The sequence below is a fragment of the Phalacrocorax aristotelis genome, chromosome 10 (genome assembly GCF_949628215.1).
Source record: "Phalacrocorax aristotelis chromosome 10, bGulAri2.1, whole genome shotgun sequence".
In the NCBI taxonomy this organism is placed as follows: domain Eukaryota; kingdom Metazoa; phylum Chordata; class Aves; order Suliformes; family Phalacrocoracidae; genus Phalacrocorax; species Phalacrocorax aristotelis.
Window position 1 is genome coordinate 9917008 of NC_134285.1, and position 143174 is coordinate 10060181.

The following is a 143174-nucleotide window of genomic DNA, read 5'->3' on the forward strand; positions in this document are numbered from 1 at the left end:
GGCATGTGAGTCATCAATATGTTGACACATACTCATTTTAGTAAAATCTGGTATTCGTTTCACTAGTAGTGTTGATGTACAAAAGGCATTGAAATTAAGTGCTGCATGTTAAAGATCAATTAGCTTTTACTCCCACTGAAAATGGCATTGGTATTTGGAAGACATATGTGCACCCACGTCCCTGCTTATGCTTGCCAGGAAATTCACGGCCCTCTCCCCAGCTGCAGAGAGGCCGTTTCCTCTGCAGTGAACTTGAAACTTTGGTTTCTAGCTCTGCTGTTTCTCTATGTGTGTTTTCTTGTGCAGGAAGGAAGGTCCTGGAAAAAGTGAGCAGGTCAGTACTGGCTAGGAGAGGCTGGGAGCTGCCTGCTGCTCTTCAGACCTCACTACCTTCTCCTGGGGCTTATTTTCGGTAACCAAAGGAGCCGATTCACATCATGTGTGTGGGCTGCAGGTGGAAACACATCACCTGCCATGACAGCTCCACCCCCAGGCTCGTTAACTGCAGCTTAAGGGGAGTAAGGCAGGGGGAAGAGGAAGTACCATTACAGGCACCTCTAAGGGAGGTGCTGTGAGATCTGGTGCAGAGATTTGCAAGGCTGGTACTAAGGGCTTTATGCTGCTCTACCAGAAGAAATAAGGCAAGAGAAACCATGGTAAAGGTGCTTGCCTGGGTTAAGCTTGTCCTGGTCCCTGCAGGTGTCCTTATGTGGGTGGCATGGGGCCCTGCTGATTGCTGGGGTGCTCATCTGCCTCCACTGGTTTGAACAGGGGGAGGTTTAATGCTGTTCTGTACTCAAGCAACTTTGTTTATCAGCTCCCTGTGATCTTGGGCTACTGTTTTAAAAGAAAGTGGTATTTTGAGGAGTAAAACATATTTTTGGATGCATTATTTAAAGCAACAGTCATCCTTAAATGTGGGGTGGTACCTGCCTGGACTTTCCTGTTCCTGTGGTTGGTGTTGCAAGGAGAGGAGGAGGCTGTTGCCCAATGCCTATGACTAACACACCCCTCCCTGGCCACAGCTCTCTTGAGGAGCAGGCACCCTCCACTGTACCCTAGTCCTGCTGGAACCTGGGATGACTGGCATGGGGCTTGGCGTAAGCAGACCTGGGTCAAAATAACCCTCGGGAAAGGGAGTGGGGGGCTCTTTTCAGCCTGATAATTTCCGTGATGTGGTGGAGAGGGGCTCCTGCTCCTGGAAAAAGGAGGTGCTCAAGAAATTTCTTGCTGCTGAAAGAAATGCCTGAGAGGTGGTTGCAGGTGGCTACTGTGCTGGCTTCAGTCATCATTTAAGAACTATAAAATAAAAGAAACCAGCACAGAAGGGAGGTGATTCTTGCACTGTATCAGTTCCCTGGTGTGGTTTGTGCTGTGCCTCCCCCAAGAAAGGACTATTGGCCCAGTTTGGGCAGGACTGAGCCAGTGGGGAGAGTCTGTACTTGGGCTGGCTCCATCCTTGAAAGGAGGGCGATGTGTTGGGGGCCAAACAGGTAAAATGCAAGGCTGTCTCCTGCCACTTCTCTCTCTTCTGGACTCAGAAATTCAAATGTTCCTGTATAAAGGATATGTACACTTTTTCCTGTGCTTTGGCTTATTTTATATTCTGTCCCTGTGTGAGGAGGAATGCAAACTGACTTCAGTACAGACCAGCTACAAAAGTGATTTCAACTGTCTGGAGCGATAGACTGGAGAGATGGGGGGTTGCACATGCTCTGCCTTTCATTTATATCAAAGTCATAGTCAAATTGCTCCTTTTAACACTAGATTTGCTCAGGACCTCCTTCCCCTATTGGGCGAGGTTCCAGTACAGGGGAAAAGGCCATCCTGATGCCCTGCAACCTCTCCAAAGGGCTGCTGGCCAGGGATGCTGCTGGGGGCCTGCGCCCATCTTCAGGTACAGGCTGGGGCTGGATGCACAGAAGCAGCATGTCAGGGACAGCCACCAGTGCTGGTCCCTGCTGCGATGCTTGTCCCTGGGGAAGTCCAGAGGAACTCGCCTGGTCATCAGAGGTGTCTGCAAGCAATGGCAGGGAGGGCAGCAGTAAGAAAAGTGACGTCACCTGCTATGGCTGCGTGCTCCGTCTTGCCTGCTGGGGACTATTTTTAGCATTATCTCAAAAGTGCCTCCTTGCCAGGGTTTAGTTGCTTAGCAGCCGTCTCACAACTGGTGTGATTAGGATGGGAGCAGGCTGTTATTACTGCATGTGTGTGGAGATTACCTTGCAGTTTCCACCTGGTTGCTGCCCGAAAACCTAGCAGCTCTCAGGTGTGGTGGGGTTGGGGTTTTCTGCCCCAGGGGCTGATCTCCTGTGTGCAGTGGTGACAACTGCCACCAGCCTTGAGGGGCTGCCTGCATCCCATGTCCTGGCTCACCCCTCTGGAGCAGTGGACCCCTTCCCCGTGGGTTTGCTCTGTTTGGCAACAGGCATCAAGAAAGGGGCTCAGGCTCAAAATATGCCTCTGTGGAAGTCCTCAACCCACAGCCAACAAAACGTGGTGCACAAAAGACTGGCAGAATGCTTTGTTTATTCTTTGGTGAGCCATTTTACTTTCAGATTATCTGTTTCCTCTGACACATATAGAATTGCATGTTTCTAAAACTACCTACTAGAATTGCTGGTGTCTGAGAGTGGAATTGTGTTTGTTGTAAAGTCAGTGATACCTCTCAGCCATAATAGGGCTCTCGGAAGACAAAGGGAGTTATTTTCTCATATTGAAAAGTTTGGTACTTAAATTATGTCTGCTCAAATTGATTAAATCAGATTGCTGAGCCACAGATAACCCTATAAATACATTAAGTTGAAGAAAAATTTCTTTTAAGTCTCCATGCCCTCACAGGCTCCCTTTAAAGCTGGAAAAGCCTGAAATGAGTTACTGTAGGCACAAACACAATACACAAAAGTTGTAGGAACTGGTTTCCAAAATGACAGAAGCCCATGCTGATGCACAACTGTAAGCACGTCCCAGCTGCTGGCAAAGTGATGTCTGCACATGGAGACCACTGCAGCCTTCCAACAGTCAGAGTATTGCAGCTCCTCCTTTGAGTTACTACAAGAGGTTATTTAGACAACAAAGTTGTCCTTCAGCCTCTCTTCAGGGATGGTCTTGCTTAGTGGTGGTGTTGGACAGTGCCCCTTTGGGATGGCCACTGTGCAGAGGGGCAGCCAGCAAGGCTCAGCCAAGCGCCTGCCCCAAGGAGCCTCCATAAAGGGACAGACAGGTCTTGGAGGTTAGGTGGCAAAGACGGGCTTTTGTGGATGGGGAGAAAGGGAAATCCACCACCTTGATGCTACCCTTGACTGTGGTCTGGCCCTTAGTGCTCTCTCTCTTTTGAGCTGTTGTAGAACAAAAACTTCCTTAGCAGGGTCCCAGCTGGGGACAGCAGCCCCTTATTAGCACCTTTAATCCTTCTCAAATTCCAGGATAGTACAAATATTTCTCAAGAGTGATCAAAAGCTTGCACATGGACATGGAACAAAACTGGAGATTGCATGAAGAGGATAACTAGGCATAATCTGATAAACCTGAAAAATCAGGCTGAGGCTGTGTGTGCCTCCTGGGGCACATCCTGCTATTGTCTGCCCAAGACCCTCAAGGACATGTTGTAGCTCCTGTTCCTGCACACGCATCTCCTTATTGCATATGTCTGGATATATCTGGGAGTGCATCCAAGCTGGAGAGTGGTGGTGCAGAGCCACAGGTCTCTGAGCGCAGGCAATGGTGCTGTTGGGAATGTGAAGGCAGTGGGGAAGTGTGGGGAGGGCTGCCTGGGGTGGGAAGGTGCTTGATCTGGGCAGCTGAGGGAGGGAACGGAGGTGTGGTATCTCCTTGATAACCCACTGCCCAGTTATCAGAGAGGGACATGTCATTGCAAGGACAGTCGCTATTTCAGGAGCAATGCTGTCTGTGAGATAGAAGGTCTCCATCAGGCACCAGGGCCTGAATGCCACTGGCAGGAGAGGGCTTCTGCTATGCGTCAGAAGTTGTCAGAAGGAGTCCCATAGCATCCAAACCAGGGTCAAGAATCAGATTCCTACTCAAGGGAAGTGATCTCTGAACATCATCTGCTGTTTAATCTAGGGTAGGTTAGGCTGCTTTGTGTTTTATGCCCATGATCTCATCTGAAGCCTCTCCATGTCCCTGCTAGTCTGTGGGCAGGGATAAGAGATGGCAGCACTGGCTCCCAGCACAAAAACCCTGTGTGCATACCTATAGTTTATTGATTCAGCATAAAAGGCAGAAATCAAGTATGAATTCAGCCTTCTTTGTCAGCTTGGTCCACAGATGATGAATTTTTAGAAAGCCATCCTACATCCTTCATGTAACTGAGAGTTACGGGCCATGACTTTTGATAAACATCAGCCAAGAATTAACTAGCGTATGGGAATGGGGCAGTTGTGCATTTCCTGCAGGTGACAGTGACACCAAAAGCCTTTTTGGTGGTCTGTGTTACTAGCAAACTAGCTGGCAAGCTGGAACAGAGCTCAAACAGTTTGAGGAAAAGTAAAACAGTACTGCGCAAGAGAGTGCATTTTGGTCTGGTTACCATTGGCACCTTAGAGTAATCTTTAATCACTGAAAGATCAAACGGTAATTCCTGGGCTACTGGGAACTCAGCATTTCAGGAAAATTTTCTCTTGAAGCATGCTTGAGTGATGGAGCTGTTTCCTCTCCCTTTGCCCTCTTTAACTGATGTACGCTGAAGGATGCAGAACCAGTTACTAGGTTGTTTTTCCTGACCAGCCCGTGGAGAGGTGGATCTGCCAGAAACAGCAGTGATGGCCTGGGAGTCCTGTCCAAAGCAGCAAAATGTGGGTGCATGTTTCTACCATGGTCCCAAAAAGGCGATGGAGAGCCGGGTACTGCTGCGTCAGTGCTCCTGTTCCTCTGCAGCTACAGCTGGCTCATTTTCACTGTCTGGCACGTGTCCTGGCTGAATCAAGCCAGCGTGCGCCCAATTGTCTGCACAGGCATGCCCCGAGGTGATGCTGGAAAGGTTATTCCTTGGCTTTTTGCTCCTATTAGTCATGTTAGTGCTTGTGCCCATATTGATTATTTTCAGATGTTATGCAATGTTAAAGCGTGAAGTTAAAGTCCCTCCACCCTTGAGAGGCAGCGTGAAAGCACATTTGCGTGCTTTTCTTCAAAACATCTAAAACTAAAAACGCATGCATTTGCAAAAACAACCCCTCGCTGGGCCTTTTTACGTTTTTAATGAAACACTTTCTGCATGCAAAATCCAGTTGCCTCTCGCTCTGTGTGACAGTGTCTTCACTCTGCCACCTGCTGCCAGCTGCTGCGAACATTGGCTTCACTGCAGCCAGGTCTAGGCCTTGGGATTTTTTCTTTATTGTAAAATAAATTTGAAATAAGAAATAATATTTGTGTGTTAGGGCAGAGATTTATCCTGCTACTTGTTTGCTTAATGCTCTTTGGCAAGCATGTCAAGAGTGGGAAAGGAAATTAGTGTTAACGTTTGTCACACATTTCATAATGTTACATATAGAAAGGTAAATGCCAAATGTACATATGCCATTTTATAAATAAATGCTTCTGGCAAGGAAAGGCGTTTTCTACCCAGTTATGTGGCCTTTTTCATGTAAATGTTATGAATGTGTGGTAATATTTGGCCATCTGCTGATGGTAGTAAGAATTGCATGGGCATGGAGGAACGGAGCCCCTTCATGCTGGCTTCTGTGGGGGCCATGGCCAACTCTGCTGCTGCGGGCGGGAGGAGGGATCATAGGGACCCCAACACACTGCAGAGGTCCTGGGATCTGCCCTGGATGTGGGTGACAGCCTCATCCAGACTTCCTGACATCAAAAGAAACCTAAATCCAGGTTTGGGATTACCACTTAGGTCTGGACCCTGCTGGCCTGTGCCAAGCTTTCCCCGGGCTGTTGACCACTTGTTACCTTCAATGGCTGGAGATGTTTCTAGAAAAGCATTTGCCTAATGTCTGTAAGCTATAGGGTCATGGACTGCACCTGGGAACAAAACCAGGGCACAATATCTGGGTGAGAGGAAAAGGAGAGGTGTGAGAAGAAACAAGGGGAGATGAGAAAAACACAAAGTGGAAAAGGTCTTAAAGAGAAGGTGGGAAAGTCTTGGTTTATGTGGTTGAGGCTGTGTGAAGGAGGAGATGGAGGTTGAGAGTAAGGAAAAGCTGATGAGGGAAGACATGGATACAAGAAAAGGAGAAAGGCGAGGAGCAGTGGAAGTGATGAGCTCTTGTCAGAAAAGAGAAGTTAGAATCTGCTGTCCAGGTCATGATATATAGGAACTTGTCCTTTGGAAGTCCCCTGTGCTCCCCCTCTGTCCGCACAGGCTGCGGGGCTGGGTGGAAGAGGGGAGGGTGCAGGACTTTCCTGCTCCTGTCCAAGCCCTGCCAGCACCAGTATTTGTATTGCACACCTTCTCATCTCGTTGTGCTTGATGGGCAGTGGGATACACTCTCCCTGCAGGGGCCAAGTGGGGCATTTCAGTGCCCTTCCAGCCTGCTGGCTTTCCCCATGGATTGGGGAAAACAGTGGGTTCAGGTCTTACACTCACAAACTGGAGTCAGTCCGGATGAGGAGTTGGGGCAAACACACTGTGCACTGGCATGATGGCAGGGACATGAGACTGACAGCAGAGGTACAGTCTGACTTTGCCTCAACTCCATTTCAGAACTGAAAGAAGTTGGTTAAAGGTTTCATCGCTGGTTTTGTTTTCCTTTTTCTCTCTGAGACCACCTACCCCATTTCATGTGCCTACACAGACTGACACTACAGTGGGCCTGGCCAGGGTGGACACAGGGACATGGGTGCTCTGACTGTGTCATCTAGGAGATACCTGCTGCTAAAGCCTTCACAGTCCTTTCCTCCTCTTCCCTCATCACATGCATGTATTGCAGGATATTGGTATTGTGCTGTACAAAAAAGGTTGCATAAGGGGATGTGATTTTACAGTCTTCCCAGCAGAAGGCAGTCAGGTGAGCTCTGACAATACTTGATTGTCTTATCCTCCTCCCATCAGAGAGAACTTTCAGAAGTTCTCACCCCTGCCACCCCACAAAAGGTACTGAGGAGGTGTTTTAGGAGGTGACAGAGGACTTGGCTTTTAAACCCACAGAAATACAGTGAGTCAGGAAAGGTTTCTAGAAGAGACAGATAATACTGCAGCTGTTTTCTTTTGATCTTTCCTAAACATGTTTGTTAAATCTCCTTCTACTGAATTGATCCTGAATTTTCTCAGTGCAGGCAGTTTTGCCCTGCGAGCCCACCCCAACAGACAGGAGCATCTGGCTTTGTTATAACACCAGTCCCACCTGTATCCATCAAACACTGAGTCTCAGCTGTGGGTTGTGAGCTGGGAAGAGAGGACCATGTCCTACAATAAGAGCTAGAATTGGGTAAGGGAAGGTGACAAATACATGGTAGGGATGCTGAATTAGTGGAGTTCAATAGGAGTATGGTCCCCAGGCTGGCCAGCACTGAGAACCTCTGGCATGAGGAGCAGTCTGCGGGGCTAGTGTTGCTGCTGGTCCAGCTTTCTTCAGGGAGAAGGATAAATTCTCATCAGCTGTCAAGTCATCACCTGAAACCCCCCAGTTCCTGGTTCAGCCCCAGGGTCATTCCACTGCTACAATTAATTTATGCCAGGAAGGGACTCTGACTGCAACTGTAAAAAATGTTTGGTGTTTGGTTTTTGTTTTACTTTCAGCTATCAGCAGTTTGAAAACCACTTCTATGTTTGACAGGCAGTGTATTGACTCACTTCTGCTCATTTGCTTTCCAACTCAGTTTTTCATTTCACAATTCTCAATCTCTCACCAGAAGCTATTCAAGTTTGTGCTCTTTCTGTGACAGGGCCCATCCTCAAACTAAAAATTGCACATTTTGGACAAGAGATGTGTGCTCCAAGGCTTACAGCTTGTCTTTTTATAAAGACCTGAACAATTTGCAAAATTTGGATCCAGCTGCTGTTCCAAATGAATGCAGCCAAGACTGTATTAGGCAGCTCAAGTACAGCATTGTAGCCATTTTGCTGCAGTACTATGTTTTTATGTCAGCTAAGAATGAAAGATAAGCCTGACTTATATTGAAAAAATTGGTGGAGACAGCATAAAGATGAGCGAGGTACTTGTGTTAGAGGTATGGGGACCAGTTCCCTGTTAGGGGACCCTATAGGGGAGAGCCTGACTTCCAGGGGTGGGATGTTCCTTTGGCCAAAAATACTGTGCAATTCTTTCATCCTGCTAAGTGAAAAGCTTTCTGCTCTCTCTCTCTCTCTCTCTCTCTTATCACAGTCCTTAATTGTAAGTGAAAATCCACATGTAGCTGAGATCTGCCTGTGGCCTAACAGCGTTCATAGCAATTGTATTCCAATTTCCTCTCTTATTTGATAGTTTAATAATATCCTGAGTTGCATTTAATGCTACTGCCACATCTGGTACAGATGAGTATCGATCCCTTACAAAGCTGGAGGTTGGGATATTAATGAAGATATTCATTTTTTCTTTTATGCAGAGTTCATTGTTTATTTGTTTTGTGTTCCCCTTTCACATCCACATCTTCTGTTTCTTTTTCAGAGTTGCTTTTTATTTAATTGAAAGGGAGAAGAAAAGGCAGTTTCTGTGGGCTCACATTAGTGTTCCTGACCTACACCCTCTTGGTCCTACTTACTTGTAGCTCAACTGAAGTCGAGTTGACATACAACCCCTGTCGCTGTATCAGGTTGGGCCATATTGATCTTTAAATACAGATTCCCCTAACTTCAAGGAGAATATTTGACCTCTGAAGGGCCTGAACAGCCCCCCTAGCCTGGAATGGTAAAGGTGTTCTCTGTGTTTGCCACGGGGAACCGCTGAGCTGTATTTCATGCCATTGCTCCCTGCTCCAGAGGTGGCTGTGTTGCCCCAGGTCGGAGAGCTGCAAGGTTAAACTGAAGCAGACACAGAGTCATTTCTTGCCACAAGACAAATGGTATTACTCACACAGCACGAACAAGATCTATCCCAGGCTTATGAAGTCCATCAGCTTTACAGACATGGATAAAAGGCATTAAGGAAATATCCCTTATTTTTTCTATGTGCTGTCTTTTGTGGGACTTGCCCATTTGCCGGGTTTGCGCTTTCATGCTGAATGCATTTTGAAGTTCTCTTCAAGTGCTATGAATTTAATTGGCTTCACAGGCAGGTACCTTGCGCTACACAGTCTGTCTTGTTGGCAGCCTGTGAAATATTTTGCCATTGTTCTTTTTCATTTGGCACACAAGTGCCTGCACGCAGTGTCCAGAATAGTCAGGTCCAAGTCACAGATGACATCATGGTTTCTGGAAGAAAATTTCCTCAGGGAGTAGGGACAGTATGCGCAGCTTTGGGCTAACTACAAAACAAACCCACTTTTGTGTAGAAAATTAAAATATGCTTAGAAAGATAAAAGGGAACAATGACGTTGACTATTAGCAGAGGATGTGTTGGATGAGCCCAAAGTCAATGTGATTTTACTTTACACTGTACCAGTGATTACATTTGTAGGATGAGCCCCAGTTCTCACTGAATTCGTCCTTGTGCCTTGGTGGCCCTTTCCCTCTTACAGGGGCAAACTGTGGTCCAGAATGACCTGCTAGGATTCAGCAGCAGCTGACCTGAAGGAAGGTAGGGCTCCTCAGCATGCCTCCTGTCTTGGGAAGCTGCCACTTCCAGACTAGAGCCTGCCAGGCCCCAGGTTCTGACTGTGGGTTCCCTTTTTCTTCTTTTTTTTTTTTTTTAAGGCGACTGCTGGTAGCAAATGGTAAAAGCCCTCTTTGCTGACACTGCTGCAGGACGACTTGGAGATTCTTCCTGGTTTCCAGGAAACATTGAAAACTCCAAGGCAGAGAAGGGTCAGCTGTGCGGGAGGGAAGAGGAACACAGCAGGAGCTATTCAGCTGTCCTGGGACATTTGCATCCTTCAGCTAATAACTGAAGTAGGGTATAACAATGGAATTAATTTTAAATTTCCTAAACAATCAAAGAGCAATTACTTCCTTTAATTACAAGCAAGATGGGGGAAACAATAGGATTTAATTTCAATAAAATATCAACCAACTCAGCTATGATTTTTATTTAATACAAAAGTGACAGAACTTCCTGCTTTGTGATACTCTACGTGCCTGAAAATACCATGCTTTCTCCTCATCATTGGCATGATAAACCTTGGTATGGACTTTGCTTAATACTCAGCACCTGACTGAAAAATAAACCAGGGCCCTACATTTTTTTTTAAATTATAATCCCAAGTCTGTACAGTAGTATTTTCTCTCAGTGCCAAAGTTCACTGGGAGAACCTGGCACTAAGTTGAATGATACCCTGTTTAGTTTGGTATTACTTATTATTTATATTTTTTTAGACACCCCCAAGTATCGTAGTTCCTTTACAGAGCACACAGCTAACTTGATGTCTCCCTGGAGGGGCTGAGGGCTCAACGAGGGGGATGTGAGGTGGCCCTTTGGGTACTCCCAGGCTGGAAAAACTTACTGAAATCTGGGTAAATAGAAAGGGAAATGAGAGCAAAAGTAACAGCTGGATTAGTTGGCTGCTGGAGCACTGCAGGCGAGCTGGTAAGCGGCACAGCTGTAGAAGAGTTTTGGCTTGATTCTTCCTGCTTTTTTGCCTTTGTAGTTGGTTGGTTTTTTTTTTTGCTAATATTTTTAGCATTATTTCAGTTTGGTAGCATTTAACCTTGCTGCTATAATAACTGCTGCAAAAATTGTCATGAGGGAATTTATTCTGTCATTGTAAATACATTTGTACAGCATGAAATAAAGAAGGCCTGAGGCAAGCTATTGAACAACAAGGAAAAGACAAAATATTGACTCACCAATTCAGTAAGCATCAGCTGCCTAGTGTGCTGAACAAGGCAGGGGTCCTATAAGAAAAATCTCCCTTGATCATATTATTAAGGAATATCTCATAAGGCAAAGAAACAGGAAGACTGGGGACAGCTGCGTGGCCTATAGTAAGCCTGATAATTTTTGGATACTTGACTTTGCAGCATATGAATACGTAAAATTCATACATAATTCATACAGGTAGGCAAAGGAACTGATATACCCAAATTTATATTTCCGATTCAGGTAAATCAGTGGGATTTTCATTCCTAGTGTTAGTAGTTTCATTCATTCTCGTCTTCATGCTCATTGCTTTTGTTTAGAGTAGCCCCATCCGATGTCCTGAGTCACTTCAGAAGAGGAGGACACGAGGATCCAGCTTTAGCTTCTCCAGGCAGTGCTCTCAGTCCCATGCCTTGGTTGTTGTCAAGGAAACATATCTCTGGCATATATCTTCTCCGTGGTTTCTCTTCTTAGTATGATTTTCCATTGCTATGGTGACTATCAGAAACTCATTTAGCAACTCCCAGTGCCCCACAAGGAATGTGTATTTCATAACTCACTGCTCAGAACAAGGAGTGCTCTTTAATTTTTGGCCTCTCACCTGCACTGTCCAGCCTGGCTATGCCAGGGACTGTCTGTGCTGAGGCTTTCTGAACTGACACAGCACAGCTCGAAGGGCAGGGCTATAAAAAGGTGTCATCAAAAAAGGGGACAGTTTTGAAGCTCAGGAAAACCTTGCATGTGGGAGGCAGCCAAAGGCTTGCTCTGACTATTTGGTATGACTCTCCAAGTCCAAAACCATCTTATTCTCCAAGTCTTCAGCTTGTGTTCTGCTGAGTTCTCATGCCATTGCTATCTCTGTTAAAGAGGCCATTTCAGATCAAAGAGTAAGTGTTTGCATGCTGTACGTGAACTGTAGCTCTGGAGACCTTAAGGATTTATTAAGTAATTTATTTTGAGGAGACATAATTACAGGAAACACTATTAAGAGACAAGTCTCCAAATAGCAAGAGGGACTGAACTTGCTGGGATAAGAGCAGAAGCAGCTCATAAACCTGAGGATTGGGGCAGAGAACACAAGTATGGTAGTCTTTCACGAATACTACATGAAGCAAAACAGATGAAACCAAGGAAAATCCCTAATAATAACGGTAGGGCAAAGAGAGGGGAACAGAACCACTCTGTTGGCCGCCATTGCAAGGCAGGAGAGAGGGAACCATGCAGGTGGGGCTGGTGGCATGGAGTTATGCAGTGAGAGGGAGGACCTGTGGCTTGGTTTGACTGGCTCCCAAGACTGTCGGCATCCTGACGCTGCAGCTGAAGGCTGCATCCCCGTCAGGGCAGTACCTGAGTTTGTCAGTCAGGTGGTGGCACTTGAACTCCCAGAGAGTGGTGGGGCAGTTGTGCTAGAAGCAGCAGCATCCCAGCGATAGACGTGGCAGTAGCAGGCTGGAGGAACACAGCCACGTGCTGGCGCTGCGCGCTCAAACCACTTTGGGCAGTACAGATGCGTAGGCTTTGCTAAGAAAACCAAGACATAAGAAAGGTTATCATTTGGGGTTTACAACAGCTGGTACATAGGAAAGTGGACACTGCTGGGCTGAAGGGCCAGCAAGCAGTGGGTTTGAGCACACCAGAGTATGTATCTTCCTTCTGAGATAGGAGGGAGAATAATCCTTGCCACTTTGTCCAACAGGGACTTAGTACCATGGGAAGACCCCTTTCAAAGTGGATGCAAGTGAGGAGACAAAATTTAGAAATAGATAGGGCAGCCTATAAAATAACAAAGTTCCACATTCAGGATGGGAATTATAGCCCTTCTCATGAGCTCTGCAGTTCATGCTGAGATGGCAGCTGAGGCTGCAGTTCCCAGCTCCCTGCCCTATTTCCCCACTCCAGTGCACAGTCTGACATATTAGCATAATCCTCAATTCCAGTTTGCATTAATATGTCAGTCTTTGCCCTGCAGTAACTCAGGAACAGATATGCTGTCATTTGACTACTGGGACTAGAAAGCCACAGGAGGGCTTTGAGAGGGGGACAGTAACTCCATTACTCTCCTTGGGTAAATCAGAGCCCACCCGTACCCCAAAAATCTGTAAATAGCCAGATAGTCTCCAAATTGCCACTTAGTGCAACACAGAGCCATAAATATTCAGCAGATACTAGGAACAGCTGAACCCAGGTAAAAGAACCTGAATGTATAAATAAAATTAAGTAATTAATCAGTTCAGGCATTTTACAAAAATGTACATAATATTTACATATTTTACTAGGGCACATTATTTGTAATGAAGTAGGGTTTGGGGAACCAAAAGGAATCTCATATACTGTGTCACTTACTCAAATCGTTCTCTATCCGCCACTGGTTAAAAAGCCAGTTGGTTACATGTGAAGCTGCTTTAAGATGCTGATGTGCACCTCCCTGATGTGTATTGGGCCACGTTTACCTACGCTGGGCTGTAGCCAGCTGAGCCCAGCGCAGAGCTCTGCCAGTATGGGAGGCATAACTCGAAAGTACTGTCAGCATTAGGGAGCCAGCGTGCTGCAGCTGACACACTCAGTGGGGAGCGAAAGGAGAAGGGATGTGCATTAAAAATCTACCCTGTACAATTGATTTTAGTATGTCTTAGATGTGATGGGTTGCTTTTTAATTTGCTTCAGTGTACTTTTTAATCTTAGGAAGTTCAAAACTTAAAGGATATGTTTCATTCAAACTTAGATGTTCTTTTTTACAACTCGGATTCCAGATTTGAAGGAAATCAATTATGTTGATCCAGCTAGTGTCTACAGAAATGCATGTGTATGTAAGTATGTATACACCATACATGCAAATGCATTTCAGAGGGGTACCTATGCCCAAACAGCAATAATTACCTGTGCAGCTCTGGTTTGTACCACTACATTTCTCAGTGTCACTTTTTTGTCTCATCATGGGTTTTCTTCTCAGTGTTTAAATGCTTAGCTTGTTCTTTGGCTGTGTGTTAGCAAAAGCATACAGCCAGGATCTATGGATTCGTGAACACGTCATTATGGGGTTGGGGGACTGGGTCTGCATGCTTGGAGCTGAATTCCATTTATCTGGAGAGTAGGTGTTTAACTAATGGACACATCAGACATGGAATAAATGCAGGGCAGCTTCTAGTGTCAGTGTTTTACAAAAACATCTGAATGAATGGCTGAGAGAGCAAAACATTCTGGTTTTATATTCAGTGAACAGAAATAACAAGAAAAAGCACCATGACGAAGCACTATCCTTGTACATTACTGATTATTTCAAGGTTGATTTTATTCATTCTGAATGATCACTGTATCTGCAAGACTGAGGAACAACAAGTTCAAGGAAGCGAGAGAATTAAGTCATTACAAACCATAGGTTGAAAACAATCCAGTTAATATCTTAAATAAGAATTTAAAGGAACTTATTTGAAAGACAAAAATAAATATATGTCACTTATCAATTACTTTCTAGCTGAATGAAAGGCTGATCGTGTTTGTTGTAAGGCCTCTGCGTTAAAGGACTGTAATGCCACTGTGTACATTGGTTGTACAAGCGGTGGTCCAAGGAGGACAGCTGTGCTACAAGGAACAGGGCAAAAGCATAGCATAAACTATGGTCTAGAACAACAATGGAAGAGAGAAAGATGAGGAGAGATACGTGCTCTGTTTAAGGGCTCATTCTGCTTCAGATTATGAAGCTCCTGCTGACTTCAGGCTCTTGGACTCTTTGATAGCAAAATTATTAGACAATGTTATGTTGTGCTCCAAGATCCCAACTAGATCAAGGTCTTACTGTGCTTAACATAAGGAAAGATATAATTCCTGCCTGGGAAGCTTTTCAATATACAGAGTTTTATAGAATAACATGTTTTTTACAGGAGAAATCACAAGTATTGGGGACTAAGGAGTATCAGTTACATGTAAATCACCAAAAAAAATGTTGAAAGAACATGTCAATACTGCATTATGAGATCTGCTGTCTGTCTTCTATTTATTTCTGATTTAATTCCTGGATTTTTCTCAGCAAACACACAGAAACTGAATTAAGAGAACTTTCTGAAGGCTGCAAAAGCAAAGCTTGCAAATTGGGAAAAAGTCAGAATTCAGGTTGACTGGGAATAACGTACGCTTTTTATGCACAAGAATGCATATTTTTTCATCCTGGCCTGGAGATGAGTCAAAGCTGTGTATTGAAGGAAGCTGTGGTTTGTAAGGCTGTTGTTAGAGAAGCTGGAAATTGTAGTGATTTAGATAGGGCACTACAGGAAGATGATCTGGTGGTTATAATGCACGTATGTAATTTGGGAAATCAGATTCTCTCTTACATAATGCTAGACAGCTCTCCCACACCTAGATTTTCACAGGCTCAAATACCAAGCCTTTGCACTGAATGTATCTGGCAGTAGAAGGCAATTTATTCTCATCCGATTCAGCTTGAATTGAGTCATTATTTAGACATGGACACAGCCTTTCTCACAAAAATAACGTGCAGTAACAACTATGCAGGTGAAATTTCAACCAACTAGTGCCTGGGGCCTCAATTTCTCCTGTGGAGACTTTGAACCCTCCTGGGTTTGCTCTAGATAGTGCCAGGTGACTGTGGCCACAGGGATGCCTGTCCTCTGCAGTGCCAAGCAGAAGAGCTGTGGCTGAGCTGGAGCAGAGCAACTTCTGCTGCTGCTGACCCTGAGTTTACCACAGCTTTATCCACACACCACAAACGAAGGAGTCCAACTCCATTTATTTTATGCTGAGGAGTGTTTCTCCACCCTGGTAGCATGTTATCATGCAAATATCCCGAGGTGTGAAAGACTCTGTCTTTTTAGCTGGTTTCTTATGGAAGCAGAAGCTACACGATCACCAGGTGGGCTGTGGGTCCTCTGGTAATAACTGTCGGTCCCATTGCCAGCTCTGTGCTCAAACACTTCAACTTGTGAGTTTCCACAAAAACACCCTTCAGGACTGTGAAAAAACTTATGTGGGACTTGAGAAATGTGTGCAGAATTTACAGGTAATCTTGTACGTCACGTATAAAATCAGTCCCATGGAAGACCGCCTGGGTTGGAGCAGTGAACTCTGGTGGATAAGGACCTGCTGCTTAAATCTCTGAGTCTGGCCCCATGGCTCCACCCTTTTGTGTGCTGATACCATGCTTTTTTCTCATAAAGGCTGGTTATCGAGTTGTCACTCAAAGTATGACCCAAGTGACATCTCTAGTGATATTATCAAAGTCTTTTCCAGGGGCTTCAAGGAAAGATGGGGAGACACGGACTTGGTAACATTGAAACCTGGAACACGTTAACAAACAGGTAAGAAAATAAGCCAAGAAAAAGCAGTTAAAATTAGAGAAGATTAAAGGATAAATACCTTGGGGGAGTTTACTGAATGTTTTACATTTAATTGTACTGCATGTCTTAGACCAATTTTTCTTTTATTTTTCATAGCACTCTACTATCAGCAGTAAGCACCAAACTGAGCTAAATTAACAAGTTGGATTCATTACACCATCCAAACAAATTTCCCTGGGCTTATTATGCCTTAAGGGCTTGATACTTTCCTGGCAGCCTCTCTCAAATTATTCCTTCAACAAACATGACATAAACTCTGGTCTGTAGAGCATGAAAATTTATGTGAGAGATCAGTTATTTTAACAGATGGAAATTCTCAGATTCACCAGAAAGGTGAAGCATCGAGTACACTATTAATTTCTCAAAAGGACTTCACAGTATAATAGTCTTGTACTGTTGGCATCCACGGTAAAATATAACTGCTTCTCGCTCCAACTGTCTTTTTCTGCAGTGCAGTACAGTGAACGCCAGCTCTGTTCCAGCATTGTGCAGCATTTCATAATATGCAATTGCTTGTAAGTCCTGATTCAGCTTTTCATTCTTGCAGGATGCGGTGTTTCTCATTAAGCTTCTGCCTGGGCTCTCCAGAAATAATGCAAGCAGCACAAATCTCCCAACACCTGCCAGTCAAAACAGCCAACTCTTGCAGCAACATGAACTAATCTGCAGCCACGCTGTTTGGCTTGCAGATAACAGAATGTCTTGGCCAGGACCTTGGGTATGGCACCATCTCATTGAACAGAAGAGCGAACTGCTGCTTGTGACACACATTTTATTCCGTATGAGTAAAAGCACATTTGATTCTCGGCCAGCGTTGCCTACCAATCAGACATGTGGCTGTTCCACAACGAGTTTGATCTTCAGAGATGTTGAGAGGGTTTTTTAACTGAGTTGCTATGATGCTGTCAATTTAACTACGTAATACGCTGCGTGCAGACTATGACTTTCCTGAAGCATTCTGTGTGACTTCCAAAACTCACAAAAAGATTGCTGCAGTTCCTGCTCTCCTGAAGACCAGCATGGAAACTACTGCCTTTGGCTATCTTGCCATTTTAACCCTGGTTGAAATTTAAGAGATGTAATGTGGCTGATTTTATTGACAAAAAATTTACTTTTCTACCATTTTTCCTGGTACATTTCAAGACCTACAACTGTTTTAGGCCATGTATTTTTCAGGCTAAAGTAACTGCAACAACGACCTGTTCAGGAGCCAGTCTCTTAAAGGGAAGTGCTCAGTTTATATATTATATAAGACTGTTGCTGGTAATATGTAAATGGTGTCTAGAACATTTATGAAAGCATATAGTTAATAAACAGAAAGACATACTGTTAAGAAACAGAAAATGAGAAACAACTTATACGCACAATGAAGGACTTCTATAGTCCATGATGTAATGAATCTAAAATGAACATATGTGACAGGAACGCAAATATTTACTGATATACTGTACATAATGCTACCTTACCTCAGAGATGTAAAATGCCTTAAAGATGTGATAGCCTTACAGAAATTCAGTAGAGCAAAACCGCAAGTTCTGAGAAAGTGAAAATATTGTATTTGTTGTACTGATTTAGAGGAATACTGTTCAGTAAAAGTTATCCTCTAAAAGACCTTGAGGAACTGGAGCAGATGGTTCCATGTGATACCCCACTTACATTCAAAGTGGTTTTATAAATACTCAGAAATGGTGCAATAATATTTCTCTTAGTATTTTATGTAAGAAAATAAGGTAAAAGATGATTTTTCCTAGTATTCAAATGACAGTGCATTTGTTATGGAATTCTAAAATGTAAGATTGACTTTTTTTGCACTAAAAAGATTTTCGACACAAGACCCTAGAATGGTTCAATATGCCTTGCTATTAGGACTATTTTTACATTGGATTTCTGTATTGATACACACCAAAGGATAAGGAAAAATTCCAGTTTGAGATGAAACAAGGTAGGCCCCAATGCAGACTGCACCATTTGTTCATGATGGACAGTATCGCTGCTCGGCAGTACAATCTCCATAGATCATCATACCTGCCAGCATTTTTAATGAAGAAAACAGTAGGAGTCCTGGGGGACCTACTGTGCATGCGCTGACGGGCTCTGCCTGCACCACAAGTACAATATGTTCTGGACACCCTGGGCTCTCTACGCCTGCACAGATTGGCCATACATCACATGTGCTTTGAGCCTGCTATGTCCAGAAAATAGTGTGTGGGGCCATTCGACTGAAAATCTGGTAGGTTACTGATAAAAACAGGATTCTGCCATCAAAGCAGTAGAATTGGCAGGTATAGGGAATAACTATTCTAGGAATAATTTATAATTTTAAAGAAGCATCCATCTGCCATATACAGGCTACAGGATCTTGGCGTCTGGTACTTCTCTGCTCTAGTTAGATACTGTGTTGCTCCTTGGCTTCTGTCCTATTTCCAGAAGAGGAAATAGCCTCTCTTTCCCTCTCATGGTTGGTGATTGTTTTTCTCTCAATCTGTAGCTTTGTTATGGATCAGAGGGAGCCAAGGGCCAAAAGTGACTTGTAATCCTCAGCATTTGCTGTTTTTTCTAGACATACTGCTTAGTAAGGAAATAAGCTAATAAGGGGTAAATGATGCAATATGGTGCTTACCGCTCCCTATTTCAGCACATTAAATACATACAATCTGCACTTTATTCCAACTAAAAATAACACTCAGATTAATACAGCTTTCTTTTATATATTAAATAGAGAAATCCTTACCATGAATTATAAAGCAGGAAAAGTGTGGTTCACAGTGTCTGTTACTCCAGAGTTCTGCATTAGGAGGGACGTGGACAGTTTGACGGAGTGGATTGAGCATACACCCAGGAGTGAGACAGGAGACATATCGCTGCAAATGTCATTGACTCATTCTGAGATTTAAGACAGTTCTTTTAAGTCCGTATATCTCTGTTTTGAGAGGGTCCAGATTTAAACACCTTATTTTTTAACAAGACTCAAGAATCTATGCTTTCAACTGATGTCAGTGCTGGCCACTAAGTATACAAAACTGAAGTCCCAAACTTGAGGAGAGAAAATTAGAAGGCAATTTTTAACATCCTGGCCTCAGCTTCCCTGGGTTTCTTCATTCAGAGAGTGGTGTCTGAATGGCCTTATCCATCTTTGCCAAGTGGCTGAAATCTGCAACTGAGAAAGTGCTATAGAAATAATTATTGCTCTATCTCACAAATCTTGATGAGTACTTTAACTATTATCCATAATACCGTTCAAGTTTCACAACATAGTCTTGTAGAAACAGGTCAAGTATATCTTCATTTGGCAACTATATAACATTTTACAGTTTTAAGGCTGTATACAACGGCAGTTTAGAAAGCTAGATATCACTGATCCATTTCACAAATGGAGACAACTGCACTGGGAAGAGGGATCTGCATTAGACTGCACAGAGTGCAGCAAATTCACCACTAGAATACAGGATTTCTGATACAAAATTTACCAGACACTAAATCAGTGGTTCTTAAACTCTTGATATACGCAGCCAGTTGTTGGCCATAGTATGCAAGCTTTCCTTCTTGCCTCCCCTTGCTAAATTAATTTGAAGGGTAGTTAAAAATACATTCCTAGTATTACTTTGCCTCTCAGGTGAATCAAGTTGTTACCATTGGGATGCTACTCAGTCATGAAATAAAAAGAAAGATCATCACCTGATGCATCACTACGGGCAGAGAATCTCCTAGACTATGTTTGAAAGGGTGAGCAAATTTGCAGCAAATATTGCTGCTACATTTATAAAAAACTAATTTTACCACATATTGTGTAATTCTGGATGTCCTTCTTGATTATAAACAAGGGGAAAAAAGATCTATCATGGCTCACGGAATTGGTGGTTTTTGCAAAACTAGTTCGCTGAAGATACATAAGTGCATGTCAGTTGAAAGAGTCTGATGAACACTGGATCAAATTGCATTATGGCATTACGTTGCAATGAAGCCTTGTGATACAATTTCTTTTTTTTTTTTTTGTCCTGAAATTGATTTTGAAAGCTGTACATGTCTTGCACACGTTGCTTATGGACTGTAAGCCAACAAGACCATGTCAGCAGGATGATGGCTGCCCAGCAGAATCCAGGGGAGGTGACAGTATGCCATCTGTCTTAGCTAAGTCACTGAAAGAACCGTGGCGTTTTATGCACAGGGGAATTTTAAAAGTCTCCTCAGGTCTTTCAGTGGCCTCAAATCTAGGATATTGTAATTTAAAAAGGAGTTTGATCTACCTGGTTCTCTTTGCTGAGTATCTAACCAAACTATTATAATTTTTCGTAACTAAGGAATTATGCTGCAGACAGGAATTGGGTTTATCAAATCAGCTAATGTAAGTTTCTAGGTCTTGCAGGAGAAATAAAAATAAGCCTGAGACAGTCTTCATATCTTTTTTGGGAAATGTACTTAGAATATCTCCCAAATTGAGGAGACACTTTTTCTCCCCTCAGTTCTGCCTGCCTTCCTGTTTACAGATAGGCTTTTCCCCCAATGGGCATCAAATGCCCTTCTAGCAAATGTGGTGACTGTTTTACATAGAAAAGTCATCCGGGCTTAGAAAGACACTATTTTGCTAGTCTGCTTTTGAAATGCATTTTAGCAGCTCTGAGGGAAAATGGAGGAAGAAGGAGAAACCTTAGGGGTTTAGTTAGTGTGGGGTATTAGTCAGCTTTTTGCTGACCACTGCCAAACATCAGACTCCTCCCTGGCAGTCATATATGGGTGACATGTCCTATTGGGGAGAAACGTGCGGATGAGGATCTGATCTATTCAGAGGGACACATCTCCCCGCAGACACTCCAGCAAGGCTTGGGGAAGCACAGACCCCTGCAGAGGGAAGGGGGGAGGATATCCGCAGCCTCTTAACAAAGCGACATGGGAGCAGGGCAGGGGTCCTCCAGCTCTGCTCAGGGCCTGGGAGCCCCGCCACCTCTCAGAGCTCAAGGGCCCCGGGCTCCACTCAGGACCCGATCTCTGGGATCCTCTGGTTCCCCTCCCACTTGGGGGACTGGGAGCCTCCGCCTCCCTCATGCCCCGGGGACCCCGGTCCCCTCAGAGTGCTGGGGCGCCTGGATCCCCTCAGGGCCCGGGACACCCCAGATCCCTTCACGCCGGTCAGGCTGGGATCCCCTGGCTGCCCCTACGCCCAGGGGCCCTAGGTTCCCCTCACAGCTGAGGGGCTGCGCGCCCGCCAACTGCCGCCGAGCCTGACAGCCCAGGGACCGCCGGCTCCTCTCATCACCCGGGGGGTGGGATCCCCCGTTGCCCTCCCGCCCTAGGGCAACGACGGCCGCCCGCTCCCCCACGCCCACTCACAAGGGGAACCGCCCGCGGCCCCGCGGGGCGGGCAGCACCCGGGACACCCCAGCGCCCCGCAGGTGGAAAAGCCCATCCCGTGGCTGGCGGAGACGGCCCGCCCCTGCCGCCCGCTCCCCGCCCTCCCGGCGTGCCCCGCGGAGGGGGCGGGCGGCCCATGTCCGCGATCCCGGCATGCCGCGCGGCCGGGCAGTAGCCGGAGCAGCCGCGTCCCCTCCCTCCGGTGTGAGACAGCAGCTGCCTGCCGAGCGCCAGTGAGGAGCCGCCGCCCGCGCCTCTCCCCTTCTTTCCTCCTTCTCCTCCGCCTCCGCCGCCCCTGTCCCGCGCCGCTGCCCGGCCGGCCATGCCGTCTCGGGCAAGGTAATGAGCCGCAGAGCCCCGGGGTCTCGGCTGAGCGGCACCGGCAGCAGGCAGCACTACCACCCGCGGGGCTGGAATGACTGGCAACCCAGGTGGGCAGGGCTGGGGCAGGGGGCGCGGCCTGGCCGCCTGCGGGGCGCGGGGGCCGGGGTAGCGGGGCGCTGCGGCTGGCGGCTCGGCCCGGCCCGGCCGCCGGGCCTGGGGGAGCGGAGCGGGGTGGCGCGGGCCGCGGCGGCTCGGAGCGGCGGCGAAGCCACTTCCTGGCTGTTGGGCCTAGGGGCGGGCGGGCGGCAGCTGCCGGGCCTAGCGCGGGGAGGGTGGCGGCGGGCCGGCCGCCGGGCCTAGGCGTCAGGAAAGGGGCTGGCCGCCGCCGTGCCCGGGCACGGAGGGAATTTCGGATCCCTGTCTGCGGGCGGCCGGAGACGGGACAGGGGGCGGTCTGTCACCGCGCGGGACTCGGTGGGACCCCGGCCCGGGTCCTGAGCTGGCGGGTGAGAGGGCTCCTTCCTCCCCCGGTTCTCCCGGTGTCCCTCCCCCCTTAATGTCCCTCCTTCCTTGGTCTCCGCGGCTCGGGGTGGCCGTAACGTACCTGGCCGGTCCCTGGTGCGTGTCCGCGGGCAGTGGCCGCCCACGCCGGGCGCTGGGGGAGGCCTGGCTGGAAGGCAGGAGCGCTGGGGGCCTGCCGGGGAGCGGGGGGCTGCGGCCGGCCTCATACCTGCGTTTTTTCACTCTCGTTTTCAGCTGGCAGTTAATCAGAGAATTACAGAGGCTGCAGAAGTGCTCTTAGTCTTTTGAGGGTTAACAAAATAGTACAGGATAGTTTTTTTTTTTCTTTTAATCTGGGGAAAATAGTTGATCTCTTGAGTAGGCTGAGGTGAGAGCTTGTACGATGTGTTAGGTTTTAAGGTGGGTTTATACCTGGTACTTCTTAGTAAGTGGAATTCAAAGTCTGTTGGCTACTTTAGTCAAGCATAGACAGTGTGTTTCAGGTCTTGATTACTTATATCTGGTGCCAGTGTATTTTCTGTGCCGCTCAGCTTTGGCCAATTGTTGTGTAGAACTTGTTAATAAACTTGCTGTTTCTTAATTTTTTTTTTAATGTGGAAGATTTGGGACTTTTTTAGTGGTTTTGAATGTTAACACAATGTGGGACCCTACTTTTAAACTTTCCAGCAAAGAACAAAGTAGCATGTGCTTGGGGATGTATGTACAGATGGCAGTGCTAGTCACATGTCATTTGGACTAGGAAAATTGGGTGGACGTGAAGGTAGATCTTATGAAACATAGATGTAACGTCAGTATTTACTGTGAAGGAAGCTTTCCTTTTGCTTGAACAGCTAGCAGCGCAGCCCCTAGGGCTAACGCTAGAGGCCATTCAATTCTTAATGGTGTGTGGGACGCGGTTATTTAAGTTCTAATTTCTTCTGTTATTGAACTACTTGGTCAAATAACTTACTGTTTTTTCTTCACTTAAAAACTTGCAAACCTCATTGGCAACATCTTCATATAGCATCTAGATTTTTTAGGGGGAGGAACTAAGAAGTCTGGTCTCTCTTTTACACCTTACCTACTACCTTGCTTCAGATTTCTGGGCTGCAGTCTGGAATTCTGGACCCTAACTCTTGCCCTTCTCACCTGGAAGAAAATCGATGTACATCTTATGTCTTTGCAGTGGATGGCTTCTATAAATGCTTTCTGGTTGGATATGTTAATTTGTCACAATTTAGCCTAAAAAGATAGGTCTACAGGGGCTAGGAAGCTGACTTTTTCCAATATAGCTTTGTCTGCAATGTTCAGTTGTGTTAGGGGTGAAAGTAAGAGTGTAGCTGCAGAAATGCTTTGCCTGGTGATAGGGCTGGTTTAAGAAGTTAGGCTGTTACCTCAGTGTCTGACTCTGGCCTGTTCCTCATGCGGTAGTTTGGTGCCTCCTTAGCTCTCAAGTACAGCTGCTGTAAACTGGGCTGCTAAAATAGCTATCCCAAAATCCACAGCAGAAATGAAAATCTGAAAGCATGAGAGAAGGCGTGGCAGACTAGGGGAGCTTCATAGCGTGGCTAGGGCCTAGTTCTCTTTCCATCCCACTGTGTGATTAGAGCTCCCGCTAAGAAACAGGTAACATGTCTTCACTGATCCTGTCACTTGTAAGAAATTAACTTTATCCTTTCCTTTAAATATTATTTTTTAATCTAGTGAGAGCGCCCAGGAACCAGAAATGTTCTCACAGTCCCAAACACAGAGCATATTTTTCTCTGGATGTTATGCTGAAGTTTTTTAAATCTCAGAAAGATAGTTTTGGTGATATAGAACCTGTGAATCTACACTAAGAGTTTAAAGAACGACACAGAGATTAAATCAGTCTTTGTTCTGGTGTTAACTAATTTTTAAAAGTGATTCACGTGCATGGTTGAAGGAAGATCTGTTATATAAAACTGGGAATGAGTGTTTCTTTTTCATTGATTGTTTCATGTATGCTCTTGGACAAACCCTACAACACAAAATATACCCACGTATTCTTTCCTTCCCCTTTCTTTTCTGTTGACTGTTAGTTTCGTTTAGCTTACGTGATGTTGCTGGTAAATGCTTTCTTGCAGGGTGTGGAAGAGGGAATGCATGTGGCCGAAGTAATGAAAACTGCAGTAATTGTAGTTGCTTCAAGTTCCTAAAGGGGAAAAAGGAACTGCTAAAGCACAGGTGTATTATCAGATGGATTGTGTTTTCAAACACACATTTTTGTGTGAGTAAAAATTACTAGATCGATTCTCACTACTAGGTCCACACACCTCTCAATTTTTAGTAATGCTAATCAGCATTGGGACTTGAGGTGAAAACAGTGTGAAATTGAAAGTTGAAGCCCACATCCTTCTTTAAGGGAGAGTCGTTTTTAATTAGAACTTGATTTTTTTTGTGCCCGCATGAATGCAGTCATATCTGTCAGATACGTGTGGACTGGCTTTCGTACAGTGTGTGTATTGATAGAGTTGTGTATTACAGAGGAAGAAGTTGTCCTAATATATACAGGCATATTAGTTTGTGTACTAAGGTGTACCAGGCTCTAAATTAATAGCAACACAAAAACTTTTTAGATAAATGTTGGATGTATGTGACGGAGAATGGTGAGGTGTTTCTGAGAAGGTTTGATAAGATCTTGTTCCCCCTCCTTCTAATATTTATAGCTTTCTAGGCCTTGACTACTTTTTTCTTTTCTTTTTGTTTGACAGATCTCACTGTATTTCTCCAAATATTTTTTCTGGGGGAAAAAATAAAGTCATGTCAGTGTGCAGATCTTGCGTGTGAGCAGTGTCAGTCCAGTAGAGTGCTGAAGGCTAATTATATACTGAAACAGGCCATACTTCCCCTTGATAGGAAATGCCCTGGGTGGCAAAGCAAGTTGCATGTGCTTGTGGTAGTACTAAGCAGGAGTGTGAGTGCAGGGTAGTAGGTTAGCGAGTGTGGGGTGCACCATGGCTTTCTTATTCTTAAGTGAACGTGCGAAAAAGAAGTAAAGATTCTATTTAACAGGACCTCTCTGTCTCTCATGTCATAAATGTAGGTTAGCAAGGGAGTATACAGCAAAGCAAAAAAGAAAATCTTTCGCATCTGAAAAAAGTTCCAGAAGTGTCTTATTAGGTTCCATACTGAAGTTCGTTCTTGAAAATGAAGTGTATGCTTCTCATGCAGTGTAAGTCAGTGTTACAAATTACTAATTTCTGTTAGCATGGTGCCTGCCAAACCACCTAGGTTCCTATGGGTCTGGACCTGATGAGACAAGACAGTTTTAAAATACAGCTCTCATTCCAGGTAGCTTATAACCTAAGCAGGAGAGCAGTATTAGTTAGCACTTCATAACTGAGGACAAGTACTCTGTGTTTAATTAGAGACAGAATAGGGGGTATTGGCAGGGAACAAAGAAACTCATCAGAGCAAATGGGCTAAGAAAGTGGTGGTTAGAGCAGCGCTTTTTGTGTGGCTGTGAAGGGCAGAGGCATGTCCTTCACAAAAAGCAAGCACTAGTTGTGGATATTGTCTGTTCATAATGCTGGATTAATACATTGAATGACAAGCAAGGTGATAGTGGGTGATGTATGTAAGGAAAGTTGAGACAGACTCTGTTTCTTCTCTGTTTGCATGTACAACAAGGTATGTAGAAATTTTTTTTTAGAAATAGGCTGAAATCTTAGTTTGGACAGGTCTGTAACTGAGACACCTGAAAGTGGATTACATAAAGATGTTTGAGGATGTTGCTGAAATTCCCTCAGAGTGGGTGTAGAGTCATGTTAAGATGGAAGTTGGTAAGCCTTCTCCATCTCTTCAGGGACAGTTGAGAGAGAGTGCAAAGAGATATATATGTACATGGCAGGGAGAGAGAAGAATAGTCTGTGGTGTTGAAGGCACTTAGAGAACAAGATGCCATATCACTGGTGAGGTGCTGTTGTGAAGAGGTCCGGGGACACCTTGGGAAGAGATTCAACAAGTAATTCTTGATCTCCTCTCACATCTGAGTGTGTTGAATATGCTGATAAGGTTGGGAAGGTATGAGATCAAAGAGTTTTTTTTGTAAAAAGGGGGAGTGTAGGTTTGTAATGCGAAAGCCTTTGTTTTTAATGAGAAGACAGAAGAGAAAGATGTGTGAAAGATGATGAAAGTATGTCAGTGTGAAGCAAAAGGAACTTGGAGAGCAGGTAGTCTTCCATACAAGAATAGCCATAGTGGGTCAGACCAAGGATTTAGCTAGCAAAATACCCAGTATCCAGAAGTGGCTATTGGAAGATGCCTATTGAAAAATCAGAACAGCATGCATGTATGTGGTACGTTCCCCTGACATTCCCTCCTAATGTCCGTCAAAGGACAGAAGGAAATTGGTGAGCTGCTGTGTAAGAAGGGAGTGATGCAGAATCAAGAAGTGATTTGAAAAACTACTGTGACTGCAGGTAGTTGTCCAGCAGTGGAGATGGCAGAATTGCGGTAGGAAAATAGTTAATTAGTTATTATCTTACTAGTAGAAAATGTGGCCACTCGCACTCTTGTTGTGCTCTCTCAACACAGGAGTAGAAATGAATGTAGGTTTTGGGGTGGGGTCAGCCAGGCTTGGGCTTGGCAAAATGGACCAAGTGATGATAAAAGAGCATGGCAGAAGGCTGTCATTGCTCTGCATGCCAGTGGAAGAAAGGGTGGAAACTTGTTGGGAAGCTGTTAATTTGAGTGGATACAGCGACTCTAAGTTTTTAAAATGTTTTTTTGATAAAGACTTTAAGTAATGAAGAATTTATCTGCATTATAGCAAATAATCTTGGCAAATAGAGCAGATAAGCAAGTAAAATTGACTGACTTGAACAATAATACAACCCATACAGTAGAGTTGTCTCAGAATAAATCCTCCGTGTAGATCCTGTACTTGGAAATAAAATCAAATGGAATAATTAAGTGGGTTTTTTTGTCTCAAAATAATGTCCATATGGCAGGGTCATTCTGAAAGAGCTACAGATAAAGAACAGTATACACCAGATTGTAACAGGTTTCTTGGGCAAAAATTCTTAAGGCTTCCATATAATTAAAGAAACATGATATATTTTTGGTCTCTTTTTCCTTTTTCTAGATGAAAAGATTTTTCTTTTTTAAAAGCCAGTTGTTCTCAGCCATGCTTTATTCAGTTGTACAAATTGGCTAGTCAAATCATGCTGATACTTTTGATGGAATGAGATATACACTTACTTTTGGAAAAGTCCAACTTCCCTTTTCTATGTCCCTGGGAAAAAAAATCAGCTTTTTCTTTCTTTTAAAGAGAGAACTAGTGTCTGTTTCTGCTTGTTTAGGTGGGTGAACTGTTTTCTTTTTCTGACGGATAAAGGCAGGTTAAAAAAAAACCCTGCAGAAAACTAAATGCAATCTCTTCTGTATGAATGATATTGCTAAAACAGTGTATGCAGGAAACTGGTGCTGGTGTTAGTGGTAATCAGGCAGCCTTCCACCCAGAACAAGGCACAGATGAAAACTGTCATGTGAGCTGGTGAAGTACTTTGCTTAGTCTCCATCAATGAGTGTTTCAGGTGGAAATAAAACAGAGTAGTGTCTCACGAGGTGGCAAATACGCTTTTGAAGCCACAGTGTAAGGTAATCAGTTATGTAATCCTTGCAATTTCCCATTCCAACTTTGTCTAATATCAAATTTGTATTTGTACTCTGCTTATCTGTTGCTAACATTGTACGTTGCGTTTTTATTAGTATACAATGTTTGCTCAGGTCTGTGACAGTGTCAATGTATGTAACTGATAAATTTGTTGTTACATGGACTTCTTTTGAAAGATGATGCTAAGCATTATGTCTGCCACGTAACCTACCATCTGCTTGGCACAATATAATTAAAGTGAAGATACTGCCATGTGAACAGGAAAAGTGCCCTCCTGGAATGTGGGCATGAGTTGAGGTAGCTGGGAGTACAGTTCTTCCCATTGCCTGGTGGAATGGCTGCAGTGTATCTTAAAGGGCTGGAGGGAAGTGGAAAAAGTAACTAGTTGTAAGACTTTGGCATGTACCTGTCCATAGAGTGGCTGCGTTTTGAGTTCTAAATGGTTGTCTGTGAAAGTCATGAATGTGTTACTGACATGAAAAATGGTGTTTTTCAGAAACAGACTTGAAAAGCACATGTCTCTTCCTGTGCAGACAGGCTGTGTTTTGCTGTGAGTTTGCACAGCAGTGTCCTGCATCATGCAGGTGTCTGGGTTCCTTGGTAAGGGAGCACAGGCGCAGGTGACAGGTACTGGGGTCACATCCTGAGGTCTCAACAGGCCCACGCCACAAACTCCCAGAGTGCTGATGCAGAAGCCTACAGTACAGTTCTTAAATTCACTTCCTACCTGAGAAATGGTGTGCATCACTGGACAGCTAGAAATCCACAGGCCCATGAGATGATGGGCTATGCTTCTGGTGTGAATTTTACTGCAAGCTTCTTCCAGTTCAAAATCCTCCTTCAAAGCAATTCGGTCCAAGGCAGCCAGTTGGGTCAGAGAACCTGTTTCTCTGGAAACAGTATCTTTCTATGAAGTGGTTTTTTTCTGCCTGATAAAGAAAGGGCAGAAATTGCTGGATATCTAACCTACATGTTTATTGTAGTGGGAGCAATGTTTTCAGTGGGAACTGTTGTCTCTTAAACTGATACATAAGAGAACAAATAAATATTTTTAATAGAATTGTGCTTACCTTTTATTTGGGTAATAAAGTATATGAACAGGTCAGCTTGCAGAAAGCTGTTCCCAAACACAGAATGAAGGGAGTGTGTGGTTTTTCCCAGGGAAACAATAGGCTTATGTATTTTACCACAGTGGAAAATTTTACAAAATATTCAAACCTGTACTGCAGGAAGTGAAGTTAGCTGAGAACATGTGTCGTCCTTCAGTTGTCTGGGGTGCACAGAACAGTCTTAAAAATTGTACACTTAATCAGCTTGCCATCAGACTTAAGAATGTCAGGCTTAATGCTTGATGGTTGGAGATGATACAGTCTACGGCTCATTGCCTTAAAAACCCCCAATGTTTGGGGAGGTACACTATTAAGAACCCATCAGTACTTTCAGTTTACTAATTGAAAATTTACCAGTCTGTTTCATTGAAAGGCTAAAATAATTTGAATCCTCCATAATAAACTCTGCTCAAAATGAGCTGGAAGTCTCTCAAGGTTTTAGGGCAGGGAGAAAATCTGGGGGCTCTCTAGCTGACTGGAAAACTTGCACGTGGTGTAGCCACACTTAAAGTTCATACCATTTGAAGGGACAGTGCAGAAGTTTGTTGCTGTTCCACATAACTTAGGTGAATGATGAAGGTCCAACTGTATAAGTATTTCTTCAATCCTAGTTGACTGTCATGAGCAAGGACTTTTACTAAGGCTTTGCCTCATGAGTAGCATAGCCTGTTTTATGAAATAGTCCAAGCAAGTGCTCAACAAAACAGTAGGTGTGATGTCATAGTGAATACTGAATGAGAAGAGTGTATCTAAAGATAAATTGCTTAGAGCAAAAGGGAACAATACCTGCCAAGCAAACGTAGTGTCAACCTTTCACCACGAGAACAGGGCAAAAGCATAATCTTCTTTCAAACCCTGTTCCAACTTGATAGTATGTTGTCTTTTAATATTCTCAAGAGACTAAAATGTGTGTGTGCGGCTGTCCTTTAATTCCGGTTGTTTTTGCAAGTATCAACCTTCATGGTATTACTCTTCCAGTTGTACTGAGGATGAGCTATGTTTGAAAATAGCAAGCCTTCAGGGCAGCTTAAATAACAACTGCTTTTCAAAAATCTCAGCTGTGTGTTTCCCTTTTGGCCTTGATGTATTGAATTCCTCTTCCCTGAATCTGCCTACCAGTTCTAATCACAATGTTCTCCTGAAAACTAAAAATGAAAGACTTTTCCCCAAGAATGTGTTGTGTTTGTCCTTACAGAAATTGTGGTTAATTTACAGGAATGAAAAGGATTGATTGGTCCTGCTTTTTGTTAAATAGTCAAATGAACTATCAAAACCTTAAAATAAAAGCAGTAGATCTTTAGAGTTTGCTTAGGAAAAGCTCTCTGTAAATAATTTGAATAGTGTTACGCCAAATATACTTGAGTTGGACAAAATTCTGCTGATTTTTGTTTTGGATGGGCATTGTTTTACTGGTCTTATTGCAAAACCTCCAGTATTGGTTGTAAAAATGAGTTTCAAGTGATTGGTTGAATTTAGGTTCTGAAGTCTCATTCGCACAACTTTAGTGTATTAAAGTTACTGAATTTTTAAAAATGAAATAACTTAGTATTTCCAGTGAGAGAAGCTGGTTTCATAATTTTCAACTTTTTCCTTAAAAGTTTATTCTGGGCTATAAATCAGTTTTGCGATATGAGAGTGGTTTAAACTTAACGCAGATTTTTAACTCACTTTATCTGCCACATTTACTTTAAGGGATAACAGCTCTTAATTTATGTTCCAGTTTTTCCACAGTAAAGCCTGTTTTCTTGTTTTGCAATTTTTGTTTTGCAAAAACTTAATATGTGATTTGTATATTGATTATCAGTTACGTACTAGTAACACCTCCATCTAATAAGTGGTTTTACATTGCTCAATAAGGCCTGTAGTGTATTATGTAAATATTCACGTGTGGATTAGTAGTGATTCTGACAAATGGTGGACACTGCATTGCCTAGCTGTGGTATATACCTAGTTGTATTTTATTTTTCACTTCCCGGAAGTAATTTTTCCTCATATAGGCATCCAACTGAAAAGAGACTTGAGAACGTCCTGAGAAAAGGCACTGGCACACTCGAATGCATTTCCTTTGCATGTTGCTGTAATGATTAGTCAATTCTAATCCCAGTGTGAATTTAAGGTCACTTTTTAAGAAGCAGGTTAGACACATAGCTTTTCTTGACACAGGAAAATACATTTGGGATTGTCATTTAAATATGTTGCATTTATAAGTGAATGTGAATCCCACTCCTATTATACCCCTACATAAAAAAATATTTTTCTCTTTATAGAACTGACAGTGCATCAGCTGACCAGGACAATTTAAAATACTCCTCATCCAGAGATCGGGGCAGTTCTGCCTCCTATGGATTACAACCCTCAAATTCAGCTGTGGTGTCTCGACAAAGACATGATGATATCAGACTCCACACTGACATACAGAATGAAGAAAAAGGTATACAGATCGCTGTTTCATGTATAAATTGTGAGGGGACATTCAAAGGCAGTAAACTCTAAATGGTGGAGATTTAAAAAAAAAAAGGCAGTGAACTGATATTACCCCAGTATCACTGTGTTGAGAGATTTATCAGGGATCAAAGAAACTTTGTGGTTAGTATAAATAGTGAGAAAAATATGCACTTACATTAGGAGAAGAATGTGAGAGAAGACTTAATGCATTAACAGAGTAAGCGCTTTTTCCTAAAGAATAGTATTCTGGATGTGTCTGGTCTGCAAGTTGTAATTTCTTCCTGAATATTGTCTAATGCTTTTGGTATTGAAAATTGACTGCCTGATTAAATGGGCTACTAATCTGGTGTATTACCTACTGAAGCGAACTGGAATCTCTGGGAACCAAATCTATATTTTGTGATTAATGAGAATTTGTACTTCTGTGTGCCTCAGCCTGACTTCATATAAATTGTGTGATGTATGGTTTATACAAATTTTTTTGTTTTTTTGAGAATGGAAATGCTTTCTCTAGAAAATAGCTAAAAATTCAGAATAATTTTTTACATATTTATGAAAAAGAAATCTGTGTTCTGATTTCTTTTTTTTAAAATCTCCAAATAAATGTATCAAATAGGAGGGTTCTTTAATGCAGAATCACTTTTTAGGCTAAGTAAATTTTCTTCAGGCAGGCCAGACTCAAAAAAAAAATCTTACAGGAATATTAGTGTGGGAGTTTTTGTTCATGAACCTAAAAAGCATTTGCAGTCCCCCTACTTCTCTGCCTTGTAACTATCTGTAAAGTACTGCTACATCTTAGGAGAGGTTACAGCTGGGTGCGCTGATGCAAATTTATTTTTTTTATAAGTAGTAGCTACTGTTAGTAGGAGGCAGGAGCATGAAATAGGTATTTGTTTATCTGCATACCTTGAGAACCTTAAGATTTGCTTAATTTTAACAGATAAATTAACCGCTTAGAAAGTAAGTATATTTGTCAGTGTGTCTGCTAAGACGGAGAGTTCAACAGTCTGGCATGGTAGGTTATTCTTACGCTTTGAAGTGTGCTAGTATTTAAAGAACATACTGTCAGTATAGTGAAACAGTAAGTTTTGGACAAATTAAGGTAGTTTGTGAAGTTGCTGAGAAGTGCCATTTGAAAAGAAAAATGTACCTATCTCTCCTTCAAGTACTGTATCTTACAGGGCATGTCTCTGCTAGCTCAGCACTTTAAGTATGCTATTTTGTTCAGGTATGACTTGGAAAGAGATGATTAGGATATTCTGTACTATAAAACCAAATTCCAAGTATCTCTAGTTCATTTTTATTTTTGGAGAAATTTGTAAGCTTACAGATTCAGAATAGTTTCTCTGTTTACTAAGATTTTTCAGTTAGCGTGTTGGAGGCTGCCCACATGGCATTTTCATTTTAAGAACTTCTAGCTTTTCTATCCTGGATAACCATATGTCATAAGTACCTAGAATCCTTAAGAGATTCCACACAGACACACCACCACTCCCACCCATCCCCCTCCCCCAGTTTCTGGTGTTGGTAATAAAAATGACTTCTAACTTGATAATTTTTGGAAGTTGTTCAGGTTCAAAAACCCCCAAGGATGGGAGGTTCTGCAGCTTCCCTTAGCAGCCTGTTTAGTGCTTTATCACTCTCCTAGTAAAAAATTGTTTTCCCATATCCAGTTTGAATTTTGCTTGCTGCAAGTTATGACTGTTGACTACTGTCCTTTTGCTCTGCAGCTGTAAGATTAGTCTGGCTGGTTTGTGGTGGGTTTTTTTGTCTGTTTGTTTTTTAAATAACCCTTCACATTAACTAGTGGAAGATGGCAACTGGATCTCTCCCTTTTGTCTCCTGTCCTTTACTTTATAAAACGAGACAGGAGAGTTGGAAGATAGTTTTCAAAACTAAATAGAAGGCGCTCCGGTTTTTACTTACAGATGAGATGTTCTCCTTTCCTGCAACACTTTCTTCCCTTTTGATTTGTAACGATGATGTGCTCAGAGTCCTTACTGTTAACAAGATACTGCAGTAGTATTCATATGTCATGCTATCTGCATATTTACGCTAAAATTAATAACAATGACATAGCTGATGATATTTGGCCTCAGATTTAACATTTAAAGGGAAATTAATAGGCTTATTAAATATTAGAATTTTTTAAAAAATTGCAGACCAGGAGATAACTGAAGAGAGTTATAATGTAATATTTACAACCTTATTACTGAAAAAGCTGATTGCCCTGCTGTTTTTTAATTACTGTAAATGACAGTTTGTTTCATATTGTTACCAAAGATGTACCATCTGTATGTCAAGTGGGAGAATATAGGACTGTGTTTAATTCATTTAACATAATGTCAAATGTGCTGTAGCAAATACTACATGCCTTTGCAGACAACTAAAAAAGCTGGGATATTTTGTGTGCTAGAGGGAAAGTATGAAATAACTTTGAGTATGTGGTAGTATGTCTGTTTTGGGTAGCTGATGTTTGTGGTCTGAATGCATGATTAGCTGACCTCTTCAGTTAAACTAAGTTCTTTGTTGCTTTGAATTTTAGTGATACACTTCTGTTCAGTCATTAATATAATTATTGCTGTTAGAAGTAATTTACTTCATAGGAGAGTGTTGATTTGTTATGACTAAATAAGGTTAAGGTCGCATACAGGTTAGTTTATGTTTAAAAATTGAGTTTAATGTTGTAAATCCAAATATACACAAATTATCTTTACTGTAATTGTAATTAACTAATTACAGCTGAGACTTTGCACAGGATTTTCTGTAATGGTAGCATAGTCCTGTGTGTATAGAAATACAGACTTCTATTGGTAGTTTATAGCTTCTGTGTTATCAAAAGCCTTGCCTTCAAGATGACAATTCTCACAGCTAAGGTCCAGATTCACCTTGATGTTTCAAATTATTTTTTTATCTGTGCTGTAGTCTCGGTAGGCTGCCTCTTTTTATGGAGAGCAACCTCTTTTTCCCCAGGGTTTTTTATACACTGATGCAGGTTGAATTGTGGAAATACTTTTTCTGAAAGAAGTCGTGTATTTTTTGCTGTTCTGGGTTTAATTTTATTAGTTGATTGTTCCCTGTCTCTGGCACAGAAGGAACTGTAGAAAGCTGCCTTGAAAGTGAGCTCCAATACGTTGAGTGAAGTATTGGGCATGCTCAGGGAACAGTTTAACTTCTCCACAGTACTACAGAGGAAGAACCTGTCCATCAAAATGGTGTAGCAGACTGGAAGAAATCTTTGGTTTCAACATATTCATACGTAAATTCTTGTGGATCTAAGAATAAAAAGAATGTAATTACTCAATGACACTTTCATTTCTGTTTTATATTGTTACGAAAGAGGTACCATATGTATCTCAAGTGGGAGAATGTAGGATTGATTTTAATTTAAGATATTTTATTATATTAAGATAATATTTAATTAATTTAAGATAGTGTCAGTATTGGTGTGTGAAAATGAACGTTGTATATTTAGGGAGAGTTGTTCAATCTGTACATATAAATAATCTGTGGCTTTTTAAAAGCTTTCTGCTTTTTTTGTCATTTTACCGAGTCTGGTGGATTTATAACAAAAACAGAGTGGAAAATTGGTGTGCATAATCAAGGAACCAGTAAGTGAATGTATCTAGGCATGTGTACTAGCCGTTTGATGTGAAGGGCCTTGTAAAATACAGGGTCAAAAGTAATAATAAGAAACCGCCAAACGCAGCAAAATCTATGTTAAATTTCATTGCAATAGAGGTTTTTTTCATATGCTTCAAAAAAAGACCAGTTAGGTTCTGAATACGTGAAAACTTGAAGGGTCTAACAATTTTTTTTGCATGTGAAAGTAAAAAAAGAAGCTAAAGGTGGTAGAGGATAGGGCTGCTAATTTGCATATGAATTGAATAACTCATAACATACTAACCTACTAAATATATGGTCTGATAGCCTGATTTAATCTCATGCTGGTTTTCCCACAGGTGGCTACAGTGTCAATGGAGGATCTGGGGAAAATACTTATGGTCGGAAGTCGTTGGGGCAAGAGCTGAGAGTTAACAATGTGACCAATCCTGATTTTACCAGTGTTCCGCATGGGAATCGTGCTTTAGCCACAAAAGACATGAGGAAATCACAGGGTAAGGATACCACAGATTTTTCAGGAAAAGAGGATCTCTTTTGGCAGCCTCTTTTGTGTTCAGAATATGAAAAGTTCACTACAATTAGGCAATCTATATGGTTTTTATTTTTTGTGATATATGATTAGATGATGTTGATGGAAACTGTCATCTTGTATTTACTGTTCTCTGCATTGAGACTTGCTCCACAGGTTGGGCAGATTTCTGGACTGTGTGGCTTATGCTCTCAATCTTTTGATTTCCTTTAAATACCTTGAGCCCTTATTCAGGTTAGCGAAATTTGGCAAAGAGATCAAGGGTTCCAGGAAGGAGAATTTGCTCTCACATATGTTGAAAATTGATGCCTGAGTAAAAAGTTGTTAATTAACAAGTCCCAAGTGCGGGAAAACATGCAACAGTGAGCTCAACCGTTATCTGTTCTGACTGGCCTGCAGGTCAACTAGTCATCACATCATACCAGCTGATTAGTCAGTAGATATGTACTCCTGAACCAGCTCCCTCTTGCTCAGCTGAGGATTAGAGGTCAGGGAGGAGCTGGAAGCATCATAAGACTGTGGGCAGGGTCTTGGGAGATGCAGCAAGAGGAAATCTGGAGTTGCAAGAGGGTGCAAGAATGCTGGGCACACATTTTCGAGAAAGAGGGCTTTGCTCTTCCCACTACTGGGGTTTCAATTGTATATTTTTAAAAATAGAAGAAAGTTATTCCAAGGACTTTTGAATGAAAATAGAAACTTTGTTATGACTAAGCACTGTCATTTATTGCATCATTTATTATAAGTGGTAGTTGTGCCACTGACAAAAACTGACTGCTTTATGCCGGACACATTATAAACATAAGGACACAGTGTTTCTCCTCAGGGATTTGTATTTCAGAGGAGACAAAAGGTGAAAGAAGAGTGCTCAGTGTACTTTGCGGGTGGGAAAACTGAGGTGCAAGTGGTGATGTGACTGTTGCAAAAGCCTGGTCTTTGGAATGGGTTAAACTCAGAATTTATAATCCCATTCTGGTGTCTTGATAAAAAAATTTAGTCCTTTTAGTGTCTTAAATTATGTCCACGTAGAGGAAATAGAGAATTGTCTAAGAGAATGCTGTGTAAATAATACTTCTGCTAGTGGGCTTGTGCATGAATTTACTATTAGTACTAGCAGAAAATTCACTGTTCCCCTAGGTACAGAAGTACTTCTTCTAATCCTTAAAATGTTAGGAACTGGAGTTGTCTTTTGTGAGTTAGCATGTGGCTGAGACCTTGCTGATTTTTCACAAAGTTGAAGTCATATGGGTGTTCATTAACTAGTGCTTTGATTAGTATAGTTTCAGTTGTGGTCTTGGTTAGTTTATTTTTTTAAATTTATTTTTAGATTATCATTATGGCCCAAGAGACAGCTAACCTTAGGGGGTAATGCCAATGTTCATCAGATATTAACTGAATAAAAAGAAAGCTGCCTTTAATAGAGAGTTTTGAACAGTATGTCTTGTACTAGCAGTGGTTAAATGTGTATCTCATACCAGTAACCTTCATGGTGGTAGCTTTGTTTACACAGTTCCGTTCTTAGGATTTTTTAAATGTAGAACACCACAACCATATTCCAAAATCAATAAGTTTTCCATTAAGAGATTACAAACAAAAAGATAAACACAGAGAAGACAACACTAAAAAGTTGCAGTTGTGGATTTAATTAATTCAAGTCTTGTACTTACTGTTGACTTCTCTTCTAACACTGAAGAGTCAGTCATCATTGTTAGGGCCGAGGTGGGGGGGGACAGGATGCTTTTTTAGGGACCTTGCAAAGATCTAGAATATCTTTATAAAAAGTTTAGTAAAAATAATTTTCAGTGTTTTCCAAACCACTATATCCTAGTTTGCCCTTCAAGAGCAGTATCTAGTGACCTAACCCAGCTATGCTGGTGCAACTTCCCTTGTGCTTGCTGAGTGGGAGACAGAAGTGAAGTGATGTGTACTGTATGTTCCTGGTCCAGGTTAGTGTTGGTAGAGGGCAGCTGGAAGAATATTGTAAAATAGGCTTATCTTTCTCATGAGGCATATCTGTTGTCTTGGAAAGGACTGTGTTATGGGGTCGCCAATGGATTGAATTATTCAAGGACAGATCCAAATTTCTGTTTTGAGAGGCTTCATATGTAGACAGTCTAACAGTGAAACAAGTGTGTGTAGGTTTGGTTCAGCCTAAGCTTTCAGGATACATTCAGTAATGTAGAACCCAGTACTTTCCAAGCAGAAGTTTTCAAGTGGAATTATTCATGAATAGCAGTTGCACTTTTCATTTTGTGTACCATAGTCTGTGTTGATTTCCATTGTAACAAAGCTTTGGAAGAATTTTCATTCTTGTTTGCATATGTTTTATTTCTGAACTATTCCATTTGAACTTTGAAAAAATGATTTTTTTTCCCTGATTTGGTGACTTCCTGCTACTGCCCAGGTTTAAAGACAATTATAGACATGGTACACACCTGAGCAAGCTGCATCCTTGCTGTTAGTCCTTTTCTTTCTCCTCCAGGGCTGAGCCAATTTTTGGGTGGGTAACTGTGCTAGGTCCATCTTTCTGAAGTTTGTCTGTGTATTTACCATTGGCAAGCAAGCCTTGGACTATTGCAGCTAGCTCAACTCTGGGCGGAAATACAAGGAGATCTTCAGATGCAAGTAGTCATCTCGCAGTGACTGTAGTTACTAGACTGGCACCAACATTCAGGAAGACCTCAAATACTGCTTCAGAAGGTGTCTTTGTTGATCATGATTCCTTCTCACCACACATGTGGCTTTTTGTCCACTACTGAAGACTGTGGCTTCCAGATGAAGTAAAGGAAAAGAAACTTAATACTTTCTAAATGGATATGTATGCCTAGTCTCCTGTAAAATCAGTAACATCTTAAAAGAAGTGCTCTTCATGCCTGTCAGATAACTTCTCAACATGTCTTGTGTAGTTCTAGCTAGGAACAAAATGTAGATTTGATCCTCCAGACTCTTATTGCTATTTTAGAGTTTGCTAAGCCTGCCTAATCCTTCAGAATGTCAGGTGTCTTCAAAATTAATTGCTTAAACTGATGCCTGGGAAGAAACAGACTATCAAAGCCTATTTTATTCATACTGTCTTTTAAAATTCAAAAAATGAAGACGCGAAAATAAGGTTGAGAATATTCTTCATGATGATGACATAGAAGATGTGCTCTCCTGTAGATGATGTCATGACCTGTAAGAGTTACTGGCCTGTGGGATGTGGCAGGATTCTGTAATACATAAGGACACAAAGGGTTTTGTTAGATTTCTTTATTACAAGTTACTACAAATTACTACTAGTAAAGCAAGTATATACTTATGATTGATTACTTATATACACACCTGTATATTATTCAAAGTGTTACTGGTACAGCACTCACCAAACTTTCCGAGGAGTGGGGCCAATTGATGACAGACAAAGTCTCACTTCAGAAATGATCTGCATCACGAGCCTGGAGTCAGTCAGGTGTCCCCAGCGAGGGCCTGGTCTGACCAAGGGATCTTGTGTAGTGAAGTCTTCGCAGGGGGAGCTCTTGGTAGGAAGCTACATTTTGGGTAGAAAGTGAGTAGTTGTTGTTGTTGTATTGTTAGAGACATAAGACAATGTAGGGTACAACCACCTGGAGCCACCAGTAGTGCTTACTAACTACTGTTTTTCACCTGGAACAGCCAATAGATGATGCTGTTGTCTGTTTTCTCAGACCAATGTTTGCTTTTACAGTCTGTATTTCCAGCAGGAGCAGCCAGTAGCAGTTGCTGATTCCTGCTTTCCCAGGATGTTTTCCACCATTACAGTCTATTTTTCACCTTCCCAGTCAATAAGTTTTATTGTAGTGGTTTCTTGGTTTTGTGCTTATTGAGGGTATCTCAGGATGCTTCAGGTTCTTGGGTACCCAGCTGCCCTTCAAGGATGCTCCAGGTTCCCAGGCCAGGTTCTCAGGCTAGCAGTTCCCAGGCTGGCAGCCATCATCTTCTGTCAGTATTTTTCCATTATAACTTTCCCATTATAACCAGGTTGCCTTTATGGCTGCTCCCATCAGGTGACTGATGTGTTACATACCAGAGAAAAAAGCTGTCCGTAGTTGTCTTGGGTGTTCTCATAAGAGTCATGGTGACTAAGAAAACCTCATGTTCTGTGAATACTCTAATTTTAATCACTATGAAACATCTAATGTTAAACTTTTCAAAAGAAACTTCATTTCCTTTTTGCAAATGAGAGAAATGGGTAGTTCACATGAATTCATTGTAATTGGTACCTAAATCAGGTAAACTGAGTTGTGACCTTCACTAGTATCAATAGTGTTATTGGTCAACTTAAATTAAGTGTTTTCTTAGGAAGATGCTAGTTCTCCTGTATTATGATCCACTTAAATCAATGGCCACAGCACCCCTGCACGCTGTATATTTTCTTCCTCAATAAAGGAAGAGTAGACCTGTTTTCCTTTTCAAAGCAGAACCCTGCCAGCTATCAGAGGACGACTCATAATCTTTCTTTTGTGCCAAAACGATAGAGAAAATCTTTTTTCTTGGGAGTTCCTTGACCTTAAATCTGGTTCTTTGCTTGAAGAAACGGCATGTGTTTTCCACAAGGTTTTCTTTAAATATTGTTTGTTGAATTATTTTTGTTTATATATTGCCAGAAGTCTGACTTAACCATACCACACCTTTTTTTTTCCCAGTTCCATTTATGTAGAAGGGAACTAAATCCAGGCTTTTGTGTAGAAGTAAAACAGTTCTGCTTAATTCTGAATGAGTTCTATCCAGGTGCTGGGCTGTCCACTGGAAGAAATGAAATATTTTGATAGCTAAATTAGATTTTACATTTAATTTTCCTCATATTAGCTTTAAAACAAATCAGTATTTCTTTACTTTTTTCTCAAATTACTGTCACGACTTACTAAGTTCACAAATACACATTTCAGACAATACAGATATTATTGATCAAATGCCTTAGAGAAAAGAAATAATTGCCTTTTTTTTTTCCAGAGCGATCGTTGTCTTATTCTGACGAGTCTCGACTGTCAAATCTTCTTCGGAGGATTACTCGGGAAGACGACAGAGACCGAAGACTGGCTACTGTAAAGCAATTGAAAGAATTCATTCAGCAACCAGAAAACAAACTGGTTAGTGGTTTTTACTTTTCCATGACACTGGAGTATTTCTCATTTTATAAAACTCTTTTTAAAACTCTTAAATATTGGGATGTGTCTGTGAGGAATATCTTATATACTAGGAATTTATTTCCACAACAAAGGAAAGTGTATTCCTGGATTGCCAGTCCTTTTTCCGGCTTTCAGGAAGTTTTTTATTGCTTGATTACTTATGACTTATTGCCTTAAAACAAACTACTGAATGCATGAGCTGTAGGAATAACTATGGCATGCATGTGGATTTTTTGACTGGCTTCAGCAATATCTTCTGGATCCTTCAGCAAGCAAATAGAGGAAAAAGGAAGCAAAATGTGTTCTTGTCTTATTCAAGAACTGTTTCTGTATTATAAATTAAAAATATGCAGATATTTATACAGTCTTGTGAATAGTTTATCTTAGAGTTACTCAGCTTTCTAGCTAGATACCTTTGTATGTGGATTCCTTTTATGGGAAGAGAACAAAATAAGTCTCTGGTTTTTTTAAGTCTTTGTTTTTTTAATGGGTTGTTGAACTCTCTAGTATCCTCAAGTGTTCCTTAAGGATTTGGGGGGAAGTATCCCCATGTAAGTATACGATTTCAATATTACTTATTTTGAAGTTAAGTATTAAGAGTATTTTGTCTGACCCATCTCCCCCACTGTTTTGAAGAGCTTAGGAGTTCTCCAAGTATTGAAAAAGCAGGAAGTGATGGTTTAATACCCTGCCACTCATTTACAGGCAGTGCTATGATATTTCAGTTGTGGGTTATGTGTCTGTCTATATCTATAATAAGTTGGTTGATTCTCTCATTATATATTAATTAACCAGTGGTAATTGCACTCTTTTCCAAAAGGTGTGACACTTAAACATTGAGATTTTTCTATTCTGTGCACCTAGCTGTAAGCAGACTGTGTCCAAGCCTAGCTGATACTTCTGCTTTCCTCTGAAACAAAATCCTTGTTAATACAAGGGTTTAGGGAGCAAATGCTTTCCATGATTATTCCGTGGTTGGTTGTTTTGTTTTGTTTTTAATTACTTCCATTATTTGCAATGCATTTTTTCCCCAGTTTTTTTTGGAACTGCATTTTATTTATGCTTATTGGTATCTCAGAACATACTGGAATTGCCATTCTAATATCTAACTCAGTGGTGACAAACTTTGTCCTTGTTAGTGGTCAGAATGTCAAAAGCTTGTCACTGAAAAATTTCTCTTTAAACTTCTGCCAGCTTGCTAATGAGAACAAGATCAAGTCAAGGTCATTATTTTGCAGCTCAACTCACTAATGTGATTTTTTTTCTTTTTTGGTGCATATTGGGAAAACAGGTATTTCTGGTTGTGTTTATTGACAAGCACTGGTTCATCAATAATGTTTCATTCTCCAAAACAGTATCCTGTTTCTCTGAAAGTCAGGATTGCCTAAGGAGAAATTTTAATACTTCAGATTGTATTATTTGATCAATTAAATATTCTGCTGATATAATTATTAGCTAGCAGACTAGGTCTTCAGTAGATGCTATTGGTGAGCTGTATGGTGAGTCTTATATTTGTGATGTAATGTTATCAGCAAGAACTAAACTTAGAACAAACCTTGATAGCAGGCTGCCAGTGTATTTTTATGGCTACTGTAAATAACTATGAAATATAACATGTAGGATAATATTGCAGTATTGCTTAATATAGTTCATGCTAGTCTGCAGTGGCCATGGAAAGCATAAAAGCATTCTATTAGGAAACAGAATCGGCAGTGGTGTTTTTAATGTGGGTGTAAACAGGACCTAGTTTGCAGAAATTATCGTGCCATTATTATGCGTATGCCTTTTGTGTATCTTATAGGTACTAGTTAAACAACTGGATAATATCCTGACTGCCATTCATGATGTACTCAATGAAAGGTAAGCTGGAAAAACTAAGCAGTTTGAAGGCTTTAAAGAGGAAAAATAATTGTAACATTAGGTTTGGATTTCAGTATAGAAATTGAATAGAGGGGGGAAAGGTTGAAAGCAGTTAATGCTCTAATTTTGCATGGGTGTGATGTTGCAGCAATAGGACAGAACTGGGGGAGAGTTAAGACTCTCCTAGGCATATCAACAATACTGTTAGACTGTGTAGAGTACACTTTGTATGGAGAGAACTTGGATGCACAAGTGTGGCTTTTATGTTGTAGGTAATAGGAAGTCTGTCTCAGCTGTGTTTAATGACCTGGGTATAGTAGTGCAGCGCTATGGTTATCTAGCTTGCAAATTGATCTTAAGTTTTTTACAACTTCTAATTAATTTACATCCACCTAAGAGCTCAGGTATGTGTGGGCTTTTTGGTGTTTAGTTCAGTGTTACTACCTGAAGTCGGCTGTATGTTAAGAATTTTCTTGCTTGGATAGTGCATTGCAAGTAGAACAGCCGATTTATTGCAGACTTTTATTCAAGTTGATTTATTCCATAGAAATAATACTTAATAGAATTTTTCAGATTATTAATTTTTATTTTAGATTCATCTGTGCTGCCATTGAGTAAGAGAGAAGCAGCTTCATTTATGCAGATATTTTTCTTCTTTAGAAAATGTTTTAATTTGTTCATGGTTTCTTCTGTTCTGCTGTCATGTCTGGAGATTCCACATTTCTTTTTTTTCTCCCCAAAAATACAGTAGCAAATTGCTTCAAGAACTGAGACAGGAAGGAGCTTGCTGTCTTGGCCTTCTTTGTGCTTCTCTGAGCTACGAGGCCGAGAAAATCTTTAAATGGATTTTTAGCAAATTCAGCTCATCCACAAAAGATGAAGTTAAACTTCTTTATTTGTGTGCAACCTACAAAGCACTAGAGACTGTAGGAGAAAAGAAAGCCTTTTCATCTTTAATGCAGGTAAGTCTATGAGTTAAAACAGGATTATTAATGTTTTTTCTAGTGCAGTGCTTGAATCAACTTTTTAAATTGGAACGGACAGTAAGTAATGCTATGTTGACATAATAAGTAAATATAATTACAACTGGGAGGGAGCTTTCTGAATGGGATTCTCTGATTCTGATTACATTAGAAAGGAATGTCAGCTCTTTGTAGGATGATATATATTTTGAGGTAACTTTTTAGTATATATTGCAGATCCAAAAGGAGAACTCAAGTGGAATGATATACAAAACCCAACCTGTTAGGAGCTTTGTGCTACCTCCTATTTACAGTTTCAAACTTTAAGTGTAATTAGATCTGAGAGGAAGTAGGATGTGTGCAGACAAATCTGGTCCCCTGGTTCAAGTTCTAGGCTCTTGTAATTTTGGGTGTAGAACAACTATGTCCAGGTTTGTGCTCCAATTTAATATTTACTTTACATAGCCATAAAGCTTCAGCAGGAGAAACAGGAACTTAAAACAACTAGTTGTTCTGTGGCCAAAGAATTAAAGAAAACAGTGTCCCCAAGCCTTGACCTGGGTCTGCCATATTTCAAGCAAACACCCACTTCAAATTAATATTTTCATGCAGTAGATATGATGATTTTTGTTTTTCCTTCTTGCAGAAAGCGTATTGAGGTGTGTTTGAATCAAAATAGTTTGCTAAAAGGTGTTCAACGCTGAATAAATCTGTGCGTACCTAATATTGTAATCTTTTCACATTGTTTTGATGAAGTGAAATGTTTAGTGGCTTTGCTTTACTTTTTAGCTTGTAATGACCAGCCTGCAGTCCATTCTAGAAAATGTGGATACACCAGAGTTACTGTGCAAATGTGTCAAGTGCATCCTTTTGGTGTCCCGATGCTACCCACACATTTTCAGCACCAATTTTAGGGTAAGCATGCTTTGTCCTCTGTGTTTTCTTTCTTGCACAGAAATGTTGGGGCAGCAAATTGGGTGATTAATCTTTTTTCAAAATTGCTTTCCAGGACACAGTGGACATACTGGTTGGGTGGCATATAGACCACACTCAGAAACCTTCGTTGACTCAACAGGTGTCTGGTAAGTTTGGCAAGAGTCGCTAATGTAGTCCACTCTGGCTTGCAGATGATGTGGGTTTACTTACATGTCTGGTCCTACTGACACGGAACTTAACATAGAACCAAAATGAGTTTCTGGCTACACAACAAGATACTTTGTTCTGATCTTTTTAGTAAATTTGTATTTGCCATTTTATGCAATATCTGGAAAAATTGGATGCTTTATTCAGGCTACACTTAAACATCTTTTGTTTTGTGTAACTTGTTAACAATTTTTAAGCTTATAGGTCTTAATATATTCTCTGTGAAAGAATGTATTTTCACCTATGTAATTCTGGAAGATCTCTGTGGTAAAGATACTGTACTGGCATTTAGGAAATAGTGAAACTTCTTCCTACAGTTATAGCGGTTATCTTGGAGTTACTCACAGCAAGTCTGTTATGTTTCCTGTGTCATAGTCCTAGATTCTGTCCTTAATGTTCAACTGCAGTAGGGCAGGAGTGAACATTAAAAACAATTTGTCAAAGGGACAAAGCAGGAAAATAGAATTTATATTTATTAAAAAGTTAAAATTTTCATGCAGATGACCTTATCTTACCTTAGCAACTTTTACCTCAGGCATGTGCAACTAAAATGAAATTTTCATATGTTACCTTGTTGCCCTGTTTTAACTGCCGTGGTATTTTTATACAGGATGGCTGCAGAGTTTGGAGCCCTTTTGGGTGGCTGATCTTACTTTTTCTACCACACTTTTGGGTCAGTTTTTAGAAGATATGGAAGCGTATGCTGAGGTAAATACGAATTTATGGTATATGCCAGAGTTAACAGTTGTGGATTTCTTAATAAATTCATAGCTGTGATTCTTATGGATGCATTACATTTGTAGAAAACAATGTTATGATTTTCCTGGGGAAAAGAGGATCAAATTATGGAGTACACTTAAGGCATGTGTGATGACAATCTATATGAATCCTCATGAACTACTTAAGTAGTACCATAGCCAGGCTTTCAGCTGTTGTTCTTTGAGAATATAATGTTTTAATAAATAAACAATTAACCAAACAAGAATGCCTTAATTTTCAAAAAGTTGCAGTGAAGACATTTCATGGTCTTTCCTTGGTATTTTCTGTAATTGTCCAACTTCAGAGTTTTTCAGAAGTAGTGACTATTGGTAGGAGAAGAATTCTTAATGCTTCCATAGAGTAATGGCAGATGTGTCTTTTTTTAAATAAAGTAACAGATTATATTGTGGAGAAAAGAGAAATAGAAAATGAAAGTATATTAACATACTTTGTTTTGACTTTGTAACCTTTGCTTACTTAACAGGCCACAGAGTTTATCTGATGCTGTCATTAAAGGAAGTGTTTTGGATTTTTTTTGGGGGGAGAGGAGTGCTGCCTTTTTCTTAAGGTGTATGTGCTCCTATGTATATATGCTTATAACTAGATTATGTTCTATTATGTATGTTAACGTGCAGATCCTATGGGTGAAATTGTACTTCCAGCATAATCCGTTTCACTCAAAGGAGAAAAAATAATTTGATTTTATTAGTGTACTTATATGTACACCAAAGCTTCTGATGGTACGACTTCTAAGAGTTAGGATTCACAGACCTCTTTGGCAGTGTCAAACCCACAGAAGCCTGTGCTGCTGTGACTGTAGGCACACAGCTGAAAGTGATTAGTCAGTGCAATGAGTTGCTCCTTATCAGCTTGTCTGCTGAACTGGACAACATGCGTATTAGTCAAGGAATAGTTTTAAGATAACGTGTGTTAACTTAAGTCATGGAGGAGGTGGTTCCAGCTAGTGTGTTTTTATCTCACAATGGAGTAGACCAAGGCTATGTCTATACTAATGAGATCAGTGCTTCTGGGAATGTTCCTGGGCACTGATGCCAGCTGGCATGAAGCAGCCTGCTAGTAAACTCATGGTCTCCACATCCAGGTAGCTGCATGTAAGCAATGTGATGGGAATGGCCACTCAAACATCCTGACTCCCATTTGTGAACGGGAGTTGTTTGGGAGAGTGGTGAAAGTGTGCAGGTGACTGTTGTAACAGTGCAGCAATATGGAGGATGATGTTCCAGGGGCCAGGAATATCGTACGCTTCTCTTAATTTACAAGATACAGTCTGAGTACTCTGTTTCAGTGGCTAAACTAATGAGCAGCATCTCATTACTGCTCTGTTTTGCTCAGTGTCATTGAGTGCCTATATCCCATCTTCATATGTATGTGAAGTTAGAGATATTGGATAAATATATCTGTAATGGGATAGTATCTGTAATCTGTCTGGAAAATAGATGAAGTATTTTTAATGTCATATTTTAATCTTTTATCCATGTATTATAACTATTAATGACGTGTACTGATATATAAAACTTCTGTGCTGTAGGACCTCAGCCATGTGGCTTCTGGGGAATCAGTAGATGAAGATATTCCTCCTCCTTCAGTATCACTGCCTAAACTGGCTGCACTTCTTCGGGTTTTCAGTACTGTGGTGAGGAGTATTGGGGAACGCTTCAGCCCAATTAGAGGACCACCAATTACAGAAGCATATGTAACTGATGTAAGAATTCAAGTTTTTCTTCTCATATTTCTGTGTTGCTGATGTGATTTATCACCATATAATGATGGTATTCACTGATTTTGTTTAGGTTTTGTGAATTTTACATGAATATGAATATGTATATGCTCAGCTTTGAGGAAATGTATTTTCTTGAAGTATGCTACAAGAATTTTATTAAATGTTAAGGTATAGATTGTGATAATGGCACATGGGAGTCATATATAGCAGAAACCAACTTTTAGGCATTTTACCTTCATGCAGGTAGGCTTATGCTTGTGTTATCTTTCTCTGTAACCATGATGTTACCATTTATTCAGATAGCTATTATGGCATAAAAATTAAATTTGAATTATGAGTTTGATTTTTATAAAATGTAGGGGGTTTTTTGTCCTGCTGAAATTGTATCTAGCAATCTGATAGCAAAGTTCTGTAATATAGGATGTTGTAAGCTCAGAGTAAATATTATATAATATGCTAAGTAGCTGCTATAATTCTGTAAGGGGAATTGTAGATGGAGTGAATGATTAAAAATCAAAAACCCAAACAAAAAACCTAAGATAAAAACACCTGCAGTCAAAACCTTGTTGCTGCATGGGCTGCACAACTGGAATTTCAGCCTTGCAGAGCTCTGTAAGGGACAATTTCTTGCATAAATAAGTATGGATTTCCCAATTAAAGCCAAGACAGTTATGTAACTTGTCTTAATCTTCAGAGGATTCTTGTGACAAAAGCTCAAAAAAAGAAAACTAGTGTGTCTTTTACAACAGGACTTCTGTTGACATCAGTTGGAACTGAACAGAATTCTGAATAATGAATTTAGGTTTTCTACATCTTTCCAGGTCTTTAACTGAGTAGGAAACAAGGCAACTGAAGACTTGTTTTCTCTTACACTTCTGAAGTGTAATGCCATGATCTGCATTATTCAGAAAATTCTATTGACAGAATTTACCAAGCTGCAGAGTAGGTGATGGGACAGGATATCAAACCAATGTGTATATAATTAAATAGCATAGGTTGTTGTCTCTTTTTAATGGAGTATAATTTACGTGTGTTTTTAATTTTCCAGGTTCTGTACAGAGTAATGAGATGTGTGACTGCAGCAAATCAAGTGTTCTTTTCTGAAGCCGTACTTACAGCTGCCAATGAGTGTGTTGGTGTTTTACTTGGCAGCCTGGATCCAAGTATGACCGTACACTGTGACATGGTCATCACATATGGATTAGATCAAATGGAAAATTGTCAGACCTGTGGCACTGATTATATCATTTCAGTCCTGAATCTGTTGACACTGGTTTGTACATATTATTATTACTGCGGTTTTGTCATTGGAGAATACTATTTTCTAACCTTGCTTTTTGTGTGTGTGTGTGTGTGTGTGTGTGATAAATATTTAAAACTCTTCTATAAAGCTTATTCTGCTAGCTTGTTTATGCATTTGGCTTGTCGATAAAGTGGCATTTAGTTTTAGCCTGAGTGTTTGTGTTGGGTTTTTGGGGGGTTCTTTGGGTTTGCTTTCCCTCTCTCCCTGGCTTGACTGGACAGTGCCATTCTCTGGCCTCTGCAGTTGATAACACCACCTGATGAATTTCAGAATCTTAGTACTTAATATAGTCTATTTATCTACTTATGCCATGACCTGGGAAATCAGACTTCTTCATAATATACCTCTTATTGTGTAGGCCACCAACTCTTAAACTCACATCAATTTAAAGTAATCACACAAACTGTCTCTCAGCTGTGCTGTTAAAGTCTGAAAAATAATTAATTTTCTGAATGTGGATTTGGGAAAACAAATGCAAAATACTTGCTTTGATGGGAAGGTGTTTTTTCTAGTTATAGTGAATACAAGCTAGAAAAATTAGTATTTTAATGTTTAATAATTACTCTAATAAAAATTAATTCAGGTAAAGATATTTATAATTTTGGTTTTTATCCCCAGATTGTTGAACAAATAAATACAAAACTACCATCGTCATTTGTAGAGAAATTATTTATACCAGAGTCTAAACTACTTGTTCTTCGTTATCATAAGGAGAAAGAGGTAAGAGTAAGTGCCTTCTACAGGTGTATTACAACATCCTTCATGCATTTCCTAGAATGTATGTATTAAGCTGTAAAATTTCATTCATCTTAAATATATATTTTAAAAATTTGATTATATATCTATGAAAATTCCGAAAAGGCAGGTGTAGCTAGTTCTTGGTTTTGGCATTTAGATTTAATAAGGAATTAGGAAGTTGGCCATCATACCGGGTAGAGAAGTCCTTAGTTGATGTGGCTTTTCACACTCAATGTGTTTTGTGGATGATCCAGAAAGTAATCAATAGATTCTGTAAGTAGTACTTAATTACAGAAAACTGGAGATAGGTAATGTGTATCAGACTAGGCTAATCATAGATAAAGAAGCATAATTTTAAATTCTGTGTTGGTGATTTAACATTATTATTCCATGCTAATCAATTATTACTGTAATTATTTTATACTCTCAAGGTTGTTGCAGCAGCCCATGCTGTATACCAAGCGGTATTGAGCCTGAAGAACATTCCTGTTTTGGAGACTGCTTACAGGTTGATTCTAGGAGAAATGACCTGTGCTCTAAACAGTCTTCTCTATAGTTTACATCTTCCTGAGGCCTGTTCTGAAATCCAGCATGATTCATTCAAGAAGCATATACTCAATGTGGATAATGCAAAGTTTGTTGTTATATTTGACCTCAGTGCTCTAAGTACTATTGGAAATGCTAAAAACTCATTAATTGGGGTGAGTAGAAAGTACAGATAAAGTTTGTGTGATAAGTGTAAAAACAGTTTTTCTCTTAAAATATACCGTAAAGACTTTCACCAGTAGCACACATATGTATAATAAAGTTATCATATTTGTTTCATAACTTATGTTATAGTAAAACTTCCAGTATTAAAACTCAGGGAAACAAAATGGCTGGATTGTATCTCTAGTTGGGGCATAATGAAAAGCAGTTTCTAGGGAGCATCTTATCTGGGTTATTCATGGATTGATTCTAAGATTGTCATAGTAATTCTTTTTGAAAATAAAGACAGATTTATTGTGTCCTCTGGTAGTATATCAGCTGTGTGAAAACACTTGTTCCAGATCTTTCCAAGTAAAAACAAACTGCTTTTAATAGGTTGTTTAAAAAGGGGAAAGAAAATAGTTACAATTAAAGTCAGAAAATTAATAGAGTTAAATTATTTTCCTTGGAGAGAAGCAAAACAAAAATAATGGTATGGAAACTACACTTAAAAATAGATCCTCTTTATTATGTTTCTTTGCTTATGTTGCAATTGTTTTATAGATGTGGGCCCTTTCGCCGACTGTGTTTGCACTACTGAGTAAAAATCTGATGATTGTTCACGGTGACATAGCAGTTCATTTTCCTGCTGTCCAGTATGCAGTACTCTATACATTATATTCACACTGTTCCAGGTATGAGGATGAATAATTCATCAGTATTGTAAGAGCATTAGGATGGAATGATCTGAACAGAATATATTGTGGGAGGGATTCATTTAAATAGGCTGCTACAATTAAGCTTTTGCCCAAACTTCCCTAATCAGTGTTTACTTTTGTTAATTGCAGGGAGTCTGTATCTCAGCCAAGAAAGGATATCCTGGCTTAAAATTTGGCATTTTATTCAAAGACAGATTAGAAGTCTTTGAATAGAGATAACTGAAAGTAAATAAGGAAAGATTATTTTTGCTTATTGTGAGATCTAGGAGAGGTAACGAAATGTAAACAACAGATTTAAACACTGTTTGGATCTTATTACTACAAAAGGTTGTCAAAGTAGGGGAGTATACTAGTTTAACTGTTACTCTGTACATTTCTTGGTTTTGGTGATTTTTTTTTTCTTACTAAGCATTTGATACCAGCTAGAGTTGAAACCAGGTTACTGGGCTGCAGGGACTGATGTAAAATTGTCACTTTGTTTTAGGCCAGGGATAAAAATATTTGGCTTTTGACATAATGTGGTTACTGTGTGACTTTTGCTGCTGGGTTTTTTGGTTGGAGGTTTTTTTCTTGTTGTTGTTTTTCCCCCTTCTGTATACTTTAAGGAAGTATTCCTAATCTTGGAGTGGTTTTATATTAGATGTTTTTCCTTGCCTTTTCAGGCATGACCATTTCATATCCAGTAGCCTCAGTTCTTCCTCCCCCTCTCTGTTTGATGGAGCAGTTATAAGTACTGTTACCACAGCAACAAAAAAACACTTCTCAATCATACTAAACCTTTTGGGGCTACTGCTTAAGAAGGATAACCTTACTCAAGATACCAGGTAACTAACATCATCTTTACGAGGAGACTTTCTTTTTTCTTTAGAATGCCTTAATTCTGAAACCAGGGTAATTTTAATCTGTAAAACTTGAGGTAAATTTAAGCAGTCAAGTATTTGGTTTTTTGGTTTTTTTAAACAGTAATGAAATACATGTGGAAGAAGTAGCTGCTCATTTTTATGCATGAAAACTAGAAAAATTGAAACCATCGTGAGATCTATACAGTCAAAGCAAAACTATCAAACTTCACAGAAAAAGTCGTGTTTTTCTTTTTTCTCACTGAATGTGCCTTTTTACAATAGTTACAATCCTGTATTACCAAAATGCTGTGAAAACTGGGGTCATTTTTAATGTTACAAAACCTTTTGTTTAAAAAATGAGTTATGGTATAACACTCATCTGAATGTGAAGTAGTTTAATGTTGAAAGATACGTTTCTGTAACTGTATAGAATGACTAATACTTCTGTTTTTTGAAGGAAACTACTTATGACATGGGCTTTGGAAGTGGCTGTTCTGATGAAAAAATCAGAAACATATGCACCGTTATTTTCTCTCCCATCTTTTCATAAGTTTTGTAAAGGACTTTTAGCAAACAGTAAGATATCGCGTATTTTTACTTATTAAGTTCTTTTTACATGGCATAATTAAGTACATAAGTGACCTTGTCATATACCACTGGTAGCTGCAACTGTGCTTGTTCCATTTACTTTTAGGGATGCTTCCAGTTTGTAGTGCACAGAGACTTACACTCTCTTTCTATAATTTTTCTTAAATGGATCCCTGCCTACTACTTTTGCAAACAATTAATTTTCTTAAAATAATTTGTGATTGTGAAATTGATATACCAAAAATGTCAGTGATGTGCTAAATCTTGCTTGTAAGGTTGCATTTTATTTTATCAAAAGCAGTGCGACCATTCCATAACATGATGTATTGTTTTGGATTTCAAAGCATGGAAATAGAAATATGGGAACAAATATTTTCAGTAGCATAAAACTAGCAAGAGCAGTAACTTCCCAAGGCCAGGAGCTACTAGGTTTACATTCGTTTTCTCTTACTGAAATATTGTGTGTAATGCCAGTGTATGGATTAGTCTGTCAGCTGTCAGAAAAGGCCCATAAGTAACATGTAGCACAAGTGGCTTTTTGTTACTAAGCATTTACATGTTATATTAAAACCAGTCAATGAAATCAAAAGAAAAGTATTGCTTAAAACCAGTCATCTACTACCAGCTATGCTGTAAAAGTGTCTTTAGATGTTTTACCACAACCAGAGTAATGCATAAGTTATCTAATTCTAGCAAGAATAACTTTTTTTCCTTTCAACTCCTTAATTCAGCCCTTCTAGAAGATGTGAACATTTGTCTTCAAGCATGTAGTAGCCTTCATGCCCTGTCTTCCTCCCTCCCAGATGACCTCTTACAAAGGTACTTGCACAGAATTCTGTATATCATTTGAATTATGCTGTGGATGGAAATGTTACCACCTTTTTTCCTTTTTGGTGATGCAGGTGTGTTGATGTGTGTCGTGTTCAACTGGTACATAGTGGTGCACGTGTAAGACAAACTTTTGGAAAACTTCTGAAATCAATTCCTTTAGATGTCGTGTTGAGGTAAGTTATTGAGATTAACTACCATATAGAGAGGAGTTTAGTTTCTTTTTTGAATTACATTTATCTGAAAAATAATGCCAGTCGGATGTCATCATACTGTCTTAGTTTAAAATCAAAAAGCATGAAGTGTCTTGCTATGTCTCCTACTTTGTTACAGGTTTAAGAACAGTAGGCAGTACACAGTTATTAAAATCTTTTAAACTATGCAGCACTTCTTGCAGCAAATATGAATACTTGTAAAGATCCGTGTTGCCCAGAACTCCAGCAGTATTGTCTTGCAATTTGTCTCAAAGACCTGAACTCTTAAAGCACTTTGTCTTAATACCAAGGAGTATACTTCCAGTCATTACATACATACATTTATATATATATTTTTGTGTGTGTGTAACTTTTTCTGCACAACTTCTTTTGATTTATTCAAGTATATTATAGCATGGGTTGTTTCCCCCGTCCCCTTTTCCCACAGTAACCGTACCCACACAGAAATACAAGAAATTTCTTTGGCTATAAGAAGTCATATGAGCAAAGCTCCAAGTAATACATTCCACCCGCAGGATTTCTCTGATGTCATTAGTTTTATTTTGTACGGGAACTCTCACCGAACTGGGTAAGAACTTCCTTTTAATACTGAAATACGTAGATGTTGAATTTATAGTAAACAACTCCAAGCTATATTTAGTTTAAAATCTGTAATTATCTTTACAAATTACATTGTTTTACCTTCAATTATTTTTTATACTGCTTTTTAAGTATTTATAAATATCTTCAAATATGCACCTTTTTTGCATATTTGGCTATGTTCATTGCTGCTGGAGACAGTCTTATGAGAGATATGTTTGAGAGCAATAGGGAACCAAAGTGTGTGCAGTATAAACTTGTTACCACATGACCTTGTGTTAATGTACTGATGTTTTCTTTCAGGAAGGATAATTGGTTAGAAAGATTATTCTATAGCTGTCAAAGACTAGATAAGCGAGATCAGCCAACCATCCCTCGTAATCTGTTGAAGACTGATGCTGTTCTTTGGCAATGGGCTGTTTGGGAAGCAGCTCAGTTTACTGTTCTTTCGAAGTTACGAACTCCTCTGGGTAGAGCCCAAGACACTTTTCAAACAATTGAAGGTAATATAAAAAATATAGTTTATTTTCATGGAGTTTTTTTGGTAAGACTGTGCAGCAAAGAGCTTCATGTCCAAGGCAAGAAGCACAATGGCTTTATTTTTCAGTAATTGTAGATTTTAGCATGTTTTTGACCGATGCATCAAGAATTGCAATGGCAGAAAACTGGTTGCATAACTACTGTTAACTATTGAGAGATTTTGCTATCCCTTGATATTTAAATAAAATACTGTCTGTTAACCTTTTTTCCATGTTTTGGTAAAATGTATAGGTATTATTAGGAGTCTTGCAGCCCATACATTAAATCCTGACCAAGATGTTAGCCAGTGGACTACTGCAGACAATGATGAAGGACACAGTAGCAACCAGCTTAGGCTTGTTCTCCTTCTACAGTATCTGGAGAACTTGGAAAAATTGATGTACAATGCTTATGAAGGATGTGCCAATGCCCTTACCTCTCCACCCAAGGTTTGTCTGTCTTACGGTGCTGATGATACTTGAAACAGTCTGCTGAATGAACAGTGTTTCCAGGGTTGTTCAGATCTTAACCATGGAACTTAAGAAGAAGAACTCAAGCAAAGTTTGAGACTCCTAATTTGTCTGGCTTCGACTTTGACTTATTCCTAGAGAACACATGAAAACAGGATTTATTTCTGGAGTTCCAGCTTGTATAGTGGTACAAATCAAGCAAGTCTGTAGTACCTCTGATTTTTAGCAGTTACTTATGTGTAGGTTGACAGCAGTCCTGTTATAAAGTAACACAATTATTTGAGGCTGTAAATTGCTTTTTGAGGAATACTGTAGTTTATAAACATACCCTTTTGTGTACTCCTAACTGCAAAACATTCTTCACTGTTGAAATAAGTTGTTTAATTACTAGACTTTGACATGACAGTAATGTATAATTTATAGTCAGTTCATTTCAAGATTTTTAGCTTGCCAGTGTGCCTGGCTAGTTGCGTGCTGTGCATGATTTCAGACCATCTGCATTAATAAAATTAAAGATGCAGAATTTTGCCCGTTTCTTCATCTCTCAATTGAAAACTCAGCTGGAGAAAAGAAACCTATCCTGACTCTGATTGTTATAAAGTACTTAATGTAACTACTTTGATTCATATGAATGGTATTGTAAAACTTCTCTTTTCTGTCTTTAAAGGTTATCAGGACGTTCTTTTATACTAACCGCCAAACGTGCCAAGATTGGCTAACGCGGATTAGGCTTTCCATCATGAGAGTTGGATTGCTGGCTGGCCAGCCTGCTGTGACAGTCAGGCATGGTTTTGATTTACTTACAGAAATGAAAACTAATACTAGTATCTCTCAGGTACTTTCTTTTCAAACTGTGTAGACTATTGCAAAAATCTTCCCATAATATTCTAAAAGAACTAAGCTGAGGCAATCAGTAGTTATTAAACCAACTGGTCTGTAAAAGATAGCATTATTTAAAGCCACATTTTAAATTCATGTTCTATATTGACAGACTTTTGTGGTTAAGTGATACTGTAGGTTGGAGATAAAGGTGTTCTGCATACATGTGGTCAAATACTATACATAAACGAATGCTATAGTTTGTTCACGGTTTGAATTGAGCAATTTCTTTTTAAGCAGAACTTTCTGCATAAACCGTATGAAACTTCTGTCATATTAGTGTGAGGCCTTCCCAAGCTTCTGGTAATGTAGTGTCTTTGCTTACCTGGGGCTATGAGCAGGAGGGGGTTGTATCATGAGGGTGTGTATCCTTCCTCTGTAAGTAACTGGCAGAAGTGCAGGGGTGGGATGCGTGGATGAAGTGTTTAAGCCTTCTTAAAAGGTTGAATGGTTTCTTCAGTACATGACTTGATATGCTTAAATATTTTAAGAAAGGATGTTTGGTAGATATTTATTACTTCCTGCTTCTTTATGAATTCTCACACTTACATAGGTATAGACTATCACATAGTGATTGCTAACTATTGATGTGGATTCACAGCATACGCTTCTCCCTTAGCTCCCCTGCTTTTCCAAAAGCAGTGCAACGGATAGGTATGCAGAGCACTTCTCTTGTAGATGCATATAATGGAACATTGCTTTATCATTTCCAAGTATTTAACCATGTATACAGCTCTTATTTTATATGAGATTTGTTAAATAAAGCTTTTGGTTTGGTTTTAGGGAAATGAATTGGAAGTGACAATTATGATGCTGGTAGAGGCACTGTGTGAGCTTCACTGTCCTGAAGCTATTCAGGGTATCGCTGTCTGGTCTTCTGCTGTAGTTGGGAAGAGTCTTGCCTGGATCAATTCTGTAGCTCAACAAGCAGAAGGACGGTAAGTTTTCTCAGATAACTGGGTGTTACAGACTTGGATATTTTTATCCTTCTTAGCCATAGTTCTGATTCTTTTAAACTGTGGCATGAACCAAGGCTACAGATCTAATTTCCATGTCAATTAAAGTCAATGTGTCTTTCAGAGATACCTAATCCATCCAGCATCTTTAGATATTTTAACTTCTAGTTTTAACTAAATTACCAGGATTTGAATATAAATGGTATTCCTAAGCTGTTTTTTAAGTTTTTCATACACAGCATTATTATTTTCATATTGTATTTAATTTTCCATTGCAAAATATTATTCTTTTCTAATGAAGTTTCTGACCAACGGTGTGATCTGATTACCTGCCACAGTTTGCCAAGAGAGGTACTCCAAGGGAGATGCTTTGCAGTTTTAGTTCAGCTTTGAAAAAGTGGCTTCTACGTCTATTGAAGTAGAATCTTTGGCTGCAGATACAAATAAGTGGGTCAATGTTCCAGATAGGGTATGCCTCCATTTTGGTGTTTTCATCTCCTTAAAGGAATACATCCCTTCTTCTGTATGAAATGAAAAAGGGACACCTTTCATTGTTTACCTGCCATGTAAAAATCCCCAAACAAAATAAGCTAAAAAGGGGTTTTATATTTACAACTTTTTCCCATTTTTGTAAGATTTCTTAAAATAATGTGCAGCTTTGTAATATGCGAGAAGCTTAGAAATGTCAACTTTGAGGTGCGAATTGTTGCCCTAGACCCAGCTTTACAATCGTGTATTCGATGATGTGTAGTCAATCAGTATTTGGCTTTACTCATTCAGGTAAAAAGTGTGACAGTCAAAAATAAAACTCATTTGTCTCCTTCAGTCTGTACTTGGTTTGAAGTTTCCATTAAAACCTGGTTGGAAAAGCTTTTATGCTATGCTATAACCTGGAAATTCAGCCAGTAAACTTGTATTCTGTGTTAATCCCTTTCTTTTGCTGAAGGTGGCACGTGAACTTTTTTGAGTATTGTGGTAAAGAAATGTTTAAAATATAGTCTATTTACCAAAAAAGAAAACTGGTTCTGTAAAATGTTGACTAAGATATTAAACTATTTAAGGTTTGAAAAAGCAACTGCGGAATACCAGGAGCACCTGTGCTCCATGACAGGAGTGGATTGCTGCATAACAGGCTTTGACAAAACTGTTCTGAAGTTGGCCAATTCAAACAGTGTGAATAATGCAAGCCCAAAGCATTCCTTGAATGGTCAGTATTTATTGTTTTCTTTTTAAGAGATATACAATTTTAACTGTATGTGCATAAAATTAGAAAATTAAGTGATATAGCCATTGTAAGTATAGTGTCTAATTCTTAAAACAAAACCTGTTTCTGTCTGCAGTTAAACTGCACTGCTTAATGCCACTGAAACCAATATTATGTGTAGATACGAGGGTTTGCAATACTGAGGTCTAGCTGAATGAAACAAAAATATCTTGTAATTTACTATTTTAATTCTAAATTATTTTAGATCATTGTAGCTTAAGGCTTAGTATTTATGACATAATTGTATCATAAATGCACTAGTTACTGTTTTTTAACTACTGAGACTTTGTTGCAGTATTCTATTTCCTCTTTGAAAAGGGACCTTCTCTGTTCTCAATTTCATTATTCTGTTTTCCTGTTTTGATGCTTCTTTACAGATATGGACTAAATTTTTCCAAAACTTCCTTTGAAAAGGTTCTTTTTTTAAAAAAAAGAAATATAAGTGGAAGAATACTGTGAATGTTATAGAACTATTTTATTTTTAAAATATTTTTCTTTACAAAAGACTTAGAAAAATACATTTGAGTAATAGAATTGCTATTTAAAAATATATATTTAAATGCATATACTATTTTTTCATCTCACAGGAGAAACTAGAAAAACTGTTCTGACTAAGCCAAGCGACTCTTCACCTGAAGTTATAAACTACTTGGGTAACAAAGCATGTGAATGTTATATTTCCATTGCTGACTGGTCTGCTGTTCAAGAGTGGCAAAATATGGTCCATGACTTGAAGAAAAGCAATAGCAATACCTCAATCAATCTGAAAGCAGATTTTAACTACATAAAGTAAGGATATAACTAATTTATTCAGCAGTACCTTAGAGTTCAGTATCTTAGAACTGAAATACTCCTTATGGATTTTAGAAACTGGATGTAATTGAAATAAAGGCATGATAAGAAAGGGGAGTTTTCACATGCTGAATTTCTTTTTCTTCTATTGCAGTTACTTAGATAATTCCTTCTTCAGTGGATAGCAACAAGAATATTGAACCTTTGAGTCTTCTGTATTCTGAGCCATCAAGTCTCTTAACCTTTCAGTGCCTTTTTTGTGTAGTTCTGCAAAATGCCCAAATTTTTCCATTGTCCTATATTGGGAAATAAAGAAAAGTTAATTTTCTGCTTTGGGTTCTTAAGCAATATAAATTTATATAATCTATGATCTGCACAACGTTCCAGTATTTCTGAAGTCTTGGTTTCATGTAAACTGAAGAGTTGAAACCATGGCCTCATGAAATTCTGCCCCAAAACTTGCTTTTCTGTGCCTAGAGGAGGACGTGGAAAGTTTTGGGGTTTTTTTGATTGTTTTTGAACTTTTCCAAAGTCAACCTTTTTCTTGCTATGGTAGAAGAGTATTATATATAGTGTGGTGATAATATGAAAAACTTCATAGCTGGAGAGGTGTGTTTTCCTTCTGCTTGAATTTATCCATTTGGTGTAGTACTATTGCCTTGTATTGATCTATGTGAAAATTGGGATTTTTGCTTAGAATTAAGCATAAGTGCTCTGTAAGATTTTGAGTTAGGCTTTAGTCTTTTTTGCTGTATAAGTTATACAACTGGAATGAAGTAAGAAATGTGAAAATAAAACTATAAACATTGAATTGCAGATCTTTGAGCAGCTTTGAGTCTGGACAACTTACTGAATGCACTGAACAACTAGAATTATTACCAGGAGAAAATATCAACCTACTTGCAGGGGGATCCAAAGAAAAAATAGGTATAAATGCATTACTTTAAATACAAAAGTAAATATTTCTTCATGTATCTGTTTATAAATGACACAAACTTCTGAATGCAGTTTGTGTTCAGTGGACTGACCATAACCTTTATGAACTGAACTTCAAAATGATGGCAGTTGTCATTCTAAATGTTGATACAAGTGTGTTTTCTAGAGGTAATTTGTTTATAAGTAACCTATCATGAATTTCTAGTATGAATATAAATATATATTGAATACTATATTTATTAAAAGAGTTTTTTTCAAACTTGCTTTCAAAAACGCATTCTCAGATGGTGACACTTGATAAAATTTGGCAGTTCTAACTGGATTCAATTGTTTAATCTCTATGTAGACATGAAGAAGCTCCTTCCTAATATGCTAAGTCCTGATCCAAGAGAACTTCAAAAAGCAGTTGAAGTACAGCTTTTGAGAAGTTCAGTATGTCTGGCAACAGCTGTAAACCACATAGAACAGGAACAAAAGTGGCAGTCAATATCTGAGTAAGTTGAAATATGCTGTGAATGTAATATACTGTGAAAAGCTGTTCTAGTTGTTAAACGTAACTTTGAAAAGCATACTCTGCTTTGTATGTATCTATGGTAGTTCACTACTAGTTTTAGCTGTTATGAGTTATAAGCTTACTGAGGAAAAATAAGATGATGTTTAGCTTGGAGGTTATGTAGTTCTTTAATAAAGTGACAAGAAGCAGTACTTTATCAAAGTGTCATACTGTAACGTACATGATATTGCAAGAATTTTTCAGTGTCTTTGAAGATGTAGAATTTGCTTTTTCTTCAGTAATTTTGATATCACTGTTTACTGTTGAAGTCTAGCTAACAAGAATGTTGTGATTCATTTCAGAAATGTTATTAAGTACTTAAAGCAAACATCACGAATCGCTATTGGACCTTTAAGACTTTCCACACTCACTGTGTCTCAGTCTTTACCAGTGTTGAGCACTCTTCAGTTGTATTGTTCTTCTGCTTTGGAAAACACTGTATCCAACAGGCTGACATCAGAGGTATGTCTGTGTGTTTAAAATGCAAATTGGAGCAATGTCTTTCTCCATGTCATGTCATGATGTATTGAATATAGAACATACATTGTTTTGATTGTGGTTAATGTGGTTAATGATACTGTAAAAAGACCTCATTTTGTTTCCTAACATGCCTTTACCCAGTTTTTTTTACATTTACATGTCTGTTGGAGAATTCTTTCTATAGTTACAAATATAACATCTCTTTCAATTACATTTACAGTATTTTAGGTTTTACTGGTAGGTGATTTTTAGAGAAGTGGTGATATTCTGGAAATACATTGTAACACTTATTCCTATGATACGCACACACAGTTTATTTTAAAAGTAACTTCAAAAAATATTTATCAAAAACCAATCACTTCAGCTGTTAAAAACTTAATGTCAAACTTCAACCAGCATGAATGATACAGTTCTGATTTCTAATCGTTTTGTTCAGAAAACAGTTCTGCTTGATTTTGAGTTATTCTTAGTGTTGTCCTCTCAAAATCAAGCATATTTTTCTAGAGTTGCATAAAACATATTTCATGATAAAGGATGGCTACTAATACAAATAAGAATGTATACTCTGCACTGAAATTGTCTCTGGTTTTAATAAATAAAAGTACATTTTAGTAAAGATGTCTTTCATGACGACCGTGCAACTTGTGTGTCTTTCAGGACTGTCTTATACCTCTCTTCAATGATGCTTTGAGGTCATGTAAACAGCATGATGTAAGGCCATGGATGCATGCACTGAGGTACACAGTGTACCAGAATCAATTGATGGAAAAACTTAAAGGTATATAAGCTCTTACTTTAGTGTTATGAAGAGAAATGCAGAATTTGAACTTAAACCTTTGGCTGAAAGCAGTAGCTGTGTCTTTTTCTATTATTTAGATTGATTACTTTCTAAAGGCCAAGTTTTGGTTATTTAGGTTAAGACTAGGGGTCTCAATTACTACTACAGTGTAGAAAGTGTTAAAAAGAAAAAGATTTTATTCTGAGATACTTGGCAGTTCTATACTCTTTTAATAGCACTTTACTTGCTCGTTTGGTCATGCTTTAAATGCTTTCACTTTTGAACACTTAACAATGGTTCACGAAACAGTTATGAAAGCCGTTTAGATGTGTAGTATGATAAGAAGTAATGGGAGAAAAGGAAGTTGTATCAGGGGACAAGTAGATTTCTTAGTTAAGAAGAATGTTTATATTGGAAAAAATTACTCTTGCCCAGCAGAAAATTTATGGCTATATATTTTTTTGTTTGTTTCAGGTGGGGTATATAAATATTCTAGGCAGAAATGAAGTAATCTAAATTTCTGAAGGAGGCGTTAGGAAATACAAAAGAGCTGAGCAATTTTTGACTCATGGCCATAAACAGAACACATTGGGCAGTAATTATCTGTATAACCCAGGTGCAATTATTGTTTGTTTAATACTTTTGTTTACAATATCTTGCTTTCTTTTTCAGAACCAACAGTCCCAATTAAAAGCCATCTAATGGAGCTGGGCTTAACAGCAGCAAAATTTGCACGGAAGCGAGGAAATATTGCTCTAGCTACACGACTGCTTGCCCAGTGCAGCGAAGTTCAGCTAGGAAAAACCACCACTGCACAAGACTTAGTCCAGCACTTTAAAAAATTGTCTGTACCAGGTCAGATAGATGAAAAATGGGGTCCTGAACTTGATATTGAGAAAACAAAGTTGTTATACACAGCAGGTGAGAATTTTCTGATTACATCGTAGATACTTGAGCTTCTTGTCCTGATAACCAGGCTAATTCCCCTGACCTTGAAGAAATCATCATAGGACAGTATCATTAGGAACTGATTTCATCCTGTTAACTGTTTCAGTCTGGGAGTGTTTTCACACAAGTCGCTACTTACTTGTAGTTTTTAAATTCAAAAGAGAATTTTCTTTGTGAAAATATATTGTTACAAGGTGTATCTAAATATGCTGAATTTCATAATAAGTGTTTTGAATAAAGTTAATGCTCTACTGAAGATACACTTTTCATGATGTGCAGGTCAATCAACACATGCCATGGAAATGCTGAGTTCTTGTGCCATATCCTTTTGCAAATCTGCCAAAGCTGAATATGCGGTCGCTAAATCTATTCTCACGCTGGCGAAATGGATTCAAGCAGAATGGAAAGAGATTTCAGGACAGTTGAAACAAGTATATAGAGCTCGACAGCAGCAGAATCACACTGGTCTGTCTACCTTGTCTAAAAACATATATAATTTGATTGATCTCCCAGCTGTTAATACACTAGAAGAAGAATATCCTAGGATTGAAAGTGAATCTACAGGTAGATTTGTTCTCCTTCTTATTCTTTTTATTAAATTAGTTACTGATGATTCCACTGAGGGATAGCACCAGTTACATTGACAAAGACTAAATGCTCCATCACTCATGTATTTGTTTTCCTAATACATGTATAAACAGTGTGTATTTTATGCAAAAGGTAACTATACACAGTTAAAAAAACCCAAACACCTTAATATTGATAATGTTGTATTTCTGTCACATTTTTCTCATTCAAGTGATGGTGGCCTGAAGAAGAAACTGGGATGCATTTATTTTATGAGAATAATCAAATTTTGTCATGCTTTTGTCTGCTTTCAACTCTTGTATTTCCTAAGGTTTGAATGAGATCTTTCAGATTAAGCATTGACAGTTTATATTTTGAAGGCCCTAATATGTGTGAAAAGCAGTTACCTCCAGGTTTTCTCATGATTAATCTATACTTAACTTGAACACTTCTGTTGTTGCCACAAAATGCACTCTAATTCCCAATTTTTGGCAGACTTTTCTTCAAATGTCAAGATAAAGTTCTTTCTCCGCTTAAGCATGGGTTTATTTCCTCTCTTGCAGAGTCAGAATTACTTTAGAACTGTTAATGGATGTTAAGTAGTAGGTGCTTTCTGACTTGATTGTGAAGAAAATCAATATATACACGAACACACACACTGCCCTAGGTACTTTACAGAAGTCTGCTCTCTGAAGCATCTTGCTCTTTTGGAGATCATGAGTTTCTCGCTTCAGTTCCATCTTTCTGTGAAAGAGAAAGGAATTGTAGAGTATTGGCAGTGGTTGTTAGCAAATGAAAAACAGGTCTTTGTTTTGCAGCCAGCGTTGGAACTGAAAAACAGTTGCATTTCAGAAAATTTTACACTCTTGGGTACTAACTTGACCAAAAAATGTATTACGTACTTATAATGGTTTTGAATTATTTTCTATGTTAAGGAAATTAGAAGTAGGTTTTACACCGTAACATATATTGCTCTATTTTTTTCCCATCACAGTAAATATTGGAGTTGGAGAACCTGACTTCATCCTGGGACAGCTGTATCATTTGTCTTCAGTACAGGCACCTGAAGTAGCAAAGTCTTGGGCAGCCCTGGCTAGTTGGGCTTATAGATGGGGCCGGAAAGTAGTTGATAATGCCAGGTAAATTCATCCTAATGTTTAAATTCATACTTCACAATTCGTTTTCTTAAGGTAAACCCTGGCTTTGTACTTATGATTACTGTTCTTTGTGGTCCAATGTTACATGTGAGCAGAGAACTTAATGTTCTCTTGACCACTTGCCTCCTGTAAGAAAAGCAAGCTTAATTCTGAGATAAGGATGAAGATTTCTTCCTTCAAGAAGTTTTGTATATACAGTCTTAACGGGCTCAGTAGCTCTATGAATGCTAATATACTGGGGATCAATAATTCATTAAATGTTACAGTCAGGGAGAAGGTGTTCGTCTGCTGCCCCGGGAAAAATCTGAGGTTCAGAACTTGCTTCCAGACAACATTGCAGAGGAAGATAAAGAGAAAATCTATGGGATTCTTGGACAGGCAGTGTGTCGTCCAGCTGGGATTCAGGTAAGTGTAAATTTGCTTGCTTAAAAAATGTTCAACTTCAGTGTGAACCTTATTTTTCCTCTACTTGTGATTCATATTATTCTTGTAAATGTTTTAAATTAAAATTCAGACAATACAAGAGTTCTCTAAAAACCATCTGTTAGCTAAATGGTAACACATCTGTCTGTGGACTATAATAATATGCTCAAGTAATGCAGTTGTATGAGTTGCCTAGACAAAAGCTGAATTAGGAACTGACATTGCTTGTAGAAATTGGAGGACTTAATCAAATCTCTTTTCTCTTCATTTGCATTGAGGATGAAGATATGACTCTACAAATCACCGAAAATGAAGACAATGAAGAAGATGATATGGTGGATGTTATATGGCGTCAATTACTAACGAGTTGTCCCTGGCTTTCAGAACTTGATGAAAATGCAACAGAAGGATTAATTAAAGTGTGGAGGAAAGTTGTAGACAGAATCTTCAGTCTCTATAAACTCTCCTGCAGTGCATACTTTACTTTTCTCAAACTCAATGCTGGTCAGGTTAGTGTTTGTTCTGTTGAGGAAATCCAGTTACGAACTTCTCTAAATGATGATATGAATGATATACTTAGCTTAGAGGAGTATTTCTTTCTTTCAAGGTTCTGCTTGATGAAGATGATCCCAGGCTGCACTTAAGAAATACTTCTGAGCAGAGCACTGATGATGTTATTGTGATGGCAACCCTAAGACTGTTACGATTGCTTGTGAAACATGCTGGAGAACTTAGACAGTATCTAGAACATGGGTTAGAAACTACACCTACTGCTCCTTGGAGAGGTAAATAGTTGTTATCTAGTTGTTAAAATTTCATTTTGATACCTTTCTGCTTGTATTTAGAAAAAAATATATTCATTGCACTTTCATAACATTTTTAAGTATGGCAGAAAGAGAGCCTGTATTTTACTAAATTTCATTAAAGGCATTCAAGTCTGGCGTGCATTCTGACGTTAGAATAGATGAGTGGCACAGCTTCAGATCCCTTCCTTCCCCTGCCTTAACACATCGAAAGGAGAAAGGAAGTGTAGTTTGAGGTATTACATTATATTACCACCTTAAAAAAAGGGATGGGTTTTTCCCTACCTACAGTTTGAAATGCAGTTCAGAGAAAGATGTGTGGCTAAAGCCAGATGTCTCAGAAGTAGTTGTTTGTTACTACACTGCTGGTTCTGGTTGCTCAGGGACTTTCCCACAAAAGGTTGTTGAGTTGAAGTGTGGAAGGCAGCCGAAGAGGAGGCCGACTATTGCAAAATTGTACTTACTTGTGAAACATCCAGTTATATACTACTTCAAGAACTATTAAAGAGATTCCTCTTTATTTTTGAAAAATTATGTAACAGATGCAATGTGCAAAACTCAGTTCCTAGTGCTTGATTAAAGGATTGATATATTGTATCTGATGTTACCTGTATTTGAATATTAGAAGAAAATAAGCTATCGCCTGTACTGTGAAAGGCAGTTATTTAGAGGAAGTTTTTATTAGGAAAACAGACATTTACAATTCTCCCAATGCAAAAGCAGCGTGCTTTTAAAAATAAAATTCTGCATCCTTTGAAGTGAAATGAAATGAACCGGCACATTTTCTTTTCCCATTTATGAAGGTATTATACCTCAGCTTTTTTCTCGCCTTAATCACCCAGAAGTGTATGTTCGTCAGAGTATTTGCAACTTACTGTGTCGAGTGGCTCAAGATTCTCCTCATCTCATACTATATCCTGCAATAGTGGGTACCATTTCACTTAGCAGTGAATCCCAGACTTCAGGTATGGAGAAAAAAAATGAATGTTCAAATACACTTTAACTTATTTATTTTTTTATATACTGGGTAAAATAATACTGAGGGTTTGGAGTTTGGTGTCCCATTTCACCGCCCCCCCCAAACTCTGATACTTTCCATCTTAAGAATATTTTTATTATGGGACCTCACTGATAGCTTTCATTTGATTTACCAGTTTGGCAAATAAGTTAGTTTTCTCAATTTTATCATCGTATGCTTTGCCAGTACGTAATGTAACATGGGACCAGGTGCTAAATGAAGTATTGAGTGACGTATCTTTTGAGGCCAGAACAGTGTAGCTAATATTTTAACATCTGTTTTTAATTTAGGAAACAAGCTGCCTTCTGCCATCCCTACTTTGCTAGGTAATATTCAAGGAGAAGAACTGTTGGGTGGTGAATGTGATGGAGGGAGCCCCCCAGCTTCTCAAGAAAGTAGTAAAGATGACACAAAAGTTGGATTAAATGAAGATCAAGCAATGATGCAAGATTGTTACAGCAAAATTGTGGAGAAACTATCTGCTGCAAATCCAACGATGGTATTGCAGGTAAATAATCCAAATGTATGTTACTTGTGCTTTTATTTGAACCACAAAGTAATTTATATATCTTGTTGGTAGACCCTCTGAAAGTTAGTGCATCTTTTGCTGTCAGGCTTTTTTTTTCCTTTTTTTTCCAAGTTGTTCATCTACATGAAGTTTTAATACTAGTACTCTTAATTAAAAGTGAATCTTAATTTCTTTTATACAGGTTCAGATGCTAGTGGCTGAGCTGCGCAGAGTTACAGTTCTTTGGGATGAACTTTGGTTGGGAGTTTTACTGCAGCAGCACATGTATGTCCTCAGAAGGATTCAACAACTGGAAGACGAAGTCAAGAGGGTCCAAAATAACAACACTTTACGGAAGTATGTCTTTTTTTAATAATTCAAGTGATAATTGTATCAATTGTTTGTTCTTGGGGAAGCATACAGTCAAACTGATTAACAGTGTTGTTGCTCCTGAATTCATACTATCCTAGCTGCTGCTTTGTAAGCCAGTGAACTTATTTCAAGAGCATTTTGATGCTGCAGCTAGTATTCTAAACAAATGAAACAACAACAGTCTGTGTGAGTCCATGTTGGGATTTCCTTAGTAATCATGTGTTAGGACCCAACGCATATTAAGTTGTGGATTATAGGATTCTATAGTTCTTCATTTCAAGGTTTTTCTTAAATCTGAAATGAGGACGAAGATGTTGAAGGATGTAATCTGTTTGGAGTTTATTGCAAATACAGATATTTGGGGTAAACAGAACATCTTAATCTGCTTTTGGTTTTCAGTGTTCAGCAAGCCTTTTCCTCTCTCATATCTGGGTTCTCTGTGAATAGATTTGTGGAAGAGCAAAGCCATTCACTGTGAACATGGCTAAGCTTAACACCTCTTGAATTCTACAGTCAGGGCTGACACGGAATGGGAGGACAGCACGATCTGAATTGTGCTCTTCCCCTTCCTTATAGTGTGGTACACCCTCAGGAAGTAGTGGTTAGGAGCTCTTTTGTTAAAGGAAATAGTTGCTTAGGGTGGTTTGAGCTCTCTGAGCTTTTCCTCAGTGTTTCCAGTGGTGAAAAGCCAAGTTCAAATGTTTCAGTTTCTAAAACAAACAAAAAAAAATTCAGCAGAACATGCATTCAATGTGGCATGAAATACTCTTCCTTTTAATACAGTCATCCTTGAAGTCCTTATTTTAGAGATGTGTAACTGTTTTCGTGAATTGTTAGATGTCTCATTTGCAGTCCTATTTTAATGCTCTGCTTATGAAGTAATTTGGTTTTATGGAGTTAAGAGGAAATTTATTGTTTTTTTACTAGAGAGGAGAAAATAGCAATCATGCGTGAAAAGCATACAGCTCTAATGAAGCCCATTGTATTTGCTTTGGAACATGTACGGAGCATCACTGCAGCTCCTGCAGAAACTCCTCATGAGAAGTGGTTTCAGGATAACTATGGAGATGCAATTGAAAATGCACTAGAGAAACTTAAGAATCCTTTGAATCCTGCTAAACCTGGAAGCAGCTGGCTCCCGTTTAAAGAGGTATTATATGCACAGAGGAAGAGTACAATGTAGAGACTCTTGATGCTCTTGCTGCACCATGTGCTTGACCCTCTCCTTAGTATTCTCTTGCTCTTCTCTTGCATATCAAGATTGCAGTCTATCTTCAGCAATCACCACAGGCATGCTAGACACTAAAGTAAAGTTAACTGTTGTCTCTGTAACAAGTCTTATTGACTCCATTATTGCATTTCTACCCAATGAAATTTTTTTTTTCAAATCTTGAATCTTCTGCTGTCTGAGATCTGTCAGTTTTGGGGGCAGAGGGCTTTAACTGCCTTTCTGAAACTATGCCATCCAAGTTTAGTGGATTTAAATTTGAACTAGCTGGTACTCTGGTTGTCTAAGTGTAGTTCTTAGGCTGTGCGGCAACCTTCAAATGATCAACCCTTCCCAAATATACTCTGTTATTCACTTATGTGATCTTGTCATATTAGGTTTTTTACAGGTCTGAGGAAAAGCAAAATATGTATTCACTTGGATATCCAGAGCAACCTGGTGGTTTTTAAAAGTCGTGATAGACAGAACCTAGGTTTTACAAACAAATAGACTATTTTCTTTTTTGTAGTTCCCCTTCTGCTTTGCAGAACAAGCGAGCGTGCAGATACATAAACAGGAGGTTGCTGAACGCTGCTGCTTTTGACCACAGCTCAAATATTTTTAAATGCAGGAGCAAACCTCCTGAGGAGTTTGATTTATTGTGACTTGGTTGCGTATCACCAGGCAGGGTATATTTGCTGCATAAAGGATGTGTTTTAGATCTTGTCATCTTCATCCTAAGCTATAAATGGATTAGTAGGATGGCAAGGATGAAAGGTAGTTTAAGAAGATGACTACCGTTAAGTCTGTTTTGATGTTTGGTTTTTTATTTTATTTTTTTATGCTAGCTGTCAAGGTGAACTTTAACCTAAACCAAAACATTTCTTTGCAATAGGTTATGCTAAGTTTGCAGCAGAGAGCACAGAAACGGGCTAGTTACCTTTTACGGCTTGAAGAAATCAGTCCTTGGTTGGCTGCCATGATAAGCACTGAAATAGCACTTCCTGGAGAAGTATCTACCAGAGACACAGTCACAATTCAGAGTGTGGGCAGCACCATCACAATTCTGCCTACCAAAACCAAACCTAAAAAGCTGCTTTTCCTGGGTTCAGATGGGAAGAACTATCCCTACCTGTTCAAAGGTAAGAAATTGAAATTTTCTCCTATGAGTTACTGTCTGTTATAAATCAGAAAATATTAGTTGGGAAGATGCATCATTGCAACTTTTGCTTTCTCTGCCTGCATGATATGGAGAGAAAGTCTTTCCCACCTCATGATTCACCATACACTTTTGAGGATTTTAGCTTTGTGAAGCTGTAAGTCAGGGGTGCTTCAGATCCCTTCTTTATAAGGGTTGCATCAGAAACAGTGTTCTGCTTGAATACTGATAGGATTAGCTGGATCCACTTTTCCAGAAGCTTAAGGTAGCACCCAGAAGAGACCTTTAGAGACTCCATGCTTTCCCTGAAAGGGAAAGATCTCTGTCTTATGTTAGTAACTGTTGTGTGTACCGCTAACAGAGCTGTCATAAACTGGTGATTTTAGTAGGTAAATGCTATGTAAAACTTTAGGTTTAGGCTGAACATCTCATCCTTACTCTGCATAATTTAAAAAGCTATTCGTAGTCTGAAATGAAGTAAGATTTAAAAAACCACTAAGTTTGGGGCTTTAAGAGAATATTTTTTATCTAGAAACTAAATTTTAAACAAAAATTTATGACAGGTTTAGAAGACTTGCACCTAGATGAAAGAATCATGCAATTCTTATCAATTGTGAACACAATGTTTGCTACCATTAACCGTCAAGAGACACCAAGGTTCCATGCGAGGCACTACTCTGTGACGCCTCTGGGAACAAGATCAGGTTTGATCCAGTGGGTGGATGGAGCTACACCTTTGTTTGGTCTTTACAAGCGGTGGCAACAGCGAGAAGCAGCTTTACAAGCACAAAAGGTAACAACTATGGTTTATGCCAGCTAGGACAATTCAAAGGGAAACGCTTATTCTGATTTCTGTTCTAGTTCGAAGTAATGTAGTCTTAAACGTATTGTGTTTTGTTCATAATCATGCAGAATGGTTCTGTGTATTCATATCTCTTGGGATTTCACCAAATGCCAATGAAATTGCAAAATGTAGTTATATATATTACATATATTACAGTATGTAACAAATATGCTGTTCTGGCATAGTAATTCAAGGAGAACTATTTTTGCACAAATAGTTAACCTTGGTTAAAATTAGTTTAGTTCCGCATCTCATTCTCATTTCATTTTAAATACAGGGTTTTTTGAAATTGACCTTGGTAAGAGTAGAGTTAGGCTAAAGCAGTGTATTTTCAGTTTATTTAGGTTTTCTTACCCATCGAGTTTTGAAGAATTCTCTGCACTGTAAAAGTCATCCTCAACAGAGAAGTTGATGTCGTATTATTCTCACCAAAACTGAATTTGGGATACTTTTCTGTGGTAATGAGTTTCAATATATAAACTAGCATTTTTACTTCTTCTAGGCTCAGGACTCTTACCAGACTCCTCAGAATCCTGGAATAGTGCCTAGACCTAGTGAACTTTACTACAGTAAAATTGGACCCGCATTAAAGGCGGTTGGGCTTAGTCTTGATGTGTCACGTCGTGACTGGCCCTTGAATGTTATGAGGGCTGTTCTAGAAGAACTGATGGAAGCAACTCCCCCAAATCTCCTAGCTAAGGAGCTCTGGTCATCATGTACTACACCGGATGAATGGTGGAGAGTTACACAGGTGAGTTACAACAAATATATTTTCCCTTTGAAAGGATGTGTTTTTAATGGGATGAGGGGCAACAAATGCCTGGGATGTGTTCAAACAATGGTACTCCTGAGTTAGGTGAGCTAGGACTGAAGAAGTTTCATGTAACAGGAAATGTTAGTATTTGGCAGGAAATGATGCAGTTGTACCATATGGAATAAAAAAATGGGTATGCACCTGATAACTCTACATTATTGAACTAGGATTATCAGCCTAAGACATGAAAACTCTTGTAAGATGATATCAAACAACAAATAGAATACAGCTTGGAATAAGTTTGTTTTGATTTGTCTTACACTTAAAATGTTTTAAGATGGTAGTCAGTCCAATGTCTTGGCATAGGATTCCCACAAATAATTTTTTCCTGAAACTCTCTTTAAAGTCGTATGCAAGATCCACTGCAGTTATGTCCATGGTTGGCTACATCATTGGTCTTGGAGACAGACATCTGGATAATGTTCTTATAGATATGACTACAGGAGAAGTTGTCCACATAGATTATAATGTTTGCTTTGAAAAAGGTAATTTAAAAAATGCTATATGATATTCAAATAGAAGGTTTCCCTTCTTGGTAATTAAAAGAAACAACTTAAATTTTTATCTTGAAGGGAAAAGCCTTAGGGTACCAGAGAAGGTTCCATTCCGGATGACGCACAATATTGAAACAGCACTTGGAGTGACAGGAGTAGAAGGGGTTTTCAGGCTTTCTTGTGAACAGGTAAGTTAAGAAACTTGCAGAAAACTGAGGGCTATCAGTTGCCAAATACTGTCTTAGAACCATTCTGTTAAACATTCTGCTGTTAATTTATAAAGCCTTCACCTTTTCTGCTGTGATTTCAGTTGGACTTACTTTAGATTACATCCTGTAGTAGGTATTTAAGAAATATAAGAATGTCAGATAAATACATATGCAAGTAGTGATACAACTACAGTTCATCAGGGAGAGGGACTTGTAGCTTTAGATGTAAAATGTTTTGTTTTTCCTGAAGCGCCTTTGTGAAGTTTTGCTTATCCTCTTTCTTCAGGACCGCACCTTTATAAACATGACAGATATGTTTTTAAAAAGAAATAAGCTCTGGACAAAGGAGAGCTTTCTTCCTCAAGTGTCTGTTGCTACAGTTTGGAAGGCTAGAATGCAATCTTCATTTTCAGTGATGTTACTACAGGCTAGCTGCATTTGTATATACTGTGGTGTTCTTCCTGTATTGATAGCGGTTACGGATAAGTTACAAATTTCTGTACTTAAGTACAGGCAGTATTTTGCATTTAAAATTCCACTATTCTGCAAGGATAATGCAAGATCAGAATGAGTCTGTTTCAAATATGATGCAGGTCCTTCATATTATGCGGCGTGGGAGAGAGACTCTGCTTACGTTGCTTGAAGCTTTTGTTTATGATCCTCTGGTGGACTGGACAGCAGGAGGTGAAGCAGGATTTGCTGGAGCTGTTTATGGTGGTGGTGGCCAGCAGGCTGAAAACAAACAAAGCAAAAGAGAAATGGAAAGAGATATTACACGTAGTCTCTTTTCATCAAGAGTGGCTGAGATAAAGGTGAGTTTACTATAGTAATTTTCTGGCTTATAACCAAAGTAGGCCCTATGCTTTCACTTCATTTATTTGCATTGTGGGGGTGGTGGAAGAGGTGGTCATTTATTAAAAATAGTTCACAAATTATATTGAGCTAAACTGAGTTTGTATTGAGGAAGTGCTTACAAGTATTTAGTTTTGTGTGTTGAATTCTAAAACACATTTGAATGTTTTGCCTGAATCTGGGCTAGAGGAATAAAAATAGAGGTTTAGAGAGTATTCTAAATAATGTCTGTTAAGCTTTAGCATTTGTAGCACTGGAAGTAGCCCCAGATGAACAACATCACTGAAGGATTAAGTGCTGCCATATGTTACTTTCTCTTACCTGTTTGAATTAAGTCCAGTTCTATAATATCTATGTCTTGGTTATAGGTTAACTGGTTTAAGAATAGAGATGAAATGCTTGCTGTGCTGCCAAAATTGGACAGTAGTTTAGAAGAGTATCTGAACCTGCAAGAGCAGCTGACAGATGTAGAAAAGCTGCAAGGAAAACTACTGGAGGAGATAGAATTTCTGGAAGGTGCAGAAGGAGTGGATCATCCCTCTCACACACTTCAACACAGGTACAGAGGAGCGAGGAATTCTGTCGGGAATCTTGCAATTCAACACATTTGGTGGTTTAGTAATGTACTTACAAGTTAAATGTTAGAAATGTATATATGAGACAGATTAATAGTTGGGTAAAAGCTATTAGAATAAGCAAGTGATTCCTTGTACAGAGTAACTATTGAAACCATTTTCCTACTGAATAATCTTACCTATGTCCTACGCCTCAAACTCCATCAATTTGACCTGTGCTAGTCAGTGTTCCACACTTGACCCTCCAGGCAAGAGACAGAATGTGCGGAATGTGATGTCCCATCAAATTAATCCACATAATGCAGCTACTGATAAATAGCACAAAAATCCTTTCATCTAAGTTTCTAACTCATTATTTTTCAAGTTTATTTAAAATTGATCAAGGGTTTCAGAATTGCATGAATACGCACATGCATTCATTAGTTTGTAGGAAAACAGAATTAATTATAGAATCATAGAATCATTAAGGTTGGAAAAGACCTCTAGGATCATCAGGTCCAACTGTCAACCCAACACTACCATGTCTCCTAAACCATGCCCTGAAGTGCCACGTCTACGCCTCGTTTAAACGACTCCAGGGATGACGACTCCACCACCTCTCTGGGCAGCCTGTTCCAATGCCTGACTGCTCTTTCAGTAAAGAAAGTTTTCCTGTTATCCAACCTAAAACTCCCTGATGCAGCTTGAAGCTGTTTCCTCTTGTTCTATCACTAGTGACCTGGGAGAAGAGACCAACCCCCACCTCACCACAACCTCCTTTCAGGTAGTTGCAGAGAGCAATATGGTCTCCTCTTCTCTGGGTTAAACATCCTGTTCCCTCAACCTCTCCCCATGAGACTTGCTCTCCAGACCCTTCACCAGCTCTGTTGCCCTTCTCTGGACACGCTCCAGCACCTCCATGTCCTCCTTGTCCTGAGGGACCCCAAACTGCACACAGTACTCGAGGTGCGGCCTCACCAGCGCTGAGTACAGGGGCATGATCACTGCCCTGCTCCTGCTGGCCGCACTATTCCTGATACAAGTTGTATGTAATTGGTGAGAATGTGTTCATTTTCTGGTCAAGAAGGTAGTTGTATTTTTCAATATGGTTTTGTGTTCAATATAGTTAAGTATTTTTTCCTGTGTAGTACTTACTTGATTCTTTGGCTTCAATAATTCAGGTATTCTGAGCACACACAGTTGCAGTCTCAACAAAGAGCTGTCCAGGAAGCAATCCAGGTGAAGCTGAATGAGTTTGAGCAGTGGATAACACATTACCAAACTGCTTTCAGTAATTTAGAGGCAACGCAACTTGCAAGTCTTCTTCAAGAAATTAGCACACAAATGGACCTAGGTATAAAATAGCATTTGTGGGGTTTATTTATGGTTTGAACATAACTAGAGTTTAGTATCAGGAGGCACTATGAGTATCCCCTACCTTACAGGCAAGGAAAGACCTGTATATAATAAATTAAAAGAAAGGGGGTTCTTCAAAGGGTGATTTAGAGCACTTCAAGGTTTCTGTGCCAAGCTCTCTGAAGGAACTTGTCTTACTTACCCTAGCTGGGCACAAGATTATTCTCTTAACTTGTGCTCGGAATTCTCGATATGAATTCTCCATGCCTCCTTTATCACAAGTAAAGAATATTTTTGAAAATATGTTAATACTCAGGATTTGTATGCTATAAAATGTGCTTCAGAGATATGTTTTAATTTTTAACTATCTTTCTTAAAAGGTCCTCCGAGTTATGTACCAGCAACAGCATTTCTGCAAAATGCGGGCCAGGCACATCTCATCAGTCAGTGTGAACAACTGGAAGGGGAAGTTGGTGCTTTTCTTCAGCAGAGAAGATCTGTGTTACGTGGTTGTCTTGAACAATTGCACAACTATGCGACAGTAGCTCTTCAGTATCCAAAAGCTGTGTTTCAGAAGCACCGAATAGAGCAATGGAAAACGTGGATGGAAGAACTCATCTGTAACATGACAATAGAGCGTTGTCAGGATATCTTTAGGAAGTAAGTTGACAGAGTAATGGATTGTTTGAAGAACTTAATTTTCAAGCTAGTTCAGGATTTTAATTTTCTAATTAAAATCAATACTTTTGCAAGGACTGACCTAATTATAAAGGAAGACAAGATTAAGTTGTAATTGCAGAAGTTTGGAGAAAAGATGAAAATCTGTTTTAAAAATACTGTTCCAGAGTTTAATCTTTGTACTGCAAAAAGAAAACCAAGTAAAGTTGCCCTGTAATGAACAAATGAAGAACTATGTTTGTGGCTTTAGGGTAGTGGTATTTAGGGGTTTTAGAAACATAGTATTTAAAAATCACTTCAGTCTACTAAAGATTTTTTTTATTAAAGCAGATTTTCCAGCAATTTTTTTTCTTCTAAAGTCAGGCCATTTCAGTGCTATTACTGCTTGGCTTACAAGATCTAGATTATATTCAAGCATTTACACTGGAACCTGCTTCCTTCCTATTTCTTATCTTCTATTCATCCTTTACCTCAAGGACTACTGTCTTCTGTCCTTGCAAATAGGTACGAAACATGGTGTGTTCTAAGGCTTTATGAAAGTGTCATTAGGGTAGCCATCAATGGCTGTGATACTGAGAGTTGATATGGAGCAGGCGATGTGGGAACTGTCCAAATGCAGAGTATTTTTCCGACCCGCAGAGCAGAATGCAGTTTGCTAGCACTTGAGAAGGAAGAATTTTGTCATTGTACTTTTGCTTTACCAGGTATGAAATGCAATATGCTCCTCAACCACCTCCAAGTATGTGTCAGTTCATAACTGCTACAGAAATGACTCTACAGCGCTATGCAGCAGATATAAATAACAGACTTATCAGGCAGGTGGAGCGCTTGAAACAGGAGGCAGTTACTGTACCTGTTTGTGAAGAGCAGCTGAAAGAAATTGAACGTTGCATAAAAGTTTTCCTTCATGAAAATGGAGAGGAGGGCTCATTGAGCTTAGCAAGTGTTATCATCTCTGCTCTTTGTGCGCTGACAAGGTGAGTTGCCTTGTGTGACATTTTTTTGTATGTGTTCATGTTTGAGACGACATAAAAGGAATATTCAAGCAATGTAATTTTGTGGAGAATGCAGCAGCACACAGGTTGTCTAACTAAGTGTCATAATTCATCTAGGCGAAATCTGATGATGGAAGGTGCAGCATCTAGTGCTGGAGAGCAACTGGTTGATTTGACTTCAAGAGATGGAGCCTGGTTCTTGGAGGAGCTTTGCAGCATGAGTGGGAATGTTACCTGCCTTGTGCAGTTGCTGAAGCAGTGTCATCTTGTACCCCAGGACTTGGATATTCCTAACCCAATTGAAGCATCAGAAGCTGTTCATTTAGCGAATGGAGTATACATCTCACTTCAGGTGACACTTACTTTTATGTTAATTTTTCTTTCCTCATCCCCAGCCTTCTATAAGACTCCAGCTAAGCCATTCTTAACAGCTTCTTCCTTAAACAGCTAAAAGTTTGTTTATGATGCTGCTGAGATCTTTTTTTATTGGACCTTAGTCTTGATTGCTGTACTTGGCTGAGCTGAACAGGCATTTGTTACTGCCACTTAGATTTTTATTGGTTGAAAGAATTTTGATCTATGAATGACAAATTGTAAAAACTGCTGTCAAGTAAGTAACCATAAGAAAAGTTAGTATCAGATGTATAGACACGCCAGCTTCATGTCTTGCTTTCATTCTTTTTTTCTGTTGCTGGCAGTCCAGAACAACTTCCAAATTGTTTAATTTGTGCTTTTTCTGTTTTCTGCTCCTGCTAAGCCTTACTTATTTTCACCTGAAACAAGTAGTTTGAAACAAACTCTGAAAACCTGTTTTACAGGCCTGTATCCCCAAGGTTGGGAAGGAGGAAAACACATTGTTAATTTTGTCTTAGAAATGTTTCCACTTTAATGAAGTGAAAAAAATTAGGTGCAGCTTGAGTAGAATATCTGCTGCAGATGCTGGTTTATAAACTGTGGCTGGCATAAATAGCGCTTTTGTGGGCTTTGGTTCCACTGTACTGTATTTGAAAAATTTTCCTACCGATTTGTGTAAGCCCACTGAGATTTCCGTCACTTTATTTCTTCGCTCTTCAAAGTATTAACATTTAATAAATTTTTCAGAAACAAACATGCAGTTTCATTACATCGCAACTGAGATCTGTCACACATATACATTGTTTTCCTCCCGGTGAGCTCTTAAGATGTGTAGCTCACTGGGCAGTCAAGAAAAGTAATCGTTTTGGTGTGTCTTGTCTCATTTTGGAGACAGGGCATTGGTTGGTTCTTTCTGTAGCTGCCTTTAGCCCTCTGATGCATTCTGCTTGGAGAAAATTGCTTTATGCCACATAAGGTACTGTTTTTCTTACCTGCATTGATTTCTGTGGCATGAATAGGGCTCTGGCAAAATAATCACTATCTGGCAAGTTTTTGATTCTTTTTCCTTGCCTAGTCCAATCAGTTTAGCAAATCATAAATTCAGTAAATTTAACTCATGCGTTTGTAGCTATGTAATGGAAAAGAAAAGCTACATAATTTGGCAAGCTTGATAGGCAAAGTGTGATCTCTGCACCACTAATCCTCAGCTGAGGATTGCTGTAAGGTATCGCTGCTGATGTTATTGAGACAGTCGCTGCTACATTTTGCAAATGTCAAACCTTTCGGTTTGTACACGGTATAATGTGTTCCTGATTTCTTTAATTAAAAAAAAAATAAATAGATTTTGACCCTTGCCTGACCCCCATCATGTTATCTTTTAGATAATGTCTACCCTAGGGTGATGTAATACTAAAATGAGAAATATGTTGCATATGATACTTTTTGAGAGGAAAAATTTCTTATGTTTTCATACTTACTTCCCAACAGGAATTGAACTCTAACTTCCGACAGATCATTTTTCCTGAAGCACTTAGGTGCTTAATGAAAGGAGAGTATACTTTAGAAAGTATGCTCCATGAATTAGATAATCTTATTGAACAAACAACTGATGGAGTCCCTTTGCAAACATTGGTTGAATCTCTTCAAGCCTACTTACGAAATGCTGCTATGGGACTAGAGGAAGAAACACATACTCATTACATCGATGTTGCAAGGTAAATCACGTTTGTTTTTTTTTTTAGTTCAGGTATGAGAGAATGAAGACTGCAGAACATTAGTTTGGCTAAATTATATTATTTATTTGATGTACAGGCTTTTCTCGCCCAAGAAGTAAGCTTGCAGTGTCTAAAATGCACACGTTTCCTCCCTGTGCGTTTATACACGTGTATGCGTAGAAATACAGAGCTATGGCAATTTACACTTACATTTGCTTAAGGTTGACTTTTGGTAGTCAACTTTTTCTAAAATACATGCTTGTGATTTTATGTTTGAAGTTAAGGGGTGCTAAAAATAGCAACTCCTCCGTTAGTTTGTGGGAGGAACCTGTGAAAGGGAGAGCTTGTAACCATGGCACTCCTTTTGTCAGGAGGTTGATGAGCAGCTTTTGCATAATGAATCTGTGACTTGATTAAAAAAAAACCTGAAACAGACAAACAAAACCCCAACCAAACAAAAAGACTTATGCATCTTGTAACATGGGAAAGAACCTTTCTGGGGAAGTGCTTGGTAGACAACTAAGCCAATTCAAAAGCTTCCTGCTGAGTACAAGTAGTGGTCTTGCTGCTTCCCTTGAGCCAGTTATGGTGGCTCCATCAGTGGTATGCTGAAAGCTGCTATACCAGTTGATAACAACTTACTTTTTTTTCCTCTTTGGTTAATTTTCTTCCTGGTTTGCCCATTGGCAAGCCTGCTCAGCTCTTGGTTGGGGGTCAAAAGTGATGTAAGGGAGAGAGAGGATAACACCATCCTGTCAGGAGCAGCAAGCTGTTAAACCATCTCGGCCATAACCTGAGGCCTCATCCTCCACCTTTTTACCACATGCTCCATTCAGTCAGTCATCTGTGTATGTTATAAAGCCAGTACTTGGTTTTCAAGAAAGGAGAGGTGATATTGACATTGCTTACTATCATAACTTTTTTACCATGCTCATAGGAAGTACAGTCTATGTCCTCTACCTGTACTTTAATTTAGCTTTGTAGCTGGTCCTTTAATACAATCCTGTCTTATATGGTATCCTTACCTGTTCTTATGAGACCAGCGTTAGGATTCATGTGCGAAGTGGGGCTGGGAGGGTGGGAAGAGCCTGCAAAAATTTCACCTTGTTCAGATGCAAATTCATTCCAATCTGGTGTAGCTGTGGGACCAATCAGTTTGAGAAAATCATATTTATTTCTTGTAGGCTAAGCAAAACCATGTCTGTTTTCTTTTTAAGAGTACTTCATGCTCAGTATGGTGAGCTAATTCAGCCAAGAAATGGTTCAGTTGATGAAACTCCCAAAATGTCGGCTGGTCAGATGCTTTTGGTAGCCTTTGATGGAATGTTTGCTCAAGTGGAAACTGCATTTGGTTTATTGATTGAAAAGGTATGAATTTGTTCTTTTCAGAGTACTCTTTGAGTCAGGAATAATAAAGTCTTATAAAACCAGAACTAATTTATTTCCTTTATGTTGCTTAGCTAAACAAGATGGAAATACCTGTCGCCTGGCGTAAGATTGACATAATTAGGGAGGCCCGCAGCACCCAAGTTAACTTCTTTGATGATGACAATAATCGGCAAGTTCTAGAGGAAATTTTCTTTCTGAAGAGACTGCAAACAATTAAAGAATTTTTCAGGCTCTGTGGTACCTTTTCTAAAACATTGTCAGGTAAATAAATGTTACTGAACATTCAGCATTGCTCTGTCCGCTTCTCATCCCATGTCCTTTTGAGAAGAATGTAAAATGGTTGCTTTTGCTGTAACTTGCCTTTCATATATGGCAAGTATGCAGAAATTAAAAGTCAATTCCAGTGATCTTGCTGTATTTAAGTCAGATAGTATTTTTCTAGATGCATCAAATGTTCTGTTTATAACAAAAAATACTATTTCTTTCCTTTAAAAGGAATCAGTTCACTTGATGACCAGAATGCAGTAAATGGACCTGTTCAAATTGTCAATGTGAAAGCCCTTTACAGAAACTCTTGTTTTAGTGAAGACCAAATGGCCAAACCGATCAAGGCTTTTACAGCTGACTTTGTGAGACAGCTTTTAATTGGCCTTCCAAATCAAGCTTTGGGGCTGACTTTGTGCAGTTTCATCAGCGCTTTGGGTGTTGATATTATTGCTCAGGTAGAGGCTAAAGACTTTGGAGCAGAAAGCAAAGTTTCTGTGGATGACCTGTGCAAGAAAGCTGTGGAGCACAATATTCAAATTGGCAAGTTCTCGCAGTTGGTCATGAACAGGGCAACAGTATTAGCCAGTTCATATGATACAGCATGGAAGAAGCATGATCTAGTGCGCAGACTGGAAACCAGTATTTCATCTTGCAAGACCAGTCTTCAGAGAGTACAGTTGCATATTGCCATGTTCCAGGTAAGACCACAACGCAGGTTATTTCTTTCCAAATTGTGTCTGTGGGAAGTGAGCTTTAGTTACTGTGTCTGAGTACAAGAACTTTGTATTTTGCTGAATGAGCTTTAGAGTACATTAACAGACTTGACAAAGTATTTTGGTTTTAAATTATTCTGTAAATGTATAAAGGAAAGTATTAGATTTTTGGAAGACTAACTGCTGTATAAGATGCAAATGTGACAATGTGTAAATTCTTTTTTGAGTCAATACATGTAAAACAGAGGATATGCATTGCTGAATGTCCTCCTGTACCTTTCCTTCAAAGTTTTAATGCATTAACTGTCTCCTTGCTCTTCTCTCTGCCTCATGAAAAAATATAAATAGCAGCAGTATCCCTTCTGAAAATGTTCTTCTGAGGCTTTAGATAAATGCTGTTGTGTACCTTCAACTGGATACCAGCACACGGCTCTATTGTTGCATCATTGATCTTCATTTTGTAGCGATTTGTAGGTTAAGGGTAAAGGCTTTCACCATGTCAGTTAATAAACCATTTCATAGACTGGTAAGCAAAACTGGCTTCGTTTTAATGCACTGCAAGTGAATTATTTCTGCAAATTAATAGATTTTCCTTTAGATCAAGGAAATGCTTGCAAATCAATTCTAGTAAGTTGATGACTGATTAATGGTATAAATATTGAAGCCAGCAAAACATAGTTTACTGCTACTTGTATAATTTAACACTTTGCAATGATTTAGAACTTTTAAGCTTGCTGGTATCGTCTGACACCTAGTCCTTTTAAAATGCCTTTACTTATAAAAAGTGTACCAGAGTACTAGAATTGCAGTTTGTATTGCAAAGTACTTTGTGCTGAGCAATCAAGTGTTCCCATTACTTCCTTAAAGTGGCAGCATGAAGATCTCCTCATCAGTCGCCCACAAGCTATTTCTGTTACTCCTCCACCTCGTTCTGCAATTTTAGCCAGCATGAAAAAGAAACTTCACACGCTCAGTCAGATTGAAGCTTCAATTGCAACAGTCCAGGTACTACTATTTCTGGGGAGTTTGTTCAGCAGCATATTGGAATGTGACTCTAACACAAGCTGCAAAATTACCTGCCACTTCCAGATTATATTATCTCTCTTGCTATTGAAGCACAGATTTAGTGGTATTTTCATTGATACCTTTCAGTCTGTCTGATGTATACTGTTACATTGTTTTGTTTTGCTGTCTCATACAAAATATTCTCTCTGGAATATCAGTAAGTCTGTTTCATGAGAGAAAATAGAAATACGTGAAACTACCTTTCCTTCTGAAGGCTGATCGTGCTCCTATTCTTTAAGTTTGTCTGACTTAGATCATCCTTACTATAGTTTTACTAGCTAAATGTCAGAAGCTTCCATTGTAGATCTGGGCAAATCAGTTATTCTGTATGTTAAGGTTTCTGTGTGCTGTGGCCTGGCTCAGCTTTTTAGACTCTTGGGTATCAGTAATACAGAATGCTTAGCTTCTTGAATTTTAGTGTCCTTTTTATTTGTGAAGGTACTGTTTGTAATTTTTTGAAGATTATTTGTAAAACAGTTCAGGGCTCCTGTGACTTTATACAGTTTTTAGTCCAGAAATGTGATTACATTTAACTTGCTTTTGGTGTTTGGCTTTTTTTTTCTGGTGGGTTAAAATCTAGACAGGCAACTTTATTTCCATAGCTACCATATCCAGTTGTGTTTTGGACTGAAAATAAACCTTTAAACAGCATAAGCTAACATTTATCAATCATGAACACGACATTCTTTTTAGATATATTTGGGTATAAGAATGTGTCTGCATGTGTAATTCTTTTTAAAGTTAGGCATTTAGGCTTAAGATGATATATATCAGTATGGATTATCTGTATCTATGTTAGTTTTCTTTTTTTCCTTCCCTGATGCAGGAGAAACTAGCAGCACTTGAAGCAAGTATTGAGCAGCGTTTAAAATGGGCAGGAGGTGCTAATCCTGCCCTGGCACCAGTCTTGCAAGATTTTGATGCCACTATTGCTGAAAGAAGAAACCTTGTACTGAAAGAAAGTCAAAGAGCAAGTCAGGTACTATACATAAGTATAGTACTGTTGACTTGATAAGTGTGTTCACTCTCTATTTCCTACTTAAGATTTATGTAGAAGATATTTTTCCTCCTCAGCATCTAAAGAGCAAACATAGATAACAAAATACTTCTGGGAATCCCGCTTTAAAAGCAATATGAATCATCTCTGGGAGGATTGCTGCAGGGTTAGGTGATGCTGAAATGGTACTGCTACTGTAACAGAGTGGCTTTACTGCTATATTTAAAATTCTCCCTTCTAAGGACGTGGAACAAATGCAGTTTGTATAATAGACAGTTTAATTGGAATAATTTTTCTCACTCTTGCTTTGATTTTTAAGGTCACTTTCCTCTGCAGTAATATCATTCATTTTGAAAGTTTACGTACTAGAACAGCAGAAGCCTTAAATCTTGATGCTGCGTTATTTGAACTTCTCAAACGCTGTCAACAAATGTGCTCATTTGCGTCGCAGTTCAACAGTTCAGTCTCTGAACTGGAGCTTCGCCTACTTCAGAGAGTGGTAAGTAAAGGTCAAAGCAAAATATGTAACATTACAGAGTTGCTGTAATCTCGAGTTCAATTTTCTTTCATTCTAAATTAATGTTATGTATACCTTCTAATGGGTTGTGGATTACAGAATTTATTCCATCAGCTGTTAAACTCTTGGCAGAAGCATCTACACAGTAATTGAATTTTATCTTTGGATGCAGATACAAAAATGTTTCTGTTATTTTTAGGGCACTGGTCTTGAACATCCTATTGGCAGCTCTGAATGGCTTCACGCAGCTCACAAGCAGTTGACCCAGGAGATATCTACACAGAGAACAGTACAAACAGAAAGAGAACAGCAAATAGAAACAGTTTGTGAAACAATTCAGAATCTGGTGGATAGTATTAAAACTGTGCTCACGGGTCATAACAGACAACTTGGAGATGTCAAACATCTACTGAAAGCTATGGCAAAGGTATGTCTAAAACTTCATTACACTTACTCCTCATGCCCATGTCAGTACAGATTAAGAAAAGTAACGCTTGTAACGATGTGCTTTTTAAAGTATCTAGAAACAGTGAAACGTGTTCATGTATAAGGAGTTCAAGACACAAAAGTAATTTCACTTCTAAGCATTCATAAAGCTTTATTTCTAGAGTTAGGCTAATCAGACTTCGGTTGAATTAAACCTTTTTTCTCATTTGGCAGCTGAAACACTTTCTTTGTGTTTACAAACCCTCTTGGTTTTTAATCAGTAAAACATTTGATCCTTTTCAAACCTGTTTTCTTGAAACATAACTACTGAAAATTATGGTTATTTGTAAAGGACAGATGACAAACTGAGGGCCTGAAAAAGCTAGTTCTTAGCTCAACTTTATTCTCAGCCGAAATATGGCACATAGTTAACCTTTTTGCATATCTTTGATACAGGATGAAGAAGCAGCTTTGGCAGATGGTGAAGATGTTCCCTATGAGAATAGTGTTAGGCAGTTCTTGGGCGAATATAAATCATGGCATGATAATATTCAGACAGTTTTGTTTACATTAGTTCAGGTTATGGGTCAAGTCCGCAGTCAGGAACATGTTGAAATGCTGCAGGAAATAACTTCCCCTTTGAAAGAACTAAAAACACAGAGCCAAAGGTAAGAGAGTCGCCTGCTCTCAGGTGAAGGCATTTTGTTTATCTTCTTGTATATAGCAGAAGCACGGCATGGGGTGCCTCCTTGGTGGTTGTCTTAGAATGCAAAAATATTTTTGCAAAGTTTGACTTAACTTTCATTTTGAGTTTTCAGTAAGTCAAATAGTTTATGAATATTTATCAACTCCATTATGTTCCCTAGTGTCTACAATAATCTAGTGGGTTTTGCATCACCCTTAGTCACGGATACATCAAATGAATGCTCAAGCCCAACATCAGCTGCTACGTATCAGCCAACCTTTGCTGCAGGTAATCCTTGAAAAAGTACAAGCATCAGAACATCAGGAATTGATGTTAGAGAGGGGATCATAACTTCTACTAAACTTTGAAATACAATCTCTCTAAGATTGTAAAATTCAACATACATACAATACGGAACGACTGCTTGATCATAGCCTCTGAATAGCCTTTGAGATCTGGATTCACTCCACAAAGCCCGGAACACAAGAACGCATTGTCACATATATCAACTGAACTGTAATTTCTGTTGAAATTGGCATTAATTTATCGTGACTTTGGAATTAATCCTGAAATCTACAAATGCATTCATGTTTGCAAAATTTTCATTGCTTTACAGTTAAAAACATGAATAAAGTTTCTCATGAGCATGGATTTCTTCCGATTTAAAGGATTATTCTACTCTCAATATTTGGACTTAATCACAGGTTCCTGATTTCTATCAAGAACAAGAATTGCATTTTTTAACTGCCATATAAAATGATAGAATTAGAGGTTAAAAGAGTCCCTAAAAATTTGTTTAATGTAAATAAATGTTTTGCAATGGAACAAAACCTCTTGTTTATGAAGTGAAAGAAATTAGAAAATTAAATCATTGACGAGAACAACTGGTGCAGTGTTTAAAACACAAGTTTAAAATGCATTTGTACTGAAGTACAGCTGCATTTGATACACATTTAATTGTGCCTTTTCTTGTTTGTATCTTTTGCTTTTTCCTTATGCATGAAAGAAAAAGTATGTATGTGTGCTTTTTCTTTAATGCGTCTATAATACGTTAATTTGAATACTTCAAGCACTTTTAAACTTTCTTTACAGCTGTACGTAGCAATACAGGGCAGAAAACTCAGCCAGAGGTGATGTCGCAGAACGCAAGAAAGCTAATTCAGAAAAATCTTGCCACGTCAGCAGATACTCCTCCAAGTACAGTCCCAGGAACTGGCAAAAGTGTTGCCTGTAGTCCCAAAAAGACAGCCAGGGACCCTAAAACAGGAAAAGGTAAACACAGGGCTTTAAAAAAAAAAAAAAACAAACACAAACACACACAAAACCAAAACCAAACCAAAAAAAAAAAAGCCAAAAACCCCAAAACACCTCAGTGGGCTTCTGTGCAGGAACATAAAATTTTGTTTTGTTCCTTTAGCCGTGCAGGAAAGGAATTCATATGCAGTTAGCGTGTGGAAGCGAGTCAAAGCCAAGTTAGAGGGCCGAGATGTGGATCCCAACAGGAGAATGTCTGTTGCTGAACAGGTGAGTTGAAAATAGTAAAGTTCCAGTACTGGTCCTTGCTTTTTAAATATTTGGTAGTAAGCACGTGTGCGTGCCTTAAAGACTAAAATCCTATTGGGAATGGGGATTCCCTTTTGAGATGTGTGATTTATATTCCAATGTAAATCAAGGTATGCTGCTGCTTTGTATTGCTGCATTCTTTTTTTAATCAAATGCTTTTGTTTTCTATATCGTAGATTTATATAAACTCATGAATTGGATAGAATTGCCTTTTGTATATCAGCAAGCTAACATTTGTTACACAGCTGTTGATGTCCAGGGAGAACATGAGCTGTACAACTGTATAAGGAACAGAACTTATCTGTGTTGACTAGTGTAACGCAACCAAGCTCCTGTCTCTGGGAAATTGAGTCAGTGGACGCAGCTGTCCATGTAAATTTGAGAATGTTGTGACTATTTTCAAAATGGGGGTTATGAATGGGATGACGCATGATCTATTTGTTTTTTTCCCTCCAGTACAAATTCCTATTTCTTATATGAACTACAAAGTCATGGATGATTTAAGCTTACAGTTACTATAGATTTTTTCACTGAAATTTTGTATTTGCAGGTGACGTTCAAGAGTAAATTTTAAGATCACTTAAACACTTTTTTAAAAATCTAGCTTATTTTTAATTACTTGTTTGACCTTTTTAATAGGTTGACTTTGTGATTAAGGAAGCAACTAATCTAGATAACTTGGCTCAGCTGTATGAAGGTTGGACTGCCTGGGTATGAGTAGGGAGAAAGCAGATCAGTCTGGTTCAGCGAGGTCAGACATCCACCAGAATCAACTCGGCCTCAGGCATCCATAGCCGCACCACAGTCGGTGGTGATGCATACTGGGGCTTAATCTGAGGAAACCTAGGAAATCTCGGTGCACTGGGAAGTGAATCCTGCAGGATAGCTGCACTCAGGGATACGCTAAACACAATGGTCTGCAACCCCCACAGTCAAGGGTGAAAGCTCACCGCTTGAACAACATGGTTTGTCTTTCTGCTACGGAAGAACTGCAAACGTGTCTGGGGGTTAGCTGCAGAAAGAAATCGGGATGCTACAAACCGCAGAGTGATTTGGAACTCAATTCCACCTGACCCTGTGAACAATTCAGGAAACACCGAACCCTGTTCAAGGAAAAACAGAAAAAATGGGGAAATGGGGCCATGAAGAAATCACAGCAAGGGGAGATTTGATGCATTCAGATTCTTGTTGACTCTTGTTGCGTGGCAACAGTGCTGGTTGAGTCGACCAGTTAGTATGGAAAAGGCTACAAAATGTAAACTTCAGAAATGGACTGAAAGCAAAGAGCTGTACATCAGATATACGCTGCATTGGAAGAACTTCTGAGATAGAAGAAAAAGCCTTTGTTCTCTTCTCCCTTTCCTCTTTCCTTTCTCTCTTCCCTCCCAGCCCCTCCTTGCATACACCCCTCTTGGCTTATTCTTGTAGGTTAGGCGTACTTCCAATATACTTTTTATTTCAATCCTTCTACTTCACAGTCTAGTCAAATTAACAACTTAAATTTTGTTTGGTAAACAAATTTTCCAAAAGCACTGAAAATATAGAACATCAATGATTACTTATGAGTTGGACGGTCAAATGCAAAATGTAATTTTGGTTATTTTAAAGTCATTTCTGTGATTCTATTATGTACAGTTTCTCAAAATTGTCACTGTGCATTTAAAAGTAATGAATCCTACAGGCATTTGATTTAATGTGCACTTCCCTCTGCTTGCAGTGTACACTTTTTTGTAATTCAAATTGTCCCTCCAATCTCATTCTACTGTGATTGCTGTAGTTTCTTTCGTATGACGTAGCTAATCCAATGTAATCTTTACCTTTTTAAAAAACAGGATAGAGTATCTAGTAGAGTTTTACATTGTTGATGACAGATAAACAATAAAGTGATGTTCTGGTGGAGGTAGAGTGACATGCTTTTTACTTCACTTTCCTAGTACTTTTAGTTTACACTTGTAAATTATAGTGCTTCAGTTCACAGGAGTATACATATCATCCAAGAAATGAAGGACTCTCCAATTTTTGTTCAACTACATCTGTAAAGGTTTCTGCAAAGCAATTTTCCTTTGCCATATTACTTCTATAGATGGTTGTTCAATAATACCTCCATAGTGAATCTTCCACCACCGTTTTTAGGTTTTTTTTAATCAGTTCTGCACTCAAAGTGTGATTATGGTCAGAAGAGTCTGTCTAAAAATGGCATCTTCTTCCTTGGATCTATGTCCTGCTTGTCTGCCAGCTGTCTAAAGGACTTCTTGCTTCCTTTTTAAAGTGGGACATCTTTAGGAAAAGGCAACTTCCTTTTCTTAGAGCAAACAAACATAGCAGTTGTTACAACTACAGAATCTCGGAGGTGCTGATAGCTAAAGCAGAAACACACACTGGCGTTCCAAACCCAGATAAATTTGCGTAGCTACGTATAAAAGTTTCTTTCGTAGACTTGGTGTTCGTTGCGCACAGTTGCTGAAAAATAATAGATGTGGGAAGATCCTTTATGCTGCTTTAGTCACTTTTGAGAGTAAAACCACACTTTTTAAATACAGCATTTTTTTTCAATCAAAATCTAAGTATTAAAGGATTTGAGCCAAGCCCACTACTGGCATAAAATTCATTTAATTGAATGGATTTGCAGTAGTTCATCTGAGTAGAAAGCTTGGCTAGTCATTTTTGGATAACAAAGATTAACACCAGCCATATGTAATAGACAAACTTGTATTATTTTCAGTATTTGCACTATGCTTAACTGCTCTGCCTCCTCAGTAGGTCTTAGAATTCACTTTCTCCTCTGTTGCCAATTTTTTGTGGACATGCACTTTGAAGTGTCAGAATTTTCAACAGACACATGGCCTTTTTTGCATCCTGATTGCCTGATTAACTCTAGGGAAGTCGCAGGCTTTATATGGAACAATACCCGTGCAAATGCATTCCACTGCCATTGCTTCCGGAGCCCTCTGCCAGCATTGCAAGAAAGAAGGCGTGTGTTGCAGTGAAGAAACATGCATATGCAGAACAGGACACTTGACTCTGTCGCTCCTTTTTTTTTTAATCCAGTTAAAAAACCTTATGAACAATCTGTTTGGAGTAACAAGAGTGTATTATACATGCTGTTTTATTTCTTGGAAGCTGGAGGGAAGGGGGGGGTAATGCACTCACCTGTGGCTCATGTATTATACCTCTGCTATCCAGAAATGAAACACTTGTGTGGAGATGGGTTCTTACTGCGTAATTTAATAAAGTTTGAAAAATATTAATTTCCTTTATGTATTCATAATTTTCTTGTATGCCAGACTACTTGTGGCTGTGAAAATTATGCGGGGAATAAAATGCCAAATAAAACAAATACAAAAAAATCCCAAATTAGAGCAGAGGCTAGAGAGACTTAAATTTGCATAACTGAGGTCGAGGAGACAGTTCACATGCTTAGGAGTTAGTGGGACTGTCAGCGTTTGTGTGCTGATGCTTTTTCCTTGGTAAATGTGGACAACGTGGCAAATGGGTACAGGCTTGGTTAAACCCAAAATGCAGATTCCTCTGTGTGCATCTTACATATTAAATAAGATCGCATTAGTTACATTATCTTTTAAAAGATAATGTGTTTCTTATAAAGACACATTATTACTTCATTTTATTTCAGTAAAACTGAGACATTTCCTTTTTTTCCTGCAGTAAGACCTAAAATAATGCAAACCTAGAATCAAATCTTTGTAAATACATGCAAATCAGCTGAAGCTATAGAAGTCAAACTGTTCTGCTGGTGGCAATTTTTTGCACGATGCTCATCTGCAGTAAGTGTTAACCAAGGGATCACACTATAAACTAATTTCTCAAATTGAAAGTATGCTCATCAGTTTTTGTTACCCCCTCTCAATTACATAGGCTTGTGGTTGAGATGCTTGTAGCCCTTTGAAAAATCCAGTAGCTAGTTTGCCTCTCTTCCTGCTCCCCTCCATAAAGTTTGTATAAAGCCAGCATGTGAGCACTGCCCTACCAAACAGGTTAGTGGGATGCATTAAACAAACTGGAGTTGTTAGTGGTGTCAGTTAATATAACGGAAATTGAAATTATAACAGATGCGTAAGTTAAATTATTTTGGTATTTTGCAGGGATTTCATCGTCCATTTTTCCTTTGGAACAATAAGTTTTGCCTTCAGTGATCAGTCTACTTAAATAGTAATTTATTTTGTCTGTAATTTTTCAAAATCTGTAAAAGACTAAAGTGTCCCATAAAAATTGGAGGGAGGGAGTTTTCCCAGGAAAAGTGAACGAGACTTTGATAAAAGCGTTGGTGACAGGTGATGCCTGTGCAAGGTTATTTCCCGTGGGAAAGGAGGGTGTTTCACTGCATGAACTCCCTTGTGGGAACTGCAGCAGCCATCACTCTGGCCCTGTGGCACCATGTAGTGCTGTCCACCCTCTGATAAACTCAACAGATCACATAGTATTTATCCTGCTAACTGCTTTGTTATGCCTGAATGAAAAGCACCATATAAAAATATTACTTCAGAAATACAGTGGGGGATTGGAGAGGTTAAAGTTCCATTTTTCTAAATGCTGTAGTCCATAAGGTTAGTTTGCTTCAATTATTTGTCAGTGTGCTGCGTGCCTAGTACATTTGGCCATCCTGTTTTAGCACACTCAAGTACTTCAAAGGTTTCTTTGCTTTTTCCCCCCTTTCTTTTTTTTGCAAGCTTTCCCTAAAATTAGCAGACGCACCCCTTTATGCATTAAAGAATTGCATTAGAAAAAAAGTTTAAGATGACACCTACCATCCATCTCTTGCTTTCTTAACTCAGTACCCAATTATCACATGCATATGTGTTGCTTTTTCTTCAATGGAAAACAGTTATTCATGAGTATACTGTTAATGTTTTAGTTAAAGAATTCAATTGAAAAAATATATATTACATAAAACTACTACTGCATGTACTTCAATGCATAGCTGATTAGAGCAATTTTGCCATCCATCAGACTAAGTTTTTATTAATACCATAAGAAAAAACTTTGAGATGCATTTATTATATTGGGTATGATGAATGGGTGGAGGCTTAACATGTAAAATTTTTGTCTCAATGTTGTGCAGAGCAATTAACCTGCTCCTTGTAAAGGTGCTTTGAAGTTAGTTTGGGCATTTAATTTTGTGTGTATCTGCTAAGAGAGAATCTCAGTGTAGGAAGAATGCATCACATCACAGCATGATCCGTGTCGCACATTGAAGTGTACAGACAACAACTGGCTTTCTAGAGCTCAGGTAACGGTATGGGAGGTGATCGATGGTTTTCCACGCTCTGAGCTACTGCTATTACCATCCTCTGCCTTCTACATTAGGATTCTATTTTTAACAACCAAATTTATAGATATATACACATGTACGTGTATGTATACACACACATGTTTTTTTCTTTTTACATTGTGCTTCAAAAGGGCTGGCTGCCCAGGGAGGGGTTGCTGAGTAGCGTGGCAGGGCCCCAGGCTGTCCCGTTCTCTGCAGTGCGATGGCGCATCTCCCTTGGCGATTCTGGGCAGCGAGGGCAGCCTGCACGGCTCGCTCTTCCCTCTGCCCCTCCGAGTTACGGAGAAACGACACGAGGGAACCACACCTCTGTGGGCCCTCTAGGATGGCAGAAAAGCTGTGATGGTAGACCGATTTGGGAGCCAGCATTTGAAGGATTAGCTGGAAGATACTGAATCTGACAGCGTTTGGAGATGATGGAAATACCTGGTTTTTTTCATTGGTAAATGCTTGTGGTTTTGTGGTGAGAACCATACAAAGGGATGAAACCAGGAGCTGGCTGATTGTGTCGAATAGCCAGTGAGGTGGCTTCTGCAGGATGCTACAAATACTCCTGGGAACAGCAGTGCATCATGCTTCTGCCTGTGTCCATACTTCCTCACAAGACTAATCAGAGCTATTGCTGCCATCATTTCCTTATGAAGTTAGCTTTTGTTTGACCCTTGCTGCAGTCCAATTATGGATTTTGAGGGTGGACTCCATAATTTTTAAGTGCAAAGGGGTACATACTCAGCTTCTAGCAATATGTAAATTAACTTGAAAAGTGTTCAGCAAAGTATCTATTCTTTACCTACAAACTTGAATGAGTATGAAAAGCACCCTGTAAAAGATCAAACAATTCAGTACAGACATGTTCTTGCTTTTACAGCATCATCTTTAGTGTTCTTTTACTCTCCATCAAGCTGGTGAGACGGGTTGGAAAAGTATTGCAGTGTTGGTGCCAGAAATGAGAATATGTTTCCTTTGCCCTCATTTTGGAATTGCATTACATCCTAGGGATTGTGATTAAGCTCATTAACATGTGACAAACATTTAGGAAATTGAGTCAGAAAAAATATTTTTATCCTAATACTTTTCTCCTGTGTTTATTCCAATGCTGCTATAGCTTCTGAAAAAATAAAGCAAGTAGTCGGACAGATGGTAATTATCCTAGATAGGTCAGGCGGCAGTGGTGGTCTGAGGTGGGGAACCTTCCTGTTAAATTCAGAGTTGTTTCATCATTTTCCTGTGTGGTAATCTGCAAATCCCGTACCCGTGGAATCTGCTGTCTACAGCCAACACGCTGGCTTCTTCACGTTGGTCACATGCAATAAATAAATACCTGCGCTGTAAAAACAGCAAAACTTTATGTCAAAGAAAGTCGTTGGTGAGCACCTGTGGTGCCATGTTATTTCAGCAATAACAGGCTATTTATTAGCCCTAAACATTCTCGATCAGGAGGCTCTGTCTAGTTCGTAGGACACATACACATATAGAATCATAGAATCATTAAGGTTGGAAAAGACCTCTAGGACCATCAAGTCCAACTGTCAGCCCAACACTACCATGTCTCCTAAACCATGCCCTGAAGTGCCACGTCTACACCTCTTTTAAACGACTCCAGGGATGACGACTCCACCACCTGTCTGGGCAGCCTGTTCCAATGCCTGACTGCTCTTTCAGTAAAGAAAGTTTTCCTGTTATCCAACCTAAACCTCCCCTGATGCAGCTTGAAGCTGTTTCCTCTTGTTCTATCACTAGTGACCTGGGAGAAGAGACCAACCCCCGCCTCGCCACAACCTCCTTCCAGGTAGTTCCAGAGAGCGATAAGGTCTCCCCTCAGCCTCCTCTTCTCCAGGCTAAACACCCCCAGCTCCCTCAACCTCTCCCCATGAGACTTGCTCTCCAGACCCTTCACCAGCTCTGCTGCCCTTCTCTGGACACGCTCCAGCACCTCAATGGCCTCCTTGTCCTGAGGGGCCCAAAACTGCACACAGTACTCGAGGTGCGGCCTCACCAGCGCTGAGTACAGGGGCACGATCACTGCCCTGCTCCTGCTGGCCACACTATTCCTATATACGACATATGCCAATAAAAGGTAACTTCTTTAGAGAGCACATGGTCTTTTACTTATTTGCCTCCTAATAATGACACCTTCAGGTTATATGGCTCAGGCTTTTTAAAATAAAAGCCTTATCCTTGGAAGCCCTGGTGGTGCGGTGACCCTTTCCACTCCTGTGCCGACGGCTGGGCTGCTGCGTCGCCTCCCTCAGCCCAGGCGGTCGGCTGGCAGGCTTCCTCACAGCCGGTGAAACAACAACGCTCGCCTCTGGCCCACCCCACCGGCCCGGCTCCCCGGACTGAACCCAGTGCCCCAGCGCCGACCGCACACCCGCCGCGGGCGGGCACCGCCAGCCCCGCCGCCCCGCCGCAGCCAAGCGCCAGGCCCCAACCCGGATCGCAGTCGCATTGCGACGGAGGGAGGGGGCGGAGGCGCGGAGGCCCCACGCTGATTGGGCTGCTGTCACTATTCGAATCACACCAGCCAACCGACTGTCGATGGGGCACGCCAGAAGCTCTGGGATTGGCCTGCGCTGGGTTTCGAGAGGGCCAATCAGAGTTCCGAGAGGGGCCGCGGAGGGTATAAGGGGCGGTGGCGCCTCGCGGGCGGCCACGGCCGGTGGTGTGGGGGCGGTGTAAGATGGCGGAGGGTGACAACAACAGCGTCTACCAGCTGGTGAGGGCGAGCGACGCCGGGGCCTGTCGCCCCTTCTGAGGCGGGAGGGGAGGTGCTGTACTCTGTCTCCCGGTGCCTGGGGAAGGGCTGGCGGCCGCTCGGCCCTACCGGCGCTGGGGGAGTCAGGGGAGCCCGGCCTGCCCATGGCGGCTGCGGCGGCCGGTAAGGGGTGTCTCGGCCCCCGAGCTTATGAAGCGCGGGGGAATGACTTGCTGCTCGCGTTTGCTTCTAAAAGGCTCCTGTGCAGGGCCCGGCGTGCGCCTCAGGGCCTGGCTGGCCTTGGCGAGGGCGCTCTGCGCCGTCCCTGGGAGCGGGCACGGCGGCTGCTCGCAGGCCGGAGCTCGTAATAGTACCTGGCTTTACCTTAGGTGCAGGGCTGGCGTTGAATATTCATGTCTTCGTGTTTCGTCTTCATTCACAATCCTTTGTTTGAGTTATTGAATGGTTCAACGATGCAGGAGACCGGCAGGAGCTGGATGATTAGCTTAATAATGTCAAGGGTGGGCCCGAATACTTGAAAACTTAAATACAAGGATATGTATATTTATCTCTGTAATAGTAAACGGCCGCCATGGGAAATGGGAAAATCACTGTGAAAACATGTGAAGGGGTTGAAAAAGGGAAGCTTTTGAGTGCATTCTTGATGGGCGCTGTTTCTTGCAGCAGGAAGCTGTGCAGCCTGGGAGATTCAGGGAGAAACTGTCACTAGTGCAGAGGTGGAAGGGAGGCTCGAATTTCTGCAGAAAAAGTGCAGGGAACTATATTGCCAAGAACATGCGTGATGTTCGGGAGGGATGCCCTTTTGGAGCAGAATTTCATATTTATGGAAACTTTTGTTGTTCGCTTAATGAAAAACACTTTTGAGGGATGGGCTCTGGGATGAAGATGGTGTTGACAAAAGCTTATTTAAGTTTTCTCTACCTGGCCCAGTGGGGAACAACTTACAAGAGCTGTCTTCTAGGCTGAGAGGGGCAGGGTGCTATTAATAACACTGCTATGTTCCAGTCTGTTGCCCATTAAATTTTCTTTTAGTTGTGATGTTGAATGCAAACAGCCAGAGGTAATAAAGCAAAAGTTTGTCATAAAATGTCTTCCTGAGAAATGCAGCTGGTTTTTTATTTCCTCCATGTGACAGTTGTGTTTATAACACAAAATAGATATGATAATTGGAAAGTGTTCAGCAGCATATCAGATAGTTTTCTAATCTTTTTTTCCCCCTGAACTGTAGCTTTCAAATAATTTCCAATGCTATCACACAAGAAAACTGCTTTGCCATGGTAGCTGCACTCACAGTCATTGTTATTCTAGTGGTGCTAGGCTTCTTGTCTGAGGTAAGTGTAGCGCACAGCTGAGAATGAAACCTGCTTTGCTATCTCTCCACAGCACATGTGCAGGTCTTGATGACTTTTTAATCTCTTACTGCTTGGCCAGTGGTCTGTTCTGTTCATGGTTACCAGACTTTTGTAATCTTTGAGATACCTTGTCCATGGAAGGGAAACTATTAAGCTCTGTTAAATGTCGAGCACCTGAAGTGAACTGCTTATTGAGCTGATGCCAGAGCAGGTGGGGCCTCCTTGTAGAAGATGTATAGGGAGGAATGTAAGAATAATACAGGAAGAGGAATTTAAAGGCTGCCTGATCACTGCCTGGGGTGACCTGTGGAAAAACTTTCTTTGTAGTCCAAATGTGATCAATTGGGTAACTCACCTTTACTGTGGATTCTGAGGTTTTTATCCATCTTCCACATAAAAAATTGGTATTGGACAGCAACTAGAAACTTCAGTTTAATGTGGTAGAGTTATCTTTGAAAATACTTATATTTTAAATAGTTCTCATGTTGCAATTTTCCAGATGTTGGCAACTTGAGAGCTTTTAGCGAAAACATACTCTCTACTAATCTGGGGAGAGGGAGTACTGTAAATAGGGGATTTGGGGAAAATACCCTGGCAAAATCTGGGAGGAGGCATCATTTGATCTAATAACATGCTGCAACTTTGTTAGGATCTTGACTATTTTAAATTATCACTGCTACAATGTCATAACTTACTATAAACCTGACAATTTTATTAGTAATTCAATTTCTCAGAAAGGTTTGTGAGGAGGGTCTTTAATTATGACACTTCTTTTAGCGAATTTGAGTGTGGGAATTTATTTTGATGCTCCGGTTAGTAATAAGTGTTTTCTTCTCCTTTTATGTAGGCTGCAGAAACTGCTAGCTTGGAAGAGCAGTTGCAAGGATGGGGAGAAGTGATTTTGATGACTGATAAAGTTCTTCGCTGGGAGAGAGCCTGGTTTCCTCTGGCACTGATGAGTGTTGTTTCGTTTTCTTTTCTGTAAGTAGCTTGTGGAGGGAGCCTGGAACACCACTGCCCTTTCATGGTTGGTAGCAAACCTATTAAGTAAATTAGTAGGACATCTTTAAAAATCTAATAGGAATGCTTTTACTCCAGGTTCTGTTTCTGGATGTGTGTGAACTTTGTTGAAAAGAAAAACTGTAAGTTTTGACAACAGGAAGTAACATGAGTCACATCCTGCTCAGGGGGGCTGGGGGGCAGGGCTTTCTGCAAAAGCTGTTTGCCACCAATGGTTGCTGTAGTTTTTTTTACCCTGCTCAGCTGTATGTTCTTCATTGATGTGTTTATATTCTGCCCTCATCCTTTGTATCCTGTTTCTCAGTCAATTTTGTTATGTTCTTCGGCTTTTTTCCCAAAACCAACAGTAATATCATTATAGAAGACTTGTTTCCATAGGGCAAACTTTCCTATTCTGCATCTTTGGTGTGGTGTTTAGGATGAGTTTAATTGGTTTTGCACAACTTGTTTCTTTTATGTTCTCTGTCCTGTCCTTTGAGAAAGGAAGAAAAGGAAAGACTGCAGGTAACTTCCAGTTAACAGGATGGGAGGATGTTGCCGGTCTCTGGGTTGGAGATACAGAAGTGGCAGGCGTGAGGCACTTGTACATGCTTTTATGTAACATAGTAGTAGTCAAGATGACCCCAACCTTCCTTGTACAGCATGATACTCCATGCCAGCTGTGGAGTTTGCCAGTCGCACATGTTTTTGGAGTAAACAGAAGAGGGGAGTTACAAAAATGTTGAGACAGTGATAATCAGTCTTCTGGCTAACATAAATTTCATGGTCTTTAAGGGAGGTGAGGAAGATGGAAGTCAAATGAAACTGAAAAGTAACTTTGAGGAGTTAATTACATGAACTTAAGGCTATTTGTTATAAATTTTGTGATTATAGCAGGAAAGATCTTGTGTTGAATAATACTTTGAGGAAATAGAACTACTTCAGATTCTGAATTTGTACTTTATAAAAAATGAACTTGAACATTCAGCGCAGTAGCACTGTGCAAGATGTATAGAAAGACTGGCCCTGCAATGGACTGTGTCACTTCTTTATTACTTCAGTGTTCAGGAAGTTTTGTTACGTGCAATTCAGTAGCATGGGGCACAGCTGAGTACTAACAGACATTTGAGATGAGCTAGTACTTGCCCAGTACCCATGCTGCTGTATTTGAGTGATGGCACTCTTCATATGTAAGAGCACATTGTCCTGTTTGGAGTTTTATGGCTCCTTGTCCAGAACAGGCTTGGTTAGCTCTCAGGGGTGAGATAAATGACAATCCATAGTGGATCTGAGTTCTGTGACTTACTCAAGAACCAACAAGATTAGAGCTTTCGCTCTACCTGGTTATTTCACATGTTCACTCACTCATCCTCATCCCCAGTCAGTGTGAAGTTCACTAGATGTCAACGTCTGAGAGAGCAACGATGATGAATTTCTACTTCTGCTGAACTTCATACTGTGATTGCTGTATTGTAGCATTTTTCTTAACTAGTACATTAAGAGAACTTTATTTTTATCTGTGTTTCTTTGTAATAGTGTTGAAGTACTTAAATATCCTTTTATTAGTAATAGGAGCAAATTTGAAGATTTCTTTGAAGTGTTGGGCAAGGGGGTAGGTCTACTGTTCGAAGTCTTGAGCCAATCTGAAGAAGTGACTGAATATGTCTAGTATTTAGCAGTCTGAGCACCCAGAAATCATTTCTGTTATCTTCTTTCTGCAGGATGATCTATTACTTGGACCCATCAGTTCTTTCAGGTGTCTCCTGTTTCGTGATGTTCCTCTGTCTGGCTGATTATCTTGTTCCTGCTCTTGCACCTAGAATCTTTGGCTCTAATAAATGGTGAGGAAAACTTGAATTAAAACAGTTTACTGAGTGTAAATAAATTATGAACTTTATCAAAATGGATATCTGACTTGCAAATATCAAGTGATTACTTTGCAGATCTTATTATAATGACTATAAACTCTATACTGTATGAAGTGAGGACACTAGTAAGATGCCCTTCATCTTTTTTTCTGAAAGATGACTACTCTAACATATCTTCATTGTTCTTCCTCTTCTAGAAAAATAATTTTTTTTCTGAAGGAGTAGGCACATTCTTTGCTTTCTGTTAAGGACGCTAGTTAGTTCTGTGAAACTAGTTTTTAAAAATTCATGGATAATAGATATTAAGAACTAAAATTATGAGGAAGGGTATTGGGTTATATGTTTGGAAAGAGTGTCAGTAGTAAATACAATGAAGGAAGAGAGTAATGCAGAGAGTATGAATGTGATTGTGATTGAAACAGATTTGAAGAAGGGCAAGGCTTATATAAAAACAGTAAGCTTGAGCAGAACCTTATTTGAAGTAAATTTTGAGTTAAAAGCAAATTTTAGTGTATCTGCTTTAAGATGACTAATGGATAAATGCTATTGTCTAATAATGACCCAGCATAAAAGCCAAAGTAATACACAGCGGTATCAGGCATGTATTACTTGTGTGTATCACACTGGCGTCAGATTAGAATCAGTGGTCATCTGGTTTGCATGTGGTTGCTCTTTGGGAGTCAATTTAAGAGAGTCAGTGGACAGAAAAATTACATGGGCAATTGCATTACAATGCTTAATAAAGATAAGGTGTAAAACTAAGTGAAGCAAATGCTAGGATAAGTACTGGATAAATTTTTATGGCTGGAAAAATACCATGGGAGACTTTTAAAATTTCAGATGAGATCTTCAATTTTTGTATGTTTTTTTTTTTTTTTAAATAAAGGACTACGGAACAGCAGCAAAGATTTCATGAGATTTGCAGCAATTTGGTAAAATCTCGTCGCCGAATTGTTGGCTGGTGGAAACGTCTCTTCACACTGAAGGAAGAGAAGCCTAAAATGGTATTGAGTTCTAGGAGTTCATCTCTATTGTCTTAAGATTTTGTTTGTCTTAAGTATTTTAGCAAGGCACATGTCTGAATTAACTGGTATTCCAAACCAAGAGCCAGCAGTTCTGGCTGTGACTTAATGCCAGTCACATATCTTACTCAAGCCTGGAGTGGCAAGTTACATGACTCCCAACTTGCAGTACTGTGCACGTAGGAGCATACCCTTGATATTAAAATAAAGCTAAACCGGGCTTCTTTGGATAGGTCAGTTTTTGGAAACACAACTTGTTTCCAGTGTGCATGAACTGTCCAAAAATCTAGATCTTGGCAATGTGTCAGCTTAGGTACATGAACTACTGAGTTCACTGAAACAGCTTCAGGAACTGCGTGAGGCTGAAGTTGTGTCAATGGGGATGGCGTAGTCTGACTCTAGGGGATATCTGGACAGAAAAGAACTGGCGTCCTGTAAAACCGATGGTCTGAAAATAAAGGAGAACATACAGTTGTAGACTCTAATCTCAATTTTAACAAGCCTATGTGTAAGTATGGCATGTGGGGGAGCCAGCAAACTTCAAGTTAGTTTTAAATGTTGAAGTGTTGTTGGATACTGAAGGGAAGGGGGAGAATTCCCAGCAGATCTGTGATAACTGTTCCCTTTTCATCTTTTAGTACTTCATGACGATGCTTTTTTCTCTTGCTGTGGTTGCCTGGATTGGACAGCAAGTTCACAATCTCTTTCTGACCTATCTTATTGGTAAGTGTGCAGCATGCAAACCAGAAGTAACTTCCTTGTTAGCTGCCTGAAATGGTATGAGGCTGGTAGAAGTAATTTTTCATTATATGTGTGGTGATTTTTGTTGTTAATGGGCCTTAAGGGAAGTAAGGAATTGCAAGGGGATGAAAACTTGTTAAAGGAGTACTAAATAATTCCTTCTTTTCCTCCCCTCTCTAGTAAGTTTCTTGTTGCTGTTTCCTGGACTAAACCAGCATGGGATCATTACAAAGTATGTTGGAATGGCAAAAAGGGAGATAAACAAACTTCTCAAGCACAAGGAAAAGAAAAATGAATGAAGACTTAACTGCTGTTCACTCTTGTAATAGGTTTACTTGGGAACAGTTTTGAGAGTTAATGTATAATTAAGACAATAGAAGTTGTATTGCTCACTGGCTTTTTTTATTGGCTCCCTGATGAAGTGAGTGTGTCACTAGCAACTGCTGTGGGTTTGTGTGTCTCCTGCTGCGCTGACTAGGGCTCTGCAGCCTCAGCTGATCTTGAATGGAAGATCCTGACCTTTGATGTATGGAGCTTATTAAGTGTCTTCACCAGACTCAAAACTCAACTCGAGAAACAGCAGAATTGTAATGTGTGATAGTATTTCTGTAACTGCAAGTTTCACTGATCTTTAATTTGTGGCTACAGCAAGCATGAAAGGCAGTTCTGAAAGCTTACATTTCTTAGAGGCCTGTTACTACTGATCCTTGTGGAAGGAGGACAGGTAGCTGAGTAAGGATGGTCATAGCTGAGATACATACCCAAAATGGCTGCCGAAGGTGATCCCATTGTCTCAGAGTCTGTTTGCTTTTTTTGGCTGCATATTCCAGATTATCTGTTGAATAGGGGTCTGGAATATATAAATTTGTAGTTCATTATTTAGCTGTAGTGTAAACTTCGACTCATTGCACTGAGACTGTAGAAAATGAGTTAAGGTGTGTGTTACCTGAACAGCTGATTGTTCTAAAAACTGCTGTTGTCACGAAGCTGTGTAGCACATCTGGTTTTATGAATGTTGTCTGTATACAAAATCACCTTGAATATGCTATGTTTGTCTCCTGTAAATAAGCCTGAATTGTTTGTGCTTTTCTATGACCTCTCCCTCCTTTTTTTAAAATTGAACTTTTTTCTTTAAAAAGCTAAAACCTGTGTTACTGCATTTTAAAAGTTTACTCGTTTGAAATGAACTCTTCAGTGTCTATTGTAACTGTTGATTAGGTAAATACAGACTAAAGAGGAACTTCTTTGAGACTTGTTGTTTGTGAACACTCAGAATTGTGTAAATGCCTTTCAGTCAAGAACTGGAGCTGGGAGTGGTGGTTTAGTGCCATGTGGCAATCTGTGTGCAGTGTTCTGACAGAAAAACACCTTTGTTTGAAATTGTAAATAGTAAAACTTCTGTCAGCCATGGCAGTACACTGACAGTGCCTGCTGCAGAGGGGAAAGGCTGCCATGTTATCTGTGGTTGATGAACACTGGGGAAAGAGACTGAGGCCAAATCGGACCCAATCACTAAAACCTGTGGTGGTGTCTCCCCACAGTTTGGATCCGTAATGCAATGGTGAGAGTGCTCTGCTTGACTGGCCCGGGCTGTTGCTGGGGAAAGGCTGGGTGTCCAAGAGCAAGCAGTGATGCTGTGCAGTGTTGTGGAGCTCTCTGGGGGAGGGCTGGTGGCAGCCCCTCTACCCCCATGTTAGCATGAGTTTAGGGTGCTCTATGCTGGATGTTACAGCACTGAAAGCTTTCTCCTTTTCAGTGAAAATTCATAGAAACACAACCCATCCACTATGCAGCTTTGCTTACCCCAGACCTTCAGCTGTGTCGTGTAACTCCTCACCACACTGAGTAGCTATGTGGTTCTCCACTGTACAGGGCCCTATTGAAGCTTCAATGGAGATCAAGTATATTGGGTTAATCTCTCTATTGTGTTATGCCTTGTAGAAAAAACAGGAGGAAAAAAAAAAAGCCCCCGCAGAACTGCAGTAGTGGCACCATCCATGTCCTCCTTTTTGTTGGTTAGGGGTTTGTTTGCTCGGTGGTTTTGTGTGGCTGGGTTCCCCCTCCTGGGAAGGCCGGGAGTGCGCCCCGTCGCGCCGCCCAGCCTGCGGCCAAGGGTTTTTGTCCTTCCCGCCCCGCCGTACCTTGGCCAGCCGCGAGGCGTCCTGGTTGCTGTAGGAACCGGGGCGGGGCTGTCGCTCCGGAAGCGCGATGTGCGGCTCTCGGCCAATGGGGACGGCCAGGCCTGGCGCGCGGCGCCCGCCGACTGGGACGCCGAGTCTCGCGAGGTCTGGATAGACGCCGCGCGGCACCCCGCGCCCATGGCCCTCCCATAACCCCGCGCGGGCGCCCGGCCTCTTCCTTTTCCGCCATCTTGCTGCACCGGTGAGTGCGGGGCGCTGCTGGGCCCCGGCCACCATCCGCCGCCTCCCGCCCCCATCCGGGCCCCACGGCCGCCTCTCCCCGGCTTGCCGGCGCCGCGAGGGTGCGCTCGGCTGGCCCGGCCCGCTTTGAATAGCCGGCGGCTCCCCTAGCGCTCCGTAGAGCCCCCGGAGCGGAGGGTGGGGGGAAGCGCCCTATCGCCCGTGGCTCCGCTCTGGGCAGCGATGCGGGGCGTGGGCCGGGGCCGGCGGCCGGCGGCTGGCCGGTGCTGTGAGAGGCTGGGCTGGGCAGGGCTCCTGGGAGCCGCGCTGCCGAGCCCGTGGGTGTCGGGGAGCGAGGGTCGTGCGGCGGCGCCCAGGAGGAGGTAGCGAGGGGCCCTGGGGGTGGGAGGGCTAGGCCCAGGGAGGGGGGCAGGAGCTAGGCGGGCCTGCTCGTCTGGGGGTGCCGGCTTAGCAGTAGAAGCTCTCGGTCGTCTGGCCGCCGCGGGAACGGCACTGCGGCCGGGTCAGGAGCCTCCCTGGTTCGGTCTGTCCGTGCGCTGGCTCTGTCATTAGCGGGGCATGTCATGCCGTGTGGCCGTCCGGGTGCGTCTTTCTCGATCACGAGAATGCAAGGGTTGATGCTTGGTTTCCTTTTCGGAGTGCTGTGTTGCGCTTGCATCCTGCGATTTTCTTTTGCAGATAAGCAAGCCGAGAAGCACCTGTTATATTTAATGCCGTGTACGACCTAGTTTTTTAACAGGGCTAATACTGCAGAATTGGGTTGTTAAGTCCAAAACGATGCTCTTGGGAAAGGTGTCATACTGATTAAACGTTATTTAGATGGCAGTTTTTAAATCTTCCTGTGTGCCTGTTGATAAAGCCAAGTTTAAACAAGCGTGTCAGATTTCCTAACTTGACATGGTAGTTGTGACTCCTCTTGAGCACACCTGGGTATGTGATTTGATCTGTTTTTTAGCCTAACAATGCTTTTTAAGGTTTAACATAATTTTCTGCCAGCCTTAGATCTTTTAGGTTTAAAATTAGCCTTTTAAGAAGTGCCCTACTCAGTATTTCTGTGCTGAAGAGCTGGTGTACTTAACTGCCTCTCCTCTTGCCTGCAGGCACCATGGTGCGCATGAATGTTCTAGCCGATGCTCTCAAAAGCATCAACAATGCAGAGAAACGTGGGAAACGCCAAGTTCTCATTAGGCCGTGCTCCAAAGTAATCGTCCGGTTTTTAACTGTGATGATGAAGCATGGTAAGTCTAGAGTGTGTAGCGCTGGCTTTTTTTCTCATTCATGTTTCTGTGGATGCCGTTGTGTTAAGGTGCTTTTTGACTAAAAGTAAATCAAGATGCTTGAACTAGTTTTGTACAGCATAGTTACTTGAGTTGTATTCATGTTGCTAAGTATTAAGTGTTTTTGTGTTTGCTAATTTTTTGTAGGTTACATTGGTGAATTTGAGATAATTGATGATCACAGAGCTGGGAAGATTGTTGTCAATCTCACAGGCAGACTCAACAAGGTAGGATTTGCTTTCCTGAATTCATTTCTGTGGTGTTTAAATGAGACTTTCTATCTTCATGTTTGTCTGCTCCAGTTCTGAGATAATTACTTGTAAAGAAGGTGGTACTTATTGAATCCATGTAAGTGAGAGTAATATGGGTATTATCAGTGGTTACCAAATGCTTTGTAATTTTTCTAAATTCATGATGTTATGGTTGACTACATCTCTTCTAAACTCTGAATATGTAAGACAGTTCTTCAGGGAAGTCTGCTGCAAGTGCTCTGTGTTTCTCTCTCTTTAAAAGCTTTCTGGCTTCCTAGTGATTTCTTGGTTTCTTTGCTATTTAAGTGATCTGGAAGACTTGTCTTAAGAGATAGGAACTGAGTTGCTTTCCAGGTGATGTTTAATACCTGTAAATGTCGAAGACAAACCTTTCTCCTGCCACTGGATGAGCTTTGCTTGCAGTTGAGGGAAAGTTGAATGCTATGTTAATTAGTGCTTTTTTAAGTTTCTGGGGCATATGAAGTATTCATGTGTGCTTTGGAAATTTTAAAAATGCTTTTGTCTCAAAATATTGAGCTGTTTAGTTCCGTGATGAGTTGCAGTGCATCATTGTTTGCACTTAAGCTGTATGAGTGAGAGCTGGCTCTTTACTAAAGAAATAAAAATATTACTTGGTCAAAGTGTGTTGGGGGCTATCCCCACGATGAACAAATTCTGCAGCTGAAAACTGCTTGAGTGTAGTAGGCAGAGAATTCTGACACCGCCCAAACTACTAGTGTTTTATATCTGTAATAAAGATTATGTATGTCAGGTTTGAGTGTAGTGTTCCTTGAACTCTTTTGGGATGATTTTGTAACTGATCTTCTGGGGTGCAGCTGGGTATAGTGTTTCTCTGAATAGTTGCAATATGGGAACAGCTGTTCGGTTGAGAAAAATGTCCATCACTGCAGCAAGAATCACAGAATGGTAGAGGTTGGAAGGGACCTTTGGAGATCATTGTGTCCATCCCCCCTGCTTGAGCAGGGACACCCAGAGCAGGGGGCACAGGAACGCGTCCAGGCAGGTTTGAATGTCTCCAGGGAAGGGACTCCACAGCCTCCCTGGGCAGCCTGTGCCACTGCTCTGGCACCCTCACAGGAAAGATTTTTTTCTCATATTGAGGTGGAACTTCCTGTGTTCCAGCTTGTGTCAATTGCCCCATGTCCTGTCATTGGGCACTAATGAAAAGAGCCTAGTCCCATCATCCTGACACCCACCCTTTAGATATTTATAGGTATTGATGAAACCCCCCCTCAGTCTTCTCTTCTCCAGGCTGAACAAACCCAAGTCTCTCAGCCTTTCCTCATGAGGTTGATGCTCCAGTCCCCTGATCATCTTGGTAGCTCTCTGCTGGACTTGCTCAAGCAGTTCCATGTCCTTCTTAAACTGGGGGGCCCAAAACTGGACACAGTACTCCAAATGTGGTCTCACTAGGGCAGAGTAGAGGGGGAGGATAACCTCTCTCGACCTGCTGGACACACTCTTTTTAATGGAGCCCAGCACACCATTGGCCTTCTTGGCCACAAGGGCACATTGCTGGCTCATGGTCAGCTTGTTGTCCACCAGCACTCCCAGGTCCTTCTCAAAGGAGAAGGTGTGCTTCTGTTTGCATATTTATTAAGATGATTGGAGCCAGTGAGGTGGTAGTAGTGATCATGGTCAGCAAGTAATATGATTAATTTAAACTTTGATATATTTTATGCATGCTAACTTCTCCCTGTTTAAAATCTATAGGTAGTGTCGCTAACTAAGCGTTATGATTAGAAGTAGAATATCCCTGAGTAATCGCAGGATTTCTTATGATACAGGATGCTTAATAATCTTCAGTGATTTATAGTCGGTTTTGTGCACTCCCAGGTCTAGCCATTAATTTGTTAGTTCAGCTTCAGCAGCAGTGTAAGTCACCCTAAATCGAGGAGGAGGAGGCAGAGCGGAGGATATAGCAGCGGAAGAGCTGTGTGAGAGTCTCCACTTACCTGAGAGGAAGTGCCATTTCATATTATGGGAAGTGGAGTGTGCTTCTTAGTACTCTAATCCTTTTCTGCCAAAAATATTTTAATTGCAGTTGTTAATTTTCTTCATCCATTGAATTGGAATGACAAATATGCAAATCTACTTCATAAAGTTGTTCTCAGTTTGCAATGGAATTCTGTTTTACAGTGTGGTGTAATCAGTCCCAGATTTGATGTTCAGCTGAAGGATTTGGAAAAGTGGCAAAACAACCTACTGCCTTCACGTCAGTTTGGGTGAGTATGGACAAGAGGTAAATCAGTGTCATATGTGAAAATGTGGGGTTTTCTATTATGCTTTCATCCTGCCTGAGTTAGACTTGCCTAACACATTTCCTCTCTGATCAGTCTGGAGGTAGATACCAGTCTAAAAATCCATCTTCCATACAAAGGCTCTTTTTAACTGGTTTAAAGGGGCACTGCTAAGCAAGGACCTATTTTTGCTTGGCTTTGGTAAATCTTGTTTTCTCCATTTCTACAGTTTACTGGGAAAATAGGACTCTTGTTTTAATTTTATTAAAGGCTGTATAGATGGGGGAGGAGTCACGTAAGTTACCAGGTCAACAGAAGTAGGTCTTACTGCTTTAAACTTCCTGATTGTGTATGAATTTATTAGACATCAAGTAATAAGAGGCTCGGAGCCTCTGTTAAACAAACCTCCACAACACAGAAAATGTTACTATTATGCAGTACCTTTTTCCTTCCCAGAATTCACTGAGTCAGAGTAATAAATATCAGTGTACCAGGATGACAGAGCTCGAAGAGTCTTCAGTGGCTCAGCCAGTCTGTCCTGTCAAAGGCAGGATTAACAGTTCCTTGTCATTCCTGTTCTTAAAGCTCCAGTGACAAGCTGCTTGCTTTGGCTGCACCTGTATAGCTTGCGAGTGTGTGTTTTCGTATTGGGGATTTTAAGAGTATTTATAGAGTGGTTGGACAAGAGATTCTCAGCCGAGAAGCTGTGTGGATGAAGTAGGGTGATAATCCAAATGTTGGTATTAGCGATGACTAAGGCTGCTTCTGTTGTCAGTCCAGATCCAGATATTCAGCTGCCTCAGTGCACAGTGTTCAAAACACTGCGAGACAAAGCGCTCAGAGTTGAGGAGCTGTCTGGCACCATGGCAACTCTACCTGCTCTGAAGAAAAATGTCTGCTTAAAACAGAAGCAGGCTTCGTCTAGAAACTATAGAGTTGCTCCTGCTACAACAGCTGAACTGACTTGACAGCAGGAATGCGCAAGAAATGTCCTTTGTGTGCTGCAGAGTTGTACTTGTGAAAGGAGTTTCTTTTTCATTGTCTGACAGCCTGATCTCGCTTCCGTTAGGCCCAGTCATACAGAAACAGGTCTTAAAATTGTAATACAGAAATGAAGTTAGTGCTGACAATTCTGCACGAGCATAGACCAAAGCGATAAACTGAACATTTGTTCTTTCTTAACAGGTACATTGTACTGACAACCTCAGCTGGCATCATGGACCATGAGGAGGCTAGGCGAAAACACACAGGAGGCAAAATCCTGGGATTCTTTTTCTAAAACTTGTAAAAAAAGAGGATACTAATAAATTGTTCAAATGGACTCTGGTGTTTCCAGTCGGTATTTTAATGGCTTTGAATGCCACCTGTGACAGTGGTTGTAACAGAGCGCTTCAGTAGTGCTTAAGTTCTAACTTCAGATGATGTTCGGGTTCCACACCATCCCTGGTCACAGCTTTTATTTCTGTTAATGATATGACATACTTTTAATAGTTACCTCTTGAATGGCAGTTACAGGTTGCTATACAGAACAGCCTCAGGAGGAGAACTGTGATCTCTTGCAGTGGATTGCCTCTTAGGTGTTATATGTAACTATGGAGACACATGTATCTGTGACTATAGTTTCACCTTCTGGCTAAATAATAGATGATGCCTCGCCAGAAGGTATTTCCTGTTTGTGGTTTAAAAAGTTATGAGATGTGGGATTGTGGAATAATTAAGATGGTTGAAGTTCAATTTCAGATCACAAACTCATTCTACATCTTACAGTGTAAAGAGTAACCGAGATAGAGATGAATAATTGTTTTTTTCTTCAAATTTCCACTTTGAAAGCCCTTTGAAACAGCAGAGTTTTGGGTAGGGTGGTTGCTGTGCAGCTGCTTTGCACATTGCCATGAAGATGTAACTGGGATTTCTTTTAAGATTTTGGAGCGAGGAAATAAGGATATCTGAACTTACAGGTAGTGACTACTTAGTATTGAACGAGTTGTTGGCCTTTGTTTCAGACATCTGGTGCGTGACAGCATAATGTACTTGGTAAGAAAAATTCCTTCCAAAGCAGTGCACAGAGCAGGTGACTACAGCTGAAGAGCTACTTGCAGGTGGTAGAGAATGGGAAGTGAGCTGCTGGGCTGTGTTGTCCTTCAAGAGCAGTTTGCTTATTTCACTTTGTTGGCTTATTTCACTTTGTTTGGAATCTTTATTAGGAAGGAGCCTGTTGAAATGTAGTAAGCCTGTTTCAACATGCTTTAAAACAGCTGTTGAATTTGTGGTTCTCCTGATACAAAGAGTTGGAAACAATTTTCCTTCTTGGTGTATGTCCTGATGCTTGATACGTACAGTGCTTGAGTTAGTTGTTTTGCGCCTTGAAGGTGATACTTCATCACAAAGCTTTTCGGAGAGCCTCGGGATGGAATTGGCTGTCCTCAGGCACAAAGTCTTGAAATTCTATAGTTCATGTAAGCTGTTCAGTTCAGTCTGTTACTTTTTATGGAGGAAAGGAAAAGGTCATACTGCTAAGCAAACTGGTCTTAACTCTTTTTAGATGGGCAGCAGAGTCTTGCCTAATGTGGTGGCTCTTCTCTGAGGAAGAAGCAGCTAGAGACGGGGCTGTGAAAGGGTGCTTACAGTGAGCGTTCTGGTGGTGTACGCCAGCATCCTGTAACAAACTTGCAGCTTGACTGACAAGAGCAGGGGAATAATAAAAAAGGCTAGTTTACCTGTTTTGTCTTGGTCACCTGCCGGTTAAGGTCACAAAGCATGGAGTTCAGATGGCATCAAACATTCAGATGTGAGCAGTTCTCCTTTTAATGGTTCTCAGTTTGATTTGCTTAGCTGAAGATAAAGAACTGTACACTGAATCACAAAGAGTAGTTACAAAGTCAAAAGAAGTCTGTCTTGACCCCTTTTTTATTGTCAAATGAAGCTATTTTGTTACAGGGTTTTTTACTCTATCCTTAACAGAGAATTCTGCAGTGCTAAGCACTGATGCAAACACAAGCTTTTGTATTTCTTGCTCAGAGTAACCCTGAAGACCATATCAAGATTCGACTGTTCCTGTTTATAAAATCTTGTTATCAGTCTGGAATAGAACACACATTTCTGATACCTGATGGAAGAAGGTCAGTGGCACCTCAGGGCTTTCTTTAGGTTAATTTGCTGTGGCTACAGGTTACCTGCTGGTTTGACATTTATGTTTTAAACGAGCTTTACACAGGATGCTCATCAGTTTTTTCTGAACCAGTTTGTCTGTGTATGTCCTTCACTACCACAGAGGCTCCTGAAGCAAGAGAATTTCTGATACTCTCAGTTGACGGACAAGTTGGGAGTAGACTGCGTTAATTTATTTCACAAGCCAGCCCAGTGACTTTTGTAGAATTATTAAATGGAAATTAGAGCTCCAATGTAAAAAGAATGACTTGGAGGGAAGCATGCAGGAGCAGGTGTGCCTTCTCCACAGTATATCTAACAAATTAACTACACGCTGGCTTACCACACGTGGAAGCTGATACGGCTGTTCTGAGTTCATAAGACGATCTCTGAGCTTGTACCTCACTGATGAGAGATCCTGGGCAATCGCTGTCAGCTGAGATCCAAGGAACTTCTGAAGTGGGTCTCAGGAGCTGATGCACAGGATTATGACATGCCCTGCAACACAACTGCTTTAAATGGGTTTGCAGAAATTCTTATCCTCAGACATGCTTAAAATCTGAAAGTGGTATTATTTTAAGCTTAATTGATGTTTTGTGAGCTGAGGGCATGTGCTTTGGGAAAGCAGTTTGTAGGTAAAAGTTAACTATCATTTTGGGTAATAAAGATTAATAGGGAAAGGTGAGAGGGAAAATGATACAGAGCTGTACAGGATGCAACTGACAATCAAGGCAAAGTGTTAGTTCAGAGGTGTTTGGTACCTGCAGAGCAGAGGGAGGTTAATGGTGGAGGAGTCTCCTAAGGGACAGGTGGCTGATGTTCATGTGGGGAAAACTGGGAGGGCGGGTGACACCTGTGGAAAAGCGTCTGTGCTGCAAACCCCTGAATCACCAAGCTTTACCCTCGTGCTCTCCTGGATACTGTGCAGTCTGACACTGAACGAGTCTGGAAGTGATTGTGTCGCCTCTATGCCCTTCTAGATGCAGAGAGAAGTCTTGGCCTTTTGGCTGGAGGTCTGCTTCTACTTGCGAAGCCAAATCTGAACGCTGAGGTCTGTGTGTGCGTGGCTGCTTGCCAGGCTGTTGTGCTGGGGAGGGTCTAGTCATGTTGTGGTATGGATAGCATGTGGTGAAGCTGCACTGCCTATAATCCCTTCTTACCTGCTCAGCTGATGACAAGAAGGTAAGCATCAGTAGTCCTAGTCACGGTAGTAAAATGGGATCAGAACTTAGAGTTGTGAAAATTACTAAGTCGGAAGTAGTTGGGAGAGCATTGGTGACCCATCTGCGGGGTACAGCCTGGTCTCGCTTCTGCTGTCAGATACATGGTCAGTATTTCCAGATGCCGACTGCTATTGCTTCTCATGCCGTTCTTTAAGAACATTCTTTAAAAACAGGTTCAAACTGCCTGCCATGCATTGAAATACCTGTTGTTGCAGTGGGAAGTTGTCAACAGATGGCAGCATCCGACTTTGAACTGCTGGAGAGAGGGCAAGCTGTGTGAGAAGAGTCCCAAGAGGGCTTTGGCATTGCTGCTGGCCTCCTTGCTCCTTCTGAAGAGCTAAATATCCTGACTTCTCCTGTACTCTGGTCCACAAAGATAATTTTTTCTTTCTTTGATGCACTAGAGCCTGATGTAAGATAATATGGGAGGTGAGAGTAAGTATGGATCTTCAAGATATGACAAAGGGTAAAAAGCCTGGTGCGTGGCAGTGGCTTCACTGGAAATGCATTTTCTCTTCCTTGTCCTTTTGTTTGTTGTCTCCCACAGGTAATTAAATTACCCTCGTTCCCCTGAATGGCATGTGTGTTTTGTTTCTCAAACTCATGTGCCAATTACTTGCACCAGAAATGTAAGCAGTAATTAAACCTCGATCTCCAATGTCTGAACAGTTACCTTAGTGACTCTCACACTTACTGGAGTGTAGGTCAAAGCCAGCAACAACAAAAAAGGATGTGTGCAGCGGTGCAGCAGAAAGCAGGGAAAGAAAATGGGTCAAGTTGGTGAGAGAGGCTTTAGAACTGGCCCCAGCAGATTTGGCGCTGAGTAGTTATTTCACAGCAGTGAAAGAATGTGAAGTCGCTCGTGGCTGGTGTGGGAGCCCTGACTGCAGGGCGCAGGATCGGAGAGCGCTGTGATGAGTGTGTCAAGATGTGCAGATGAGGCTGGTGGTAGAGGATAGGAGATATCATATATTTTTAAAGGAGCTGGGACTGCCAAAGCTATTATTTTAGGATTTTTAATTATAATTACATGCTTTCAAATGACAAGATTTTTTTGTTTTGTTTTGTGTGATGCTGTTTAGCTAAGTTTAGATTTAAGACAAGCCTATCCACTGTCCAGTGTCTTACGGCCAATTAATGCAAATATCAGGCTCTCAGTAAGTATCTGGATGGATTTAACCACAGTTTAGTCCAGAGGACTATTCTAGTAGAGCCAAGGAGTTTCAGAAGCTGGCGGCCTGTGATCTTGCTCATGCCTCTGATGCTTTCTCTGCTCAAGTGCTGCCATTTTACACATGCAGTTCTGTTTTAAAAGAGAATTATCTATTTTAATTCTCCTGCTGTTCGCCATCTTCTTGCTCTGGTACATTGTATTTTGGCTACCAGCTCATGACCTTGATTAATTTGGTTTTGTTTACAAATATTTTTACAAAGAGAGAAGTGCTGACATAGCAAGTGACAAGAATAACTGGGTAAACTTTATTGCTTGATATGCAAAGGTGCATCTTCTGCTGGGGAAAAAAATTAAATTCCATTGACCTTCTCCTGCTCTTAGATGAAGCAAATGAGGATGTCTGAAGGCATAAAACTTTCCACTTAGTTTTAAGTTGATCCAGTCTGGTTTATTATATGAGATACATAAGAATAGTCTCAGAAAAGCACTAGAAACAGAGAGGAACATGTACAAAGAAATATTGTCGTTTTGGTGAAGGTAATGAGAGTTCTGACCTTTGCTAGGACCACTCTTAATGTAATCAGGTAGTCCTGGATCCACCTTTACCTGACGGTTACCCATGGGTTTGAAAGCTGTCCTGGCATTCTTGATCCGACTGCGCTAGGTTTATCAGCCACCAAGTGATTCCTACTCAGGGTGTGGCTGCTAATTTGAACCTATATTTATTTATATAGGGAGCACACATTAAAATCTGTGGGAAGCCTATTGGGGTGCTGTGATGCGCAGGGCAAGTGCATTGCATTGTGGGGGGAGTGTGTGCTCAGCCAAGCAGAGGTGGCTGCTGCTAGGAATTTCACCATCTCCAAAAGGGTTACAACTCTACCAGGACAGGCTGTACCGACTGGTCTTTTCTCACGCAGTACCCAGAATGAAAAGATGGGCAGACATTGATTAACAACTAAATTACAACCTGGTCAAATGTGATACTTGTGATCTGACAGTATTTTAATCATGCTTGGTCTGTGTAGCACAGGTTTCAGCTGGGTGCTGATGCTTCAGTGTGCTGAGTCTCCTTTGTGTGCTGGTTTTCCTTAAGCAGAGGAATGGATATCGTAATCACCTGATGCGTGTTCCAGCAGGAGTTTCACCGAGTGAAGGTGGGGGAAGAAAAACTGCAGACCAAAAAATGTACTCAAAGTAGAAGTGGGGAAAATAATACTTGTGTCACTAAGACAATTGTTCTACTTTCTAAAATCTGAGTTGGGAAGTAAATCCAGAAGAGACAGTCGGTTATCTTCCCTGACCTTTGTATAACAAAGGCCCCAGATCTCATTTCTGTTGAATTTCTCTCCATTTAGTTCTTTCTGGGTGCGAGGGAGCAAACAAGAACAGGAGAGTATGCTACTGGTGAAGCTGCCTTTACAAGCGGAGCAAAGCTACGACGATTACCCCAAGCAAGCAGCAAGCAAGTTAAACCCCCTTTTGCAAAATCTCTGATGTGCCGGTGACAAGCCTCAGTCTAACAAGGTAATCAAATTCATGTCTGCTTTCTTCCATAGACTAAATGTAGCTGACTGCACCAACTGCCTGATGCGTCCCACAACCCTGTCCCCCCCTCCTTCACACACCGTTTGTGATGCTCAACTGTTTAAGCAAAATCTCTGGGGACATGTATTTTGTTCTTGGGTTGGCATCAGGGCAATAGTCATTCCGCAGTTGTAGTTGATCAAATTTTAGCGCTACGCAACCGCATAATGCAGCAGGGTTCTTGAGATCAGCCAGCTGAAAACACCCAGCAGCTGCCACTTATACTTTTTATAGTGACATAAAACACTGTTAAAGTGGACACCGAATGGTCTATAAAGGTAAATGGGTCAGGTGCATATTGTAACGAAACGGGTAGCTTGCTCTGCCTGTCCTGGGATGTAATTTTGCTGATCCTCAGGACACCCCATCTCATCAGTCTTGTGACTGAGTTGAGAATAGAGATGCTGTTGGTGCAGTTGTGCTGGTGGGATGGACGTGGACTTTGCTTTGGGATTAAAAGGGCAGGATTCAAGTTCTAAGTGTAGCTTAGCTACATTTTACTGAGGTTTTTATCTGCTAGTGCTACACTTGGTCATTGTGTATGCATTCCTGTAGTATTCTCTGCTTTTGGACAGGGTGCCCTAGCAATGTATGTAGAATCATAGAATCATTAAGGTTGGAAAAGACCTCTAGGATCATCAAGTCCAACTGTCAACCCAACACTACCATGTCTCCTAAACCATGCCCTGAAGTGCCACATCTACACCAGGGATGGCAACTCCACCACCTCTCTGGGCAGCCTGTTCCAATGCCTGACTGCTCTTTCAGTAAAGAAAGTTTTCCTGTTATCCAACCTAAAACTCCCTGATGCAGCTTGAAGCTGTTTCCTCTTGTTCTATCACTAGTGACCTGGGAGAAGAGACCAACCCCCGCCTCACCACAACCTCCTTTCAGGTAGTTCCAGAGAGCGATAAGGTCTCCCCTCAGCCTCCTCTTCTCCAGGCTAAACACCCCCAGCTCCCTCAACCTCTCCCCATGAGACTTGTTCTCTAGACCCTTCACCAGCTCTGTTGCCCTTCTCTGGACACGCTCCACCAACTCAATGTCCTTCTTATTCTGAGGGGCCCAAAACTGAACTCAGTATTCAAGGTGATGCCCCCAAACTTTCTGTCTGCCAAGGAAGTGCTTTTCTTCACAGTTTGGGGGTAGTGTAGTGTGAGGGCAAGCCATGGAAATGGAGAGCATTCCTGCTACTCTATAATCCATTGCCATCCTGTCTTGGGTCTTCATCATTTATAAGCAGGAGTTGATTTGTTTCATATTTCATTGATTTTATTTATTGTTCCCACTCTGTAAACACATCCTGCCACCCATTCTACAGAAAACTTTTTACAGAAGCTTGCAATCCCCTGCCTGTGATCTCTAGATGTCTCCCTTGCCCTAATACAAGAAAATATGAAAAAGGCGGGAGTAGCAAAACACTTGGTATGTGATCTTGGATAGAAATATGTATGTGCAACACCCTTCTGCCTTCACTTCCCAGCTAGATTAGAGTGGGATTTGCCCCTTCTGTTGTGGGGAAGAAACCTGGCATAACCGTTGTTGTGTTCCACGGATGCAAGTAAATTGTGCTTTCAGCTGGATCAGGCTGTTAGCAGGAAGAAGCCAGGATTATATCTGGGAGCAGGAGGAGAAAAGCAGGTGATGAGTCAGGTTAAAAAAAAAAAAGCTGCTGCTGAAACCCACCTCTGAGTTACTTTCCCAGCTCATTGAAGGATGCCTAATTGGTGTTCGGTCCACTGTTTTGTGCAGTTCTAAAAAAAAAAAAAGTCCAGGAACATCAGCATGAGAGCTTTAGCTTTTAAGTATCTTTACAAAACAGGCCTTTAACCGTAAGAATGAAGAAAGGGGGAAAATGAAAGGATTGTTTTTTCACATTGATGCTTGTCTCCTCACTTGTAATAACATGTCCAGCTGTATTCTTGCATAACTGGATCCTCGACATATAATCCACAAGTCTGTGTGGGCTGGTAATTAGCGCTGGCCCTTATTCAGCCCTCGAGATTCATTCCTTAGGGCAGCAACATTAGCCACTCAGTTAAGCATCTGCGCTTCTCAGATTTGAAATAATTTTTACCTCACTCAGGCAGGCTGTGTGTCCTGGAGCTGACTGCACACATTGCTTGTATTTGTGCGGAGACCTGTGTTTGCTCTGGTGTGGATGGGCAGGTGCATCTGTCCCTCTTGGGCAGAAGTCAAAGCCTTGCTTGTTTTCCACGACCAGTGGAGGATTTCTGACTTGTTTCTGTTTTTAGTTTAATGTGAAAAATAGTTATAGTTCAGCCCAGGTAGTGGGAGTTTGAGTTTGGTGTGATGCCTTGTTTACTGTCTTTGTGAAGTATTGTCAGGTGAAAGATGAGATATGCATGGTAGGACGACAAAATTCATCTACTACCTGCTGGGCAGATATTTGCTCTGGGAGGGAATCAAAAATCAGGAGACTATTTTTAGCTCTGAAATACTTTTCTTGAATGGCATTCAGTCCTCGCCAGCCTTTGATGAGCAGAAAAATAATCCCGCAGGGGAAAAACCAAAGGTGCCTGAATCTGTGCTCAGCTGTCGGCAGCTCCCATTGTGGCCATGGGAGCACTGGAGCAGCTCCAGGAGCAGCAGGCATCCCCTAACGTGGGCCATGGGAGCACTGGAGCAGCTCCAGGAGCAGCAGGCATCACCTAACAGCAGGCACCAGGCGAGAGCAAAATGCTCGAGGGCGGCAGGGAGCTGGAGTTGGCAATACAGAAGTGTGTCAGAGCTTGAGTAAAAATGACTCTGAGCCCATTTTCCTGATAGACACCCAGCCCTGCAATGTAGGGCATGGGGCTGAGAACCACAAGCCTATTGCACATCAGGAGTCAGCCCTGATCCCAAGCCCCGGTGGGAGAACTCATCTTGCAAATTGGCAAAATACGAACCCAGTGCTGGTAGATGGCAGCTCCAGAAATAGAAAGATACAGTGATAGCAGATAACACTCCCTGATAGCTGAAATAAAAAGAATTAAACAGTACAAAAGTGTGCTTTAATTGCTAACTGTCTCCTGTCTGCTTAAATCACTAGAAATAAGGGTCTGCTCTTTAGTGATGAGCAGTTCCAGGCAGAGCAGACGTGATGGGGAAAACATGTTTGGAATAAATACTGATGTGAATGGCACTTATTAGCTACAGTGTGGCATATTTATTCCTCTGTAGTTAGCATAATAGCACAGCTTGATATGAGAAGGGTTCTTTACTCATGTCTGTGTGTGCGTGCATAAAAATAACAATGGATTGTTATGGGCAGAATGCAGATGATTTTCCTGTCTCTGCAATTACCGCCCATGTTTGGATGGCATCATTTGTGGGAGATGAGCGAGTGGCCTAAGCATGGCTGTGCTTTGAGAAAACCTTCCTTTCCATGCGTCAAACAGGAAACAAGTGAGACAACAGTGCAAGAGGCCAGCTTTTCTCCCCTGTCTCCATGCCTGACAGTGGCTCTGCTCTGCTTTTGGTTGCTGCAGGGGTCCTATGAGGCAGAGACACCCCTTGCCAGCCCTGCTGGGACTCCTGGCAGCCTGGCTGCAGCCAACAGCCTTAACTTGGGCTGTGGCTGGAGTGGGAGGGAAGTGGAAATACCCCAATTATCTCACAGGAATTTAATAGGAGACATGTGGGTGGCTAGGTGAAAGCTTTATTTTCTTCTGAGAAGTTGGGCGCTCCAAGCGGAGACAGGTGATGGAGATAAGGTTGGTTGCTTGAATGTGCAGGCTACCTGCCTTTCTGCTGATGGGAACCTGCTCATCTTATTCTTGTCTTGCTTTTCTGTGCTTGTGTGCTGGGTGCTTTCAGGTGCCCCCATACCAGGTGCTCTTAGCTGGGAGTGGTATTGGAGGCTCTGCAGGGAGGTGCTTGTTGCTCCCTTGCTGAGAGCCTGCTTGATCCTGCTATCTGTGTCAGGGTCTAGCAGCCCTGCTGCTGCCCTGCCCCTTCTTATTTCATGGGGTTTGGGGTTTCTTGCCCTTCGAGAGCAAGAGCCTGCAGTAATTTAAAAAGCATTGACCAGTTCAATGAGGACTTACCACTATGGTTGCCATTTCTTCCCCAAGTTTCTGGAGCGAGGGAAAGCCTTGTAGAAGGTCTATGTGTTCAGTAGATGCTGGCTGCCAGCCAGTGTGGGGCGAAGGGCCCCCTTGCAACAGCTTCCAGAGAAATCTCTGTATTTGAGTGGTTCAGCAGGTGTCATCTATGAGTTGTTGCTTTGCAACAGCAGTAAGATTTCTCATCTCTTCTGCCTACATTTTAATGTAAGAACATGTGAAAATGGACAGTCTTGGACCTTTACTGTCCTGTTTAAACTCTGAGTGACACTGGCTGGTGAATTGCAGAGCTGCTTGGTGAAGGGGAGGGAAGACAATGGGGTTGACAGACAAAGGGACTGTCTGAGCTCTGTTTCCATAAGAAAAATCATGAAGCATTTCAAATGAGGAGCCAAGAGCTTCTCAGGTTGGCTGTGAATGCTGAGTACTGTCTCAGGACCCATCTTGGAAGCCTTTTTGTTGAGGGGAATAATTATACTGTGGCAAAAGTATTTACTTGCCAGGTATTTGCGTGCCTTATTTGTACGGTGTTCTTCCATTGCAGGATGAAAAACGTTAAGATGTATGCCTGGGAGTAACAAACTTTCCATTCTTTCTAAGTTTGCTTGACTGAATGCTCGGTTTAGAAATACCATAAAAGTGCCAGGCTATAGCTTGAAGTATCTCATTACCAGGTGTCAGGCTGCTTATAACTTTCACTCAGGGATTGTTGGGGTTTTTTTCCTGTTGGTCTTCTAATGAAAATGCCAAAGGGGGAAAAACTATTACAAAAAATAAATGCTGCTTTGATTGAAAATAAAAATGCTGAGCCAGCAAGTGGCTTTCAGTCATGCTTGCTTTATTGCATGGTCCTTGACTATATGTTATTTCACAAGCCTATGGGATGTTGTATGGTGTGAGGGTCTTGTATGGGCAGGGTCCTGCTGGTTTGCAGCACGCTAGGAGGAATTGCAGAGCTGAGAGATGAGAAGGTAGTTTATGTCAGTAGAGGGACCTGACGAGTAGGCAGGGGGGAAAAAACTCGGATGCTGAGGTTACAGCACTGACTTGGCTGAAGTCAGACAAGTGTCCCCTGTAGGGCATGGGCAGCATGGCCAGCTGAGGGAACAAGGACCTTGTTGGAGCTTTTGTGGCTGCTGGTCACCTGTGACAATGTGGGGAAACTGTTTTAATGCTCTTGCCTTCTCTTACAGGGTTGTCAGCTGCTCTAGCTTTGGGTGCTAGTGCAGTAAGTGATGTGAGGGAGCTTCTGGCATTGCCAGGCCCTGTGTAGTATGCCTGTGGGAGACCACAGTGGACCTATGAAAGGTGGCTGAAGAAGCAGCTGAGAACTGGTGATCCAAAGCATGAGCAGGCAGCAATGGTGCTGGGAAGGAAATGTGGGGAAGGCTAACACAGAGCGCTGCTGGAGAGGCTGGGGAAGGCATATCTCCTCTGCCAGAAAGGAGGAGGAAGGTGCTTCTCTGGAGACCTTAGTCATGGTTGGAGATTCTTGTGGCATCTTCAGAAGCCTCTTGTCATGGAGAAGATGATGCGCTAGAAGGACAGTCTTGGCCAGGTCTAGCTCATGCAGACTTTGTGTGGCATCAGGATCTGTCTTTAGTCCCAGACTTCAGCAGTGCTTCCCTGCTGCCTTGGCATCTCCCAGTGCCAGCAGCAAAAGTGATAGTTTAAGGATCTCCACGTCATGCTGGAGAATGTACTGTCAAGGATGGAAGTGTCACAGCTTGTGTACCAGCACCCGAATGTGCTGGCTGCTGGGAAGCCTGTGATCCCATTGCTGTCTCTCAGCGAGCTGTGCCCTGGCACAGGGAGGTCCCTGCTGCCTGGGGCATGCAGACAGAGGTGCTTGAAGACACCATGGGTACCACCTGGGGGAGGTCATCGTGCCCCAGAGCCGCCTGTAATTGTGAGAGGTTTCTGTGGCCCTCTCCAAGGTTCAACTGAATGCTTCTTTGGACCTGCCAGAGACTGCAATCCTCTCCTTACAGCAATGCTGGCACTTTCCTCAGCAGGGAAAGGGAAACTTGGAGACATGGCAACCAATTTGCAAATAATAAAACACTTAAAGCTATACGAAAAGCATCTTGCATGGAAAATCAGACAGGGCAGGAAAAACAGCACTTACCATCATCATAATGCAGCTGAAACCTCTTTCTTGGAGATAATCATCTCTGACTCCAGCAGTAAAAATAAAGGACAAAAGCTGGAAGAAGCCAGAAAGCATGTCCGTGGGAGTGAATATTGGTGAAATGAAAATTAAAAACACAATGAAAGGCATAGAAGTGCCTTAAGTGAAAACAGAGCCATTTGCCTAGAACAACTACTGAGATTATATGGGAAGCACATGGGGGTGTGGGGAACCGGGCTGAGCCTGGGGCTGCAGCAGGGCTGGTGCCGTGCCAGTGCTCAGCCATGAGGGAATGGGGGGAAAAAGCCCCTGCCTAGACTTGAGAAAGGTCCAGCTTTCAGGTGTCCCTTGCTGTCTAGGAGACATTCAGGTCCTTGCTTTTAGCACCCAGTCTGAAGAATAAAGTAATTTATTGTCTGTCTGGAGGATAATGGCTGATCCTGGCCAGCACGCGATCCTGTCTAGTGAGGCTCATCCCCAAACTGCTGACCTTTAATGGACAGTATGTGCTGAACTGGCCTTCCTCAGCGAATCTCGCTGAAGTTCACATTTAAAGGTCTGTGCAAGTCAAACCTCATCCAAAGCTTGAACAACAGAAGGGAAGATTTCCACTGGCACAGATCCAAACCCCATCAGGCTGTGAAGGCTCAGAGAGGCAGTGCTGCCAGCTGAACTGACTTGAGAGCAGCCCATAGAGTTCCTTATTGTCCCTGCTATGTGGGAGCATGGTCTCATGCAAATCAGAGCCACAAAACTAGGCTTTAAATGTTGTTTCCCACTTCAGGTTTTGAGCAGTCATTTGGAGACCTTAATTTAAAAACAGGTATCACTTTTTAAGTGCTACAAAAGATGCACAGCCTTTTATCAAAGGATGCCAACGTATGGTGCGAATACTTATGTCTTGTGACTATTTCAGGCTGACCTTGATGGATTTGTTATGCTGTCATAAAAATCAAACTGCTCGGTGAACTATATGCTATTTCCCACAACACCAAGAAAACACCTGGGGCCCTTTTGCTCCTCGTAGACAATGGGGCACAGAGGCTTATGCAACTCTCCTGTTCTGCTGGTGGCTGCTCTCTTCCAGAGCTGGCATGGTATTTTTGATGCAAAGAAGTGTCTCCTAACTATATGCTAATCACATTTTCAAAGCTTCAGCTGATGCTAAAATGATGCAACTGATGCCTGAATTCGCATACTTTTATTTATTGCCTTTTGTATGCTGTGTGTAGCTTTTCATGTAACTGTGCCTGATTTCTACCAAAATCTTGGTTTGAGAGCTTCTGTACAAAAAAAGATGTGTTTATCCTTTTTGAAGATTTTTTTGAGTCCTCCTTGGCCCCAGCTATCTGAAATACAGACTTGTGCACATATATTCTCTCTGCAGGCAAAGAACAGAAGCAGGAATAGGCTTTACAGCTGTGGTTCTCAAATTTTATTAGTCAAAGAGCTGCCTGACCTTCAGGGAAAATAAAAAAAATCTGGGAACCATCATATCTAATGCTGCCATCCTGATGTTCAGTTATGACCAAATAACTTCTCTATATGATTTTTTTATTAGTTTTGCTTGCCCTTTTGTTTACTTACTTGCCTGGATAGGAATGTGCTCAGTAAATGTGTCTCTTCACAGGTCACTGTCTGGTGTCTCACACAGCACCCTTGGGCCTATGCTGAATGTGGGTCTGCAGCCCTGGTGGCCTCTGCCCTGTTGGTTTTACGTGGTGTCTGCTAAGCTGAGGGAAACAGTCACTTTTCTGCAGATGGCATGGTGCAATTAGTCCTTTTCTTAGTAAAGAGATGCTGCATACTCAGCCCAGCCCATCATCTGATGCTGAAGAAGCATTCTCAAATTCAGTCCATCACAGAATAAACTCACCAGGTGCTTATAGGAACAAGGAATACAACAAGTGATTGCCACAGCTTTTCCTGGTTTACTGAGTGCTGGTGAGGACCCTGGCTTGGAACAGGTTCCTTGCTGGTGGGGTTCATTGGGAATGAAGGGGAGAAGATGGGAAGACCCAGCTGGGCTTTGCTGGTGTTTCTAGACCCAGGGTGCTGCGCATGCAGCTGATGAGGGCTGTCAGCTGGGGCAGGCGGGGTTATCTCTCTGCAGAGGTGGGTGGGGTTTTGGGGATCCCCATGTAGGTGCTTCCAAGGCCAGGCCTTTTGGTGGCAAATCAATGCCTGTGTTTGCTGTTCCCAAAGGCAAAGGCTGGTGCCCTCCTGGGCCATCTTGGCCTGGTGCAGGGGAACCAGGCTGGGGGGGCACTGGGCCGCCCTCACAGGCATTTTGGGATCTCTCCCCTTGTCAAGCTGCTCTCCTGGTGCCCTGTACTAGCCTGTGGTCTCAGAGATGGGCCAGGGGTGTGTGTGCTTTCCTGGGTGTCACTTGGATGTGGACAGACTCTCTGCCCATCCCTCAGTTCCCTTTCAAAAGCAGTCAGCTGTAGTTTTCTTCGATGTAATGGCATGGGCAGGGAGTGGCCTCCTGTGGTACATGTGGCACAGGCACAAGTAAGTGTCACGTTGATGTGTATGCTTTTGTTGCCCCTTTCCTTCCTTTTTCAGCTCAGCAATTGCCATTGGACTCCAAGTTTCAGGATCTTGGGTCTCCTGAAAGAGGTTGGGCTGCTGGTGCAGCTCAGCTCCTGGCCTGCTGAGCCCTTTAAAAGCCACATGGCCACCACCTGTGCCAGCTCCTGGTGTGTAGGGCCTCTCCAGAGATGGAGCTGCTCTGGGGAGGGCAGCACTGTGGGGGATGGTGCTGGGCATCCCCCCTTTTGCCAGGGCCTGCCCAGGCAGGGTGGCGGTGGCCCTGCTCCCCACATGGTTGCTGGCCCTGCCCCAGCTGGTGCGGGCCCGCAGCTGTGCCTGCTTGGGCCAGCCTGTCCCGATGGGCCGGGGAAAGCTGATGTGGAGGGTGGCTGCCGGGGTTTTTAGCTGTCCCAAGCTCCTGTTGCTTTGCAGGCATTAAGTCTCCCCTTGCTATTTAGCTGCCCCCTCCAGACCAGTGGTCTCTCACCCCCTTGTGTGTCCTTTCTGCCCAGCTATGAGGGCTGGTCCGGCCCAAAATCACTGGCCCTGAGTGGGAACAGTGCTGCCAGCATCCCAGGAGGGCAGTGAACGGCTCTTGCCTGGGCTCCAGCAAAGTCCAGGCATCGAGGTGAGGCACAGGTGATGTTTGAAAGAAAATAATCTTGTGTAATTCAAGCACCAGAGGGAACAACTTGCTCTTGTGGAGGATTTGTTCTGTGTCCCCTCTCTTCCCTGTGCTGCTTTTCTTCCCCTCCTCCTCTTTAATCCCCATCTTTCTTGGGTTCAGCTTTTCATCCTGATCTTCAAGGACGAAGGCAAAATGCTTCCACAGCTTGATAAGCTGCCCAGATTTGCATTTAACATATTCAAATATTTAACATATTTAGAGCTGAATTAAAGCAAAGGGAGACAAAATTTGGAACAGACAGAAGAATAAGTGTGTGTATATGAAGGAATAAAGGCGATGCCTGCAGATACACAGGGAAAATAAAATATAGGAAAGAAGGCAGAGAGAGTCTGGTCCCTCTTTGTTGTCGTATCAAGCATACTGTGACTAATGGCCATAATTCCCCCCCCCCCCATCAGTACCATAATAGAGGAATAAAACTAATTGTCATCTGCCACCCACTGTTTGTAAAGCAGCTTCTCTTAAATAGTTCTTATGTATTGAGTTCAGCTGTCAAAAGGAGCCACTTTTTTTCATGGTCTGCAAAATGCATTTCAGTATGAACACAGCTCGATGCAAAGGTCACCCCATCAAAAAATGTTTTCCCTCAGTAGTGAGTATAATGGCAAAAGAAGGCATTTTGCAGTCTATTCTCACCATTTTACTTGATATTTCTTAAATGGTAGACAGCTGGAGATTAAATTCCCTTTGATGGGCAGAATTTGAGGGAGAATGTTTTATAGTGTATTTTGGGTTCCCCCCCTTCGTTTTCCATGCTGTGGTATGGGCTTTTTAATAGCTACTTATGACAGGTAGTATGAGCCATAAAAAGAGCAGGAGACAGAAGAAAATTACCTATTGTTTTTCAGATTGGCTATTGTTCCTTAGGATATTAGTATGTGTTCCTGTGTGTGCTAGTCTTTTAATGGTAGTTTGGTTCCTGGCTGCTTAAATTACTCTCCCTGTCAGTGTTTCCATTTATTTGACACATTCCAAATACAAAAAGACTTTGGGAGTCAGCCTACAGAGTGAGGGAGACTACGACGACAGTAAATATCTCTACAGACAATAGGCAGAGGTCACACAGCAGTGAAAGGGAGGGTTCCTGCTAACACTTCCACCAGAGAGTCGGGGTAAGGCAGTTTGAAGTTATAATTATAGGTGAACTCATGCAGGGGTGCCTGTTCTCCGTGTGTGCTCCCAGACCTGCTTTGGCATAAGCTGGTGGGGAAAAAGAAAAAAAAAATCTGTCTTCTGACAGGCATCTGAAAGTGGGTGTTACATCTTCAGGGGTATAACTTGCGTGTTTCACCCACATTTTTACAACAATTTTGCTATGTCTTGGAGTTACAAAGGGGAAGTTTGGAGAAGGCTTTACTTGTCCCAAGAAGAAATGATTTCCGCTGTTGTGCTGCCTGGATTAACCTGTGGTGACCCTTGCCCAAAGCACTGTGTGCAGACAATGGAAACAATGGCTCTCTATCAGGCCCTACCAAATACATGTCAAGTGATCTTCCAGCAATGGCAAAGGGAAGCTCAGGGTAGTTGAGAATGTAACCCCAGCTGTTCTCTTTCCCCTAGAGGGAGGAACTGGTCTTTCAAAGAGACATTTTTTATAATTTCATCTGTAGTTCAATTGTGTGCATTGATTTAGGCTTCACTCTGTTTATATGCACAGAGATCTTAAACAAAAGAAAAAAAGCGAAACCTGAGATTTAAGACCTGCCATTAAAGGCAGTCCTCAGGGGAAGTTCATATTGTAACGGTGGTTGGTGATCAAGTTGCCCTGGAAGATTCAGTGGTGGTGGTAGGAGGTCACCCTCAACAGACAAGAGGTTGTACCGCCTTGAGGAGAGATGAGTGGTGTCAATCTGCAAGGAGAACCAGGGCTTGCCTCAATGAAAGTCACAGTAGTGTCCCGGTATGGTGGCATGGGCAGACCCTGTCCTTGACTTTATGTGAAAACCGTCAGGGCATAACAACAGTTTGGAGCCTTCAGCTGGGCCCGTGGATGCACATTGAACCTGGAGTGTCCAAATCATTAAGCCTGAGCTGTTACTGTTTGATCTTTTAGTGAGTAGTAGTAATGGAGGGAAATTTCTGTTGGACTAGCTTCTGAGACAAAAAGGGGCTGCTGGGATAGTGTAGACCACACCTTACCTGCAGGAAAGTACTCTCCAATAAACCCCGAACAACTTCTCTGGTGGTAGGAGTGTTGCTTTTTCTTAGCCACCCATCGGAACAGAAAACTTCCAAGACTCTCCAGGCCTTATTCTTCTCTTAAATGTTAGATTTGCCTTTTTTAAAGGGCAGTTGTACCACATGTAAAAGATTATAGTTCCAAGTGTGCTCTGAATGCAGCAGAACCTGCTTTGTTCTGTTGTGCTAGCCAAAACATCTTGAGAGGGACGGGCGTCAAAGCCCCAGGCTGAATTAACTGGCTTGGAATTAGGCAGAGGATGTTTTGCAAGAGTGTTCCAGCCAGGGAGAACCACATGGTCTGGTCTCTTTTTGCTTCTACACTGCTGCACAGTCCAGAGAGCTCCTTTGTTTTAAGTTGTGTTCATAGCAGAGTAACAGGGGTGAAGGAGTCCTTACTTTGTCTCTGGGCCTCTCCATGGGTGACAGTGCTATGAGGTGGCAGTGGCCACCAAGTAATGTCTGGCCAGAAGCACAAAGTCCAGGTAGTGCATTTGTCCAGTTATTTGCTCTCTGATGTAAGGGTAGGAGCACAATCCAGCCCCTAAATGCCAGCCAAAGCACTGCTCTAGCTGATACTTGCCCTTTGACTTTCAAGTAGACCCAAATTCCCATTTCTCCATTCCAATTTCATGTTCTTTGAGCACCTCAGTAAAGTCAGGGTGAAAGATGAGCGAATTCTTGATGAACTCTGCATTGCTTTACTGTGTGCACACTTCCAGACACTTACTGCCTCTGGAAGGCTCACTCCTATTCAGGCTGCACCGTCCCTGCAGGATTATTTTGGGAGTTTTGTGTAATGATGGTTCTGTTTCTTTTCCTAAACATTCAGTTTTTGGCATTTTGCTCTTCTATGCCTGGGCTACCTGGGATGGACAGTGGGAACTGCAGCATGAATAAAAGCTAAATCACTTGAGTGATGATGACTCCACTGCCTTCTGTGGAGGTCTCTGTGTCTGAAGGGGCAGAGAAGTTTTCCTGCAGTTTGTTTTAGAGATGGCTGACCTTGAAGCTTTGTAGTAAACCAAGTAATCTTGGTGCTGCATGTCTACAGGAATTTGCAACATCACAAAACATCTAGAAGTCTAGAAGTCCTGGTAGGCCTTGGCAGTATGCCTGAATTGCCTCAGTGATCCTAGGAAATCTGCCTTCCTGGCCTGGAGGAGCTGGCTCACGCCCAAACATACCTGCTGTAAAGGAAAGGCCATTTACACCCTGGTGGCCTCTGTAGACTTGGCCAGTTCAAGAACCAGACCAGAGTCAGGTAGACATGTCTTTATCATGCAGCTGATGGGTTTTTGCTGTCTTTGGTGTAAACAGTGTAAAGAAAGAACCATGAATGCATGGTAGATGTGAAATGTCTGATGAATGACAACAACCAGTCATGAGTGGCTCTAAGGAGAACGGCTAGGAAAGACAGGATGGCTTTTGCTTTCTGCAGTCAAGTTACTGAATAATCTGAGGGCAGGCCAGGAGGATGGAAAGAAGGCTGATAAATCAAGCACGGCAGCACAAAACTTAATAAAGCGCTGAGATGTTTTAGGTAGAACATGGCACATGGGAGAAATGTGCTGCCAACCCATTAATGAAAGCCTCACTTTCCAGTGCTGTCACATCATTGGGGCTGGTAGATACCATGTGCCATAGATTTCTGTAGGCAAACCTTCTGTTTCAGGTTATTCCCCAGCAGAGGTGATGTGAGGATATATTTGTTGATATTCTTGGGGCCCTCATCTATTTTTGGGAGAGTGCTGTGAAAGGCTTGAATGGAAATTCTTTCTGTCAAAGCACACCCGTAATTAAACCGTTCTGTTTATTCATGAGTTCAGGCAGGCTTATTATTGTTTTTCTCTAACCTTGATCTAACAAATTGTGCAATGTGGTCTGCCACACATCTGCTGCTCCATGTGTGCTGGGGAGGGTGGACACCTGGTGTCAGTGGAGGGAGAGTAGTGGAGTGGAAACAGTGGCCTCACTGGGAATTTACTTTGAAGACAAAGCCCCTGCATGTCTATTTGTGAAACGTTTCTTTTGAAGCAGCAGCATGGATAGGTTTGTTGTGAAGCAGGAGGTGTTATAAAAGCGAATAACTGCAAGTTGGCCAAGTGCTTAATGAGGATCCGTGAGTTGTGACAGGTGAACTCATCTGGCAGCAGCCCTGGCTGCATTGCTGTGTCACACGCTGGTGGTTGCTCTTGAGAGACGCATTTGTGCAGCATGCCTGGTGCATGTGTTGCTCCTTGTCGGTGTGAGATGCAGGCTGTTTCTGTCATGTTGTCTTGTGGGTAACATAGGAAAATTACACATGTAGTCATGTGCCAGGACCATGACTGATTCTGCCCTTTTGAAGTTGGGGGGAGAAAGAGGAATGTCCCCTTATGGACAGAGTTTGGTAGGAAGGGAAAGCAACCTGCTGGAGAGGGGTAGATGCCTGAGCTCTGCATCTGCCAGCACGGACACTTGAGTCTTTGCAACACATAAATCATGGCAAATGTGTGTGCTTTTCTCATTGTGTCAAAGCCAGAAAGCCCTGACCCAGCTGGAGGAAAATAACAATTTGAGCAGAGATCTCATCAAGGAAGATGTTCCAGCTCGTTAGAAAACAACTTACTGTATGCTTGAAAGGCGCCTGTAATGCATAAAAAGAAATGGTTCACTCTTGCACTGGAAAATCTAAAGTAGAATAGGCAGATATGACCTCATCTCTTCATGCTGGAAAATTACTGCCACTTTTAACTTGGTGTTCTTGCCATCTTCAAGTGGTTACTGGGGAGTCAATGATTTGTGAGCAAGTGTAAATGTGGTTCAGTTGCTTATCAAGTTGGAGCAAATTCTCTTGGTTGGCAGTATGTATAATGGATGGAAAAGCAAAAGAACAAGCAACATTGTCTGGCTTTTTAAATGGCCTCTTCTGGGTGTCTGAAAGGCTTGGGAGGGAAGAATTTAAAGTGAACTGTGTTGCCTGACCCTTGTATTGAAGGCAACTATGGTCTTGCTATTCACAGTATAGACTTCAGGTCTGGTGCCCCACCAGTTCATTTGGGAAGTGTGGTCCCAGTGATAGACACTGCCACAGTGTTTAGGAAAACGCGCTGGTTACGCAACGCAGGCACAGTGTGCTGTCTAGGATGATCTAAGTGGGCTAGCTATAGATGGCACAGATGGTTATATCAATCTGTCCTCTCCTTATGCCAGTTCAGCGTACTGGGCTTTTGCTGTGATTGCAGTGCTGGGAGAACCCTGTGAGGCAGACTTGGAGTTGATGTCTGCTCACTGGCTGTGTGCTACTGGAAGGGGAGATAACCTCTCTGTGGTGGGCTGCCATGTTAGAGGTTTTTTGACTAGAATATGGTCTTTGGGAGATGACTCTTTTACGAGCAAAAGATAGTTAGGCCCAGCATCTCTGGTACTGCAGCCATTTCCAGGGAGTGCACCTAACAAGGGAGAAGTTCATAAGAAAAGGAGAGAATGGTGGCAGTGGCTGGAGGGACCTGCAATCTGGATGACTAATTGTCATGTGCTTCACTTGTGAGTGGTTGAATATACCCTTCAGCAAGTTCCATTGCTCTAAAAAAATAAACAGGGTCTGTTTCTGAATGTAAGAGCTCAGAAACTCTGATTCTGGTGTGATCTGGAGGTCCCCAGTTTCCTGTAGGCCTTGCCAGGGGAGTGAGAGCCAAGCCCTAGCTAGGGAAGTAGCTCCTTGGCTTCAGGCTCTTGTTTCACAGCAGGGCACGTGTAAGCCAAAGGCACTTAGCCTTGAGGCAGGCCTTGTGAGATGGGACCACTGCAATATGTCTATTTGGCACGCTTGGATGTGTAGGGATAGATGAAGCAGATTAAACTATATCACCCAGCGGTGATATACTTCCCAATGGGGAAATCTGCCACTTCCCCAGGAAAACTATTCCAATGGTTTAATTACTCTCAGTGCTGGCAAACAAGCTTTTATTTCAAAGCTGAATTTGTTTGACTTCAATTTCTGCCCATTGGGTGCTATTTTGATGAGGCTTACTCTTGGCTAGCTCTTCCGTGTGCAAGTACCTATGAGTATCAATTGAGTTGTCCCTTTGTCTTTTTCAGACACATTAAATTCTTTACATCTGTCTCTGCAGGAATTATCCTCCAGGCCTTGGTTTCCTTTCAGCTCTCATTTAAACTAATTTCCATGTCTTCCTATTCTCTGAAAGCTGACTCTTTGTTCAGGACTCAGTTCTAGGCACCTCAGGTCTGTGTATAAAGTTAAGGTTTCTCTCAAGCTGCCTGGCTCTTCAGTCACGCAAGAATGGCATCAGCACTGCAGAGATCATTACTTTCTTCTCTGAAGCCTTGTTTTCTGTCTTGTAAACACAGCATTGCCTTTTTGGTTCCCAAATCTACAGCCTTGCATTGTATTCTGCAGCAGTAATCCAACAGAGCCTGTGCTTGCCTCTGCAGACAGCACAGCAGGTCTGGTTGGGAGCTGGGGGTACATGAGACTGGTTGGTATTGGCACAGCCTGCCAGATTGCTGTTTTCTACTAGGTCCATTGTCTGTGTGTTACTAGTACTCATGGAAATGGGAAAGTTCTCCCTATGACCTCCGTTTCACAACAATTTGCTTTGCAACTTAATTGGTGTTTGTCAACATTAGAAAACTCCCACCTAGAAAATTTGTTCAGGCTTGGCTACGTTTCAGCAAGTGGGGAAACAGGAACTGCTCTCACACCTTCTGTTGGGGTTTTGCTGTCTCTCAAGGGAAGGGTGGGGATGGGAATGTGGAGGGGAAGCTGGGTCTGCTACTCACCATGAAGGTATTAGGGTACTGTTGAGAGGGCTTGTTTTAGGTGCATGAGCTTTTATAGACAGTTGCAGGCAGGAGCTATGGAATGTGGTTCAAAGCAACCATCTGTTGTGGGCAGGCTGTGCTGCTGTCCAGAAGAGCCATCTCTGTTTATGACGAATATTTTCTTTTACTGTAAACTCTCTCTTATTTGGCCACTTACCATAAGAATTTGTTAACCCCTTTAAAACTCTCAGAAAGTGGGTAACGTTGCTGGGAGTTGATGGTTAATTAAAGGTTAAATTAATGTGTCTTCCCCCTTGTCAGTATAATCCACATGAGCAAATTCCAGAAGGACTGGAGAAGGCCAGATATCACCTGCAAGACCCTGTTTGCACATCAGAATAGTGAATGCCTGACAGTACTGAAACAGTGCTGAAATGAATAACAGGTCTTGTTCTTCCTACCTGTTCTGTGCCTCTACTGTCTGGAGTGACTGAGTCTTACTAAAGCTACTGGGATTACAATGTGGTGCTTGAGCTTGTGCTTAGTTTCTAATTTCTCAAATTTAGGAGGGACTAAAGTATGTGTGTTAAATGCTTTGGTGAATGGACATCATTTGCGAGAAAAAAACCCAGTACAGAAATCCAAACCAGAAGGCAGGGTATCTTTTTTTTTTTTTAACAGAGTTTATATTTTCCTGTTTAAATGCAAATATTTCTCCTTGACACCCCGCTTAAAGACAAATAAGGTGATTGCTTCTTGTGGCTATGCTGGTTTCCTCATTTGAGTCTGCTGCTATAATGGCAGTCAGATTAAAAAAAAAAAAGGCAGACAGTTGGGCGGAGATGGGATGTTAAACATTGCGCAGAGCATGGAAACCCTGTGTCAGCCCAGAGCTTGTAAAGGGAAAACCATCACTTGGCAGAGACAGCTTAATAGGCTCGTAAAATCTGGCACCATCAAAACCATGATTTGGGTTTGATGAAAGCGTGGCAGGGGAGCCTTGAGAAACAACAGCTGTATCAACGGTCTTCAGATCATTCTGAGAGCAACATCAGGAGAAGGCTGGAAACAGTTCAGAAAATAATTTCATATTGAGGGTTTGCTGGGGGCAGAAATGTATAGGGAAAATTAAAATGAAAGAATTAATAACAGTATCAATAACCTTCCTACAACAGCTATCAGGTGTGACATGAAAATGACTTGAAAGTTGTAATCTACTGTGGTTTTTTTCCCATCAGCAAGGTTTGAGGGATGAGAGGAGAATCCAAACAAGGCAATTAGAAGACTGGAGCATGTTGGGGAAAGGAGGAACGGCTGGTGTGTAGAACCTTTCAATGCAATTTTCCCTGCCAGACACAGGGGCTGGTCCAAATTATGATACAGTGGAGCAAATATTGGAGCGAGCAGATTTATGGAGTGACACCAGTGATTGCAGTGTCAGCTGGTGTGCACAAGGGTGGCCTATGCAAGATGCTCATCATTGCAGCAAAAGACACAATGCAGCTTTTCCTAGAAGTGGATTCTAGAGGCAGAAGACTCTAGCTAGCTTTCTCACTCACCACCAAAGCCTGTGAATCTTTGAGTATGATTCAAATTTGCTGAAGTCATCGCCAAGATTTCCAGTACTTTTTCTGGGCTGTGGACCAATCCTGCTTAGTCCAGTCCAGTTAGCGTGGGTGTAGGGGATGGTAAGATGTCCTACATTTTTTTTTCTATCAGTGTGTGTTGATTCTGAGCCATTTGTACTCATTTCTTTTTCTTCAGGATGACTTGACTCACAGCCAGGAGTTCACTGTACTTGTCTCAGGCTTTGGGACTGTGGGCCCAAACTGGAACTCTCCATAGCTACTGGAAAAGAGAGCCCAGCACATAGGTTAAGCCACTTATAAATGATGGCATGGCTGAGGCAGCCAAGCTCTGTTTCTGAAACTGACTTAGTCACCTAAGAAATGAAACCACACTGAAAATGTTTCCCTTCCTGAGGTCCTAATGCTTTTCAGACATTACCTAAGCCATCAGGATATGATGGGACAGACTACTGTGATGCCATTTGCTGGTTTCAGGTCATTGCAGAGGAAAAGGGGACTCAGTTTTCAGACTCTCCCAGAGACAGCAAGTTTCTGTTGCAGTTTATGTTCAAACTTAACCTGCAAATCATCCAGAATTGATATTGTTTTTTGACCTATATTTAGCTGTATTGTTGCCTCATAGCTGTCCAAACTTTCAATGTTTCCAAGGGAAAAAGGAAGAAGCAAAGCTTGCAGTCTCTATTTTCTGAATTAGCGATTGTATGTCTGAGCCTTCAGAATACTGATCAGAGAAGCTAATGAAGAAGAGAAACCACTTGCATGAATGCATAGTGAACACCGAGGCACAGGCTCAGTTGCACGGGGCTGAGGATACAGTAGTGTTCATATGCAGAGGAGAAAAATGGTATGAGATGAGCAAGGTAGTCATTTTAGGAAGCTGGTCATAACTTTCTCTTTTGCTCTCAGAGCAGTCTCTCTGAAATTAATTGGTTACTCCTTTGTAATGCAAATAGATATAAAGAGGTTTATGCTTTCAGAAGGAGCACAGGCACTGAACTGAAGAGCAGGTACTGTCTCTGCTGCAGCAGACAGTCTGACATCTGCCAAACAGCTGGAAGTCGCTGGGGAAGTAGAGAAGCCGTTTGATAGCTGGAGTGAGGTTGGCTGCCCATCTGCAGCTCAGTCCTGTGCTGCACTAGTGACAGGACTAGTATGCTGTTCCATCCCAAGCCTTGGTCCACATCAGGAAGCCTCTGATATGCTGGTGCTCAGAGCTGTGAAACGCACAGACTATGGTCCCTGAAGGCAAAGGGTGTTTGTGCTGCTGGGGTCACTCGTAGGGTGGGAACATGCTATTCTAAAGAAGAACAGGGCTTTCTCCATGTCCATTCCTGTTCCTGCAAGCTTGGCACAAAAGGAGAAAATGCCTTTTCAAGGGAAAGAAGTCAGTGTATTCACTGGCCACGGTGTTCAGTGGGTTTATTTGCCAAAATAACCTATGTGCACTCAAAGTAAGAAAAGAGTTTTGTGGCACTGACTCTGTGATTCTAGGTCCTTTCTCCCTTTGAACATTTGCTTTTCTTCTGCAATATGTCATTGACTGGGAGTTATTCAAAGGTAGCTTCAAAAGATCAAAGTCAGATCCAGTCTTTATAGCACTCATGCCTCTGCCATTCAGTTTATGCAGCTATTAATGAGGTGAGTTTTATATGGCCTGACATTCATGTCTTCTGTTTACCCTAACGAGATTGTTCTGCTGTCCCTCTTGTTTTAATAAGCAACAGAGTCTCCAAGATCATATTCTACAAAGATATTTTTCCAGTTTAGGATTAGCAGGAGCAAAGCTAGGAATGATAATTTTAACAGGCATAAAACATCAGGATCTTGTGTCTGATGCCTTCAAAGCAGTGCATTCTCCTCTGCTTTGCCTACTCTGTATTATCACAGGTTTCAGGCTAACACATACATTTCTTGCCCTTTTATCTCTCTAATTGTTTTCACAAGTTCATTAATGACTTTGCAAAAGCTGTAGTGAAACTAAACGACATGCTCATAAACCTTTAAAGGAGAATATACCCGGCTGGTGATGGGAAAAGTCTCATTAGTGTTTTCAAATCGCTCCCAGCAGGTTTTTCTGCAGATTCAAACTTGTTAGGCACATAAATATGCTTCTCTAATTCAATCAGCTGTGCTGATTGTGTGACAACTGAAGTTTGCTCTGCTTTTAAGTAGCCACTAAAATCACCTTTCTAAAGCATATGTTCTGAGAGCCAGAACTAGGCTGAATTGTGAGGGTTGGGGTTTTGTTTTGTTGTTCTTTTTTTTTTTTTCTTTTTTTGTCAATCTGTGAAATTTCTTGGGCTACTGATGTCAACTATGCTTTGCTTCCAAGAAAATCCTGTGGTAGCTCTTTGGAAAATCATTGGGTTTCTCTCTGAGCTGGGAATATTGAGGTGATATTGGTATAGGATCTGCAATATATGCTCAGGCCAAGGCTTAAGATGGTGTGGGAGTTTTGCTGAGACAAGGCCTAATTCTGTGGGATTAATCACAAAGTGATAAGCAAGCTCCTTTGTGGTCTTTACAGATGATATATTCTGGCACATGTGCAGGGCAGAGAGAAGAGCTGGGTATGAATGAAGGCAGCTGCAGCATCTGTAGGAAAATGTGCAGCATGCCCCATGGGAGATGGTTCGAATCTCAGTGAGCCATGCCAGGGTCATGCCTGGACCCAGCGAGGAGATTAAAGAAATTGGGCTTTCTCTGTGGTGTTCGTGAACAGTGCTTTGGGCATGAAGCAGTGGTAGGAGGGAGAGCTTGACATAACAGCATTTCAGCGCAGCAGGATGTGGGGCAAGTGCGGAGGGCTGGCCTTGGCATCTAAGCGGCTGTGGAGGAGGAGGGCTGGAGGCTGAGCAGGGCAGGCGTCCAGGTGCAGAGGAGCCAAGGGGAACCGAGACCAGAAGGCTCACTGCTTCTGCAAAGTTCAGGGCACATCCTGAACTGCTAGACCAGCACGTTTCCACCCTTACTCATCTCAGAGCTGTTCTTTCTGTGCTGAGATAAAGAATGAAAATGATTTTCCAAGCCTTGAGAGTGCTTTCTTTTGAGTTCATCTAGATGAAGATATTTATACTACACAAACCTGAATTGAAGTATTTGATTTCACTTTTGTATGTGGAGTTAATTTATGTGACACAATTAAAAAACATTTTATTTATACAATAGGAACTTACAACTAGAGTAGGTGATTAAAACAACTGAACAGACTCTTCTGAAATTTTAACTTTGCTAAAAGCATAATGATCCTTTGACATGATATTCTAGTTGAGCATTTTTGAAAATAAGTTAAATGTAAGGATGAATTTTGGATAATACTTTACCATACAAGCTCTATTTTGTGCCTGTCACTGGAGATCTTGAAAGAGTTTTGATTGGACTAGGCAGGAGATACTAATATATGTTTTGGGCCTTATTGCTCAAAGTTTCCCAAATAAAGTTGAACTGTCTGGTAATCTTACTTCAGAGGGGTGAAAAAAAACCTACCGGCTGAGTTCGTTATGTGTTACGTGTCACCGCTTGCATGTAAAGCTACTCGGCACCAAACTGGCATTCTCACAGTAGAAAGTGAGTAGACCTTGGTAACACAAACAAAGACAAACTTCTTTCCCCAAGGAAGCAAAATAAGCACATCCAAACCTGAAGCTAGAAACCAAACTGTATTGGGTTTGCATTGCTACCAGTGACAGGCAACTTGCTCCGCAGAGAGCTTAGCATGTAGCAGAGACCTGGGACATCCCTTTCATGTAGGAGTGAGCACAGCTGTTATGTATCCGCCTTGTACAGGCCTCTCCTGGAAAGGGGATTCAGCTGTAACTTTATTTTTAAGGCCTCACTATGTCTGAGACTTTGCTGAAGTTGTAAATGGCTATTTTTGGTTGTTATAACTGACAGCTGTAACCTGCACTTTCACACAGTGCTGCCTGGATCACAGTAAAGTGCATCTGTCAGCCCTGGCTACCCAGAAAACAAGATGCACATCTGCTGGCATTTAACCTTGACTCCACTGAAAAGAGCAAAGCCCTTCCCGGGGTTAATTGCTCAGCTGAAATATCTTGGGCTGGATGCTGCATGTGTAGGACTCTCCTGACTATGGCAAGCACTTGCTCAGCACAGCTGGGGGCTGTAGATGGCCTGCACCGCTAACTGCAGTCTCTACATCTTCTGCAAGGAGGCAGGAAGAAAGCTAGGCAGGCTGTGCTCTGAACACACCTGGGGTTCCTCCTGCTCCTCACAGCCCACCTGTGCCTCTCTCACTGTCTCTGCTGCTCCCACTGCTGCCCTTAGAGGGAGACGTAGCTGTGGCTGTGCTCAGGCTTGCATATCCTCGTGTCGGTTCTACCAGCTGGATGGTGTCTGATTGCTTTACAGTTTCTCTGGGATCAGAGATTGAGAGCTCAATGTTTTGCAGAAAGGGAGGGTCACAGGGAAGCGGTGGTTTCTGCAAGTGTCCCAAACTGGATTTTGTTGGGGACCATCTGAAACTGCAGAAACAGGATTCTGAGTTTCCATTTTAAAATGTGTTTGGCAAATCTGCATGATTCTGCAGTAGAACATTCAGGATAACAGATGAAACTCCCCAAAGCTTCTTGTTATTGTTGCTGTTTGTTTGTGGAAATGTTGAACCCTTGACCTGACTACTTGGGTTTAACTGGGGAAGAGCAAATATCTTTTTTTCTTTTTCATTTTATTTTTCTCCCAAGGCAAAAAAGGTTTTCCGTACAAATCTTTTGAGCCCTCATTATCTGAAAGTCACAATTTCCAGTCACTCATCACTTTGGCTATTTTAGTCACTTTTTTAGTGCCTAGCTTTGATTCATTGTTCTCAGTTTCTATAAAAGAGCAAGCTTCTCCTTTCTGACAGCATAGTTGTGCTGCTGCATTACTGTGTGCAAAGTGTTCTGAAAGCTTTGTATAGGAGGTAGAGTTCAGTGGAAAGTCCTTCTGTTACACGTGAGGAAAAAATTTGCAATTAAGTTATTGGATTAATTCCTTCTTTGTTCTGTCTGAAAATGGCCTGTGAGCAGATTGCTAAATTCTCAAACAATTCATTACAACAAATTGTGAGTTTCTTCCCTAAATAATTCCTGGTCTGATCAGAACAAACAGTTCACAATGTGTGAGTGGAATTAATAATTTCTTAGTTTTGTGAGTGGCTAATACATGGAGAGTGGTTCCCCATTCACTGTGAACTGCAGGTAGCACAAGACATGACTCAAAACCTGCTTTTGATCTGCGCTTTAATACTAAGATGTTGGGTTGTGACCTGAGTTTTCATTATCATGAGGGACTGAGCCCAAAGAATAGGGGGTGGATGGATTAAACCTTGCTTGCAGGTGGATATTTGAAAGGGGAGGTGGCTGTCTGCGAGGAGGTGCCGGGTACTGGGATTTTGGGAGGGTGCACTTAGCCTCTGTAATTAGATTATTTTAAAACTCCCAAATATTATAAGTGGGAGGATAAAAAATGTGGACAATTCTTTGGTGGAGGAGGGAGAGAAGAGCAAACAAAAAGTGCTGTGTGGCTGGGATCTGAGGTATGAGGCAGCCTAAAGATGAGGAGCTAGATATGAGGACGGGAAGCCGGGACAGACTAGGCACGTAGCTTGTGTCTGGTAGCACTGGTGGAGGGTTGTGTGGCAGAGCACTTGACTGCCAAATCATCACACAGCCTGTCCAGCTAGTAAATATTACAGGAGCTGAAAAAATGAATAAGAGCATAGCATGTCACCAACTGTGCCAGCAACTGAAAAGGGCTGGACTCAGTGGTGTGACACTGGCAGCCCCTTTCTGTCACTGCTGCAGCCACAGCTCCTCAGTGCTCCTTGCAGACAGCTGTCAGATATCTCAATCTGCATTCCTCTGCTCTTGGTGTTTGGAAACAGCACAGGATGCAAAAAAAGAGATGCCAATTTTTGCTATATTGCATTCTTTTGCTTTCTGCCTTTGATGGTTTTGTTGCCTGACTTGATATAAAAGCTGGTTGGAGAATTTTCTCTGCTGTACTCTAAATCTTGTTTTTATACCATTCTTCCTCTCGTTACAAAGAGTTGCATGTGGCTCTGCTAAAGTCTGCCTGTGCTGGCTCGCGACTGTCTGTTAACACAAAAGCAAGCACTGGTTAATGAAGATGGAAGTGTTGGCATTCAGACTACTGCTGATTTGCTAGTCTCTGGTCTCAGTATCTTTGCCCCCCCCCCATTAAACCAACTCGGTAGCATATGCCACAATGTTCACTTTGTCAAAATGTTGGCTATCCTTCTAGATTAGTGCAGCTCCCAGACCAACTGCACTGGCATCATCAGTTACTTCATTCTGCCTTTGTTAATTAAAATAAGCTAAGGGTATCACATGTTATTGTGGCTTTTAAAAGCATACGAGCGTGCTTGTGCCTATGAGCCTGTTCCCATGGCTGATCTTTGCTGACTGATTCATGTTTTGTCTGTGTAATGGTTGCTAAATCTGCAGTGAAACAGGAACAACAATTAGTGGAACCCAAAAGCTTTCTTGCTCCTCAGCTGTCTTTGGCTCAGTGGCAGCTCATATCTCTACCATCTCTCTTGTGGAGCATTAAAATTAAAGAATCGTCCTTTGCTGCTTGGGTGGCGGAGTGAAAACTGTTGAAGCAGGAGTCAGTAGATGGCACTGTTAGACCCTGCTGGGGAGGTTATGGGGCAGGTGAACAGTGCGGGTACAGCTCTGAAAGGTGTTCTAGTGTTTGGACTTGGCCTCTTTCCTGTGCAAATTTGTTGTAAGTGGCAGGTGGACCTTTTGTCCCCTTAATATCTTCTGCCAGGGTCCGGTTGTCAGGTTGGGGGAATGCATCACTAGTGGTTTGACAGGCGTTCCTGCTAGCAAGGTCCAGCCTCTGAAGGTGTTTTGCCACCTCTGCTCAGGCACCGACAGACAAGGCAGTTGGCGTTAGCACCACAGACATCTTCCTCCATGCAAGATAACCAGTGAAAGTGCCCAGCTGAGCTTTGTGAGGATAGGGGGTGATGTTTCAGTTCTGATTTCTGTGAAAGTCACCAGGGCATTTCTAAGGGGCAGGGAGAGCCATGGCTGCTGGGGGAACTGGCACAGGGGCAGCATGCTGTGCAGGTCAGCACCGTGGTTTTCTGTGCAAGCTGGGCTCTTTCTGTATGGCAGTAGCTCCCTAATACTTCAAAATTGCAATATGACCTTACAAAGACTACCCAATTCTGCACTGCTGATGAGATAGCCTCATTTCCTAAGGGATGATTCCTAGAAAATTAACTAGCATTGCTGTAAAATGAGGATTTGTGATTTAATAGTTATCATGGGAGCCGCTCCAGGAATCCCTCTGCTGCAGTCACCATCCTGCACAGGCTTCTGTTCTCTGAGCAGTGCCTTTCTTCCAGCTTCTGGAGCAGACACCAGGCTTGACATCGTGTTCATCTGTCCATGCACCATAACATTGTCAGCGACATTCAGTACTTTGGGGATTTTTGACTGCTGACTTTCAATGACATTTGGAGCAACCTCCATGGCCAATGTGAGATACTCTTCTGTGCTGAAGAATATAAAAGGGACTGTTGCATTTAATATATTGGAGTATGTGAGACACAGCAGTAGTTTGCGTGATTTATAGGGAAGACAACAATGCGCCATAGAATGTTCTGTAAATATAAGCACACACAAATCATGCTACATCTTGCTGTAAATTTCTTTTACTGCTAAAGTGTCTAAATTAATAAATGCAGCAATAATGGATTAATTAAAACAATAGGTTCTACGACAAGCTACTTGGTCATTAAGATGGGGGTACATTTGGCTGCCCTGACAAGGATATAGGACATCAGATGATGGTGACATGGACAAAGCAACATGTCACTTAGGGTACGGCCTGACCCCCTTGAGTCTGCTGGAGGTGGTTAGTCCTGGAGAGACTGAAGAAAGGGGCTGCCTCTGTTTCTGTGCTGTAGACCACCCTCTCTGAATCACTTCTGCACCTTAAAGGAAAGACTAACCTGACTCTATCACTGGCTACCACCCCTTGACCTCAGGTTTTTAATGCGTGTCAGGCACAAGACAGGTAATTCCTACATTGTAGTGTCTAAATCCCTCTCATATAGGATTCTTCACTTTTTCTCTCTTTGTATCTGGATGGTGGGATTGGGGAGAATTTCAGTTTCTTTGGACAGATTTCCAAAAAGGAAGAAACAATTAAGTAAATACATGCTTTTTAGAAAACAGTATTAATTTTCACTTGTGATGAGGCTGATAGAAGAGAGAAGCTGGCTGGTGGGAGGCAATGTGGTGTGTCTGTAATCACATCTTGTACAAAGTTTGATGTAGCCAGCTGGCAAATACCAGCGACTCTCCTGAGTTCGTAGCTTACGCTATTTGTGTTGACATTTCTTGCAAGGAAAGGTAAAGAGTTATCCCAGCTGCAATAACTTGTGAGGTCTCGCTTTGCATTTCTCTTAATTTGCCTGAAATTAAAGTCTTGCTCAGCAGGAGCAATTCACATGCCAGCGTTTCCAATTTTTACTACTGGCTGGGGGACCTGCAGTGGGAGGATGCTGTGGGAGATGGCACCTGTAGCGATCCAGACCCAGCTCCATAGTTGTGCACCAGTAGCCTCACAGCTTACACCTTCCTTTCCTCCCTCTTAAAACCTGACTTTATTTTAACTTGGCTCCCTCCAAACTTAGCACAGAGCTGGCACGAGGTGCTGCAGCCCTCAGATGAGCAGCAGGCAGAGCCCTGCTGTGTTGCTGGAGAGGCAGATCCAGGAGCTCCTGAAGAGAGTATCTTGACCATGTCCTTGTACGGGGACTTGCTGTTTTAGCAGTGGGGCTCTGTGCTCCCTTGGCTAGGTCACCCTCCTCATACTGCTCACACCATGCTATATTTATGCTGTTTGCAATTTGGAGTCTGTTGGGATTGTTTTTCACTTGTTTGGTGTTAGCTGCTAGATAACAGAGAGAAGCTTTACCTGAATTCCTGCCCAAGCATTTGAGATGTTGCTGATGGGCAAAGGCTGTGTAAAAACACCCTTAAGAAGCAGCTGGCGCTGACAGTGGGTTTCCTTTGAACTATCAGAGTCCATTTCAGCTTCAAATGCCTTCACACAGAGTCCTTGACTTTATCATCAATATCAAAATCTTTGGGCCTGATTCTCTTCTCCTGCCAGACTTACCCTGAGGTGACACTGAATTATTTTCTTCTTGATTCTTATATATCAGAGCAAGACAAAAAAATCTGATTTCCAACATGAACCTAAAATATATATCAAAACAAAACAAAGGCAAAAAAACCAAGAAACAAGCCAAAACTGACCATGGAAGAGCGGGGTTCACAATATGTGGAAAAAGGGACTGGCCACTTGGGAGGAATATAAGAATGTTGTCAGGGTATGCAGAGATGTGACGAGGCAGGCCAAGGCCCACTTGGAATTAAATCTGGCAATGCATGTCAAAGATAACAAGAAGGGCTTCTTTAAGTACATCAGCAGTAAAAGGAAGACTGGGGATACAGTGGGACCACAGCTGAACAAGGAAGGGCCCCTGGTAACGCAGGATGCAGAGAAGGTGGAGTTACCGAATGCCTTCTTTGCCTCAGTCTTTACTGCTAAGGCTGGCCCTCAGGCATCCCAGCCCCCAGAGAGAGAGGACAATTCTGGAGACAGGAAGACTTACCATCAGTTGAGAAGGACTGGGTCAGAGGTCACCTATGCAAACTGGATCCTCGCAAATCCGTGGACCCCAAAGGGATGCACCCACGAGTGCTGAGGGAACTGGCGGATGTTCTTGCTGAGTCACTCTCCATCATCTTTGAAAGGTCATGGAGGACAGGAGAGGTGCCTGAGGACTGGAGGAGAGCAAATGTCACTCCAATCTTCAAAAAGGGCAAGAAGGAGGACCTGGAAAACTATAGGCCAGTCAGCCTCACCTCTGTCCCTGGAAAGGTGATGGAGCAGTTCATCCTGGAGGTCATCTCCAGGCATGTAGAGGACAAGAATGTTATCAGAAACAGTCAGCATGGATTCACCAAGGGAAGGTCATGCTTGACTAACCTGATAGCTTTCTATGATGGCATGACTGGCTGAATTGATGAAGGGAGAGCAGTGGATGTTGTCTGTCTTGACTTCAGTCAGGCATTCGACATTGTCTCCCTCAGCCTCCTCACAGGCAAGCTAAGAAAGCTCGGGTTGGATGAGTAGACAGTGAGGTGGATAGAGAACTGGCTCAACAACAGAACTCAGAGGGTTGTGATCAATGGAGCAGAGTCTGGATGGAGGCCTGTCACTAGTGGTGTTCCCCAGGGGTCTGTGATGGGTCCAGTCCTGTTGAACATATTCATCAATGACCTGGACGATGGGATAGAGTGTAACCTCAGCAAGTTTGCTGATGATACCGAGCTGGGAGGAGTGGCTGATACACCAGAAGGCTGTGCTGCCATCCAGCGAGACCTGGACAGGCTGGAGAGCTGGGCTGAGGGGGAACCTCATGAAATTCAACAAGAGCAAGTGCAAGGCCCTGCCCCTGGGGAGGAACAACCCCATGCACCAGCACAGGCTGGGGGCTGAACTACTGGAAAGCGGCTCTGTTGAGAAGGACCTGGGAGTGCTGGTGGACAACAAGCTGACCCTGAGCCAGCAATGTGCCCTTGTGGCCAAGAAGGCCAATGGTATGCTGAGCTCCATTAAAAGGAGCGTGGCCAGCAGGTTGAGAGAGGTTATCCTCCCCCTCTACTCTGCCCTAGTGAGACCACATTTGGAGTACTGTGTCCAGCTTTGGGCCCCCCAGTTTAAGAAGGACATGGAACTGCTTGAGCAAGTCCAGCGGAGAGCTACCGAGATGATCAGGGGACTGGAGCATCTCCCTTATGAGGAAAAGTTGAGAGACTTGGGTTTGTTCAGCCTGGAGAAGAGAAGACTGAGGGGGGATTTCATCAATACCTATAAATATCTAAAGGGTGGGTGTCATGAGGATGGGACTGGACTCTTTTCAGTGGTGCCCAATGGCAGGACATGGGGCAATTGACACAAGCTGGAACACAGGAAGTTCCACCTCAATATGAGAAAAAATTTTCTTCCCTGTGCGGGTGCCAGAGCAGTGGCACAGGTTGTGGAGTCCCTTCCCTGGAGACATTGAAACCCCGCCTGTACGCGTTCCTGTGCCCCTGCTCTGGGTGTCCCTACTCAAGCAGGGGGGATGGACAAGAAGATCTCCAAAGGTCCCTTCCAACCTCTACCATTCTGTGATTCTGTGACAGGCCTTCTGAAATACAGTGGAAATATAAGTCATGCTTGATACAAAATTGGTTGGAGTTGTTGGGCATCTTTACTTTCATTGCCATGGTCTTTGGTCATAGGATATAATGGCATGGGATTTTGTCTTAGCACAAGAAGACTTATTAAAACTAGAGCATATGTGGGATATTGGACTGGTGGTTTAAATAATGATGAAAAAAAAAAACCCAGTGCTGATGTCTGAAAAACATTTTATTTCAATTGAAATAGATGCCAGAAAAAACCCTGCTATTTTAGTAATCTAAATTTTGCTGAACGTATTTCTGATTAAATACTTTGCCCTTTTAATTGCTGCTGTAGTTTAGGTGGAATATGTCAAGTAGTTCTGTCATTATCTGATGTTCTTTAATAGACTTAACTGGAATCTTATTTATGGATCAAATCTATGGGCCAAATAGCAGTAAGAAATCCTTTTTCTTTCTGATAAGATGATATACACACCCTGAGAAAAGGCAGTGGTGGCATGCTCTGCCAGTTCACATTCTCCTCTTGCTAGGGATCTCTGTGATGTATGTAGACAGAAAAATAAATACAAGGGATCATTTT

General features: G+C 41.3%; 2 protein-coding genes and 1 long non-coding RNA gene across 8 annotated transcripts; all 3 read left to right on the top strand.

Annotated features, from left to right (window-relative positions):
* The first annotated feature begins 1011 nt into the window (after nt 1-1011).
* Nucleotides 1012-18040, top strand: LOC142062581 (uncharacterized). Its single transcript, XR_012662485.1, has 3 exons — nt 1012-1100; nt 16094-16171; nt 16758-18040. It is a non-coding gene; the product is annotated as an uncharacterized LOC142062581 (long non-coding RNA).
* Nucleotides 18041-21726: 3686 nt separating this feature from the next.
* SMG1 (SMG1 nonsense mediated mRNA decay associated PI3K related kinase) lies at nt 21727-88003 on the top strand. 3 transcript variants are annotated; one of them, XM_075105152.1, is made up of 63 exons: nt 21727-21987; nt 31396-31559; nt 35536-35691; nt 40689-40825; nt 42666-42724; nt 43473-43686; nt 44476-44601; nt 44696-44768; nt 45440-45537; nt 47138-47311; nt 48378-48602; nt 49251-49352; nt 49802-50071; nt 50622-50752; nt 51439-51600; nt 52076-52194; nt 52938-53025; nt 53109-53210; nt 53677-53817; nt 54132-54331; nt 54600-54796; nt 55485-55652; nt 56480-56634; nt 57714-57859; nt 58504-58705; nt 59526-59635; nt 59991-60138; nt 60500-60659; nt 61335-61455; nt 62128-62376; nt 62683-62967; nt 63965-64109; nt 64394-64532; nt 64829-65059; nt 65158-65335; nt 66157-66318; nt 66662-66879; nt 67082-67236; nt 68179-68401; nt 69354-69600; nt 70181-70410; nt 70964-71212; nt 71622-71760; nt 71848-71957; nt 72572-72790; nt 73199-73389; nt 74566-74738; nt 75121-75400; nt 76123-76395; nt 76531-76765; nt 78256-78482; nt 79700-79850; nt 79943-80132; nt 80367-80836; nt 81719-81856; nt 82743-82895; nt 83233-83412; nt 83630-83857; nt 84313-84524; nt 84723-84829; nt 85634-85813; nt 85959-86065; nt 86744-88003. In XM_075105152.1, exons 1-63 carry the CDS (start codon nt 21899-21901, stop codon nt 86819-86821), a joined length of 10989 nt encoding a protein of 3662 aa, XP_074961253.1. In that variant the 5' UTR covers nt 21727-21898; the 3' UTR covers nt 86822-88003. The 3 variants fall into 3 exon arrangements, with proteins under 3 accessions (XP_074961253.1, XP_074961257.1, XP_074961256.1); XM_075105155.1 differs by lacking the exon at nt 21727-21987 and adding an exon at nt 26829-26857; XM_075105156.1 differs by lacking the exon at nt 31396-31559 and having other exon boundaries at nt 21822-21987.
* Nucleotides 88004-93881: 5878 nt separating this feature from the next.
* LOC142062578 (small ribosomal subunit protein uS8) lies at nt 93882-107580 on the top strand. Of its 4 annotated transcripts, XM_075105148.1 has the most exons (9): nt 93979-94107; nt 96307-96440; nt 98180-98299; nt 99213-99330; nt 99987-100071; nt 103571-103708; nt 103895-103974; nt 106159-106244; nt 107445-107580. In XM_075105148.1, the coding sequence occupies exons 1-9, from the start codon at nt 94072-94074 to the stop codon at nt 107536-107538; spliced, it is 891 nt and encodes a 296-aa protein (XP_074961249.1). In that variant the 5' UTR covers nt 93979-94071; the 3' UTR covers nt 107539-107580. The 4 variants fall into 4 exon arrangements, with proteins under 4 accessions (XP_074961250.1, XP_074961249.1, XP_074961251.1 ...); XM_075105149.1 differs by lacking the exons at nt 103571-103708; nt 103895-103974; nt 106159-106244; nt 107445-107580 and adding an exon at nt 100270-101333 and having other exon boundaries at nt 93882-94107; XM_075105150.1 differs by lacking the exons at nt 93979-94107; nt 96307-96440; nt 98180-98299; nt 99213-99330; nt 99987-100071 and adding an exon at nt 102345-102471.
* The last annotated feature ends 35594 nt before the right edge of the window (nt 107581-143174 follow it).

Bases quoted from the DNA above. Each gene is read 5' to 3' on its own strand.
- LOC142062578 (XM_075105148.1), top strand. From the start codon at position 94,072: ATGGCGGAGGGTGACAACAACAGCGTCTACCAGCTG. The intron at 96,441-98,179 runs GTAAGTAGCTTG...TTCTTTCTGCAG, and splicing joins GTTGTTTCGTTTTCTTTTCT to GATGATCTATTACTTGGACC. The intron at 98,300-99,212 runs GTGAGGAAAACT...TTTTAAATAAAG, and splicing joins ATCTTTGGCTCTAATAAATG to GACTACGGAACAGCAGCAAA.
- SMG1 (XM_075105152.1), top strand. From the start codon at position 21,899: ATGAGCCGCAGAGCCCCGGGGTCTCGGCTGAGCGGCACCGGCAGCAGG. The intron at 55,653-56,479 runs GTACTTTCTTTT...GTTTGGTTTTAG, and splicing joins CTAATACTAGTATCTCTCAG to GGAAATGAATTGGAAGTGAC. The intron at 78,483-79,699 runs GTAAATCACGTT...TTTCTTTTTAAG, and splicing joins CATTACATCGATGTTGCAAG to AGTACTTCATGCTCAGTATG.